This window comes from Festucalex cinctus, chromosome 11 (assembly GCF_051991245.1).
Source record: "Festucalex cinctus isolate MCC-2025b chromosome 11, RoL_Fcin_1.0, whole genome shotgun sequence".
Classification (NCBI taxonomy): domain Eukaryota; kingdom Metazoa; phylum Chordata; class Actinopteri; order Syngnathiformes; family Syngnathidae; genus Festucalex; species Festucalex cinctus.
This window is the reverse complement of record NC_135421.1, coordinates 19,102,852-19,243,990: the sequence shown is the minus strand read 5'-3', so window position 1 is coordinate 19,243,990 and position 141,139 is coordinate 19,102,852. Positions and strand designations below refer to the sequence as shown.

General features: G+C 36.9%; 10 protein-coding genes and 2 long non-coding RNA genes across 19 annotated transcripts in view; 5 read left to right on the top strand and 7 right to left on the bottom strand.

The window, feature by feature from the left end:
* Positions 1-334, top strand: part of LOC144030699 (uncharacterized) — an 11,797-nt gene extending 11,463 nt beyond the window's left edge. Inside the window, exon 4 of the long non-coding RNA XR_013287325.1 lies at positions 1-334. This exon is cut by the window's left edge and continues 1,095 nt beyond it. This is a non-coding gene — a long non-coding RNA (uncharacterized LOC144030699).
* cryl1 (crystallin, lambda 1) overlaps positions 1-2,131 on the bottom strand; it is a 13,816-nt gene extending 11,685 nt beyond the window's left edge. Inside the window, exons 1-3 of one of the 2 annotated variants that reach the window (XM_077537228.1) lie at positions 1,992-2,131; positions 803-928; positions 542-649 (exon numbers count right to left, since the gene is read on the bottom strand). In XM_077537228.1, coding sequence (XP_077393354.1) covers positions 542-649; positions 803-843 — 149 coding nt within the window. In that variant the 5' untranslated portion in view covers positions 844-928; positions 1,992-2,131. Of the gene's footprint in view, positions 1-541; positions 650-802; positions 929-1,980 lie in introns of both variants that reach the window. The other variant, XM_077537229.1, reaches the window with a different exon arrangement.
* ift88 (intraflagellar transport 88 homolog) lies at positions 1,468-16,544 on the top strand. Of its 2 annotated transcripts, none has more exons than XR_013287322.1 (24): positions 1,468-1,881; positions 2,001-2,063; positions 2,205-2,264; positions 2,409-2,462; positions 2,559-2,622; positions 2,720-2,789; positions 2,872-2,962; positions 3,054-3,158; positions 3,624-3,726; positions 4,517-4,863; positions 5,102-5,172; positions 5,245-5,331; positions 5,622-5,721; positions 6,060-6,146; positions 7,026-7,212; positions 7,308-7,416; positions 8,326-8,476; positions 8,541-8,656; positions 8,719-8,771; positions 9,905-9,970; positions 10,056-10,162; positions 10,294-10,322; positions 13,451-13,514; positions 15,078-15,142. XR_013287322.1 is itself a non-coding variant. In XM_077537227.1 (24 exons), exons 1-24 carry the CDS (start codon positions 1,801-1,803, stop codon positions 15,383-15,385), a joined length of 2,469 nt encoding a protein of 822 aa, XP_077393353.1. In that variant the 5' UTR covers positions 1,469-1,800; the 3' UTR covers positions 15,386-16,544. The 2 variants fall into 2 exon arrangements, 1 of the variants encoding a protein (XP_077393353.1); XM_077537227.1 differs by lacking the exon at positions 10,294-10,322 and adding an exon at positions 15,264-16,544 and having other exon boundaries at positions 1,469-1,881; positions 15,078-15,188.
* Positions 16,545-16,687: 143 nt separating this feature from the next.
* Positions 16,688-19,904, top strand: il17d (interleukin 17d). The gene is made up of 2 exons (XM_077537231.1): positions 16,688-17,551; positions 18,687-19,904. Exons 1-2 carry the CDS (start codon positions 17,241-17,243, stop codon positions 19,000-19,002), a joined length of 627 nt encoding a protein of 208 aa, XP_077393357.1. The 5' UTR covers positions 16,688-17,240; the 3' UTR covers positions 19,003-19,904.
* Positions 19,905-19,916: 12 nt separating this feature from the next.
* Positions 19,917-32,024, top strand: LOC144030693 (intraflagellar transport protein 88 homolog). 2 transcript variants are annotated; one of them, XM_077537224.1, is made up of 25 exons: positions 19,917-20,124; positions 20,194-20,265; positions 20,350-20,409; positions 20,507-20,560; positions 20,683-20,749; positions 20,808-20,877; positions 20,955-21,045; positions 21,186-21,290; positions 21,366-21,468; positions 23,325-23,671; positions 24,845-24,915; positions 25,013-25,099; positions 25,733-25,832; positions 25,901-25,987; positions 26,079-26,265; positions 26,352-26,460; positions 26,853-27,003; positions 27,275-27,390; positions 28,652-28,704; positions 28,800-28,865; positions 28,926-29,032; positions 29,178-29,244; positions 30,478-30,573; positions 30,652-30,801; positions 30,987-32,024. In XM_077537224.1, exons 1-24 carry the CDS (start codon positions 20,041-20,043, stop codon positions 30,771-30,773), a joined length of 2,472 nt encoding a protein of 823 aa, XP_077393350.1. In that variant the 5' UTR covers positions 19,917-20,040; the 3' UTR covers positions 30,774-30,801; positions 30,987-32,024. The 2 variants fall into 2 exon arrangements, with proteins under 2 accessions (XP_077393350.1, XP_077393351.1); XM_077537225.1 differs by lacking the exons at positions 19,917-20,124; positions 20,194-20,265; positions 20,350-20,409; positions 20,507-20,560 and having other exon boundaries at positions 20,687-20,749; positions 20,834-20,877.
* On the bottom strand, positions 30,367-32,685 carry eef1akmt1 (EEF1A lysine methyltransferase 1). Of its 2 annotated transcripts, XR_013287323.1 has the most exons (6): positions 32,574-32,685; positions 32,292-32,484; positions 32,047-32,129; positions 31,532-31,824; positions 30,926-31,229; positions 30,367-30,765 (listed from the first exon to the last, which is right to left on the bottom strand). XR_013287323.1 is itself a non-coding variant. In XM_077537230.1 (5 exons), exons 1-5 carry the CDS (start codon positions 32,585-32,587, stop codon positions 31,096-31,098), a joined length of 717 nt encoding a protein of 238 aa, XP_077393356.1. In that variant the 5' UTR covers positions 32,588-32,685; the 3' UTR covers positions 30,803-31,095. The 2 variants fall into 2 exon arrangements, 1 of the variants encoding a protein (XP_077393356.1); XM_077537230.1 differs by lacking the exon at positions 30,367-30,765 and having other exon boundaries at positions 30,803-31,229.
* A 33,441-nt stretch (positions 32,686-66,126) lies between these two features.
* Positions 66,127-97,886, bottom strand: xpo4 (exportin 4). Its single transcript, XM_077537223.1, has 24 exons — positions 97,765-97,886; positions 96,149-96,254; positions 94,884-95,025; positions 94,668-94,806; positions 94,450-94,566; positions 94,004-94,156; positions 83,836-83,949; positions 78,130-78,287; positions 75,855-76,029; positions 75,251-75,427; positions 75,029-75,171; positions 73,945-74,090; positions 73,583-73,760; positions 73,121-73,280; positions 72,822-72,991; positions 72,560-72,734; positions 69,907-70,113; positions 69,741-69,827; positions 69,494-69,674; positions 68,422-68,543; positions 68,201-68,331; positions 67,895-68,012; positions 67,737-67,829; positions 66,127-67,069 (listed from the first exon to the last, which is right to left on the bottom strand). The coding sequence occupies exons 1-24, from the start codon at positions 97,828-97,830 to the stop codon at positions 66,872-66,874; spliced, it is 3,456 nt and encodes a 1,151-aa protein (XP_077393349.1). The 5' UTR covers positions 97,831-97,886; the 3' UTR covers positions 66,127-66,871.
* Positions 89,699-93,248, top strand: LOC144030698 (uncharacterized). Its single transcript, XR_013287324.1, has 3 exons — positions 89,699-90,248; positions 91,782-91,938; positions 92,014-93,248. It is a non-coding gene; the product is annotated as an uncharacterized LOC144030698 (long non-coding RNA).
* A 666-nt stretch (positions 97,887-98,552) lies between the features above and the next one.
* On the bottom strand, positions 98,553-119,425 carry lats2 (large tumor suppressor kinase 2). Of its 2 annotated transcripts, XM_077536719.1 has the most exons (10): positions 119,090-119,425; positions 115,933-116,013; positions 114,267-114,885; positions 108,159-108,291; positions 106,470-108,031; positions 104,444-104,671; positions 103,950-104,304; positions 103,308-103,490; positions 103,118-103,224; positions 98,553-101,967 (listed from the first exon to the last, which is right to left on the bottom strand). In XM_077536719.1, the coding sequence occupies exons 3-10, from the start codon at positions 114,627-114,629 to the stop codon at positions 101,425-101,427; spliced, it is 3,474 nt and encodes a 1,157-aa protein (XP_077392845.1). In that variant the 5' UTR covers positions 114,630-114,885; positions 115,933-116,013; positions 119,090-119,425; the 3' UTR covers positions 98,553-101,424. The 2 variants fall into 2 exon arrangements, with proteins under 2 accessions (XP_077392845.1, XP_077392844.1); XM_077536718.1 differs by lacking the exon at positions 115,933-116,013.
* A 570-nt stretch (positions 119,426-119,995) lies between these two features.
* LOC144030874 (uncharacterized) lies at positions 119,996-126,184 on the bottom strand. The gene is made up of 2 exons (XM_077537519.1): positions 124,742-126,184; positions 119,996-123,816 (listed from the first exon to the last, which is right to left on the bottom strand). Exons 1-2 carry the CDS (start codon positions 124,917-124,919, stop codon positions 122,561-122,563), a joined length of 1,434 nt encoding a protein of 477 aa, XP_077393645.1. The 5' UTR covers positions 124,920-126,184; the 3' UTR covers positions 119,996-122,560.
* A 4,069-nt stretch (positions 126,185-130,253) lies between these two features.
* On the bottom strand, positions 130,254-138,861 carry ska3 (spindle and kinetochore associated complex subunit 3). Of its 2 annotated transcripts, none has more exons than XM_077537235.1 (11): positions 138,587-138,861; positions 138,425-138,486; positions 137,676-137,847; positions 136,985-137,408; positions 136,626-136,687; positions 133,978-134,177; positions 133,778-133,909; positions 132,541-132,669; positions 132,399-132,448; positions 131,541-131,662; positions 130,254-130,547 (listed from the first exon to the last, which is right to left on the bottom strand). In XM_077537235.1, exons 1-11 carry the CDS (start codon positions 138,699-138,701, stop codon positions 130,387-130,389), a joined length of 1,629 nt encoding a protein of 542 aa, XP_077393361.1. In that variant the 5' UTR covers positions 138,702-138,861; the 3' UTR covers positions 130,254-130,386. The 2 variants fall into 2 exon arrangements, with proteins under 2 accessions (XP_077393361.1, XP_077393362.1); XM_077537236.1 differs by having other exon boundaries at positions 137,000-137,408.
* Positions 138,862-139,257: 396 nt separating this feature from the next.
* Positions 139,258-141,139, bottom strand: part of hcn5 (hyperpolarization activated cyclic nucleotide-gated potassium channel 5) — a 9,920-nt gene continuing 8,038 nt past the window's right edge. For both annotated transcript variants that reach the window (XM_077537733.1, XM_077537734.1), the window contains exon 10: positions 139,258-139,842. In XM_077537733.1, the coding sequence (XP_077393859.1) occupies positions 139,676-139,842 (167 nt within the window). In that variant the 3' untranslated portion in view covers positions 139,258-139,675. The remainder of the gene's footprint in view (positions 139,843-141,139) is intronic.

Genomic DNA, 141,139 nt, shown 5'->3' with positions numbered 1-141,139 from the left:
TATCTGTGTAATCAGAATAAACAAATAAAGGTGTATTTTTCCAGTTGCTGATGGTTAAAATTAACTTTTATTTGTTTACGCAAGTGTCACTGTACCACCACTTAACAACAGGCTAAGAGTACTTTTGCCACCAACTAGTAGTAGTACAGATACTTGTATTAAAAAAAAAATGGTTAGAGTATTGATTCAACTCCTGTACACAATAGTGATAACAGTGTAGACTTCTATTCATCATGTCATGTTATAATGTACTATGCTGTCAATATGTAACTATCTGCCAGGTCGGCATAGTTAATGAGAATCTTCTCATAATTGCCAGACCTGGATAAATAAAGATTAAATAAATAAAATAAATGTACTTCAATGCAAAAGTATGGTTTTTTTTCGTTTTTTTATTTTATTTAAAAAACAAAAAAACAGTTAACATACAGTGGCGCTCTCACACAAAATAAAAGTCCTTTACTGTACATTGTAGTTGAGTTGAAGTCTCGCGAGACGTAAATTGCACAAGTTGCCAAAATGTGTGTTTTGATTACTGTACTTCATCTCAGTGATAGCGTTGGCTGCCTGTCCCGGTTGGTTGTCGTAGAGTTTCACACTGTAGCCTCCACTGGCGAACACCATCGCCCACGATCGACCGATCAGACCACTGTAACACACACATACACAATCTGCACTCAGTCTGTGTTTAAATTAAGGTAAATCTTTCCGCTCAATCGGGAAACTTAAGCTAATGCTAGTGTGCATGGTGTAAAAGTTAACATGACACCCATTGCGCACTAAAAGATGAAGTCTCACTCACCTGCCAATGACGGTGATGATCTTCATATTTGAAGAGCTCATTTCATTGTGTTTTAAAATATGTGCGGTACTTGTGATCAAAACTGTCTCCGCCCATTCAGGCGTCACATCGACTGCCGATACATGACTGCCATGAGAAAGGGAAATGCTTAAAACACACTCACTTCTCAAATAAACATTTTAATCAGGGTATTTTTTAACACTATCAACATTAAGTGATGATTTATGTGTGCGTGAAAACAACAAAGAAACCATTGTTACTTATAAAGGTGAAGCACGACTGTCACTCTCTCAGCCAATAGGCGTGAGGCTACGCAATGATTGACAGGGCAAATACCCATTCGGGTCTTATAAAATCAAATCCGCCATTCTACCCTGGATCCATAACTACTTCCATTTTGATGATCTCGTCGTCTTTTCCACACAGATAGTATTATTATTTACATTAATTTGTAATTTTGTTATCAGTTAAAGACTACTCTCAGTATTATAGCTTTAAAAGCGAGGTGTGAGTTCACGGCGTCCCCTTGTAGCCTAGCAATATCTTTAAAAAAAAAAAAAAAAAAAAAAAAAAAAAATCCCTTGACCAATCATCGTGACGCTCGGCGATGATTGACACCCAAGTGACCAATCGGATCAAACCAAATTGTCCCGCCCGTGGTGCATAGAAGCCAGGTCCACTAGTCGAGTATCTTAGTCTTTTCCACACTGACTTCATAAATGTTTACATCCATGTGTTATTTTAGTATTAGGTAAAGACAGAAAATAAGCGATTCTCAGCCTTAAAAAGTCAGGCGCAAGCTTGTATCATAGCAACAGCTTGAAAAGAGCCTCGACCAGTGAACGTGAAGCTAGACTGTGATTGACGAGCTCAGGGCGAATCGTGTCTTGTAATAGGAAATTAGTCCCGCCTATACCGCGTGGAACTCTGGGATTGATAACAAACTTGTCGATTATCTATTTTTTTTTTTTCAAACTTGCTCTTTTTGGGAAGGTAAAATGGAAAACGTGCATCTGGCGGTCGAGGAGGACGATATTTATTCGGGATACAACGATTACAACCCAACGTTTGACACCGAGGTGAGAGCCATTACGTAGCCTGCTACTATGAGTTGGCTAGCTTGTAGGCTAGTTAGCCAAACAATTTGAACACCAAACATGTAAATTCACGATAATAACCATGTGCTTGCCAATTAAAGGAGCTGGATAATGATGCAGGCTTCCAAGAGGCGGTTAGAACCAGTCATGGAAGAAGACCCCCTGTGAGTATACTGCACCAAATGGCATTGGTGATGCTCTCATAATGCTGAAGTCCCACCTTACACACGTGATAAACATAAGTGTAATAGGTATACGTAATACGTGTGTTTATGTTACTTATGAAACACTTTTCATATGTCCAGATGACTGCTAAATTTCCTGGAACGGCCGCAGGGGGGCGCCATTTAGCTTCATCCTTTGGGGTAAGTCGACTTGATGAATTTTGAGTGCCTGGGAAATGTTTTAAATTGTGAAAATAATGCATGAAATGTCACATTTAAAGTCCTATTTTTTTTTATTATTTTTTTTACCTTACAATATCATATGACATAATTTTTGTTCTGTAGTCCCGGATGGCCATGACCTCCTCAATTGGTCGACCCATGACTGGAGCTGTACTGGTAATTTCGGCTTCATTTTCACTTGTTTTACATAAAATATTATTATAGACTTAATATTTACATAAAAAAAAACTACACTGGGTATTTTTCTTTCAGGATGGAGCGTCTCGGCCCATGTCGGCTGTCAGAGCGGCGGGTTTCACCTCGTCGAGAGCACGTGGTGAGTTCATTTATTGCCTAATTTTGACAAACAACTAAGTATCTCTACTGTTGAAATGAGACATTAATTCTATTTTTATATTCACATTTATGCTCAGGCTCAGCTTTTGACCCTCTTGGTCAGTCCAGAGGCCCTGCACCGGCACTGGAGGAAAAGAGAGAGGATTTGTGAGTTGATAGTTTGATGATGCCAAATGCATGCATGATTTAAAATGACTTGAGATTTGTTTGTTGTTGGTTGTTGCCTTAGACCCGAGGAAAAGATCAAGCTGTTGGAGAAGAAAGTGAATGACTTGATCACTGAGAGCTGCATGGCACAAAGCACGGGCAACTCGCAGCTGGTCAGACTCACTTGTCATTAAAAAAATAAATAAATGAATAAATATCATTCATGCAGATAGGATCTTAGTTGTCATTGTGTTTGTTTTACAGGCTCTTGAGAAGGCCAAAGAGGCTGAGAGGAAAGAGAGAGTGTTAGTGAGACAGAGGGAGCAGTCTGGCAACGCAGAACAAATCAACATAGATCTCACCTATGCAGTGAGTGTCTCTACTTGATGCTAATTGTTAATGCTACACATTTGTCACTGCCAACCCTTTACGTCCCTCACCTTAACTCATTCACTGCCTTTGACAAGTATACTTGTCAATTGTATTTTTTAGAGCGGTGCTAAATGGGGGCGAATCTGAGCATGCTCCACTGTAAATATCAAACTTGGAAACAACTTTACTGATGCCCAACCACCGGTAGATGACATCATTGCCCCATTTTATAGGAAATAAACACAGTTTCAGAGTCCATGGGAGAAATGGCTGTATTTTGGCAAACCTACATTTTTCTGCTGTCAATTATAAAAGAACGGGACGGGACAAAAAGTAGGGAGTCTATTCTGTTATTTGGTAGATTCGGTTTATATATAGTTAATCACAAGCGTACATTTTCAAATCAGGCAAGTTGATGTAAGCGATGAGATGCTTACGTGTTGTTGTTGTTGTTGTGGTTAGGTTCTGCTCAACCTGGCTAACCAATATGAAAATAATGAGATGTACCCAGAAGCTCTGAGCAGCTACCAACTCATCGTCAAGAACAAGATGTTTACCAATGCAGGTGGGCTTTGCATGCATCAAGCCTTTATGGAAAAGATCATATTTAAAGAGTTTTTGTTTTAGTCAGATGTATTTAAAGTTTAAATACATAGTTTCAATTTTAAACTATTAAAACAAATATTTCTGTTAAAATTTCAAGAAAAGAAATTGATGGGGGGGGTTTTCAGGAAAAAAGTCACCAATGATGAAATGAATGTTTTGTTTTGTTTTGAGACCAAAGTCAGATGTTTTTCATGAGAAAATTTGCATATTGAGGAAAAATGTTTGATGTTTTGAGGGGGAAATGTATTTATCTTACAAGATTAAACTATTTTTTTCTTGATCAATTACAGAATTTTTCAAAGAATAGTGAGGGTTTTTTTTTTCCAAGATATTTTTTCAGTGAAAATGGTATATTTAAAAAAAGTATCAGCTTTCTAGAATTAAGTCTTTTTGAAAATAAGTCATAATGTTATAAAAAAATACAGGCATATATTTTTTCCAATTATAAAGTAGCATATTTTCAAGAAAAAAAGTATTTTTCCAGGATGTATGTAATGTAATTCTAATAAAAAGTGTATTATCCTGAAAAAAAAGTCTCCTTTTTTATCTATTAAGAATTGTCTTTTTTTTTTTTTTTTTTTTTTTTTTTTTTTTTTTTTTTTTAAGGAAAAATAGTTGTAATGTTGCAAGTCATATTTTTGAGAGCCAAACTGCACAGGCAAACAATAATTCATTTTGACTGCATTTCTCACAAGCCATCATACTGATTCTTGTAAAATAATGTGAGTTTTCCACTGTTGTGCACGCAGGTCGTCTGAAGGTAAACATGGCCAACATCTGGGTGAAGCAGAAGAACTACCCCAAGGCCATCAAGTATTACCGCATGGCTCTGGACCACATCTCGGACGACTACAAGGAGATGAGGATCAAGATCATGCAGAACATCGGCACCGTCTTTGTGCTGCTGGGCCAGTACTCGGACGCCGTGGCGTCCTTCGAGCACATCATGAGCAAGAGCGCCAACGTAAGAACCGGCTACAACCTGGTGCTCTGCTACTACGCCATCCGTGATGCGGACGGCATGAAGAACGCCTTCCACAAGCTCCTCGCTGTGCCCCTCCACGTGCAGCACGAAGACAAGTACATCGCCGCTAATGTGAGGGAAACACTGTGTGTGGCTTTCGAATGCGTCTCATGAGTGTGTCATGTGTTCCTGTCATTCTCTCTTGTGTGGTTTTTGACAGCAAATTAGCTCATTTATAGCAAACGAAGACACTTTCTGCATGTTCTTATTTCACCGTTAGAAGCAGCCCCTCCTTTTGGAATAATTGTTTTCACTGAAAGCCCCAAAAAAGTGAAGCATGCGCTGAGTTAATTTCTGTGATGTGTTTCAGGATGACATCAGATCCAAAATGTTGATAGAGGCCATCAAGAATGACAAGCTGTACCAAATGGAGAGAGACTTGTAAGTAAACACAGCGGAACATTTAATAGGAGTGTCGTCATTAATAAATCACACGTTGATTGTCTCCCACAGGAAAACTCGTGCTGAGAAGTACGTGATGACGGCCGCCAAGCTCATCGCTCCGGCCATCGAGTCCTCTTTCGCCGCTGGATTTGACTGGTTTGTGTTTTGCTTTGACTTGTCTACCATAAATTACTTACAGCCAAGGAAGTATTAGCGACAGACTGAAAAAAAAAATGTTTGTTTTTTTTATTTCTATTTAAAAAAAAAAAAAAAACGATTTAATTTTCAGAAAAAAAGTTGTATTTTTATGGATGAAAAATAGTAGTATTATGAGTGTAAAGTTGCTTTTCAAGTCAGCAATAATTTCACTTTCAGTTTTGTTTTTGTTGCCTGCATAAATATGATCGCGTCAAGTTTGACTGGTATTATTTGGTTTCAATGTTGAGGTGTGTGGACATGGTGAAGAGCTCTCAGTACGTGGAGCTAGCCAACGACTTGGAGATCCACAAAGCCATCACCTACCTCAGACAGAAGGACTTCAACCAGGTGAGAGGGAAAAACTGCACCGAAAACAGCAAGTTTTTGCTTCATGTGTGCTATATCTCAAGTATGCAACGTGATGTTTGTTTCCCAGCATTTTGCTTCTGTTTTCATCTTTACAGCAGCTTGCTGCTCATTCTCACTGACTCCATCCTTTGTCTTTTGTTCCCCGTTCCTCCCCTCGCTCATCTGCATGCACAAGGCCGAGGTATGTGTGCCTTCTGCTTCCTTCATTCGTTTGGATGCTGTTGTTTTGCTTTGATGCATCACTAAGTACAATTCATATCAGAACTAGCTGGGGGGGTTTTCCACCCTGACTTTTTTTTTTTCAATGTGTTCAATAGGCAGTGACCATACTGAAGACGTTTGAGAAAAAGGAAAGTAAAGTCAAAAGTGCCGCGTCCACCAACCTGTCTGCTCTCTTCTTTCTGGTATGTCTCACATTTTTTGGTGGCGATTAAAAGAGACGTAAAAATTCACTTTGTTAAGGTGTCAGAGCAGTTTTCAGTATCAGAGTTCACAAGAACTTTCATTCAACCAAGACTGCTAGGACTGAAATGCTTGAAAATGCTTACCCGAGTAACGTCATGTATGTTCAAGAAAAACGTGTTTTACAGATTTAAAAAAAAAAAAAAAAAAAAAAAAAAAAAAAAAATTAAAGGAAAAAAAAGCATTTTTATTTAGATTTTTTTTTCGAAAGAATTTTGAAGAAATGTCTTTTTTTAGACAAAGTGTGTATAGTTTGAAAAAAAAAGTCTTTCAAGATTTGTATTTTTTGGGGGGGGGGGGGGGGGGCAGTTGATATTTTTAAGGAAAAAGTTGTAATCTAATGATGATAATACACATTTCTTCTAGATTATTCTAGATTATTTTTCCACAAACAAAGTCATAATCGTACAAGATTTTTAATTTTTTTATTTTTTTTAATCGAGAAAAAAGTAGTATTTTCACTGTGTATATTTTAAGAATACAGTACTTTTTTTTTTTTTTTTAGAAATAAGTTATGGTTTTACAAGAACTGTCAAATTTTTTCAAGACAATCTAATTAAGAAAAGTAGTACATTTTACAGAATATTTGGAATTTAAAGAAATGTAGGTTAAAAAAATCCAAGTATAAAGAAGTCCTACTCTTACAAGAATAAAGTCTTGTCTTGTTTTCTTTTGAATTAAGTCATATTTTTAAAAAAAAAATAAAAAATTCCAGAAAATAATTGTAATTCTACGGGTATCACATTGTATTTTATCAGAGGAAAAAAATGGTACACAATGGTGTACCTAATAATGTGGTCATGTGTGGGGCTGCGTTGCAGGAGAAGGACTACGAGCAAGCCGAGCGCTACGCCGACCTGGCCATGATTGCTGACCGATACAACCCAGGAGCTCTGGTCAACAAAGGCAACACGGAGTTCGTCAAGCAGGACTACTCCAAGGCGGCCGAGTTCTTCAAAGAGGCGCTGAGGAACGACTCCTCCTGCACCGAAGCCCTCAGGAACCTGGGTAACCTCCAAATACAAACCACCATCTAGCTCCTCAGCAGCTGAGGTTGTACAGTGCACCAAAACGTGATTGTTGTTTTTGTATTCTATCCCAAGGTCTCACGCACAAGAAGCTGAATCGTCTGGAGGACGCGCTGGACTGCTTCCTGAAGCTCCACGCCATTCTCAGGGACAGCGCCGAGGTCATGTATCAGCTGGCCGACACGTATCCTCCAACATCATCACGCTGAGGGGAAAAAAATGTAATACTTTGTTGGCCAACAAACTGGTAGTTTCCCATAGAAATACAATAGTTTGCCATTAAAACACAAGTGCATGACTGACGCTGAAACCTAATTCTTTATCTTGGCAAGACCTGTTGGATCATTTTAGGCATCCAACTCTGTGAGAGCAGTTTACTTTTTCTGTTCCCTGTGCAGTGTGCACAAAGCAAGGTCCACTAAGGCATGCATGGGTGAGTTTGGTGTGAAAAACAAGCTAATCATGTTTAACATCACTGATGGCACAAAAATTCCCAAACCACAGAAGGGTTATATTTTGGCATTAAAATATTGTGCTTTTCCGCCTAAAGTTATATGATTAACTAAGAAAGTGATAGTTTCCCATAGAATTTTGCCATTAAAACATAATACTCGTTAAAAAAAAGCCTTATTACGCTATGGAAATATTATGTTTTGCCATTTTGTTGAACAAATGGTGATATATTTCTTACTGTTGAGCAGGCTAATTTCACATTTCCAGCGTTCCCTCGTTTATCGCGGGTGTTACGTTCCAAAAATTACCTTTGATAATGGAAATCTACGTCATTTAAAAAAAAAAAAAAAAATCATGTTAATTATATATATTTTTCATGTCTTATGTTTTTTTCGTTTTGGTATGATTTTTAGTTTATTATGAATGCTTTTTCATTCATCATTTATATATATATATATATTTTTTCAATTTATAGTCATTGTCTCCGGAATGCTATGTTGTGGAGCGACGGGACAGACACCCGTGATAAATGAGGGAACACTGTATTGTAAATGTGATATTTTGCCTTCATTTGCTCATAAAAAGGCTACATTAGAGGGTCTTTGTTCCGTGTGTTTTTTTTTATCTTTAACTACGTCAGCTACGAGCTCCTGGAGGACCCCCATCAGGCGGTGGAGTGGCTGATGCAGGTCATCAGCGTGGTCCCCAACGACCCCAAGGCTTTGGCCAAGCTAGGGGATCTGCACGACCTGGAGGGGGACAAGTCGCAGGCCTTGCATTACTACTGCGAGGTACCAGCAGCACACGCACCATGTTCTGAATTAGTCATTCACCTGATGTCACTTCCATTGCCAGTCCTTCCGGCTGTTCCCGTGCAACATGGAGGTGATCGAGTGGTTGGCGGCCTACTACGTACAGACGCAGCTCTACGAGAAGGCCATTCACTACTTTGACCGAGCCATCCTTGTGCAGTGAGTCAACAAAGCGCACCCATGTTCATTTTGTGCAATTGAAACTGTGTTGTGTTCTTTAGACCGAATGAGGTGAGGTGGAAACTCATGGTGGCCAGCTGTTACAGGAGAAGTGGTAAGTGGTGACTTTTTTTATGTTCATAAGATGTCCTTGCCTCACCAGTTTTTTTTTTTATTTCGTTCCTAGTAGCTAGATGATAATGTTGGCATTATTTTTGTTTTTCCAGAAACAGGCGAATTTAATGTATGGATGTGGCATTTTACCTTTAAAAACACAATTTGTTCATTGAAAAACAGCTTTGTTGCGCGCAAAAAAAGTAATTTGTATAATGACTTCAAAATTGAATATTTTACCATGACCAATATCAATCACCAAGGTTATTTTAGTTCAGTAAAACTAACGAAAACTAAAATTCCAAAAACAATTTCATTAATGAAATAAAATAAAAACGAAAATGCTTTTTAAAAAAACAAAAACTAACTGAAACTCCATATTATCTTTACAAAATTAACTGAAACTCTTATTATAGCAAAAATGTCCTGCGTTTTAGTCTTTAGTAATTAATTGAATGCATGAACCTTTGGGGATGATTTTAAATGTGATTTTAAGTAGATTGATTTTGATATTAACCGGAATAAAGATATTTAAAAGTATGTCACACAGAAGTGACGTCATCTCGCTGCAGCCATTTAGAAAAGCAGATGATGATGTCGCTCCCATGGTGTTTTTTAAATATTGCACACAAGTAATACACATCTTTAAAAAAAAAAAAAAAACGAATACTGAAACTAAACTAAAACTAAACTAACTAAAACTAATAAAAACTAACAGAACCACCCGGAAAACTAATTGAAACCAACTAAATTTAAAAAGCAAAACTCTTGACGAAATCAAAACTAACTAAAATGAAAAGTCGACAAATTGTACATTTGGCCTCAAAAGTACAATAATTGTACACAAAGAAAGTCATTTGGCAATATATAATATAATGTATACTCTATTGTCCAAAAACAATAGTGATCCTAAAAAGTTTTTTAGCACAAAATGCTACATTTTGACTCAAAAATGGTATGTAGTCTCACCAAAGTGGCAATTTGGCTGAAAGTGCAACATTTTGATATGTCACTGTCAGCAAGTGTAGTTGATTTTTGATTAACCATGCCTGACAATCTGTCTGCAGTCTACATTTGCTTATGTGTCTTCCCTCACTTTTGAGTCATAGCACATTTTTTTGTGATTGTTTCCAGGAAACTACCAGAAATCTCTGGACACATACAAAGAAATCCACCGGAAGTTCCCTGAAAATGTGGAATGTAATTCACCATCCTGCTAGTTTCACACAATATGGCTGCGCTGCTAAAAAATGTGGAGAACAAGTACATGTGTATGTGTGTCCAGGTCTCCGCTTCCTGGTGAGACTGAGTCAAGACATGGACCTGCAGGAGGTCCAAGACTACAGCAGCAAGCTGAAGAAGGTGGAAAAGATGAAGGAGCTCAAAGAGCAGGTAACTAAAATGGTTTGCGTGTACCGTTATTCAAATAGACAAAATATTAGAAGCAGCTCTGGCTCTTAATGTCGTTTATCATATCTGAGCCCGCCCTTCCTGATTGAAAACACGTGTCCTCTCCTTTAAAGTGTCTGCTGGCCAAGAAGCGGGGTCAATGGTCAGTGCAGCTCCACAGTGGAGATCAGAAACATCTGCCGTTTTCTTTTTCTTTATCCTGTGGAGAGCAGACACTTCACGGCGGCAAACACCTGACGTGCTCAATTGTCATATTGTTGCTAAAGTGATATTTTTGGCTAACAATGCTAACATGCACAATTTTTCCATTAAAACATAAAGGAAAAATTTTCATTTTTCCTCAAAATTGAATATTTTGACCAATATGAAATGGATAAAAAATTACAGCCAGAGCTGTGGCCTCAAGGGAGCGCCAAAAACTCGGGGGGGGGGCACCCTGTAATGCACAGTAATTGTTTTAAGACTAGTTTTTACAACTGACTAGCATAAAATCAAATGTTAAGCACCGCCGAATTAAATATGCCTATAAATGGAGTAGTAGTAATGGTGTTTATTTGTTGTGGCTAGCTAACATTTTCCTGCTTTTAATAGTCAAAATGCCATTCCCCTTTTTTTACCTCTTTATGTATCATTTTTGTTTGTTGTGTTGTAGCTCAGTGTTGAAAGTATGTTTGTGTTATTGTCAATCTTAACATTCCCATATGCCATATTAAACTTCAGTTGACTCATAATTTGCATCTGCTAACCAACATTTAAATGTAATGGCAACAAAGTTGTATCTAATCTGAGATGCATGTCAGAAAATATACATTATACATATTAGACCACGTATAATAATAATTAAAATGATGACTTTTTGCTGAAGACAGGCTAATTTCCTATTTTATCACAAAAAGGCTACATTCAACCCACATACATGTCCAACATATCGTTGACTGTCAACAAAATGTGTATATTTGTTCTCAAGATTGCATTATTTGTGTTACGTGAATATAGCAGTCGAGAGCAGACACTTTAGGCCATTATACATTACACTTATGTAGTTGTTGAAACACTCGTTAGGTTTGTTTGTTTGTTTGTCTTGGTGTGATTCATATGCACGTATTCACTTCACTGTGTCACATGCTTGAAGGCTCTCGTCTGTTTTATCACCGGCACCATCCATCTTCCATCATTGACGCAGCCAGTCCTGTAATGAGACCATGTCTGCTGCCTATTTTAGTGCAGCCAACAACAGTGTCCTCAATTAAAACTTAAACAAGACATATTATGTATTTTTCCCCCATATTTCAAAAGTTCTTACTTGCGTAAAAGGTCTTATCCGTCCATTTTCTGTTGGACTCATCTCAATAGAATGTGCTTTTTGTAAACATCAAAACCACTGACTTTCTCAATGAATTTAACACTTTTTTTTTTTGGTAACATTAAAGTCAATTTAGTCTTTTGCATCACTATCTGACAAAATCCAAAACGGCTCGCTTGTTGACTCACATTTTCAGATATAGGCAGGCACTGGAGAAATGTAGTCATCCACAATATGTACCTTGACTATCGTAAATCCCCATAAAAGAAATTGTCTGACAATACGTCTGGGTCTATAGAGAGCGGCTTCTGGTCCAGATCTGTCTTTTGAGGATCTCTATAATAGCATGTTCTCCCCGTGGGTCTTCTCCGGGTACTCCGGTCTCCTCCCACATTCCGAAGAATGCATGGCAGGTTAATTGGGCGCTCCGAATTGTCTCTAGGTGTGTGCTTGTGAGTGTGGATGGTTGTTCGTCTCTGTGTGTCCTGCAATTGGCTGTCAACCAGTCCAGGGTGTCCCCCGCCTACTGCCCATAGCCAGCTGAGATAGGCTCCAGCACCCCCGTGACCCTTGTGAGGAATAAGCGGTCAAGAAAATGGATGGATCTCTGTAATTCTGTAATAGAATAACAGAACCACATGGCGCAGTCCCCGCGCGCATGTGCGGAGCCAGGAGCAAGTGACGGACGGGTACGAGGGACTTTGTCAAATCACAACCAGCTGCTCTTGAATGAGCTCACTCGATGGTCCGCATGACAAGGAACTGTCGAGGAGCCAGAGAGCCAACTCACCAGTCCCCAAATTCCCCTCGCGGGTCCAAAGTCTGCGACCGCAACAATCCTACTGGCTGGTTGAGCGTTCAAAACAAATCAAGTGGCGTTCCAACATCATCAGTGAGGCTTGTCATTGCAGTGTGGCGTGTTCCAAAAGTGCCGTCATGGCTCTAATGACTATCACGTTGGCTTGGACTTATTATGTGTTCCATTCTGCTTAATGTCAGAGGCTTTTTATACCCACCAAAGACATCGTGACATGATGAATGTGAGGAAAGCTCAGGTGTCAAACTTAATTTGCACGCAGTTTCTCGTTAACACTGAAAAGAGTTAAGGTTTCTTGAAGACTCTTAAATTGTCAAAACACACATGCTACATTCATTGAAGACTAAATTGCCATTAATGTTTACAAAAACGCAGCTTTGAAGATTAGAAATCACAGTTAAGGAACGTATAATAAACATCAAAGACTGTTTAGTCTGCAATGTCAAGTCATCTTTATTTATAGAATGCTTTCAAATCAGCCACAGCTGTTACAAAGCACTTACAGAACACATAATACCAAACATGAACAATACAATCGAAACAAACCAACAATGTTAATGTCTAAACCATTTTAGCCATAAATTTACATGTTTTTTTAAACATCAAAGACGCTGAAGAGTCTTGTAACTTATGACGGCAAGATGGAGCAGCTTTAGGCTTTTTTTATTTTTTTATTTTATTTTATTTTTTATTTTTTTATTTTTTATTTTTTTTATTTTTTTTTTTTTATTTTTTTTTTTTAATCTCATGCTGCTGTATAATGACAAATAAAAATCTGATTGTACTGTCAACTTCAGAGACAATTTACTCTTTAGTAAACACAAAACGTTTTGGCCAACATCAAAGACAATTGAATTTAGTCTTAAAAAAAATTAACATTTGTGTTTTATAAAATCAAATACAATTTAGCTTCTTCTATTTTGTCCATATTTGGTCATACTCACATTTTTCACACATTGATACTGTTGGTTAATTTTAGATTTCAGTGAATGTTACACGTGAACAACAACATGGCCTTCAATGAATGGGACATGTTGTAAACATCAAAAGCAACATAAAGACTTCAGTGAATGTAACAAATTTATATATACATTGATGACTAATTTCACATTCAGCAAATGTAACACATATTTTCCTCTTCTTTCTACAGAGGGTGAAATCAGCACGAGAGGGCAGCGCCCGAGGTCGGCGAGAGGGCAGCACAGGAAGTGCTGGTGAGTCCCACCTCCGCGTTTTGTTTTGTTTTTTTAATTAAAGATAACCACTCAAGACTCATCTCACAAAGTCAACATCAACAATAGGTGGATGACAACGGATGAAGCCGTGACGGCTCATCTTGGGTAATATGCTCCATCTTTCACGTTTCCCATGCACCTGAACATACCTTCACAACATTGCGAGCGCTGATTTTTTTGTTGACTTTTGGAACAGTAATCCAACTATGAGAAACTTCGAATGTACCTGAGAGTTTTCCCTCTTTTCTGTAAAGACTGCAGCACTTGTAGTACATCTGTGCTGGGATTCTGCGCGAGACAAGAAAAATGCACTCTTCAATTTTCCCTTTTAAAGTGATATAACCTTGTTGTTATCTTGACAAAGTTCACCTCCTCTTTTAAATCACTTTAATAGTACACAAACTAGACTCTGGCTTCCTTATCGTCCTTCTCGAGTTTCACTTTCAATTGTGTAACACTCCACATGTTGAGAAATAACTTTCTGTGATAGTTTTTTTTTTCCCCATACTAGGAGTTCTCTTTCTGAGGCTTTGTGCCAGACATTTGGGACTTTGAGGGAAGGCAGAATATCTCCTCTTGTTTTTTGTTAAGCTTTATGTTACCATGGTTACCTGGCAGCCACACATGGGCTGACGCATTTATTGAAGAAGGGCTATCAAAAGAAACCTTGTATTTTGCCTACATTTTGCTTAGGGCTGTGAAATTAATTGAAATTACACTCCACAATTACAAATCTGGCATAATCGTAAACAAAAAGAAAAGATTATTAAAACCAAGTTGTTTTGCACATTTTCGTTAAATTTTAAAACAACTAATTTAATTAATATTGTTTGGTCCAAAAGAAACTTAAATTTATTTCTTAATATTTTTTACGTTTAAACATTTTCTTGTTTTGCACCAAAAAACAAATGATCATCCTCAACGTGATTTCAATTCTTACCAAATTAATCATATTTTCTTCATAATCGAGCAGCCCTAATTTTGCTATTAACTCATTCGCTCCCAGCCATTTTCACAGAAGCAATCCCGTTCGCTCCCGATTGTTTTACTTGATTTTGACTGATTTTGCAAGGCCCACATAATATTGTGTTCTATTGCTGTAAAAACATGGAACCTACCAAAAGAAAGATTAAAGTCTCTTCTTTCATCAGGGAAAAAAGTATATTTCTATCCGTTTCCGTTTTGCAGCAATTAGCATTAGAATATAGCCAAGTTTCATCATTATTCACATATCTATTTAGAATTGTGAGTAATTGAGCTTTTTTTTCAACATGGCCCAGGTTGAGCTCCTTTGCTCTGCTGCCACCAGCTGGCCGTTTGTGTAATAACTACCATTTCTGCAACCGTTCTGTGTAGTTGAGAGGCAGCATCAAAGCCTTCTGTATGCTCTAGCATAAAAAAAACAAAAAAACGTATAAATACGTCTTTGGGACACTTAAAACATTTCAAACGTTTTTATACGTTATTGGGAGCAAATGAGTTAAAACACAATTTGCTCACCAAAAGGCAACTTTAGGCAGTGCGTCTGTGCATGCGTTTTAGACAGCGGTCGCAGCAGCAGCAACGGCAACAAAGGCGAGCGTCTGGGCGCACAGGTGATGTCACTTCCTGCCTCCGGCGACCCTTACGAGAGCAGTGGCCCCAAAGAACTCGGTGAGGAGCCGCCTCTTGCAGAATGTCTCGCTCGACATGACGATGGCGTTAATAAAAAGCTGTCTGTGCGTATAGACGCCTCCTATGCGGACCCACTGGGGCCCCTGACGGAGCGACCCAAGACGGGGGCCAAGGTGCGGCTGGACGACGACGACTTCGCTGATGAAGATCTCGGAGATGAGCTGCTGCCTGAGTAGCTTTGTCGCATCCGCTAAAAACTGTCAGAAACTGGTTTGCACACAAAAGCCACCAACACCGATTTTACTGATCGGCACGAAATTGGCTGAGTGAACAAGAAGTGGCCCGTTTTGGTTTGAAACGGCCATTTTGAGGATGAAATGTATGAAAGGGGCTGAGAAAGTTAGGAAAAAAAATCTTCATGGAAAAAAAGGGGTGCGGTTTGTTTGCACCTTAAATTATTTTTGTATTAGTGACAATTATTATTGTATATTATATATAAGTACAACTGTCCACCAAAAAAAAAAAAAATGCATTATTGATACACAGTAGGCGCTGAGAAGAAGAAGAAAAAAAATCTGCCTTTACAGACGTTCATTTTTAATGGACAATATTAGAGAAGCATTTAATATAAAGAGCTGTTGACCCTTTCAAATAACACCACTTAAAATTTTCCAAGGAAAAGTAACACATTTACTGTCATCCTAAACACAAAAAAAGTTACATTTTGTGTATATCGAACAACCACATGGTTTGACCTTATAGCAAGCTGTTTAGCTTAAAGAGGAAGTCCACCTTAAACTTTTCTTGACATTAATATGTGTGACCTCACTAGCCTAAACTTGAGATTCTGATTAATTTTATATTTGTGGAATATGAGTTATGAAGCACAATCAAGCCCTTTTTATCCATCTCGGGCGGCCATTTTGCCACTTGCTGTCGACTGAAGATGACATCACAGTTGCTCAGGGCTCAGGCAATGACCAATCACAGCTCACCTGCTTTCTGAAGCTGTGCTGCGATTAGTTGATATCTGAGACCTGAACAACTGTGACAAAATGGCCGCCTTCGGATATTGATAAAAACTGCTGGATTTTGCTGCTAAACTCATATTCTACTAATGTAATATTACCCAGAATACCGTATTTAGACTAGTAGGGCTGCAAAGAACATATTATTGTCAAACGTTTTGGGGGTTGACTTTTCTGTTAATGATTAATATAATTGCAGAGACAGTTGTGAAACTCTTTTTACTGTGCATCTTAAGTCTGTCCAATGCGCTCACAGCAAAATGAGCAGCAGTGTCCAAACCAAAAAAATGTCAAAAACGGTTTAATTCTGTACAGTCTATTTGATTATGCAATTACTGTTTTTTATAAAGTCAATATTTATAATATAGCCTACAACTATTTTTTCTTATTGAAAACACTTTTTTGGGGGAGGAGGCAGGAATGGTTTCATGGCCTTTACATTCATTTAAATGGGGATAGATGACCGGAGATACAAAAGTTTTGAGCTAACTATGAGCATGGTCACAGAATGAATTTGAATTGAACGGAAGAGGATTAAGACCAGTGAAGAGAGAGAGAAAAAAAAAAAAAGTCTGGCAGGATTCTCACTTTACTCTCAGAATTCTCATTTTAAAGTCAGAATGACTTTAATCTCAGATTTATGACTTTAAAGTCAGAATTCTGAGAATTCTGACTTTAAAGTGAGAATAATAGTAGCACTAATAGTCAGAATTATGACTTTAAAGTCAGAATTCTGAGAATAAAGCGAGAATCCTGCCAAACTCGAGCTTTATTTGATCCCTAACAAAGTGGCATGTGGGTGTAAATTTGCATTAATAAGCTCATCCGTAATCATCAGTCATTTCAAGTCATTTTGTGCATGGACACAGTTGAATCCAAGGGAGCACCATACAGCTGCTCCCATGCCGTGTTGCACCTCCCACTCCCACGCGAGATGTTTCTCTTCTTAGCTGCGTGGACGAGGACACAAGCTCTCACTCGCACTCGCAGCCTCAAGTGCAGGCGCCGAGAGTGCGATGGGACCACTCGTTAGCACTTAAACCGCCGCACCGGGAAGCTCGCCATGCCTCTCAGGCTCCGCGTGCTGCTGCTGCTTCTCCTCGCCGCCAGCGGCGCAGCTGCGGTGGGTGGCCGCGTGAGGAAGAAGGTGGCCCGCACCCGCTCGTGTCTGGACCTTCCCGAGGAGATCCTGGAGCAGATGTTCGGCCGCCTCTCGGTCGGCGTGCTGAGCGCTTTCCACCACGCCCTGCAGCTGGAGCCCCGAGACAGGGTCAACCTCAGCTGCCCCAGCGCCGCCTCCGCGCGTACGTCGGCGGGGGACGGCAAGAGCAAACTCCCGGTCAATCTGCTCAGCGTCTCCCCTTGGGCTTACAGGTGACAACTCATACACGTGATACTATATAATACATATTGTATTATGTATGTTTATATATTTTGCATGTTTGTTTGTGGCTCGAGCTATTTTGATTATTTGGGTCTCTGATTCCTTCCTAGTGTACAGTTTTAGGAGGAAAATACTGTGATACAGGAATAATTGAATCCTTATGATAAAACAAACCAGCATTGATATTATTTACACATTGACTGTTGTCTGTTTTTTTGTATCAATATTGCAATACTGTTTATCCATGGAGAAATATTGCAGTTTCATATTATGAGTTACTCTATGAATTTAATTTCCACACTAGTTTTACACTGTAGAGGTAATGGTAATTGCACGTCCACTACAGTTGGTGGCAGTGGTGGTCTCAATGTCAGTGTGCGTTGGGGATATTAGCTCCTCTGCCGATGTCTACTTAAAATAATTTTATAGACAAATAATACTACTTATAGTTGCAGTAGAGGGGGGGGGATATTTTCTTATTTTGGGAGGGGTAACAAAAAATAGAGAAGCACTGCAGTAGCATCGAATATTGATGTCTAATGTTTACATTCATTTCGAATTTGTGATGTTTTAGGTTATATTTTTTGTATCACGGTATCATGATACAATCGGTATCGTGATACTTTGAATATCAATGGTGATATACTGATATTGTCAGTTACTTTGCAGCTGCCACATTTGTAGGGATGGGACAAAATGTCGATACTGTGGTTTATCGTATCGTTTCTGTGACTATTCAACTGGGGTAGCAAGGTTTGTTTTTTTTGTAGTAATGGGAAAATGAAGCACTTGCAATATATTTTTTTTACTCTATAATGGTGCTCTTGATTTAAATATAAAGGCTAGTACAATGAAAATTGATTACATTTCCACTGCATCTTTAAACCAAGACCACCATCTAGGGGAGAAAAAAAATATTGCAAGTGCTGTGACATAGTATTGTGAATGACTGTAATTGTGGAACAAATATCAATATTGAAGTACTATATAATTAGCTTAAGATCAGTCATTGATATCATGGCTACAATAATATCAAAGTTTGTGACGATTTTGTTGTTTTGTTGGACTGTATCATGATACCGTACTGATACTTGCCCATACCGTTTGTTACCTGCCTGTTTTCAGGATTTCATACGACCCGAGCCGATACCCTCGTCACATCCCGGAGGCGTACTGCCTGTGTAAAGGCTGCCTGAGCGGACCTCAGCGGCAGGAGAGCCAGCAGTATCGCAGCACTCCGGTCTACGCTCCCTCCGTGGTCCTCAGGCGGTCCGGTTCCTGCGTGGGAGGTCGCCACTCGTACTCGGAGGTGTACGTGTCCATCGCGGTGGGCTGCACCTGTGTTCCACTGCTGGACAAGGACCGGGCCCACCAGAACGCCACCAGGACTCTGGACTCTTGGAGGATGGCGAGGTCCAAAGCTGCACGAGCTTGGGGATGAAGATAAGTCGTCAGCCGATTATTACTGCTCATAACATTGCATAGCTGATACTTTATGTAAATAAACAGGGGTCACAGGGGTCATCTTCCACTTTCATGTCAAATACTCAATAATTGTAGCGCGCCCCCATGTGGACAAACTGTAATACTTCTGTGACTGCCACATTCAATCCACCGGAATTCCTGGAGCGCAGTGGACCCCATGTTTGTATTTCACATGTTCAACTTTTTGCAGATGTTTTTTTTTTTTGTTTTTTTTTCTTTAGTTTTATTTTTGGCTCCTTGTTATTCACAGAAACCCATGCTTAGTCACAATTGGATTTTTTGGTTTTTATTAATTCTTAGTTTTTATTTTATTTTATTTTTTTTAGCTGTAGTATTCATTTTAGTCTTTTTAATTTTTTAAATTCTTTTTTTAATTTTTATTAGCCGTAATATTCATTTTAGTTTTTTTTTTTTAATAATATATGTAGTATTTGTAAAGTACAAAAAAAAAAAAAAAAAGGTTTCTAAGTATATTGTAATAGGATAAAGTGCACTACAATTCAGCAGTGACAGTTTGACCTTCGTTCTTCTGTACAGCAGTACGCCAATACCGAAATACAAAATGCAAAATGAACCTCAAAAGCTCATGTATGAGCTTAATTGACAAAGATGTAAATGAAGGACATTTTGACTATAATTATAGTTTTTATATTTATTTCAGTTAATTTTAGGTTTTCTGTAAGCATTTTTTTTTTGTTAACTAAAATGTCTTTGCAATTTTTGTTGTTTCGCTTTCATTAAGTATTATAACCTTGGCGCACACATACATACGCAGGTTGTTTGCATCACTAAAGCTCATGTGACATCACAGTATCTGCACGGAAGATTGAATAAAGTTCAAGCTGATGACATCATAAAGATGGCCACGCCTCCTCTATTTTATTCAGTTTGCATTATTCGTTCATTCATGATCCGTCCTGCTTATGTTAGCGTTGATCTGAATGGCTCACAACATCATTTTCAGTTTCATTAAAAGCATCTTAAGGAGACCCAAATGAGCAATCGGCCCTTGAGTGTGAAGGAGGATGAGGACCTCTATTCCGGCTACAATGACTACAATCCACTTTTTGACTGCAAGGTGAGATCTTTTTTTTTAATAATCACTCTGTAGTAAGTGTACATGATAAGCTATTTTTCATTTTGAAAGGAGTTGGAAAACGATACCAGCTTCCAAGAAGCAATCAAGAGCAGTCAGGGAAAAAGAGTACATCTACAACCAGTCTGTATTATTATTATTATTATTATTATTATTAGTCTGACTTATTGTCATTATATTGAAGCTATGTCTTCACTTTCCATATAGATTAATGGACATACTGCTGACTCTTCCACAGGGGGGCAACCTTTAACTTCTTCCTCTGGAGTAAGTGCGTGTGTGCGCTTGTTTCATGGATGCGTGTGTGTGTGTGTTGAAAGACCATGTCAGCATAAAAAAAATGAGCACTTGTTTTTGTTGGCAGGGTCGTACCCCCATGCCGTCATCAGCAAGTCGACCGATGACAACAGCTGTGCAGGTAAGCCATGCTAGCGTAAAAAAAAACAACAACAACAGAAGGGACTCGAAATGGAGCCCAGAGGAACCCCAGGAAGGAAGTTACAGATGAAACTTCTTTACGAACAATTTGTTGTATCATAGCCGAGTGGAGCAGCTCGTCCCATGTCTGCCATCAGTGCCGCAGGTTATACCTCCTCTCCCACGCGAGGTGAGTCCAACCAAATTGTTGGTATTATATGATAGTCCATATAATGAAATCGTTTTAGGCCCACTCTTTGATCCCCTGGGCCAGTCTAGAGGCCCTGCACCTCCACTGGAAGAAAAGAAAGACAACACGTGAGTGGACATAATTAGCTGTGATGCTAACCATGTTTGACTTGTGTCTCATTTTGTTATCGTCGTCGTCGTCTTAGGCCCGAAGAGAAGCTCAAGCTCCTGGAGAAGAACGTGAACGACTTGATCAGCGAAAGCTGCGTGGCGCAAAGCACCGGCAACTCACAACTGGTCAGATTCTTGTCCAAAGTGGCCCAATGATTCTCTTGTCTGCATGAGTTACTACCTTTTCAATTGTTGTCTATCGTGAGTGATGCATCAACTAATACTTATCTTTTAGAGAATCATTTTGTATGTTGCGTTTTTGACAGGCGCTGGAGAAGGCACGGGAGGCCGGCAGGAAGGAGCGAGCGCTGGTGAGACAGAGGGAGCAGTCTGAGCGTGCGGAAGAAATCAATGAGAATCTCACCTACGCTGTGAGTGCGACTACAGTCGGGGGCCCGATGTCACTGTTGGCCGTTAACACCACGTGTTGTCGTCTTTGCTATCAGGTGCTGCTCAACCTGGCTAACCAATATGAAAACAATGAGATGTACCCTGAGGCTCTGAGCAGCTATGGTGAAATTGTCAAAAATAAGATGTTCACTAATGGAGGTGGGTATGCTCATGGTGGACACTAGGGATGTAACGATATCCAAACATCACGATACGATATTATCACGATATGAAGGTCACGATACGATAATTATCACAATATTGTGGGGGCGTTCACAATATTGTAAAAAAGAGCTCATACTAAAAAAAAAAAGAAAAAAGAAAGCACAATATTGTGCTTCTGTACGTAACAGCAATGCATATAAACCACCTACAATCTCTCATAACAATATTGAGGCACTTGCTTGCTAATGCAAGCTCATATTGATCGCTTCACAAGCAAATTAGGTTCCCCTTCATCTGACGATTAGCATAGATTTTAAACATAGGACAAAACATCCCTAATGAAAATTAAATTGCACTAATAAAACAGCCACTAGATGGTGCTAGAACTGCACAAATGGAAATCAACCTGACCTTTTTTTTTAACAGATGTATTCCTTTTAAATATTGATAACATGATGATGACGATATTTTGACAGTTTTAATATCGCAATATCACGATATTGCCCTTATTGTGACATTCCTAGTAGACACGGCTCTTAAATTTCATGTCACAAAGTGAAAGTAGTTTCTGGGGCTGAATTTTCAAACAATGGCCGTAAAATGTCCGCCTCAACGTAAAATGACGGACCACTTGTGCATTTTCAGCAATGATTGCTTCTTGAGATTTTTTCCTCGATATACTCATGATAGACACATCTAACAAATTTCATGTTGCTCAATGAAATTGGCTTTGGGGGCTGAATTGTCAAATCAATCTTAGTTTTATTTTAATTATTAAAATTTCAGCTGTCAAACTCATATTAATTCAGTGGCCATTTTCATCCAACTTTGATCTAAAGTGGGCCACATTGGTATGTCTGTGACCTAATCAGTTATAAATAACAACAGCCAGGTGAAAATATTTACTGTTTTTGTGTGTGCAAATAATTAAAAGTCCCTTATGAAATGTATTATCCTAGTCTAGAACAATCTGAAATTTCTTAACATTGCATCAAATTCCAACTAAAAGACAAATTTAAAGGTATATACTTGACTCATTGAGCCATTTTCAGCACTAAAAAGTTCATATTTTTATCTATAATTAATGTGGTAACTTTGTTATTTTTCATGTACAGTTAATACCTTTTAAAAAAAAAAAAAAGAAGTCATTTTTCTACTTGCTGTCGACTGATGATGACATCACCTGTGCTGAGGAAGTAGGTAACGAGCAATCATGGCTCAGTTTACTGACCAAACGCAGAAAACAGGTGAGCCATGATTGGCCGTTACCGACTTCCTCAGCGCAGGTGATGTCATCAGTTGACAGCAAGTAGAAAAAATACTTTTTAAAGGTATTAATTGTACAGGGGAAAATAATGAAGTTGTCAAATTCATTCTGGACAAAATATTAACTTTTCACTGCTGAAAATTGTTCAGTGAGTCAAGTATCCCTTTCAGAATGTCATGTAAGTGGTTGTCAGTGCGCCCTCCAGTGGGCACAATTAGCAACAACAATTAATTCCAGTGAAAAACTGCAGTTTGTGTTCTATACTTGCGGGTCAAATTGAACCCCCTGGTGGGCCAATTCTGGCCCGCCTTCCTTACATTTGAGATGTCAAACGTCAAATATGTCAAACTGTTTTAAAATGACTGCTTCAAATCAAAATGGCTGACTTTGTATGTCTTTTTCAGACATATGACTTTTGTAGCCTCGTGATAGGCGTGGCTACCAAATGTCATGTTGTGAAAGTTAAACTGGCTTTGGGAGCAACAAGTTGAATGTTGTGGAACTCACATCAGTCTCTCATCTTTCTTACAAGTAATAGGCTACAAAATTTGAAATGATTTTGCCGCTGTTGTTGTGCATTGAGGCTGTCTGAGGATAAACATGGCCAACATCTGGGTGAAGCAGAAGAACTACCCGCAGGCCATCAAGTACTACCGCATGGCGCTGGACCACATCTCGGATGACTACAGGCAGATGAGGATCAAGATCATGCAGAACATCGGCAGCGTCTTCGTGCTGCTGGGCCAGTACTTGGACGCCGTGGCGTCCTTCGAGCACATCATGAGCAACAGTGCCAACGTAAGGACCGGCTACAACCTGGTCCTCTGCTACTACGCCATCTGCAACACCGACGGCATGAAGAACGCCTTCCGCAAGCTCCTCGCCGTGCCCCTCAATGTGCAGCACGAAGACAAGTACATCGCCGCTAACGTGAGGGAAACGCTTACCGCTATTGTTTTTGTTCAATTAGTGAAAACTCACAAAATAACACAAACTAAAATTAAAAACAATTGAACAAGCAGTTTCAAGAAATAAAGTAATATTTGAAAAAAAAGAAAAGAAAAAACTATAACTGAAATTACATTTTTTTTTTATAAAACTAACTATATAGTTTTATGAAAATGTCTTTGTCAATTAATATCATACATGAGCTTTCGAGGTTCATTTGAAATGTGTTTATTTTTGGTATTGCTGTAGATCTGTAGCTACAGAAGGAGAATTATAGTTTACTTCACATTCTTACACAATACTTAGTGGACATGTTTTTGTTTATTTTTATCTTGCATTCAACAAATAGCCTACTCCATATATTGAACAAAATGCTAAAGCTAAGACTAGAATTATTGTAAGATACGTGTGCATAACACTCATTAAAAAAAAAAAAAAAAAAAAAAAAAAAGAAAACCTAGTCCTAATTATACGTACAAAGGCTGAATAACAACCGAAATTTTTTTCACATTCTCTATAGACTTTTACCTTGTTGTTGTTTAAAAATAAAACACATTGAAAAAAATATAATAACTGATTTATAGTGCATTCATACACAATGTAACTGTTTCACATACTGCAATTAAATGTCCAACACTTAAAAGCAGTTACAGAGAGTTAGATTTATAAACACAAAAAACACAAAAAACTAGATTACTAAAATGACTAAATGAGCGTACAGTGTGAGAACAAGATTTTAGAAAACATTTTAAAAAATACTTTGGGGAAAAAGAGTATAGTTTTGAACCTGAAATTTAAATGCAGTTACACTTTATTGTTAGGTTTTAAATCTTTATTCATTCATATTATTCAATATTCACGCTGATAATAAAGGATACTAGCTAATCAGTGGACTGTATTAAACACAAGTCCAGAGTAAATTTATTGGTTATTTTACTGTAATAAAACGTAAACTAAAACAAAAAAATAGACACTAACAAACTTGCTATGAAAACAAATGAAAACAAACTGATTAAAAAGTCAGAACGACATAGAAAAGTAACTATAATAAACAATCCGCGATTGTGTGCGTGCGCTCTCTTTTATTGTGTAAATATGTCAAATAAAATGTGTAAAAACGTGCGTTTGTGTTGTAAACACTGTGTCGTGTTTCAGGATGACATCAAATCCAAAATGTTGATGGAGGTCATCAAGGACGACAAGCTGCACCAAATGGAGACAGCCTTGTAACAATGCTTTCATACATTCCAACACATCACATTACAGTTGACCACAACATAAAAAAAAAAAAAAAATGTGTCATGTTTTTTCCGTCCCTGGCAGGAAAGCTCGCGCTGAGAAGTACGTGCTGACCTCCGCCAAGCTTATCGCTCCGGCCATCGAGACTTCTTTTGCAGCTGGATTTGACTGGTTTGTTGCTTTTTTTATGTTTGATAATTGGTGGCCTGCTTTTATTTATTTTTTCCCCATTTCCTCCTCATGCCCCTTCACCTACCAACATCCAAAATTTGTGTCTACAGTGGTGGTTCCTTCTATTGTCTAACATACATATCTGTGATGAAAATATTTCACTTGTCTTTCTGTGTGAACTAATCTTTTATTTTTAGTTATTATATTGAATTATATTATTTTGTACTATTGTTTTTTTAACTTGTAATTATTTATTATTACTATTCTTTTGATTATTTTATTTATTTTATTAATTATTATTTTATTATGTATTGTGTATTTTATTATTTTTATTTATATATTTTTATTTTCTTTATTATTTAATTAATGAAACCTTTTTTGCGTGAAAAGTGCGTAGACTTGGTGAAGAATTCTTTGTAACACAATATCTGTGATGAAAATATTTCACTTGTCTTTCTGTGTGAAAGAATCTCTTTTATTTTTATTTATTATTTTTAATTGTATTATAATATATTATTTTGCATTATAATTGTTTTTTTATTTTTTATGTATTATTATTATTATTATTATTATTATATTTATTATTTTATTATTGTATTTGTTATATATATATTTTTTTTATTTATATGAAAGGTGCGTGGACTTGGTAAAGAATTCTCCGTATGTGGTGCTGGCCAACGACCTGCAATTGAAAAAGGCCATGACCTTCTTCAGACATATGTACTTTGACCAGGTCAGACACTCCTTAAAAGCGCAGTATCACATCATTGATATAAGACTGACGTGGAGTTTTTCCTGTAGGCCATGAAAATCCTCAAGGAAGTCACCAAGCAGGAGAGCCGAGTCAAAAGCGCCGCAGCCAACAACCTCTCCAGCCTCTTCATCCTGGTAACCACTTCATTTCAATTACCACCGGAATTCCCGTAAAGGTTCCCCTGGAAAGGACGCGCTCAAACGCTAGTTCTTTCCGCGGTTCCAGGAGAAAGACTACAAACAGGCCGAGCACTACGCCGACCTGGCTATGAACGCCGACCGCTACAACCCGGGAGCCTTCGTGTGCAAAGGCAACACGGAGTTCCTCAAGCAGGACTACGCCAAGGCGACAGAGTTCTTCAAAGAGGCGCTGAGGAACGACTCATACTGCACCGAAGCGCTCAGGAACCTGGGTAACCTCCAACTAGAAAGACACACCTTCTTGTTCTTCTGCATAGAGAAACTGCGACCTTTTTTTTTTTTTTTTTTTTTTTCCAAGGTCTCACGTACAAGAAGCTGAATCGTTTTAACGACGCGCTGGACTGCTTCCTGAAGCTTCACGCCATCCTCAGGGACAGCGCCGAGGTCATGTATCAGCTGGCTGACATGTATCCTCCTTCAACATCAGCACGCCAAGCTGGGGATTAAATTGGACTGTTTTTTTTTCTCAATATTTGCCAAATTTCTTTATTTACAAATGAAGACATTACAGCGTAAGACAAAAACATTCAAATTTAAAAAAAATGTACAATTTAATCAGCCGCTGCTTATCTTACATGATTCTTGCTAAAATCTGTACCAAAGTTTCAAATTTGCAAGATTTTTTTTTTGTAACCTAGTTTGCAGTAACTTCAACAATAGTTGAACAAATTGTTGTGTATATGCATGTGAATATCGGAATCGTCATGGCGCTACAAAACAACCTATCAGTCAGGCCTTAGTATTTGGTCGATGTTTTTTTTTTTTTTTTTTTTTTTTTTTAAATCTTTAACTGCGTCAGCTACGAGCTCCTGGAGGACCCCCACCCGGCGGTGGAATGGCTGATGCAAGTCACCAGCGTGGTCCCCAATGACCCCAAGGCTCTGGCCAAGCTGGGGGATCTGCACGACCTGGAGGGGGACAAGTCGGAGGCCCTATATTACTACTGCGAGGTACACGCACACACAATGTCTCTGTTGTGTCCTGTAAATACCATACAGGGATCTTTCATTTTATTTTTATTTATTTATTTTTGTTGTATACACTTGACTGGTCCAAGATATTTCCATAAAAAATCCCGTTGTCATGAGTCAGGAATGAGTGAATCATTCTGAATGCAGCAACTGTCGATGAGGGCCATTTTGGGACTGTTCCCTAACACAGTCGACATGATGATGATGATTATGATGATGATGATGATGATGTCGTTACTTCCTTTGGTAGTCCTTCCAGCTGTTCCCGTGCAACGTGGAGGTGATCGAGTGGTTGGCGGCCTACTACGTGCAGACGCAGCTCTTCGAGAAGGCCGTTCACTTCTTTGACCGAGCCATCCTCATGCAGTGAGTCGACAGCAGGGAAATGAACGCCATTTTATGACGTCTACACATGCACAAAATTATTGTTTTGTGTGTGTGTGTGTGTGTGTGTACATTTTTTATTCAATATATCCATTTACTTTTGAGATAAAAAAAAAATAACATTGAAAAATCATAACTCACTAAATTTGGAGAGTTGTTTTTAAATTTACAATTTTTTTTTATAACAATTGACAAAAAAAAATTTTTATGACATCTACACAACCACAAAATTAATGTTTTTTTTTGTGTAAATTTTTTAATTAATATATCCATTTACATTTGAGATTAAATCAACTCGCTAATTTGGAGAGTCGTTTTAAAATTTACAATTTTTTATAAGAATCAACAAAAACAAACACCATTTTATGATGTCTACACAAGCACAAAATTAATGTTTTTGTGTGTGGATTTTTTATATCCATCCATCCATTTACATTTGAGATAAAAAAAAAAAAATAGAAAAATCATAACTCACTAAATTTGGAGTCATTTTAAAATGTACATTTTTTTTATAAGAATAAAAAAAAATAAACACCATTTTATGATGTCTACAGAAGCACAAAATTAATGTTTTTTTGTGTGTACATTTTTTATTCAATACATCCATTTACATTTGAGATAAAAAAAAATAGAAAAATCATAACTCACTAAATTTGGAGAGTCGTTTCTAAATTTAAATATTTTTTTATAAGAATCAACAGATGTAGTGAACAGAAATATTAAAACCATAAAATGTTATTTTTTAAAATAAAGCAAAAGGATCAAGTGACAATATATTCAAATATAGACCAAGTGAAGAAGTTTTTTAAATGCATAAAAAATAGCTGTTGAAATATATTAAAACCAAGAAATGTAAGAAGAAAAATCAAAGGCTCAGTGAAAAAAAACATTAAAATATAAACTGTTGCTCATTTAAATCCAATACCAAATGAAAGTTTGTAAAACATTTTTTTTTTTTTACAAAATAAACTGCATTTAAAATATAAAATGTTTAATTAAAAAATTAACTATATTAAAATATTGCATGCAGTTCCCTTTTTAAAAACAAAAATTAAAATACCAAATAAAAATGTTTAAAAAAAATAGTAACAAAACAGAAAAGAAGCAGTGATTTTTTTAAGCAGTACAAAAAAAAAAAGTACATGAAATTAATATTGAATTCCTTATTGTAACCTATATATTCCTTCCTTATTATTCTGAAATTGTTGAGTTGATGTTGACCGTTTGTCGTTGTGCTCTTCAGACCGAGCGAGGTGAGGTGGCAGCTGATGGTGGCCAGCTGTCACAGGAGAAGCGGTCAGAAATTTTACCCGCATCGTCGTCACACCGACGACACGCTTCCACATGACGCCAGCTACTCTCAACTTGTGCTTCTTCTTTCTTTCTTTCAGGAGACAGACCGAAAGCTCTTGAAACCTACAAAGAAATCCACCGCAAGTTCCCGGAAGATGCGCAATGTACGCCATTTTGTCTTCGCAGCACAAATTGGCCACTCTTTATAGTGTTTTTTTGTGTAGGTCTCCGCTTTTTGGTGCATCTGTGTCAGTCCATGAGCCAGCTGGAAGGTCACGACTACGCCAGCAAACTCAAGAAGGTGGAGAAGATGGAGGAGCTCAGAGAACAAGTACGCACGCTGTCATCTTGACTTCCTGTGGCAGCCTATAAGCAAAATTAACTTTAATGTATCACTTTTTGTGGGCCACTGTTAGTTTTGATGTTCACACTGTTGTATCTTCTTGCTGATTTTTTATTTTTTTTTCCCCCTCCAGAGAGCAAAGGCAGACCGAGAAGGAAGTACAAGAAGCAAAAGAACAGACAATGCAGACATGACTGTTGGTCAGTACTTGCTTGACTGGCGATATTGTTTGTTTTGTTTTTTACATATCGACACCCAAATATGAGTTATTACCTGGCCGAGTTAAGCTGGGAAGAAATTCAGTTTTCTAATTTCCATTTCAATTTTATGGAAGCGTATTGCATTCACTTGTAAAAAACAAACAAAAAAACAAACCTCCTGTTTTTCTGACTAATTTTTTGGGGCAGCTTTGTTTTTTTGAGTATTTTTTTTTTTATTTTTCTGTTTTTCTGACTTTTTTTTGTTTTGTTTTACCGAATATTTTTTTCTGTCATTACAAAAATATTTTTAAAAAACAACAAAAAAAACGTGAAGATTTATTCAGAAAAACAGGAAAAAATATTCAAAAAAAAAAACAGAAATTTTTTTTTTTTAGAAAAACAGAATAGAAATTATTCCAAAAACACAGAGCACCAACTCCTGTTTTTCTGAGTTATTTTTTTTTTTACCTTGACTTGTTGCAGACCACTGACCTGTATATATGACTGGATAACCAATAGCCCATACACGCCAGTGCAAGCGGTTGAAGTCACAGGGCGGCCATCTTGTTACTCCCACCTCGCGAGCAGGCAGTTAGTACAGGGCCAGAGGGTTTGTGCCAGGGTGTTCACTATTTTTTAACAAGGGAAAAACAAAACGGCACAAAGCCCTCCCCCCACCCCGCCTCCGGCCTTATACTAATTACCTACGAGCTGTATATGTCTCATCTGTACGTATACCGTATAGTTTATACAGTAGTCTGCTCGCAAGGTGATGGTAACAAGATGGCTGCCCGGTGACTTCAACGGCTTGCACTAGCATGTATGAGCTATCGCTATTCAGCCTTATATACAGATCAGTGGTCTGCAACAGGTCACTTAGAGTTCAGAGGTTAAAAAAATTACTTTGAAAAACAGAAGTTGGGACTGTTTTTTTGGAATATTTTTTTTTTTTTAGTATTTTTTTCCCGTTTTTCAATTATTCTTTTTTTCTCCTGTTTTTTCTGAATATTTTTTTATGACAGAAAAAAAATATATATATATAAAAAATAAAAAACAGGAAAAAAATTACTCAAAAAAAGCAAAAAAAAATTAGTCAGAAAAGCAGGTTTTTTTTTTTTTTTATTCAAGTGAATGCAATACGCTTCCGTACAATTTGAGTTGTTTTGTTTTCAACTCAAATAACCTTATTCTCGTGTGTGTCTGTTTGTGCCACGTCGTTCTGTTGCGTTTCAGAAAGTGTTCCCAAAGGCGAGCGTGCAGTTGTCCCCGTGATGTCACTTCCTGCCTCCGGCGAGCCATACGAGAGCTGCGGCAGCCCCGAAGAACTGGGTGGGTGACCGCAGGCCCTCGGCCACATCGAATGGCGTCAATCAACGCTAGCGCGTCGGACATTTTGTGTTTGCGTAGATGCGTCCTACGTGGACCCACTGGGCCCCCTCGCCGACCAGCCCAGGACCGGAGCCAAGAAGCAGCTGGACGACGACATCTTTGCCGGGGAGGACCTCGGAGATGAGCTACTGCCTGAGTAGAAATCGTCATCATCATCATCATCATCATGTCAGTTGGGCTCTCAAAATGGCCTCACATCTATTTTATTTGAACCAGCCACATACAATATACACTTTAGTACATACAGGGGTGCACATGGCAAATACATAAATACAAAAGAAGTGGTACATACATACTGACTAGTAGATGTTAATGTGTCAACATATTTGCCACTATTGCCTTTTCTTTGCCAGCATCGTCCATTTGACGTGGTCATGTGACTCAACATCAGCCTCTGAACACGTCACTCATCGTCCAATCAGCAACCGGGACCTTCCGGGTGGGCCCCCTTTTTCCCGCTAATCAGCAGGACAACAACCGCGACGGGTAGTTGACGAAACATCGGAAGTCGTTGGACAAGTTGCGCTCGTGCTGAGGCAGGAAGTGACACACTTTCACGTCCAGGAGATCCCTGGCCAGGTTCTCCATGATGGCTCCTGAACAACAACACAATTAAATACTCATTATGCTAAGCTAAAAAGCTAACTTTTAGCCATTTTAACATATCCATACTGCACTATGCGACTTTGAATGAGCACTGATGCTAATGCAAACACAAAAAGGGACTATAAAAGGATGTGATCTTTTGTTGCTATGGCAACAAAAAAAAAGCTGCTACTCTTAATTTGTTTGGCACCAAAGTGTCTGAAGCAAATAGTTTAGGGTCCAATTAATTAGTGTTCTTTAATTAGTTAAAATGTACGTTAACGAGTGGAAATGGCGTCTCGCTCTCTCTCACCTGTGCACAGCAGCACTTTTCCTTTGCTGAGGTACTTGACAGTTTGGGCCACTTTGGTGAGACACTCCGCAGAGAGGTAAGGCGGGTCGGCCAGGACCACGTCGAAGCTGCCAGGCGCCACGCCGCGCTCCGCCAACGCCAGCGGATGCTTGTAGTCGTAGAAGACGAAGTCTTCGCCGTAGACGGCGAAGCGCCGGTCGTACTCCAGGACGACCACGGATGCGGGACGGCCGCCGGGGCCGAGCAGCTGCTTTAGCTTCTGGTAAACGCTGGGGGCGCTCACGCACGCAATCCTAAAGCATATGATATGCAGGGATGACGTTGACTGACATATATACTGTGCATTTGGAGGTAATACATGAGCTGTAACAGAGACGAGAAGGGAAAAGTGTAAACTAGGACAGCTGTGCTTATATGTAATAAGCGAAAGAAGTAAAGCTGCACAGCCTTTGCAGGGTTCTGTGTAAAAGGCACCGACTATGATGAATATAAATGTTGGTGGGTTTTTTGTTTACCTTCCACCTTCTCCAGCTTGGTTTAGAAGCTCCTCAGCCAATCGCGTAGCTGTGTCTTCAGTGTACCAGAATTGACTCATCCGCTACACAAACATAAAATATACATACATATATATATATATATATATATATAGTCCTCAACGATCTTACGTTACAACGTAAACGACGCTAAACGAACATGTACGTAACTTCCACACATCGTAGGCAGGGACAATCCAGCGTCACCACATTAGTTTGTAGCCTACCCAGTCCTCGCCAACGGCTCCCACGGCGAAGTGGTCATTGGCTGTGGGGGGGTCATTACGGTTTCCCTCGCCTCGGGTCTCCTCGTAAAACTCCTGCAGAGCTGCCAGCGTGTGAGCCGACAGCGTCGGGACGTCGTCGTCGTCGTCGCTGCTCATCCTTAACGACGGAGAACGAAGGTCGACATCATCTCGTCTACACAGAGCAAATTTGTAACATGGAGGAATTGTGTTTAAAGAAAATGTGAGGAAAAATAAAACTACTCAGTCGGCTGCTACTGTCACCTCGATGAGGCCATGCGTGAGGAGTCGCGAAGTGATGACGTCACTCAGCAGCCAGCCCGTGTTTCCCTATGGTACGTTCAAATAACATGGGGACTCGTAATTTCCAGTTCTTCTGAAAAGTAGCTGTCATCATAGCATGGTTCTTTAAAAACAAAAAAACAAAAAACGCCTTGCTATACATGGTCGTTTAAAAAAAGCCTTCCTATTAATAGTCGTTTAGAGAAAACGCCTTACTATTATTTTCTATAACAAAACACGTTTTTTGTTATAATAAAAAAAAAAATACTGATTGTGGATAGTTTGAGAACCAGTTTTAGGGTGACCGGGGGGACTCTCCCAACTGTGAAAACTTTAACTTTCTGATAAGTACTGATTAAACGCGAGACTGATTTGTTCTTTGAACTCAGACTCAAAATGTCGTCTTAACTTTTTTTTAAGTGTTTCGTGTTTACCTCGTGCACTTGGTTTTGTGCAAATAAAAATAAATATTTAATCTATGCAGATGAGGTTTGGTTTGTGTTGACCCTTCTCCCAGCACATGTTATTCCAATGACAGCTCATCACCAATCTCTGGAGAAGCATGATAACGATCCTCACCTGCTTTGGAATATGGAAACATCGAAAACAGGCTGGATAGTGTGCCCTGAGGACCAGTAAGGCGTTTTATTTTTGTAAAAAAAAAAAAAAAAAAGACCATTTATAGTAAGGCGTTTTATTTTTGTAAAAAAAAAAAACGACCATGTATAAGGCGTTTTATTTTTTGAAAAAAAAAAAAAACACGACCATGTATAGTAAGGCGTTTTATTTTTTGAAAAAACAAACAAACAAAAAAACGACCATGTATAGTAAGGCGTTTTAATTTTGGGAGAAAAAAAAACGACCATGTATAGTAAGGCGTTTTAATTTTGGAAAAAAAAAAAACGACCATGTATGGTAAGGCGTTTTATTTTTTGGGAAAAAAAAAACCGACCATGTATAGTAAGGCGTTTTATTTTTGGGAAAAAAAACCCGACCATTTATAGAAAGGCGTTTTATTTTTGTAAAAAAAAAAAAAAACGACCATGTATAGTAAGGCTTTTTATTTTTTGAAAAAAAAAAAAAAAAACGACCATGTACAGTAAGGCGTTTTATTTTATTTTTTTTTAAAAACGACCATGTATAGTCAGGCGTTTTATTTTTGGAAAAAAAAAAAACGACCATGTATAGTAAGGCGTTTTATTTTTGGAAAAAAAAAACGACCATTTATAGTAAGGCGTTTTATTTTTGTAAAAAAAAAAAAAACGACCATGTATAGTAACGCGTTTTATTTTTTGAAAAAAAAAAACAAAAAAAAAACGACCATGTATAGTAAGGCGTTTTATTTTTTGGAAAAAAAACAAAACAAAACGACCATGTATAGTAAGGCGTTTTATTTTTTGAGAAAAACAAAAAAACAAAAAACGACCATGTATAGTAACGCGTTTTATTTTTTGAAAAAAACAAAAAAACAAAAAACGACCATGTATAGTAAGGCGTTTTATTTTTTGAAAAAAAAACGACCATGTCGAGTAAGGCGTTTTATTTTTGGAAAAAAAACAACCATGTATAGTAAGGCGTTTTATTTTTTGAAAAAACAAACAAACAAAAAAACGACCATGTATAGTAAGGCGTTTTATTTTTTGAAAAAACAAAACAAAAAACGACCATGTATAGTCAGGCGTTTTATTTTTGGAAAAAAGAAAAAGAAAAAAAACGATTTTTTTTTAGAAAAAAAAAACGACCATGTATAGTAAGGCGTTTTATTTTTGGAAAAAAAAACAAAAAAAAACGACCATGTATAGTCAGGCGTTTTATTTTTGAAAAAAAAAAAAACGACCATGTATAGTAAGGCGTTTTATTTTTGGAAAAAAAACACAAAAAAAAACAAAAAAAACAAAACGACCATGTATAGTAAGGCGTTTTATTTTTTGAAAAAAAAAACAAAAAACGACCATGTATAGTAAGGCGTTTTATATTTTGGGAAAAAAAAAAACGACCATGTATAGTAAGGCGTTTTATTTTTGGGAAAAAAAACCCGACCATTTATAGTAAGGCGTTTTATTTTTGTAAAAAAAAAAAAAAACGACCATGTATAGTAAGGCTTTTTATTTTTTGAAAAAAAAAACAAAAAACGACCATGTACAGTAAGGCGTTTTATTTTATTTTTTTTTAAAAACGACCATGTATAGTCAGGCGTTTTATTTTTGGAAAAAAAAAAACGACCATGTATAGTAAGCCGTTTTATTTTTGGAAAAAAAAAAACGACCATTTATAGTAAGGCGTTTTATTTTTGTAAAAAAAAAAAAACGACCATGTATAGTAACGCGTTTTATTTTTTGAAAAAAAACAAAAAAAAACAAAACGACCATGTATAGTAAGGCGTTTTATTTTTTGGAAAAAAAACAAAACAAAACGACCATGTATAGTAAGGCGTTTTATTTTTTGAAAAAAACAAAAAAAACAAAAAACGACCATGTATAGTAACGCGTTTTATTTTTTGAAAAAAACAAAAAAACAAAAAACGACCATGTATAGTAAGGCGTTTTATTTTTTGAAAAAAAAACGACCATGTCGAGTAAGGCGTTTTATTTTTGGAAAAAAAACAACCATGTATAGTAAGGCATTTTATTTTTTGAAAAAAAACAACAAAAAACGACCATGTATAGTAAGGCGTTTTATTTTTTGAAAAAACAAACAAACAAAAAAACGACCATGTATAGTAAGGCGTTTTATTTTTTGAAAAAAAAACAAAAAACGACCATGTATAGTCAGGCGTTTTATTTTTGGAAAAAAGAAAAAGAAAAAAAACGACCATGTATAGTAAGGCGTTTTATTTTTGGAAAAAAAAAAACGACCATGTATAGTAAGGCGTTTTATTTTTGGAAAAAAAAACAAAAAAAAACGACCATGTATAGTCAGGCGTTTTATTTTTGAAAAAAAAAAAAAACGACCATGTATAGTAAGGCGTTTTATTTTTGGAAAAAAAACACACAAAAAAACAAAAAAAACAAAACGACCATGTATAGTAAGGCGTTTTATTTTTTGAAAAAAAATAACAAAAAACGACCATGTATAGTAAGGCGTTTTATTTTTGGAAAAAAAAACGACCATGTCGAGTAAGGCGTTTTATTTTTGGAAAAAAAAAACGACCATTTATAGTAAGGCGTTTTATTTTTGTAAAAAAAAAAACGACCATGTATAGTTGGGCGTTTTATTTTTTGAAAAAAAAAAAAAAAAAAAAACGACCATGTATAGTAAGCCGTTTTATTTTTTGAAAAAAAAACAAAAAACGACCATGTATAGTAAGGCGTTTTATTTTTGGAAAAAAAACAACCATGTATAGTCAGGCGTTTTATTTTTTGAAAAAAACAAAAAAAAAACGACCATGTATAGTAAGGCGTTTTATTTTTTGAAAAAAAAACAAAAAACGACCATGTATAGTAAGGCGTTTTATTTTTGGAAAAAAGAAAAAGAAAAAAAACGACCATGTATAGTAAGGCGTTTTATTTTTGGGAAAGAAAAAAAAACGACCATGTATAGTAAGGCGTTTTATTTTTTGAAAAAAAAACAAAAAACGACCATGTATAGTAAGGCGTTTTATTTTTGGAAAAAAACAACAACCATGTATAGTAAGGCGTTTTATTTTTTGAAAAAAAAAAAAAAAACGACCATGTATAGTCAGGCGTTTTATTTTTGGAAAAAAAACACACAAAAAAACCACCATGTATAGTCAGGCGTTTTATTTTTGGAAAAAAAAAAAAACGACCATGTATAGTAAGGCGTTTTATTTTTGGAAAAAAAAAACGACCATTTATAGTAAGGCGTTTTATTTTTGTAAAAAAAAAACGACCATGTATAGTAAGGCGTTTTATTTTTTGAAAAAAAAACCAAAAAACGACCATGCATAGTAAGGCGTTTTATTTTTGGAAAAAAAACAACCATGTATAGTCAGGTGTTTTATTTTTTGAAAAAAAAAAAACAAACAAAAAAAACGACCATGTATAGTAAGGCGTTTTATTTTTTGAAAAAAACAAAAAAAACAAAACGACCATGTATAGTAAGGCGTTTTATTTTTTGAAAAAAAAAAAAAAAAACGACCATGTATAGTAAGGCGTTTTATTTTTGGAAAAAAAAAACGACCATTTATAGTAAGGCGTTTTATTTTTGTAAAAAAAAAAAACGACCATGTATAGTAAGGTGTTTTATTTTTTGAAAAAAACAAAAAAAACAAAACGACCATGTATAGTAAGCCGTTTTATTTTTTGAAAAAAAAACAAAAAACGACCATGTATAGTAAGGCGTTTTATTTTTTGAAAAAAAAACGACCATGTATCGTCAGGCGTTTTATTTTTTGAAAAAAAAATAAATAAACGACCATGTATAGTAAGGCGTTTTATTTTTTGAAAAAACAAACAAACAAAAAAACGACCATGTATAGTAAGGCGTTTTATTTTTTGAAAAAACAAAACAAAAAACGACCATGTATAGTCAGGCGTTTTATTTTTGGAAAAAAGAAAAAGAAAAAAAACGATTTTTTTTTAGAAAAAAAAAACGACCATGTATAGTAAGGCGTTTTATTTTTGGAAAAAAAAACAAAAAAAACGACCATGTATAGTCAGGCGTTTTATTTTTGAAAAAAAAAAAAACGACCATGTATAGTAAGGCGTTTTATTTTTGGAAAAAAAACACAAAAAAAAACAAAAAAAACAAAACGACCATGTATAGTAAGGCGTTTTATTTTTTGAAAAAAAAAACAAAAAACGACCATGTATAGTAAGGCGTTTTATATTTTGGGAAAAAAAAACCCGACCATGTATAGTAAGGCGTTTTATTTTTGGGAAAAAAAACCCGACCATTTATAGTAAGGCGTTTTATTTTTGTAAAAAAAAAAAAAAACGACCATGTATAGTAAGGCTTTTTATTTTTTGAAAAAAAAAAAAAAAAACGACCATGTACAGTAAGGCGTTTTATTTTATTTTTTTTTAAAAACGACCATGTATAGTCAGGCGTTTTATTTTTGGAAAAAAAAAAAACGACCATGTATAGTAAGGCGTTTTATTTTTGGAAAAAAAAAAACGACCATTTATAGTAAGGCGTTTTATTTTTGTAAAAAAAAAAAACGACCATGTATAGTAACGCGTTTTATTTTTTGAAAAAAAACAAAAAAAAACAAAACGACCATGTATAGTAAGGCGTTTTATTTTTTGGAAAAAAAACAAAACAAAACGACCATGTATAGTAAGGCGTTTTATTTTTTGAAAAAAACAAAAAAAACAAAAAACGACCATGTATAGTAACGCGTTTTATTTTTTGAAAAAAACAAAAAAACAAAAAACGACCATGTATAGTAAGGCGTTTTATTTTTTGAAAAAAAAACGACCATGTCGAGTAAGGCGTTTTATTTTTGGAAAAAAAACAACCATGTATAGTAAGGCATTTTATTTTTTGAAAAAAAAACAACAAAAAACGACCATGTATAGTAAGGCGTTTTATTTTTTGAAAAAACAAACAAACAAAAAAACGACCATGTATAGTAAGGCGTTTTATTTTTTGAAAAAAAAACAAAAAACGACCATGTATAGTCAGGCGTTTTATTTTTGGAAAAAAGAAAAAGAAAAAAAACGACCATGTATAGTAAGGCGTTTTATTTTTGGAAAAAAAAAACGACCATGTATAGTAAGGCGTTTTATTTTTGGAAAAAAAAAAAAAAAAAAACGACCATGTATAGTCAGGCGTTTTATTTTTGAAAAAAAAAAAAACGACCATGTATAGTAAGGCGTTTTATTTTTGGAAAAAAAACACACAAAAAAACAAAAAAAACAAAACGACCATGTATAGTAAGGCGTTTTATTTTTTGAAAAAAAATAACAAAAAACGACCATGTATAGTAAGGCGTTTTATTTTTGGAAAAAAAAACGACCATGTCGAGTAAGGCGTTTTATTTTTGGAAAAAAAAAACGACCATTTATAGTAAGGCGTTTTATTTTTGTAAAAAAAAAAACGACCATGTATAGTTGGCCGTTTTATTTTTTGAAAAAAAAACAAAAAAAAAAACGACCATGTATAGTAAGCCGTTTTATTTTTTGAAAAAAAAACAAAAAACGACCATGTATAGTAAGGCGTTTTATTTTTGGAAAAAAAACAACCATGTATAGTCAGGCGTTTTATTTTTTGAAAAAAACAAAAAAAAACGACCATGTATAGTAAGGCGTTTTATTTTTTGAAAAAAAAACAAAAAACGACCATGTATAGTAAGGCGTTTTATTTTTGGAAAAAAGAAAAAGAAAAAAAACGACCATGTATAGTAAGGCGTTTTATTTTTGGGAAAGAAAAAAAAACGACCATGTATAGTAAGGCGTTTTATTTTTTGAAAAAAAAACAAAAAACGACCATGTATAGTAAGGCGTTTTATTTTTGGAAAAAAACAACAACCATGTATAGTAAGGCGTTTTATTTTTGGAAAAAAAAAAAAAAAACGACCATGTATAGTCAGGCGTTTTATTTTTGGAAAAAAAACACACACAAAAACCACCATGTATAGTCAGGCGTTTTATTTTTGGAAAAAAAAAAAAACGACCATGTATAGTAAGGCGTTTTATTTTTGGAAAAAAAAAACGACCATTTATAGTAAGGCGTTTTATTTTTGTAAAAAAAAAACGACCATGTATAGTAAGGCGTTTTATTTTTTGAAAAAAAAACCAAAAAACGACCATGCATAGTAAGGCGTTTTATTTTTGGAAAAAAAACAACCATGTATAGTCAGGCGTTTTATTTTTTGAAAAAAAAAAAAACGACCATGTATAGTAAGGCGTTTTATTTTTTGAAAAAAACAAAAAAACAAAAAACGACCATGTATAGTAAGGCGTTTTATTTTTTGAAAAAAAAACGACCATGTCGAGTAAGGCGTTTTATTTTTGGAAAAAAAACAACCATGTATAGTAAGGCATTTTATTTTTTGAAAAAAAACCAACAAAAAACGACCATGTATAGTAAGGCGTTTTATTTTTTGAAAAAACAAACAAACAAAAAAACGACCATGTATAGTAAGGCGTTTTATTTTTTGAAAAAAAAACAAAAAACGACCATGTATAGTCAGGCGTTTTATTTTTGGAAAAAAGAAAAAGAAAAAAAACGACCATGTATAGTAAGGCGTTTTATTTTTGGAAAAAAAAAACGACCATGTATAGTAAGGCGTTTTATTTTTGGAAAAAAAAACAAAAAAAAACGACCATGTATAGTCAGGCGTTTTATTTTTGAAAAAAAAAAAAACGACCATGTATAGTAAGGCGTTTTATTTTTGGAAAAAAAACACACAAAAAAACAAAAAAAACAAAACGACCATGTATAGTAAGGCGTTTTATTTTTTGAAAAAAAATAACAAAAAACGACCATGTATAGTAAGGCGTTTTATTTTTGGAAAAAAAAACGACCATGTCGAGTAAGGCGTTTTATTTTTGGAAAAAAAAAACGACCATTTATAGTAAGGCGTTTTATTTTTGTAAAAAAAAAAACGACCATGTATAGTTGGCCGTTTTATTTTTTGAAAAAAAAAAAAAAAAAAAAACGACCATGTATAGTAAGCCGTTTTATTTTTTGAAAAAAAAACAAAAAACGACCATGTATAGTAAGGCGTTTTATTTTTGGAAAAAAAACAACCATGTATAGTCAGGCGTTTTATTTTTTGAAAAAAACAAAAAAAAACGACCATGTATAGTAAGGCGTTTTATTTTTTGAAAAAAAAACAAAAAACGACCATGTATAGTAAGGCGTTTTATTTTTGGAAAAAAGAAAAAGAAAAAAAACGACCATGTATCGTAAGGCGTTTTATTTTTGGGAAAGAAAAAAAAACGACCATGTATAGTAAGGCGTTTTATTTTTTGAAAAAAAAAACAAAAAACGACCATGTATAGTAAGGCGTTTTATTTTTGGAAAAAAACAACAACCATGTATAGTAAGGCGTTTTATTTTTTGAAAAAAAAAAAAAAAACGACCATGTATAGTCAGGCGTTTTATTTTTGGAAAAAAAACACACACAAAAACCACCATGTATAGTCAGGCGTTTTATTTTTGGAAAAAAAAAAAAACGACCATGTATAGTAAGGCGTTTTATTTTTGGAAAAAAAAAACGACCATTTATAGTAAGGCGTTTTATTTTTGTAAAAAAAAAACGACCATGTATAGTAAGGCGTTTTATTTTTTGAAAAAAAAACCAAAAAACGACCATGCATAGTAAGGCGTTTTATTTTTGGAAAAAAAACAACCATGTATAGTCAGGCGTTTTATTTTTTGAAAAAAAAAAAAACGACCATGTATAGTAAGGCGTTTTATTTTTTGAAAAAAAAAAACAAACAAAAAAAACGACCATGTATAGTAAGGCGTTTTATTTTTTGAAAAAAACAAAAAAAACAAAACGACCATGTATAGTAAGGCGTTTTATTTTTTGAAAAAAAGAAAAAAAAACGACCATGTATAGTAAGGCGTTTTATTTTTGGAAAAAAAAAACGACCATTTATAGTAAGGCGTTTTATTTTTGTAAAAAAAAAAAACGACCATGTATAGTAAGGTGTTTTATTTTTTGAAAAAAACAAAAAAAACAAAACGACCATGTATAGTAAGCCGTTTTATTTTTTGAAAAAAAAACAAAAAACGACCATGTATAGTAAGGCGTTTTATTTTTGGAAAAAAAAACGACCATGTATCGTCAGGCGTTTTATTTTTTGAAAAAAAAAAAAATAAACGACCATGTATAGTAAGGCGTTTTATTTTTTGGAAAAAAAACAAAAAACAAAAAAAACGACCATGTATAGTAAGGCGTTTTATTTTTTGAAAAAAAAACAAAAAAAACGACCATGTATAGTAAGGCGTTTTATTTTTGGAAAAAAGAAAAAGAAAAAAAACGACCATGTATAGTAAGGCGTTTTATTTTTGGGAAAGAAAAAAAAACGACCATGTATAGTAAGGCGTTTTATTTTTTGAAAAAAAACAAAAAACGACCATGTATAGTAAGGCGTTTTATTTTTGGAAAAAAAAAACAACCATGTATAGTAAGGCGTTTTATTTTTTGAAAAAAAAACAAAAACGACCATGTATAGTCAGGCGTTTTATTTTTGGAAAAAAAACACACAAAAAAACCACCATGTATAGTCAGGCGTTTTATTTTTTGAAAAAAAAAAAAACGACCATGTATAGTAAGGCGTTTTATTTTTGGAAAAAAAAAACGACCATTTATAGTAAGGCGTTTTATTTTTGTAAAAAAAAAACGACCATGTATAGTAAGGCGTTTTATTTTTGGAAAAAAAACAACCATGTATAGTCAGGCGTTTTATTTTTTGAAAAAAAAAAAAAAAACGACCATGTATAGTAAGGCGTTTTATTTAAAAAAACAAAACAAAACAAAACAAAAAACGACCATGTATAGTAAGGCGTTTTATTTTTGGAAAAAAACAACAACCATGTATAGTAAGGCGTTTTATTTTTTGAAAAAAAACAAAAAAACGACCATGTATAGTAAGGCGTTTTATTTTTTGAAAAAAAAAAAACAACCATGTATAGTAAGGCGTTTTATTTAAAAAAAAAAAAAAAAACCAAAACAAAAAACGACCATGTATAGTAAGGCGTTTTATTTTTGGAAAAAAAACAACCATGTATAGTAAGGCATTTTATTTTTTGAAAAAAAACAACAAAAAACGACCATGTATAGTAAGGCGTTTTATTTTTTGAAAAAACAAACAAACAAAAAAACGACCATGTATAGTAAGGCGTTTTATTTTTTGAAAAAAAAACAAAAAACGACCATGTATAGTCAGGCGTTTTATTTTTGGAAAAAAGAAAAAGAAAAAAAACGACCATGTATAGTAAGGCGTTTTATTTTTGGAAAAAAAAAAACGACCATGTATAGTAAGGCGTTTTATTTTTGGAAAAAAAAAACAAAAAAAAACGACCATGTATAGTCAGGCGTTTTATTTTTGAAAAAAAAAAAAACGACCATGTATAGTAAGGCGTTTTATTTTTGGAAAAAAAACACACAAAAAAACAAAAAAAACAAAACGACCATGTATAGTAAGGCGTTTTATTTTTTGAAAAAAAATAACAAAAAACGACCATGTATAGTAAGGCGTTTTATTTTTGGAAAAAAAAACGACCATGTCGAGTAAGGCGTTTTATTTTTGGAAAAAAAAAACGACCATTTATAGTAAGGCGTTTTATTTTTGTAAAAAAAAAAACGACCATGTATAGTTGGCCGTTTTATTTTTTGAAAAAAAAAAAAAAAAAAAAACGACCATGTATAGTAAGCCGTTTTATTTTTTGAAAAAAAAACAAAAAACGACCATGTATAGTAAGGCGTTTTATTTTTGGAAAAAAAACAACCATGTATAGTCAGGCGTTTTATTTTTTGAAAAAAACAAAAAAAAACGACCATGTATAGTAAGGCGTTTTATTTTTTGAAAAAAAAACAAAAAACGACCATGTATAGTAAGGCGTTTTATTTTTGGAAAAAAGAAAAAGAAAAAAAACGACCATGTATCGTAAGGCGTTTTATTTTTGGGAAAGAAAAAAAAACGACCATGTATAGTAAGGCGTTTTATTTTTTGAAAAAAAAAAAAAAAAACGACCATGTATAGTAAGGCGTTTTATTTTTGGAAAAAAACAACAACCATGTATAGTAAGGCGTTTTATTTTTTGAAAAAAAAAAAAAAAACGACCATGTATAGTCAGGCGTTTTATTTTTGGAAAAAAAACACACACAAAAACCACCATGTATAGTCAGGCGTTTTATTTTTGGAAAAAAAAAAAAACGACCATGTATAGTAAGGCGTTTTATTTTTGGAAAAAAAAAACGACCATTTATAGTAAGGCGTTTTATTTTTGTAAAAAAAAAACGACCATGTATAGTAAGGCGTTTTATTTTTTGAAAAAAAAAACAAAAAACGACCATGCATAGTAAGGCGTTTTATTTTTGGAAAAAAAACAACCATGTATAGTCAGGCGTTTTATTTTTTGAAAAAAAAAAAAACGACCATGTATAGTAAGGCGTTTTATTTTTTGAAAAAAAAAAACAAACAAAAAAAACGACCATGTATAGTAAGGCGTTTTATTTTTTGAAAAAAACAAAAAAAACAAAACGACCATGTATAGTAAGGCGTTTTATTTTTTGAAAAAAAGAAAAAAAAACGACCATGTATAGTAAGGCGTTTTATTTTTGGAAAAAAAAAACGACCATTTATAGTAAGGCGTTTTATTTTTGTAAAAAAAAAAAACGACCATGTATAGTAAGGTGTTTTATTTTTTGAAAAAAACAAAAAAAACAAAACGACCATGTATAGTAAGCCGTTTTATTTTTTGAAAAAAAAACAAAAAACGACCATGTATAGTAAGGCGTTTTATTTTTGGAAAAAAAAACGACCATGTATCGTCAGGCGTTTTATTTTTTGAAAAAAAAAAAAATAAACGACCATGTATAGTAAGGCGTTTTATTTTTTGGAAAAAAAACAAAAAACAAAAAAAACGACCATGTATAGTAAGGCGTTTTATTTTTTGAAAAAAAAACAAAAAAAACGACCATGTATAGTAAGGCGTTTTATTTTTGGAAAAAAGAAAAAGAAAAAAAACGACCATGTATAGTAAGGCGTTTTATTTTTGGGAAAGAAAAAAAAACGACCATGTATAGTAAGGCGTTTTATTTTTTGAAAAAAAAACAAAAAACGACCATGTATAGTAAGGCGTTTTATTTTTGGAAAAAAAAAACAACCATGTATAGTAAGGCGTTTTATTTTTTGAAAAAAAAACAAAAACGACCATGTATAGTCAGGCGTTTTATTTTTGGAAAAAAAACACACAAAAAAACCACCATGTATAGTCAGGCGTTTTATTTTTTGAAAAAAAAAAAAACGACCATGTATAGTAAGGCGTTTTATTTTTGGAAAAAAAAAACGACCATTTATAGTAAGGCGTTTTATTTTTGTAAAAAAAAAACGACCATGTATAGTAAGGCGTTTTATTTTTGGAAAAAAAACAACCATGTATAGTCAGGCGTTTTATTTTTTGAAAAAAAAAAAAAAAACGACCATGTATAGTAAGGCGTTTTATTTAAAAAAACAAAACAAAACAAAACAAAAAACGACCATGTATAGTAAGGCGTTTTATTTTTGGAAAAAAACAACAACCATGTATAGTAAGGCGTTTTATTTTTTGAAAAAAAACAACCATGTATAGTCAGGCGTTTTATTTTTTGAAAAAAAAAAAAAAAACGACCATGTATAGTAAGGCGTTTTATTTAAAAAAACAAAACAAAACAAAACAAAAAACGACCATGTATAGTAAGGCGTTTTATTTTTGGAAAAAAACAACAACCATGTATAGTAAGGCGTTTTATTTTTTGAAAAAAAACAAAAAAACGACCATGTATAGTAAGGCGTTTTAATTTTGGAAAAAAGAAAAAAAACGACCATGTATAGTAAGGCGTTTTATTTTTTGAAAAAAAAAAAACAACCATGTATAGTAAGGCGTTTTATTTAAAAAAAAAAAAAAAAACCAAAACAAAAAACGACCATGTATAGTAAGGCGTTTTATTTTTGGAAAAAAAACAACCATGTATAGTAAGGCATTTTATTTTTTGAAAAAAAACAACAAAAAACGACCATGTATAGTAAGGCGTTTTATTTTTTGAAAAAACAAACAAACAAAAAAACGACCATGTATAGTAAGGCGTTTTATTTTTTGAAAAAAAAACAAAAAACGACCATGTATAGTCAGGCGTTTTATTTTTGGAAAAAAGAAAAAGAAAAAAAACGACCATGTATAGTAAGGCGTTTTATTTTTGGAAAAAAAAAAACGACCATGTATAGTAAGGCGTTTTATTTTTGGAAAAAAAAAACAAAAAAAAACGACCATGTATAGTCAGGCGTTTTATTTTTGAAAAAAAAAAAAACGACCATGTATAGTAAGGCGTTTTATTTTTGGAAAAAAAACACACAAAAAAACAAAAAAAACAAAACGACCATGTATAGTAAGGCGTTTTATTTTTTGAAAAAAAATAACAAAAAACGACCATGTATAGTAAGGCGTTTTATTTTTGTAAAAAAAAAAACGACCATGTATAGTTGGGCGTTTTATTTTTTGAAAAAAACAACAACAAAAAAACGACCATGTATAGTAAGCCGTTTTATTTTTTGAAAAAAAAACAAAAAACGACCATGTATAGTAAGGCGTTTTATTTTTGGAAAAAAAACAACCATGTATAGTCAGGCGTTTTATTTTTTGAAAAAAACAAAAAAAAACGACCATGTATAGTAAGGCGTTTTATTTTTTGAAAAAAAAACAAAAAACGACCATGTATAGTAAGGCGTTTTATTTTTGGAAAAAAGAAAAAGAAAAAAAACGACCATGTATAGTAAGGCGTTTTATTTTTGGGAAAGAAAAAAAAACGACCATGTATAGTAAGGCGTTTTATTTTTTGAAAAAAAAACAAAAAACGACCATGTATAGTAAGGCGTTTTATTTTTGGAAAAAAACAACAACCATGTATAGTAAGGCGTTTTATTTTTTGAAAAAAAAAAAAAAAAACGACCATGTATAGTCAGGCGTTTTATTTTTGGAAAAAAAACACACAAAAAAACCACCATGTATAGTCAGGCGTTTTATTTTTGGGAAAAAAAAAAAAAACGACCATGTATAGTAAGGCGTTTTATTTTTGTAAAAAAAAAACGACCATGTATAGTAAGGCGTTTTATTTTTTGAAAAAAAAAACAAAAAACGACCATGCATAGTAAGGCGTTTTATTTTTGGAAAAAAAACAACCATGTATAGTCAGGCGTTTTATTTTTTGAAAAAAAAAAAAAACGACCATGTATAGTAAGGCGTTTTATTTTTTGAAAAAAAAAAACAAACAAAAAAAACGACCATGTATAGTAAGGCGTTTTATTTTTTGAAAAAAACAAACAAAACAAAACGACCATGTATAGTAAGGCGTTTTATTTTTTGAAAAAAAAAAAAAAAAACGACCATGTATAGTAAGGCGTTTTATTTTTGGAAAAAAAAAACGACCATTTATAGTAAGGCGTTTTATTTTTGTAAAAAAAAAAAACGACCATGTATAGTAAGGTGTTTTATTTTTTGAAAAAAACAAAAAAAACAAAACGACCATGTATAGTAAGCCGTTTTATTTTTTGAAAAAAAACCCAAAAAACGACCATGTATAGTAAGGCGTTTTATTTTTGGAAAAAAAAACGACCATGTATCGTCAGGCGTTTTATTTTTTGAAAAATAAATAAATAAACGACCATGTATAGTAAGGCGTTTTATTTTTTGGAAAAAAAACAAAAAACAAAAAAAACGACCATGTATAGTAAGGCGTTTTATTTTTTGAAAAAAAAATCAACCATGTATAGTAAGGCGTTTTATTTTTTGAAAAAAAAAACAAAAAAAACGACCATGTATAGTAAGGCGTTTTATTTTTGGAAAAAAGAAAAAGAAAAAAAACGACCATGTATGTAAGGCGTTTTATTTTTGGGAAAGAAAAAAAAACGACCATGTATAGTAAGGCGTTTTATTTTTTGAAAAAAAACAAAAAACGACCATGTATAGTAAGGCGTTTTATTTTTGGAAAAAAAAAACAACCATGTATAGTAAGGCGTTTTATTTTTTGAAAAAAAAACAAAAACGACCATGTATAGTCAGGCGTTTTATTTTTGGAAAAAAAACACACAAAAAAACCACCATGTATAGTCAGGCGTTTTATTTTTTGAAAAAAAAAAAACCGACCATGTATAGTAAGGCGTTTTATTTTTGGAAAAAAAAAACGACCATTTATAGTAAGGCGTTTTATTTTTGTAAAAAAAAAACGACCATGTATAGTAAGGCGTTTTATTTTTGGAAAAAAAACAACCATGTATAGTCAGGCGTTTTATTTTTTGAAAAAAAAAAAAAAACGACCATGTATAGTAAGGCGTTTTAATTTTGGAAAAAAGAAAAAAAACGACCATGTATAGTAAGGCGTTTTATTTTTGGAAAAAAACAACAACCATGTATAGTAAGGCGTTTTATTTTTTGAAAAAAAACAAAAAAACAACCATGTATAGTAAGGCGTTTTAATTTTGGAAAAAAGAAAAAAAACGACCATGTATAGTAAGGCGTTTTATTTTTGGGAAAAAAAAAAACGACCATGTATAGTAAGGCGTTTTATTTTTTGAAAAAAAAAAAACAACCATGTATAGTAAGGCGTTTTATTTTTGGAAAAAAAACAACCATGTATAGTCAGGCGTTTTATTTAAAAAAAAAAAAAAAAAAAAACGACCATGTATAGTAAGGCGTTTTATTTTTGGAAAAAAAAATCAACCATGTATAGTAAGGCGTTTTATTTTTTGAAAAAAAAACAAAAAAACGACCATGTATAGTAAGGCGTTTTATTTTTGGAAAAAAGAAAAAGAAAAAAAACGACCATGTATAGTAAGGCGTTTTATTTTTGGGAAAGAAAAAAAAACGACCATGTATAGTAAGGCGTTTTATTTTTTGAAAAAAAACAAAAAACGACCATGTATAGTAAGGCGTTTTATTTTTGGAAAAAAAAAACAACCATGTATAGTAAGGCGTTTTATTTTTTGAAAAAAAAACAAAAACGACCATGTATAGTCAGGCGTTTTATTTTTGGAAAAAAAATACACAAAAAAAACACCATGTATAGTCAGGCGTTTTATTTTTTGAAAAAAAAAAAACGACCATGTATAGTAAGGCGTTTTATTTTTGGAAAAAAAAAACGACCATTTATAGTAAGGCGTTTTATTTTTGTAAAAAAAAAACGACCATGTATAGTAAGGCGTTTTATTTTTGGAAAAAAAACAACCATGTATAGTAAGGCGTTTTATTATTATTATTATTATTTTTTAAAACGACCATGTATAGTAAGGCATTTTATTTTGGGGGAAAAAAAAAAAAAACGACCATGTATAGTAAGGCGTTTTATTTTTTGAAAAAAAACAAAAAAACGACCATGTATAGTAAGGCGTTTTAATTTTGGAAAAAAGAAAAAAAACGACCATGTATAGTAAGGCGTTTTATTTTTTGAAAAAAAAAAAAAAAAAAACGACCATGTATAGTAAGGCGTTTTATTTTTGGAAAAAAACAACAACCATGTATAGTAAGGCGTTTTATTTTTTGAAAAAAAAAAAAAAAACGACCATGTATAGTAAGGCGTTTTAATTTTGGAAAAAAGAAAAAAAACGACCATGTATAGTAAGGCGTTTTATTTTTGGGAAAGAAAAAAAAACGACCATGTATAGTAAGGCGTTTTATTTTTTGAAAAAAAAAAACAACCATGTATAGTAAGGCGTTTTATTATTATTATTATTATTTTTTAAAACGACCATGTATAGTAAGGCATTTTATTTTGGGGGAAAAAAAAAAAAACGACCATGTATAGTAAGGCGTTTTATTTTTTGAAAAAAAACAAAAAAACGACCATGTATAGTAAGGCGTTTTAATTTTGGAAAAAAGAAAAAAAACGACCATGTATAGTAAGGCGTTTTATTTTTGGGAAAGAAAAAAAAACGACCATGTATAGTAAGGCGTTTTATTTAAAAAAAAAGAAAAAACAACCATGTATAGTAAGGCGTTTTATTATTATTTTTTTATTTTATTAAACGACCATGTATAGTAAGGCATTTTGTTTTTGGGTAAAAAAACAAAAACGACCATGTATGGTAAGGCGTTTTATTTTTGGGAAAATAAAAACGACCATGTATAGTAAGGCGTTTTATTTTTTGAAAAAAACAAAACAAAAAAAAAACAAAAAAAAACAACCATGTATAGTAAGGCGTTTTAGTTTTGGAAAAAAAAACCCCGACCATGTATAGTAAGGCGTTTTATTTTTTGAAGAAAAAAAAACCCGACCATGTATAGTAAGGCGTTTTATTTTTGGAAAAAAAAAAAAAAAAAACGACCATGTATAGTCAGGCGTTTTATTTTTGGAAAAAAAAAACTAACATGTATAGTAAAGCGTTTTATTTTTTGAAAAAAAACAACAACAAAAAACGACCACGTATAGTAAGGCATTTTATTTTTTGGAAAAAAAACCCGACCATGTATAGTAAGGCGTTTTATTTTTGGGAAAATAAAAACGACCATGTATAGTAAGGCGTTTTATTTTTTGAAAAGAACAAACAAAAAAAACAAAAAAAAACGACCATGTATAGTAAGGCGTTTTATTTTTTGAAAAAAAAAACGACCATATATAGTAAGGCGTTTTATTTTTGGAAAAAAAACGACCATGTATAGTAAGGCGTTTTATTTTTTGAAAAAAAAAACAAACAAAAAAACGACCATGTATAGTAAGGCGTTTTATTTAAAAAATAAATAAATAAAAAAAAATGACCATGTATAGTCAGGCGTTTTATTTTTGGAAAAGAAAAAACGACCATGTATAGTAAAGCGTTTTATTTTTTGAAAAAACAAAAAACAAAAAAAACGACCATGTATAGTCAGGCATTTTATTTTTGGGAAAAAAAAAAAAAACGACCATGTATGGTAAGGCGTTTTATTTTTGGAAAAAAAACGACCATGTATAGTAAGGCGTTTTATTTTTTGAAAAAAACAAAACAAAACAAAACAAAAAAAAACGACCATGTATAGTAAGGCGTTTTATTTTTGGAAAAAAAACGACCATGTATAGTAAGGCGTTTTATTTTTGGAAAAAAAACGACCATGTATAGTAAGGCGTTTTATTTTTTGAAAAAAACAAAACAAAACAAAACAAAAAAAAACGACCATGTATAGTAAGGCGTTTTATTTTTTGAAAAAAAAAAACGGCCATGTATAGTAAGGCGTTTTATTTTTTGAAAAAAAAAACGACCATATATAGTAAGGCGTTTTATTTTTGGAAAAAAAACGACCATGTATAGTAAGGCGTTTTATTTTTTGAAAAAAAAAACAAAAAAAAAAACGACCATGTATAGTAAGGCGTTTTATTTAAAAAATAAATAAATAAAAAAAAATGACCATGTATAGTCAGGCGTTTTATTTTTGGAAAAGAAAAAACGACCATGTATAGTAAAGCGTTTTATTTTTTGAAAAAACAAAAAACAAAAAAAACGACCATGTATAGTAAGGCATTTTATTTTTGGGAAAAAAAAAAAAAACGACCATGTATGGTAAGGCGTTTTATTTTTGGAAAAAAAACGACCATGTATAGTAAGGCGTTTTATTTTTTGAAAAAAACAAAACAAAACAAAACAAAAAAAAACGACCATGTATAGTAAGGCGTTTTATTTTTGGAAAAAAAACGACCATGTATAGTAAGGCGTTTTATTTTTGGAAAAAAAACGACCATGTATAGTAAGGCGTTTTATTTTTTGAAAAAAACAAAACAAAACAAAACAAAAAAAAACGACCATGTATAGTAAGGCGTTTTATTTTTTGAAAAAAAAAAACGGCCATGTATAGTAAGGCGTTTTATTTTTGGAAAAAAAACGACCATGTATAGTAAGGCGTTTTATTTTTTGAAAAAAAAAACAAAAAAAAAACGACCATGTATAGTAAGGCGTTTTATTTTTTGAAAAAAAAAACAAAAAAAACAAAAAAAAACGACCATGTATAGTAAGGCGTTTTATTTTTTGAAAAAAAAAAAAAAAAAACGACCATGTATAGTAAGGCGTTTTATTTTTGGAAAAAAGAAAAAGAAAAAAAACGACCATGTATAGTAAGGCGTTTTATTTTTGGGAAAGAAAAAAAAACGACCATGTATAGTAAGGCGTTTTATTTTTTGAAAAAAAAAACAAAAAACGACCATGTATAGTAAGGCGTTTTATTTTTGGAAAAAAACAACCATGTATAGTAAGGCGTTTTATTTTTTGAAAAAAAAAAAAAAAACGACCATGTATAGTCAGGCGTTTTATTTTTGGAAAAAAAACACACAAAAAAACCACCATGTATAGTCAGGCGTTTTATTTTTGGAAAAAAAAAAAAACGACCATGTATAGTAAGGCGTTTTATTTTTGGAAAAAAAAAACGACCATTTATAGTAAGGCGTTTTATTTTTGTAAAAAAAAAACGACCATGTATAGTAAGGCGTTTTATTTTTTGAAAAAAAACCCAAAAAACGACCATGTATAGTAAGGCGTTTTATTTTTGGAAAAAAAACAACCATGTATAATAAGGCGTTTTATTTTTTGAAAAAAAAAACGACCATATATAGTAAGGCGTTTTATTTTTGGAAAAAAAACGACCATGTATAGTAAGGCGTTTTATTTTTTGAAAAAAAAAACAAACAAAAAAAACGACCATGTATAGTAAGGCGTTTTATTTAAAAGAAAAATAAATAAAAAAAAATGACCATGTATAGTCAGGCGTTTTATTTTTGGAAAAGAAAAAACGACCATGTATAGTAAAGCGTTTTATTTTTTGAAAAAACAAAAAACAAAAAAAACGACCATGTATAGTAAGGCATTTTATTTTTGGGAAAAAAAAAAAAAACGACCATGTATGGTAAGGCGTTTTATTTTTGGAAAAAAAACGACCATGTATAGTAAGGCGTTTTATTTTTTGAAAAAAACAAAACAAAACAAAACAAAAAAAAACGACCATGTATAGTAAGGCGTTTTATTTTTGGAAAAAAAACGACCATGTATAGTAAGGCGTTTTATTTTTTGAAAAAAACAAAACAAAACAAAACAAAAAAAAACGACCATGTATAGTAAGGCGTTTTATTTTTTGAAAAAAAAAAAACGGCCATGTATAGTAAGGCGTTTTATTTTTGGAAAAAAAACGACCATGTATAGTAAGGCGTTTTATTTTTTGAAAAAAAAAACAAAAAAAAACGACCATGTATAGTAAGGCGTTTTATTTTTTGAAAAAAAAAACAAAAAAAACAAAAAAAAACGACCATGTATAGTAAGGCGTTTTATTTTTTGAAAAAAAAAAAAAAAAACGACCATGTATAGTAAGGCGTTTTATTTTTGGAAAAAAGAAAAAGAAAAAAAACGACCATGTATAGTAAGGCGTTTTATTTTTGGGAAAGAAAAAAAACGACCATGTATAGTAAGGCGTTTTATTTTTTGAAAAAAAAACAAAAAACGACCATGTATAGTAAGGCGTTTTATTTTTGGAAAAAAACAACAACCATGTATAGTAAGGCGTTTTATTTTTTGAAAAAAAAACAAAAAACGACCATGTATAGTCAGGCGTTTTATTTTTGGAAAAAAAACACACAAAAAAACCACCATGTATAGTCAGGCGTTTTATTTTTGGAAAAAAAAAAAACGACCATGTATAGTAAGGCGTTTTATTTTTGGAAAAAAAAAACGACCATTTATAGTAAGGCGTTTTATTTTTGTAAAAAAAAAACGACCATGTATAGTAAGGCGTTTTATTTTTTGAAAAAAAAAACAAAAAACGACCATGTATAGTAAGGCGTTTTATTTTTGGAAAAAAAACAACCATGTATAATAAGGCGTTTTATTTTTTGAAAAAAAAACAAACAAACGACCATGTATAGTAAGGCGTTTTATTTTTTGAAAAAAACAAAAACAAAAAAAAACGACCATGTATAGTAAGGCGTTTTATTTTTTGAAAAAAAAAACAAAAAACGACCATGTATAGTAAGGCGTTTTATTTTCGGAAAAAAAAAACGACCATTTATAGTAAGGCGTTTTATTTTTGTAAAAAAAAAAACGACCATGTATAGTAAGGCGTTTTATTTTTTGAAAAAAACAAAAAAAACAAAACGACCATGTATAGTAAGCCGTTTTATTTTTGGAAAAAAAAACGACCATGTATCGTCAGGCGTTTTATTTTTTGAAAAAAATAAAAATAAACGACCATGTATAGTAAGGCGTTTTATTTTTTGGAAAAAAAACAAAAAACAAAAAAAACGACCATGTATAGTAAGGCGTTTTATTTTTTGAAAAAAAAATCAACCATGTATAGTAAGGCGTTTTATTTTTTGGGAAAAAAAACAAAAAAACGACCATGTATAGTAAGGCGTTTTATTTTTGGAAAAAAGAAAAAGAAAAAAAACGACCATGTATAGTAAGGCGTTTTATTTTTTGAAAAAAAACAAAAAACGACCATGTATAGTAAGGCGTTTTATTTTTGGAAAAAAAAAACAACCATGTATAGTAAGGCGTTTTATTTTTTGAAAAAAAAAAAAAAAACGACCATGTATAGTCAGGCGTTTTATTTTTGGAAAAAAAACACACAAAAAAACCACCATGTATAGTCAGGCGTTTTATTTTTGGGAAAAAAAAAAACGACCATGTATAGTAAGGCGTTTTATTTTTGGAAAAAAAAAACGACCATTTATAGTAAGGCGTTTTATTTTTGTAAAAAAAAAACGACCATGTATAGTAAGGCGTTTTATTTTTGGAAAAAAAACAACCATGTATAGTCAGGCGTTTTATTTTTTGAAAAAAAAAACAAAAAACGACCATGTATAGTAAGGCGTTTTATTTTTTGAAAAAAAACAAAAACAAAAAAAAACGACCATGTATAGTAAGGCGTTTTATTTTTGGAAAAAAACAACAACCATGTATAGTAAGGCGTTTTATTTTTTGAAAAAAAACAAAAAAACGACCGTATAGTAAGGCGTTTTAATTTTGGAAAAAAGAAAAAAAACGACCATGTATAGTAAGGCGTTTTATTTTTTGAAAAAAAAAAACAACCATGTATAGTAAGGCGTTTTATTATTATTATTATTTTTTTAAAAACGACCATGTATAGTAAGGCATTTTATTTTTGGGGAAAAAAAAAAAAACGACCATGTATGGTAAGGCGTTTTATTTTTGGGAAAATAAAAACGACCATGTATAGTAAGGCGTTTTATTTTTTGAAAAAAACAAAACAAAAAAAAAACAAAAAAAAACAACCATGTATAGTAAGGCGTTTTAGTTTTGGAAAAAAAAACCCCGACCATGTATAGTAAGGCGTTTTATTTTTTGAAGAAAAAAAAAACCGACCATGTATAGTAAGGCGTTTTATTTTTGGAAAACCCCCCCCAAAAAAACGACCATGTATAGTCAGGCGTTTTATTTTTGGAAAAAAAAAACTAACATGTATAGTAAAGCGTTTTATTTTTTGAAAAAAACAACAACAAAAAACGACCACGTATAGTAAGGCATTTTATTTTTTGGAAAAAAAACCCGACCATGTATAGTAAGGCGTTTTATTTTTGGGAAAATAAAAACGACCATGTATAGTAAGGCGTTTTATTTTTTGAAAAAAACAAACAAAAAAAACAAAAAAAAACGACCATGTATAGTAAGGCGTTTTATTTTTTGAAAAAAAAAACGACCATATATAGTAAGGCGTTTTATTTTTGGAAAAAAAACGACCATGTATAGTAAGGCGTTTTATTTTTGGAAAAAAAAAACAAAAAAAAAAACGACCATGTATAGTAAGGCGTTTTATTTAAAAAAAAAAAAAAAAAAAAAAAATGACCATGTATAGTCAGGCGTTTTATTTTTGGAAAAGAAAAAACGACCATGTATAGTAAAGCGTTTTATTTTTTGAAAAAAAAACCCCCCAAAAAAACAACCATGTATAGTAAGGCATTTTATTTTTGGGAAAAAAAAAAAAACGACCATGTATGGTAAGGCGTTTTATTTTTGGGAAAATAAAAACGACCATGTATAGTAAGGCGTTTTATTTTTGGAAAAAAAACGACCATGTATAGTAAGGCGTTTTATTTTTTGAAAAAAACAAACAAAAAAAACAAAAAAAAACGACCATGTATAGTAAGGCGTTTTATTTTTTGAAAGAAAAAAAAAACGACCATGTATAGTAAGGCGTTTTATTTTTGGAAAAAAAACGACCATGTATAGTAAGGCGTTTTATTTTTTGAAAAAAACAAACAAAAAAAAAACGACCATGTATAGTCAGGCGTTTTATTTTTGGAAAAGAAAAAACGACCATGTATAGTAAAGCGTTTTATTTTTTGAAAAAAAAAAAAAAAAAAGAACGACCATGTATAGTAAGGCATTTTATTTTTGGGAAAAAAAAAAAACCGACCATGTATGGTAAGGCGTTTTATTTTTGGGAAAATAAAAACGACCATGTATAGTAAGGCGTTTTATTTTTTGAAAAAAACAAAACAAAAAAAAAACAAAAAAAAACAACCATGTATAGTAAGGCGTTTTATTTTTTGAAAAAAACAAACAAAAAAAAAACGACCATGTATAGTCAGGCGTTTTATTTTTGGAAAAGAAAAAACGACCATGTATAGTAAAGCGTTTTATTTTTTGAAAAAAAAAAAAAAAAAAGAACGACCATGTATAGTAAGGCGTTTTATTTTTGGGAAAATAAAAACGACCATGTATAGTAAGGCGTTTTATTTTTGGAAAAAAAACGACCATGTATAGTAAGGCGTTTTATTTTTTTTTAAAAACAAAACAAAAAAAAACAAAAAAAACGACCATGTATAGTAAGGCGTTTTATTTTTTGAAAAAAAAAAAAACGACCATGTATAGTAAGGCGTTTTATTTTTTGAAAAAAAAACAAAAACGACCATGTATAGTCAGGCGTTTTATTTTTTGAAAAAAAAAAAAAAACGACCATGTATAGTAAGGCGTTTTATTTTTGGAAAAAAAACGACCATGTATAGTAAGGCGTTTTATTTTTTGAAAAAAACAAAACAAAAAAAAACAAAAAAAAACGACCATGTATAGAAAGGCGTTTTATTTTTTGAAAAAAAAAACAAAAAAAAACGACCATGTATAGTAAGGCGTTTTATTTTTTGAAAAAAACAAAAAAAACAAAACGACCATGTATAGTAAGCCGTTTTATTTTTTGAAAAAAAAACAAAAAACGACCATGTATAGTCAGGCGTTTTATTTTTGGAAAAAAAACACACACAAAAACCACCATGTATAGTCAGGCGTTTTATTTTTGGAAAAAAAAAAAAACGACCATGTATAGTAAGGCGTTTTATTTTTTGAAAAAAACAACAAAAAAAAACGACCACGTATAGTAAGGCATTTTATTTTTTGGAAAAAAAACCCGACCATGTATAGTAAGGCGTTTTATTTTTGGGAAAATAAAAACGACCATGTATAGTAAGGCGTTTTATTTTTTGAAAAAAACAAACAAAAAAAACAAAAAAAAACGACCATGTATAGTAAGGCGTTTTATTTTTTGAAAAAAAAAACGACCATATATAGTAAGGCGTTTTATTTTTGGAAAAAAAACGACCATGTATAGTAAGGCGTTTTATTTTTGGAAAAAAAAACCAAAAAAAAAAACGACCATGTATAGTAAGGCGTTTTATTTAAAAAAAAAAAAAAAAAAAAAAATGACCATGTATAGTCAGGCGTTTTATTTTTGGAAAAGAAAAAACGACCATGTATAGTAAAGCGTTTTATTTTTTGAAAAAACCCCCCCCCAAAAAAACAACCATGTATAGTAAGGCATTTTATTTTTTGGAAAAAAAAAAAAACGACCATGTATGGTAAGGCGTTTTATTTTTGGGAAAATAAAAACGACCATGTATAGTAAGGCGTTTTATTTTTGGAAAAAAAACGACCATGTATAGTAAGGCGTTTTATTTTTTGAAAAAAACAAACAAAAAAAACAAAAAAAAACGACCATGTATAGTAAGGCGTTTTATTTTTTGAAAGAAAAAAAAAACGACCATGTATAGTAAGGCGTTTTATTTTTGGAAAAAAAACGACCATGTATAGTAAGGCGTTTTATTTTTTGAAAAAAACAAACAAAAAAAAAACGACCATGTATAGTCAGGCGTTTTATTTTTGGAAAAGAAAAAACGACCATGTATAGTAAAGCGTTTTATTTTTTGAAAAAAAAAAAAAAAAAAAGAACGACCATGTATAGTAAGGCATTTTATTTTTGGGAAAAAAAAAAAACCGACCATGTATGGTAAGGCGTTTTATTTTTGGGAAAATAAAAACGACCATGTATAGTAAGGCGTTTTATTTTTTGAAAAAAACAAAACAAAAAAAAAACAAAAAAAAACAACCATGTATAGTAAGGCGTTTTATTTTTGGAAAAAAAACGACCATGTATAGTAAGGCGTTTTATTTTTTGAAAAAAACAAACAAACAAAAAACGACCATGTATAGTCAGGCGTTTTATTTTTGGAAAAGAAAAAACGACCATGTATAGTAAAGCGTTTTATTTTTTGAAAAAAAAAAAAAAAAAAGAACGACCATGTATAGTAAGGCGTTTTATTTTTGGGAAAATAAAAACGACCATGTATAGTAAGGCGTTTTATTTTTGGAAAAAAAACGACCATGTATAGTAAGGCGTTTTATTTTTTTTTAAAAACAAAACAAAAAAAAACAAAAAAAACGACCATGTATAGTAAGGCGTTTTATTTTTTGAAAAACAAAAAAAACGACCATGTATAGTAAGGCGTTTTATTTTTTGAAAAAAAAACAAAAACGACCATGTATAGTCAGGCGTTTTATTTTTTGAAAAAAAAAAAAAAACGACCATGTATAGTAAGGCGTTTTATTTTTGGAAAAAAAACGACCATGTATAGTAAGGCGTTTTATTTTTTGAAAAAAACAAAACAAAAAAAAACAAAAAAAAACGACCATGTATAGAAAGGCGTTTTATTTTTTGAAAAAAAAAACAAAAAAAAACGACCATGTATAGTAAGGCGTTTTATTTTTTGAAAAAAACAAAAAAAACAAAACGACCATGTATAGTAAGCCGTTTTATTTTTTGAAAAAAAAACAAAAAACGACCATGTATAGTAAGGCGTTTTATTTTTGGAAAAAAAAACGACCATGTATCGTCAGGCGTTTTATTTTTTGAAAAAAAATAAAATAAACGACCATGTATAGTAAGGCGTTTTATTTTTTGGAAAAAAAACAAAAAACAAAAAAAACGACCATGTATAGTAAGGCGTTTTATTTTTTGAAAAAAAAATCAACCATGTATAGTAAGGCGTTTTATTTTTTGGGAAAAAAACAAAAAAACGACCATGTATAGTAAGGCGTTTTATTTTTGGAAAAAAGAAAAAGAAAAAAAACGACCATGTATAGTAAGGCGTTTTATTTTTGGGAAAGAAAAAAAAACGACCATGTATAGTAAGGCGTTTTATTTTTTGAAAAAAAACAAAAAACGACCATGTATAGTAAGGCGTTTTATTTTTGGAAAAAAAAAACAACCATGTATAGTAAGGCGTTTTATTTTTTGAAAAAAAAACAAAAACGACCATGTATAGTCAGGCGTTTTATTTTTGGAAAAAAAACACACACAAAAACCACCATGTATAGTCAGGCGTTTTATTTTTGGGAAAAAAAAACAACGACCATGTATAGTAAGGCGTTTTATTTTTGGGAAAAAAAAACGACCATTTATAGTAAGGCGTTTTATTTTTGTAAAAAAAAACCGACCATGTATAGTAAGGCGTTTTATTTTTGGAAAAAAAACAACCATGTATAGTCAGGCGTTTTATTTTTTGAAAAAAAAAAAAAAAAAACGACCATGTATAGTAAGGCGTTTTATTTTTTGAAAAAAAACAAAAACAAAAAAAAACGACCATGTATAGTAAGGCGTTTTATTTTTGGAAAAAAACAACAACCATGTATAGTAAGGCGTTTTATTTTTTGAAAAAAAACAAAAAAACGACCATGTATAGTAAGGCGTTTTAATTTTGGAAAAAAGGAAAAAAACGACCATGTATAGTAAGGCGTTTTATTTTTGGGAAAGAAAAAAAAACGACCATGTATAGTAAGGCGTTTTATTTTTTGAAAAAAAAAAAAACAACCATGTATAGTAAGGCGTTTTATTATTATTATTTTTTTTTTAAAAACGACCATGTATAGTAAGGCATTTTATTTTTGGGGAAAAAAAAAAAAACGACCATGTATGGTAAGGCGTTTTATTTTTGGGAAAATAAAAACGACCATGTATAGTAAGGCGTTTTATTTTTTGAAAAAAACAAAACAAAAAAAAAACAAAAAAAAACAACCATGTATAGTAAGGCGTTTTAGTTTTGGAAAAAAAAAACCCGACCATGTATAGTAAGGCGTTTTATTTTTTGAAGAAAAAAAAAACCGACCATGTATAGTAAGGCGTTTTATTTTTGGAAAACCCCCCCCAAAAAAACGACCATGTATAGTCAGGCGTTTTATTTTTGGAAAAAAAAAACTAACATGTATAGTAAAGCGTTTTATTTTTTGAAAAAAAACAACAACAAAAAACAACCACGTATAGTAAGGCATTTTATTTTTTGGAAAAAAAACCCGACCATGTATAGTAAGGCGTTTTATTTTTGGGAAAATAAAAACGACCATGTATAGTAAGGCGTTTTATTTTTTGAAAAAAACAAACAAAAAAAACAAAAAAAAACGACCATGTATAGTAAGGCGTTTTATTTTTTGAAAAAAAAAACGACCATATATAGTAAGGCGTTTTATTTTTGGAAAAAAAACGACCATGTATAGTAAGGCGTTTTATTTTTTGAAAAAAAAACAAAAAACGACCATGTATAGTAAGGCGTTTTATTTTTGGAAAAAAAAACGACCATGTATCGTCAGGCGTTTTATTTTTTGAAAAAAATAAAAATAAACGACCATGTATAGTAAGGCGTTTTATTTTTTGGAAAAAAAACAAAAAACAAAAAAAACGACCATGTATAGTAAGGCGTTTTATTTTTTGAAAAAAAAATCAACCATGTATAGTAAGGCGTTTTATTTTTTGGGAAAAAAACAAAAAAACGACCATGTATAGTAAGGCGTTTTATTTTTGGAAAAAAGAAAAAGAAAAAAAACGACCATGTATAGTAAGGCGTTTTATTTTTGGGAAAGAAAAAAAAACGACCATGTATAGTAAGGCGTTTTATTTTTTGAAAAAAAACAAAAAACGACCATGTATAGTAAGGCGTTTTATTTTTGGAAAAAAAAAACAACCATGTATAGTAAGGCGTTTTATTTTTTGAAAAAAAAACAAAAACGACCATGTATAGTCAGGCGTTTTATTTTTGGAAAAAAAACACACAAAAAAACCACCATGTATAGTCAGGCGTTTTATTTTTGGGAAAAAAAAACAACGACCATGTATAGTAAGGCGTTTTATTTTTGGAAAAAAAAAACGACCATTTATAGTAAGGCGTTTTATTTTTGTAAAAAAAAAACGACCATGTATAGTAAGGCGTTTTATTTTTGGAAAAAAAACAACCATGTATAGTCAGGCGTTTTATTTTTTGAAAAAAAAAAAAAAAAAACGACCATGTATAGTAAGCCGTTTTATTTTTTGAAAAAAAACAAAAACAAAAAAAAACGACCATGTATAGTAAGGCGTTTTATTTTTGGAAAAAAACAACAACCATGTATAGTAAGGCGTTTTATTTTTTGAAAAAAAACAAAAAAACGACCATGTATAGTAAGGCGTTTTAATTTTGGAAAAAAGGAAAAAAACGACCATGTATAGTAAGGCGTTTTATTTTTGGGAAAGAAAAAAAAACGACCATGTATAGTAAGGCGTTTTATTTTTTGAAAAAAAAAAAAACAACCATGTATAGTAAGGCGTTTTATTATTATTATTTTTTTTTTAAAAACGACCATGTATAGTAAGGCATTTTATTTTTGGGGAAAAAAAAAAAAACGACCATGTATGGTAAGGCGTTTTATTTTTGGGAAAATAAAAACGACCATGTATAGTAAGGCGTTTTATTTTTTGAAAAAAACAAAACAAAAAAAAAACAAAAAAAAACAACCATGTATAGTAAGGCGTTTTAGTTTTGGAAAAAAAAAACCCGACCATGTATAGTAAGGCGTTTTATTTTTTGAAGAAAAAAAAAACCGACCATGTATAGTAAGGCGTTTTATTTTTGGAAAACCCCCCCCAAAAAAACGACCATGTATAGTCAGGCGTTTTATTTTTGGAAAAAAAAAACTAACATGTATAGTAAAGCGTTTTATTTTTTGAAAAAAAACAACAACAAAAAACAACCACGTATAGTAAGGCATTTTATTTTTTGGAAAAAAAACCCGACCATGTATAGTAAGGCGTTTTATTTTTGGGAAAATAAAAACGACCATGTATAGTAAGGCGTTTTATTTTTTGAAAAAAACAAACAAAAAAAACAAAAAAAAACGACCATGTATAGTAAGGCGTTTTATTTTTTGAAAAAAAAAACGACCATATATAGTAAGGCGTTTTATTTTTGGAAAAAAAACGACCATGTATAGTAAGGCGTTTTATTTTTTGAAAAAAAAAACAAAAATAAAAACGACCATGTATAGTAAGGCGTTTTATTTAAAAAAAAAAAAATAAAAAAAATGACCATGTATAGTCAGGCGTTTTATTTTTGGAAAAGAAAAAACGACCATGTATAGTAAAGCGTTTTATTTTTTGAAAAAAAACAAACAAAAAAAAACGACCATGTATAGTAAGGCATTTTATTTTTGGGAAAAAAAAAAAAACGACCATGTATGGTAAGGCGTTTTATTTTTGGGAAAATAAAAACGACCATGTATAGTAAGGCGTTTTATTTTTGGAAAAAAAACGACCATGTATAGTAAGGCGTTTTATTTTTTGAAAAAAACAAACAAAAAAAACAAAAAAAAACGACCATGTATAGTAAGGCGTTTTATTTTTGGAAAAAAAACGACCATGTATAGTAAGGCGTTTTATTTTTTGAAAAAAACAAAACAAAAAAACCCCCAAAAAAACGACCATGTATAGTAAGGCGTTTTATTTTTTGAAAAAAAAAACAAAAAAAAACGACCATGTATAGTAAGGCGTTTTATTTTTTGAAAAAAACAAACAAAAAAAACAAAAAAAAACGACCATGTATAGTAAGGCGTTTTATTTTTTGAAAAAAAAAACGACCATATATAGTAAGGCGTTTTATTTTTTGAAAAAAAAAACAAAAAAAAACGACCATGTATAGTAAGGCGTTTTATTTTTTGAAAAAAACAAACAAAAAAAACAAAAAAAAACGACCATGTATAGTAAGGCGTTTTATTTTTTGAAAAAAAAAACGACCATATATAGTAAGGCGTTTTATTTTTGGAAAAAAAACGACCATGTATAGTAAGGCGTTTTATTTTTTGAAAAAAAAAAAAAAAAAAAAAACGACCATGTATAGTCAGGCGTTTTATTTTTTGAAAAAAAAACGACCATATATAGTAAGGCGTTTTATTTTTTGAAACAAACAAAAAAAACAAAAAAAACCGACCATGTATAGTAAGGCGTTTTATTTTTTGAAAAAAAAAACGACCATATATAGTAAGGCGTTTTATTTTTGGAAAAAAAACGACCATGTATAGTAAGGCGTTTTATTTTTTGAAAAAAACAAAAAAAAAAAAAACGACCATGTATAGTCAGGCGTTTTATTTTTGGAAAAGAAAAAACGACCATGTATAGTAAAGCGTTTTATTTTTTGAAAAAAAAAAAAAAAAAAAGAACGACCATGTATAGTAAGGCATTTTATTTTTTGGGAAAAAAAAAAACCGACCATGTATGGTAAGGCGTTTTATTTTTGGGAAAATAAAAACGACCATGTATAGTAAGGCGTTTTATTTTTGGAAAAAAAACGACCATGTATAGTAAGGCGTTTTATTTTTTTTAAAAAACAAAACAAAAAAAAACAAAAAAAACACGACCATGTATAGTAAGGCGTTTTATTTTTTGAAAAAAAAAAAAACGACCATGTATAGTAAGGCGTTTTATTTTTTGAAAAAAAAAAAAAACGACCATGTATATTCAGGCGTTTTATTTTTTGAAAAAAAAAAAAAAACGACCATGTATAGTAAGGCGTTTTATTTTTGGAAAAAAAACGACCATGTATAGTAAGGCGTTTTATTTTTTGAAAAAAACAAAACAAAAAAACCCAAAAAAAAACGACCATGTATAGTAAGGCGTTTTATTTTTTGAAAAAAAAAACAAAAAAAAACGACCATGTATAGTAAGGCGTTTTATTTTTTGAAAAAAAAAACAAAAAAAAACAAAAAAAAACGACCATGTACAGTAAGGCGTTTTATTTTTGGAAAAAAAACAACCATGTATAGTAAGGCGTTTTATTTTTTGAAAAAAAAACAAAAAACGACCATGTATAGTAAGGCGTTTTATTTTTGGAAAAAAAACAACCATGTATAGTAAGGCGTTTTATTTTTGGGAAAAAACCCCAAAAACGACCATGTATAGTAAGGCGTTTTATTTTTTGAAAAAAAACAAAAACAAAAAAAAACGACCATGTATAGTAAGGCGTTTTATTTTTGGAAAAAAACAACAACCATGTATAGTAAGGCGTTTTATTTTTTGAAAAAAAACAAAAAAACGACCATGTATAGTAAGGCGTTTTAATTTTGGAAAAAAGGAAAAAAACGACCATGTATAGTAAGGCGTTTTATTTTTGGGAAAGAAAAAAAAACGACCATGTATAGTAAGGCGTTTTATTTTTTGAAAAAAAAAAACAACCATGTATAGTAAGGCGTTTTATTATTATTATTATTATTTTTTTAAACGACCATGTATAGTAAGGCATTTTATTTTTGGGGAAAAAAAAAAAAACGACCATGTATGGTAAGGCGTTTTATTTTTGGGAAAATAAAAACGACCATGTATAGTAAGGCGTTTTATTTTTTGAAAAAAACAAAACAAAAAAAAAACAAAAAAAACCAACCATGTATAGTAAGGCGTTTTAGTTTTGGAAAAAAAAAACCCGACCATGTATAGTAAGGCGTTTTATTTTTTGAAGAAAAAAAAACCCGACCATGTATAGTAAGGCGTTTTATTTTTGGAAAACCCCCCCCAAAAAAACGACCATGTATAGTCAGGCGTTTTATTTTTGGAAAAAAACAACTAACATGTATAGTAAAGCGTTTTATTTTTTGAAAAAAAACAACAAAAAAAACGACCACGTATAGTAAGGCATTTTATTTTTTGGAAAAAAAACCCGACCATGTATAGTAAGGCGTTTTATTTTTGGGAAAATAAAAACGACCATGTATAGTAAGGCGTTTTATTTTTTGAAAAAAACAAACAAAAAAAACAAAAAAAAACGACCATGTATAGTAAGGCGTTTTATTTTTTGAAAAAAAAAACGACCATATATAGTAAGGCGTTTTATTTTTGGAAAAAAAACGACCATGTATAGTAAGGCGTTTTATTTTTTGAAAAAAAAAACAAAAAAAAAAACGACCATGTATAGTAAGGCGTTTTATTTAAAAAAAAAAAAAAAAAAATGACCATGTATAGTCAGGCGTTTTATTTTTGGAAAAGAAAAAACGACCATGTATAGTAAAGCGTTTTATTTTTTGAAAAAACCCCCCCCCCAAAAAAACGACCATGTATAGTAAGGCATTTTATTTTTGGGAAAAAAAAAAAAAACGACCATGTATGGTAAGGCGTTTTATTTTTGGGAAAATAAAAACGACCATGTATAGTAAGGCGTTTTATTTTTGGAAAAAAAACGACCATGTATAGTAAGGCGTTTTATTTTTTGAAAAAAACAAACAAAAAAAACAAAAAAAAACGACCATGTATAGTAAGGCGTTTTATTTTTTGAAAAAAAAAACGACCATATATAGTAAGGCGTTTTATTTTTGGAAAAAAAACGACCATGTATAGTAAGGCGTTTTATTTTTTGAAAAAAAAAACAAAAAAAAAACGACCATGTATAGTAAGGCATTTTATTTTTGGGAAAAAAAAAAAAACGACCATGTATGGTAAGGCGTTTTATTTTTGGAAAAGAAAAAACGACCATGTATAGTAAAGTGTTTTATTTTTTGAAAAAAAAAAAAAAAAAAAAAAACGACCATGTATAGTAAGGCATTTTATTTTTTGGAAAAAAAACAAAAACGACCATGTATGGCAAGGCGTTTTATTTTTGGGAAAATAAAAACGACCATGTATAGTAAGGCGTTTTATTTTTGGAAAAAAAACGACCATGTATAGTAAGGCGTTTTATTTTTTTTTAAAAACAAAACAAAAAAAAACAAAAAAAACCGACCATGTATAGTAAGGCGTTTTATTTTTTGAAAAAACAAACAAACAAAAAAACGACCATGTATAGTAAGGCGTTTTATTTTTTGAAAAAAAAAACAAAAAAAACAAAAAAAAACGACCCGGTACAGTAAGGCGTTTTATTTTTGGAAAAAAAACAACCATGTATAGTAAGGCGTTTTATTTTTTGAAAAAAAAACAAAAAACGACCATGTATAGTAAGGCGTTTTATTTTTGGAAAAAAAACAACCATGTATAGTCAGGCGTTTTATTTTTTGAAAAAAACAAAAAAAAACGACCATGTATAGTAAGGCGTTTTATTTTTGGGAAAAAAAACAAAAAACGACCATGTATATATATATTAAGGCTTTTTTTATGTATACTAAGGCATTTTTTTTTTTTAATTATTTTAAAAACGACCATGGATAGAATTGGCTTTTTTCTTCTTTGTTTAAAAAAATGACCATATATAGTAAGGCGTTTTTTTTTTTGGTGTTTTTAAACGACCATGTATAGTAAGGCGTTTTTTTATTATTATTTAAAAATGTATACTAAGGCGTTTTTTTTACTAGAACATTAAGGTGCTAAATTAAAAGTAATGTGGACTGTGTATGCGAATAAAGAAACCATAAGACATATTACAATACAACTTTATGTACACTTTTAAATGTGGTCAACACACAGGCAGGGTGGTCAAACGTCTCTGCTCCTTTTTCATGAAGAATGTGCTGCTTTAGAAAAATACGACTCGGAATCCAGCCAATGAACGCTTCTTTTTTTGGCTGAAACTGTTTTCTTTTCCTTGAGGTCAGTTCAAGCACAAAAGGTTCACGTCACAGCCCTCCATGGCGTAGAAAAACATTTCAGTCTTGGTGTGTCGTGAAGTTCCTCAAACAGAACAATTTAAAAGGCCTGCAGGCGGACGCCAGCATGCGCATGCTTTCGCTTTTTCGGTGCTGAGCTAAAACCGGTGCACCTGAATGCAACTGGGCGGTTATGGCAACACATGATGCAAGTCACGCGCGCACCTCACACACACACACACTTTCCTACACACAAGGCACTCTGGATCCGGAGCAGTGTGTGCATGCGCATGTGCGTACATTCTCTAAACATAATGGTCCTCCGACAAGTTCAAAGGCATTCAAAAACTTCACACGGGGGTAAAAATATTCAAAATCTTTCAATAACACTGCATAAGTGTGTGTATGTGGGTACTCCAGGAGCGTTGCCAGTCCGTCCGTCTGTCTGTCTGCACTGCAGTTCAGCAGGTGGGCGTGGCGAGCGGGGTTCCCACGTAGCCATATAGTTTAAGCGCGGGCGCGACTCGCCGTTGATGTGCGTCGGGTCCGTGGCGGCGGCGGCGGCGGCGGCAGCGGCTACTTGACGCAGAGCAAGCCGCCCACGTTGGCCACGAAGTCGTCGAGGCTCTTGAGGAAGGCCATCTTCTGTTTGCGCTCCATGGCCGGCGGCGTGCTGCTGGCCGTCAGCGTGTTGAAGGCGGCCACCAGGCGGCCGTAGATGACGGCGTCGCGCTGCGACGACAGCAGCGACTCCACCAGATCCGAGTACTCCGCCTGCAGCGCCACATCAACAACAACAACACTGTGCTTGCGTTGCAACACGATACGCTGTCATGCAGAGTTTCACAAAAACGAATGACGATACTTGGTCAACAATATTATTATATTTCAGTAAGTATTCATTTTAACAATATGAAATTTAGCCTTTAACCTTTTGACAGTATCATAATCATTTGCCAACAATACAATCATGATATCAACAGCATTATGATACTTAAGCCAATGATATAATTACTAACACAATACTTGGGCAATAATATTGATACTATTACAATACTTGGCAAACAGTAGCAAACATCACGATTCTTGGCCAATCATGTCATTCGTAGGGATGAAACGATATCCAAACATCATGATACAATAATCATCACGATATTGTGGGGAGGTTGGCGATATAACAACATTGCTGTATTGTACAAAAGCACAATATTGTGCTTCTTTTTAAGTAAGAGCTCTTTTTTTTTTTTTTTTTAAACAATATTGTGACTTTTTTTTTAAATATCGCCAACCTCCCCACAATATTGTGATAATTATCGTATTGCGACGTTTGGATATCGTTACATTCCTAATCGATAGCATAACAAGAATATGATATCAACAGCATCATGATAGCACGATCTCAACTAACTCAAGTCAACATTCCAGTTAAATGTAATCTGACCTGGTGCAGACAGACTAGCGTGTAAAGCGCTTCCCCGGCCGCCACCGTCATCTCCGTGTTGTGTTTCTGCAGCACCAACATGTCAAACACCAGCTGCAACATACAACACACGTTAACAAACACCAAAACAAAAAACTACACATGGCGTGTGTGTGTACCTTGAGGAAGTGTCGCGTGGCCATGAAAAGGGGCGTGTCCTTCTCCTGGTTTTTGGCGCACTGCTCGGCCAACGGCGACAAAGCCTCCAAACACAACTGACTGATTTCCGAACCCATACTGAACATTCGCGTCAAGGATGTCCACTTGAAAACAAATGAAATAAACACCATGCCCCAAGTAAATGGCGCTCATCTTATTTTACGGGCTATTCTGTTCTTACAACTTCCCTCTTTCAACTTTCCCTCTTCTGAAGCAGTGGCTTTTTTTTCTGTAGTGACTGATGTGCTCCAATGTGACAAGGATACGAGGTCATGCCGAGCTCCAGCGAGAACATGAGGCTCTTGAAGAGATCCTCGGGCAGCTGCGGGATCTTCTCGGGGAAAATCTCGCAGATGAAGGTGATGAGCTTGTAGTACTGGTTGCACAGAGACGGGAACTAACGAGCGTAAGAAAAAGAAAAAAAAAGGTTAGCCAGGTTCTTTCCACAGGAAGAATATTGACGGCCAAAAAGAAAAACAGATCTAACCTTGAGAAGGTCCTGCGACATGAGGGGAAGAACGATGTTGACGCCGTACAGGACCACGTCTGCGGCAGACACCGGACGACTGGACGCCGGCGTGCCCTGGTCTTGGCTACGGAACACCTCGTCTGGAAGAAAGACAAACCGGCGGATAAACTCAACCACTTCCATGCACAACTCTATGGAGGACCAAAACTGCCAAAATACAAACTAAATAAATGACTAAATAAATAATTTTATTTTTTTTTTTTTCCTTGACCTTTTGTGGTTTGATCAGGGGATGTCGTTGGTATTTGTCAACTGTGGGCATGTGAAGCCCTTTGAGACTTTTGTGTGATTAAGGGCTATATAAATAAACTTGACTTGACTTAAATGACTAAAAGTGAAAATAAAAATGGATATAAAAAAATATAATTTGAAAATGATATAAAAAAAATATAAATGGAAATAAAAAGAGCAAAAAATATATAAAATAACTAAATGCATTTGTATTTAATTTTTGAATTATATTGTTTTTGATATCTGTTTTTATTTTCACTTTTAGTCATTTATTTATTTATTTATTCATTTAGACACGATCGTCGTCCATTGCTGGAGCTCTCCACTGCAAGCCGGCGAGACTTCCTTGTTCGCCGAGCTGCTCACTCGACCAATGACAGGCAGTTTGCAACGGCGGAGTCCAACCCAAGACATGCTTAGGACCGCCCCCCTCATTTGAGTAACATTTCGACTTGGCAGTACGGCCCAAAACTGCCAAAATTCCAAATAAATAAATGACTAAATAAATAAATAAATAAATGACAAAGTGAAAATAAAAACAGATATAAAAAAAAATATATATAATTCAAAAATTAAATACAAGTGTATTTATTTATGTACATATATATTTTGCTCTTTTTAGCTCCATTTCTATTTAGTTTTTTTGGATATATTTTATTTTTTTTTTTAATATCCATTTTTACTTTCACTTTTAGTCATTGATTTATTTATTTACTCTTTTATTTATTTTGAATTTTGGCAGTTTTGATCCTCCATACAACTCCCGCTGCTGCAGGTTGAAAACATTCAATCGGCGCACCCGTGTCGCTGAAGTCGATGAACTCTTTGGACAGCAGGTTGGTGAGCAGCTCCATGATGAGCAGCAGGTCTTGGTACTGGTCCTCCTCGGCCGCCGCGTCGCTTCGCTTCCTGGTTTGGTTGTTCTTGGAGTAAACCTGCAGCAGGGTCAGGCACGCCTCGTACAGCTTCATCGACTTGTTCTGCACACACGCCACTCGGGAGTTATTTCCGGTCGCGTTCATTTTGGATGACGCAAGGCTACCGACCTCTCCCAGGTAGCAGATCTGCTTGTGAGCCACCTCCACAAAAACCTCAATGATGAGGTTGATGGTCTCCGGCGCGTTACTGTACACCTGAAACGAACGCGCATAGAATAAATGACGGCGACTAAAATGTGCGACGGATCTTGTCCCCCGCCGCCGCCGCCCTGACCTCCATGAGTCCGATGCAGCTGGACAGGAAGTCCATGAGGAAGGAGAAGAGGGACGCCACGTTGTCGATCTGCGTGGCCTCGGCGATGCCGCACAGCGCCTCCAGCGTGGCCACGATCTCCCGCTTCACCGCCTCCTCCTGGCTGATCTGAGCAAAGTTCTCCTGGTTGATGAGGTTGAGGAAGCGCTGCTGCAGAGGCTGCAGCACCTGAAAGCCACCGCGAGGAACAAGAACGTTGCATCAAAGATTTCATCATCAAGACATTTGAAAATGCAAAACATATGGAAAGTTAAGAAAGAAAATACTAAGCAAGTGTTGCAGGTAGGAAGTCAACAAAAAATCAAGTTGGAAATGAAAAGTCTATGGTGAAATACAAAAACAAAGAAAACAAATAATGACAAATAAAACAAACCACTTATCTAAATTATTTAAAACAAAAACATTAAAGGGATACTTCACTTATTTAGCCCATTATAGCAATAAAAAGTTAATATTTTGTCTATTATAGCACGTTTGCTTTTCTGTATAAAATAAAAATACTGCACCTAAAAGATTAACAAAAAAGAAAAACTAAACAAGACACAAAATAATAATAAAAAATAAGAAAACTAAATCACACAACTTGTTCACCCATAAAAATAAAAATAACTCATCTGATGAAGTCCAAAATATAATTAAAAATGAATAATAAAGGTAAAAAATATTGGCAAATTGACGTAAAACTGCAAATCAAAAACACAAAATGGTGAAAAGGGAACATAAAAAAAATAGAAAAAATAAATAAATACTGATAAAATCAAAGTAAAAAATATTAGTGAACTTTAAAATTGGATTATGATTTTTTTTTAATTGAATAAACAAAAATACTTCAAAATCATAAAAATGCAAATGTTACAAAAACACAAAATATATTAAGTATGAAAAATAAACAAATGTAAAAAAAATAATAATGAAGTCTAATAAGTAATTTAAAATATTCTCATTAACGTCCAAATACTGGCGTTGTAAGTTTTTGATATGGACAACAGGTGGAAAAATGCAACAATTGATAACTGCAGATAAAATATTTTTCTTCCCCGTTTGTGTTTATTGAAATCAGCAAGATGACTGACTGTTGCATCATGCTTCACTGTTCCTTTTGTATCTTCCACGTATGACAAATGAGGAGATGATCAACGGAACAGTCCAAGACGCTCATTGCTGTCGAGAGCACATCAGACGCGTTCATCTTCCACCCGAAGAGGCAGCTGCGACGGCCGACAGCTGCCGACTCCCCACTGGTTATTACACGTGGCTTTGCACCCCCACCCCCATTTTTTTTCTTTTTACTACCATCGGCCGATTAGGACAAAAGACCTCCGTGATGCTGACAAGGCTCAAGTTCTCCTCCCCGGGGGTGGGGATGGGCTGGTGTTATTATTATGAAGCGCATCTATCAGTCTGCCAGGCTGTAGAGGACGAGACACTTTTGATGCTCAAAAGCTGCTGACGGCGCGGAACGTGCTCGCTGTGCTCCCGTTGGCTGATTCACGACAGCCTCCGGAGAACAAGAGATAAACACAATTCCAACGTCTTTGGGGTTTCAACTATCAATAGAGGGAAGAAGCCTAATATTAGACACAGCTTTGTGGTCAAGTAATGTTTGTTACATGAGCGCAACATGAGGCAACTCATGATTCAGGCATGTGTGCGTGCGTGTGTGTGTGTGTGTGTGTGTGTGTGTGTGTGTGTGTGTGTGTGTGGGGGTGTGTGTGTGTGTGCAAACATGCAGGTGTTTTTAGCTAATGCTTCAAAATAATAATAAAATATATATTTTAAAGGAAAACAAGAAATTTTGCATTGTAAAAAACAAAAGACAAGTGAAATCAAAACTCTTGAGAAAATGTAATGACTTTTTTTTAAATCATGAAAAAACAAATGGAGTGTAAAGTATAAAAATGCAAATAAACATGGAAAAAAATTACAAAACTTTAAAAAGTATAATAGGAAAATAAAACAAACAAAAGGAAACCTTTAAAAATGGGAATAAAATTATTATGGAATAAAGAAATTACAAATTTTTTTTACATAAATATATAAAAATTAAAAAATGAACATAAATTACATAAAAAATGCTAAAACAAAAATCGGCAAGAATATGAAATGAAAAAAAAAATACTTAAAACAAAGATACACATAAAATGTTTAAAATTAAATATGAATAAAATATTAATTATAGAAAATAATAAGAAAGCTACTTAAGAATCAATTAGCATGAATAAAATAAAAAATTAAAATGAACACACGAGAGTACGAAAGCAAAACATAAAAAAAATAAAGCTAGAAAATGTGCAACCTTTAAAAACAAAAATACAAATAAACTTAAATATAAAAACAATTCTGACAATTTTGTAGTTCTTAAAACTACAACAAAATACGACAAATAAAAAAATACAACTAAATAAAATTAAATGTCAAGTCAAGATGAAAAATCCAAGACAATGAAAAACAAGCTATATGAAAATGAAAACTAAAAATGGCAACTTCAAATCAAATTAAATGAATTAAAAATAAATAAATAAATAAATAAAGATACAACAAAAAGTGCGGTTGGCTGTTTAAAGCATGTTTGTAATGAGTAAAACGTTGTGTACACGTGTCACAGGTGCATTACCTCAGCCCAGTACTGCTGCTTGGTGTCCGAGTCCATTTGGGCAAAGCCCCCCAGCACCAAAGCCTTCATGAGGCTCCTCTGCACCGAGCTGGACAGCAAATGTAGCGGCGGACTGCGGCCGGCAAACTGCTTGGCCAAGTTCCACCAGCTCTCGCACTGCACCACCATGTTGGCCCTGCACGGGTGCGGGATTGAATCTTAGTACACCAAACTTTTAACTCCCCACCCACCGACATACTCGCCGGAGCTGGCCTGGCCTCACCTCTCGCGTCTCTCCACCAGCGTGACTAGCAGTTCCACCGTGTCGTTGGCCAGCTCGGCCTCCGAGCTCCACACCGTCAGGTTGGTGATGACTTTCTCCAGCAGGTAGCCAACAATCCACTGGGCGCCCTCCGTGTCCGAGCCGAACGCCGTGCTGAAGGCCACGCTGACCTGAAGAGAACGCGGATTTAAAACCCCCCCCAAAAAACTAAGAGTTAGTAGACAAGTACAAAATTATAACCGGGGCTCTGTACTTCAAAGTGTGTACAAGAGGTGCATGCAGGTGGTTGGGTGAATCACCTGCTGGTAGAGCTTCTCATCCATGAGCAGGTAGGTCTTGGCCCAGCGTCTTAGGAACCAAACGATATCTTTGCCCATCTGAGGACTCAACAGCTGCGTCAAGCTGGCTCTGCTGGCCCTGGATTCCACCTCGGACGTCCTCAGTACGGCCGACAGCAACCTCACAAGCACAAACACATTTATAAAGTCGACTGTATGGAAGAGGAGAGGAGACAAAAGAGAAGAGGAAGAGGAAGAGGAGAGGAGACAAAAGAGAAGAGGAAGAGGAAGAGGAGAGGAGACAAAAGAGAAGAGGAGGAGAGGAGAGGAGAGGAGAGGAGAGGAGAGGAGAGGAGAGGAGAGGAGAGGAGAGGAGAGGAGAGGAGAGGAGAGGAGAGGAGAGGAGAGGAGAAAAGAAAAAGAAAAAGAAGAGAAAAGAAAAGAAAAGAAAAGAAAAGAAAAGAAAAGAGAACTTCGGACTACCTGATGACCGGGTCGGTGCGCTCGAAGCCCGGGATGGACGAGGCCCTCTCCCCCGGCGAGCCCAGGATCTGCAGAGTGGTGTTCATGTCCACTTCCGTCGATCGCTTGGCCGAGAACTCCATCACCTCGGAGGGTATCAGTGGCGTCTCGCTCTGGGGGTCGTCCGCCAGGAGATAACCTGAACAACGCGCGTGATGTGTTAAAAAAATGGAGTGCTGAAGCATGCAGAGATTAGCAGAGTCAGCTAATGTCAGCACGTATTTATTTTTGTAGTTTCTCGAGTCGCCATGGATCTTCAGATGTGACAATTTTTATCTGAGAGGAGAGCTACAGATTCAGCTTGTGTCACGGTTCTCGCTGACCTGAGACCAGGATGAGCCAGTGGATGTCCTCGTAGAGGTCATCCAGTACTTTGTGGTCTACTGACGTCAGGTCTGATGAGGACATCAAGTGCTGCTGTGTTCTCTGGAGTTGACCGTGGAGTCGAGTCACGCGGTCCTCCAGGAGGCTGCCAATAACAACACAACAAACACACAACACAGTTACACAACTTGAATGCAGATTTGAGGAGGAGGAGATAAGCACGCAGCAAGAAATAAAACAAACAAATAAAATAAAACAAAAGAAGACTAGGTTTTTCGTGGTTACTTTCAAATATGAGGATTTCCGTTCAGTTTCCAATGCACTAAATAACATATTATTTGTAGCAATAAATTTGTATTAATATGGATTTTATTACCAATTTTTACTGCCTAGTTATTTTTTACAGACCCTGTACAAATATATATTAGTATTAAAGGCAATGTCAAAAAATTACTAACAAAAATGGCAAAAATCTAAAACAATGGAAAAAAAGAAGAAAAAGTAGAAAAACATACAGCTTTAATGATTGAAAATATAAACAAAAACATTTACAAATATGAGAAATACATAAAAAGGATAATGACAAATCTAAAATAAAAATAAAATTGAATTTTAAAAAGTAAAAAAAAAATGGTATTCAAAAAAAGCAGAAAAATACTAAAATAAAATAAATATGGAAAATTACGGAAAACCAAAAAAAAATGTAATAAAGAAAAATGGGGGAAAAAAATAAAAATAAAAATGTAAAACATTAAAATAAAACAATATGAAATGTGAAAAATAAAATACAACAAATAAATCCCCGAAAAACAAAAAACACAAATAACCTAACATTAAAAAAATATGAAGAATAAAAGAATGAAAAAATACATATTAACACATCACATATTAAAACTAATACATTAAAAAAATAAAATTATAATTAAAAAAAATCTAAAACAAATACACTTTTTCTCACTTATAAATTAGAATTAATAATAATTAATAATAACTAAATAGTTAATAATAATTAAAGTCAAAAGAGGGTTGAGATTTTACAAGTGTGCGGCCACTTGCAGCTAAAGACACCCAGATTGTATTTACCTTGTGAGGACGGGGATGCAGTGGTCTGAAGCCACCCGGCCCAGTGTCCCAATGCTGGACAGCTGATCCGAGAACAGCTCTCTGTCATCTTCTTGTAGCTCATTGATCTCTTCGTCGCCGTGTGACGACACTCCGTTCACCGACTGACGAGGGACAAGCCGATGAGGAGCAGTTAGGATGGGAGTTTCGCAGGTTATTCAAGCCTACGCGACGAAATCTGACCAGGTTACGGGTGCCATCCGGTGCGGCCAGGTGGCACTGGATGTAGGCGTTGAAGACCTGCATAGCGGGCTGGATGAAGCAGCCGCGAGGGAAATGCTCTTCGTCCTGCACCAGCGTCAGCCACGACTCCAGCAGCCTGTCGTAGGCCTCCATGTATACCATGTCGTCCTTGTCCAGCTGGAAACACACAAATGTAGATCTTGAATGATGGCAAACGTAACAACGCGAGGAAGAAACACAAGTACAAGTCAATTACAAGAGGTTTTGGTCAAGCTCTAACCTAGTGGAGCCGCATTATTAGCGTTTTTGTCTTTTATGGCGAGACATCAAACTTCACCACCATGCTCCGCCCACAATGGCTAAAATGCTAATATTTTGCATTTGAACATTGTCCGTTTTGTTTACATAGTTACAATTTGATATCAATAGCACAAAAAAAAAAATCTAGTGGTAGTTTTTGTATAAAAAGTGCCTCAAAATGACCAATTAGAGGCTGTAATTAAAAAAAAAAAATGTAGGAGTAATTTATGTTGAAAGTACCCCTGAAATTGGTCAAAATTAAACCTAAAATGCCGGCTTTTTCCGAAACACAGGAGTTACTCACCACTTCCTCCAGGGCGGCGCTGCGTCCGAAGGAGCAAGTGAGCAGCGTGAGGCAGTTGATGAAGGAGGTGAAAAGCTCGCTGGGCAGCGCCGTCAATACGCTCCTGGGGAACATGGTGATCAGGTTGAAAATGATGTTCGAGATTCCCACTGCCTCCGAGTCTTCGATCTCGATGCTGGAAAAGTGAAAGGAAGAAAAAATAAATAAATAAAAAGTTTCAGCCTGAAAATAATTGTTTCCTTTGCTTCCTATGGGTGAAAAAAGTGTCAAGCACAGAATATTCACTGGGGCTAAAGGGGTTGGCAGTTCAGGAAAATCTGCTTTGAAAACATCTGAGGTTCACTTACTTTAGTGCTAAATTGAATACAATTCATAAAAAAAAACAGGTTTTAGCAAAAAAAAAAAAAAATTAAATTATAATAAAGTTAACAGCTACATTAAAAATAAAATCATTTGAAAACACAAAAACAAAACGAAATCCAACTCTTGAAATTTAAAAATACAAAAAAGTATACTATTAAGAGCTAAACAACAAAAAAATTAATCACATTTTTTTTGTATTATTTATGGAAAAAATGTTAAAGTAAACTAAAAAAATAAGTTAAAATCTATAGAGATTTTGTTAAAAAAAAATAAAGCAGCTTTAAAAAATAAAAGAAGGGAAGAAATGTAAAATGGCAAATTATTATTTTTTTAGGACACGTAGAAATACTTTAACTCAAAACCTAAGACATTTTACTATTCACGGCTGAATAAAATTAAGGTAAAAAATACAAATAAAACAATAAAAAAAATGTCAGTGTGTTAATGTTATTTTTTGAGATAAAAGCTAAAAAAAGTAAGTATGTTGCAAGTAAGAGCTAGAAAATTTTACTATTTGAAGAGCTACAATAAATAAAACTAACAACACAAAAAGGAGAGAACTGCTACTATAAAATGCAAGATTAAATATATATATTTTTAAAAAAAATCCAAAAATATATGTCTGTCGCGGGTGGAGGGAAAAAAAAACTTCCTTTTTTTTTTTTTTTTACACTAACATTACTGACCGTTAATATTTTCATCACTTGTTAGAAGTCCTGTTTTTAGCCATGCAACCCCCTGCTACACAATGCTAAGCTTTGTCCTTGTCACCTTGACTAAAAGGCACATGGAAATGCGCCAGGCCGCCTTAAAATGGCCGATTAAAACTATAAATAAGCTCTGAGTCAACACAATGCAGTGGTTGGAGTGTGATCTCCACCCCCCTTCAAGTGTCACCGCAGGGGGAAAACTGCGTGAAACTAGGACCACCGCACAGCTGTGGAAAATGGCCGCCGGTGGCGTCTTCCTCGAGTTTGATTGCGAGGAGCAAATTGCGTGGACGTTTGGTGCTCGATTGGAAAACTGACCCTGGTTTGGCCTCAGTCTGCACAGTGGAAACTACCCTTTTTAAATTAAAACATTTAAAAAAATATGAAAAAAAGTGTGCTACTCTTCTGAGCTAAATATAGCAAACAATAAAAGTACAAAATACAAAAAACAAAGAAATGCTGCTAAATTAAGATACAAATTTAAAAACAAACAAAGTTACTTTTCATGAGTCGCTCATATTTTCTGTACTTCATAATAAACAGCAGCTGTGTGAAACCAACTAACACAAAAAGTAACTTCCCCCCTACAACAATTAAGACTTTCCTGCTCCACTAAAAAGTGACATTCCGGGTCAAACTGGGGTGGGAAAAAAAGAAAAAAGAAAAAAGAAAAAAAAAAAAGAGGCCAAAGTGTGAGCAAAAGTGCTCAATCAGCGCCGATCAAGCGTCCAGCTACACGACGCGTGGTTTTCCGATGATGCAATTGGAAAAAGAAAAAAAATAAAAGCTCCAAGAATAGGTGATTACAGATGGCCACGCAAGAGTGTGTGAGTGTGGAAAGGGGAGACCTCCACTCATTTCCTGAATGTCAAAAATTTACACTGCGGAGGGAGACCTCTTTGAATTTAGATCAGAACCTTACGAGGTTTCAAGACATAACAAGATGCACATATTTCAGTAGAGGCATGTTGCTGCGTATTTCGAATGGGGAGACATGATGCAATAACCCCCCCCCCCCGATATACTACAGTAAAAATAAATAAATGAATTTTAAAAAAAGGCAAGAGACATTAAGTTTCTGCATGCTTTGAATGTGATCCTTATTCCTTTATTTTTGAATTTGGTTCGTGTGTTGGACATGAAACATACACACACACACCCCCCACTCTTGATTTTAGGTTGATCAGGCAGTGTCTACTGACCCGTTGATCATGCTGAGCAAGCCCTCCACCAGGTGGGCCAGGTAGGAGATCTGGGCACTCTCGTCCGGGAAGATGGGACCGTGCATGGAGGCCAGCTGGGCCAGACACTGCAGAGAGTCCTGGGCCATGTCCGAGTCCTCACGGATCTTCCTGTGGACCTGGACCAAAAAAAAAAAAGAAAAAAGAAAAAAGAGAGAGAGAGAATACGTCAAATGGTATTCATTAAATATCCTGTAGTTTGAATAACGAACAACACAAAAAGGTCAAATGAGGGTAGCTGTCAAAAGTGAGTGAGTTTTCTTTTTTTTTTTTGTCTTGCCTAGAAGCATACAATTACAAACAGACTGCACAAGCACAAGTGGGAAACTTCTTCCTTCATCCTCAGATGACTAAGCGAATAACCCCGTAAAACACAGTCACTTCCTTTTTACATAAACACCATTATCCGACATCAGAATCAACACTCACTCATTATTTTAGTAGCAAGGAAGGCACATTTCTGAATGCTTTGAATGCAACCATCAATCCTTAATTGAATACGTTTGGTGTGGTCTTTGACCACATACAGTGCTGGACAAGAAACACACACCATTAACAAATAACAGCGGCATGCCTATTTCAGTAGCGAGGCATATTGCTGCATGCTTAGCATAGGCAAAATGCCATTTTCAACAATTTTTCAATGGGGTGTCTTTTAATGCCAAGAACAAATGTCTTTTTTTTGTATCTTTGCCATGTGTATGATTGAAACATTGGTGTATGAATATGTTCATGAATGGATGAGGCTTTGTAAAGCGCTTTGGACCCCATATGGTGTAGATAAAAGCGCAACATAAGTGCACTCCATTTACCAAAAGTGTTGTATTTTTTTAGTAGCATTGCCCTTCTAAGATAATTACAGGAACAGAGATGGAAATGAACTGCCAATTTCAACCTATTTCTGTAAAGCGCAGCCAACACAGCACAAAGTGCATTATGAGGTAATTATCTGTTATGAGTATTCCATCTAAGCATTAATGGAAGCATTCAAATTCAAATTTAACAATTATCTAATATCTAACAGCAATAGCGACATACTCATACTAATTTCAGTAGCAAGGCCCTTTAGAACACAATATTGCATTTTCCTTTGTTTTCAATTAGACTTTTTGGTGTTAGAAACAAATGAGGACAATTGCGATGCATTGCCATTTTAGCCAAATTTAACAAACACTGTTTAGAATTATAAAAAATAATAATAATAATCTGGCAAATGTAACCTGTATTAATTCAACCCAGCCAACATGGATTGAATTTAATTTAAAAAAAAAAAAAGAAAAAAAAAAGAAAAAAAAAAGTGTCACAACATGTCCACTAATATCTGTTAAAATTACAATTTTCAGTCCAAGCGCATGCTCAAACACAAGCGTAAAACTTCCTGCCTCACCCTCAGATGACTTTAGGCGCTTAACCCCGCTCTGTCTCTCACCCAGACACAAACACAGTCACTGAGGTCTTTAAAGCCCACAGGCAGCCTCAATCAAACCCAGAGTGGGAAAAACATCCCGATGAGATCTCGGTCATGGCCACCTCAGCAACATGTGTTTCCACTGACGCTACGCAGCTTAACATCTGGACCTCCACCACCGCCGCCGCCGCCTCCCCAGCCTTAATGTCCATTCTGCCGGCGCATGGCTCCAACGTCCCCTGATCCCTTTACAGCTAAGATGCTAACGCGGCGTAGCAGCTGTAGCGCTACACTCCCATCGCTGCTGCTTCCACGATGTGAAGTCATCAGCTGGAGGGAGGCGGGGAGGGAGGTAGGGTACAAGGCAGCTGCGCTAGCGGATGATGTGTGTCATACCGGTCATGTCTGACTATTGTTAGTGTGCATACGTGAGTATACGTGTGTGCGTGTGTGTGCGAGTATAAGTGTGTGTGAGCGAAAGATATACCTCCGCAACTAATAATGGTAATAATACACACCAATTAATCAATGAACAGCAAAGCCCCTGAAGCGCTGTTTGTCATCGTCGTCAAGGTAACTAATTCTGTGTTAATGCTGCGTTCATTGACTGTAGGAAATCCCCAAGATCCTGAGGCAATGATTTATTTACTACTGTACACAGGCTACAATGTAAGTGATGTTTCAACATAATTAGCAGTCATACAAGAATTTTGAATAGCAATCATTGCCATCCCGTCAAGCTGAAATATCTAAACAGAAGCAACAAAAACGTGTCGAAGTCCCTAAAATGGTCAATTTTAAACAAAATGGCAAACTTGCTATGCATTTTCAGGCACAGCTTCTTGAAAATGTCTTATGGGTCTACTCATGATGGACATGCCTAATAAGTTTAATGTTGCTATGTGTGAAACTGGCTCCGGGGTTGAATTTTCAAAACAACCCAATTTTATCATTGCAATTAGAAATTCAAAGCAAAATGGAAGACTTCCTATCTCTTTTCAAACACGGCTTCTTGAGAATTGTTCGTGGTGATGACAGATATGCCTACAACCTTTTTAGGCTGCATTGCGAAAATGGGTCAGAGGGACAGTCGACTTCTGCATCTTTGCAGGCTTGGCTTCGAGTTTTTTCATGGGTCCATCCCTCCAATTTTTGTTTTTCACTTTAATCTTTATTGAAATCTTTTACAATTTACAATATCACACGTGCACAAACTAAAAAAAACAAGAACAAAAACAAAGGCAAAAAAAGAAGAAGCAATCAACAGTGACATATGGGCCTCACATCATTTTATAATGCACATTCATGGTCTACTTTCTTTTCCATCCCCCCAATTTTTAAGTTGCCAAGTGAAACCAGCTTCAGGGCTGAATATTAAAAATATTCCCAGCCAGCCAGTTTTGGGGGTGGCGGGTGTTTAATATGAACAACATTTGATACCACAAAAGAAGTGGACGGCTTTTACGATAGGGATAACAAAAGGGAGGCTGGCTGGTAGTAAAGGAGGAGAGAGTGGAGATGAGGATGCTATTTATAGAAGGAGACAAAGCCTGGCTGGTGTGTGTTCCCCCTGAGGCTCATCTTTCCCATCGTTTGTCTCGCATCAACACTTTGCTCGCAGCCTATTGTCTTTCCATCGCAACACATGCTGACTGACACGCTCTTGTTTGACCTTGGAAGATGTGCCGGTACGCGGAAGAAGAAGGGCTTGAAATGTACTGCATGTCCGCATGAGGGAAAAGGCCTGATTAATTGATAATAGAGCCAATCACTCAGCAGCCCCCGCAGCCAGTTTCACTTAGCAACATGACATTTGGTCGGCATGTAATGATTAGACCCACATAAACGCCCCAGGATGCATGCCTGCAAAGACACAGGAAGCCATTTTGCTTTGTAGCCACTTTCCTCAAACGGTGCAAGAACGCAGCAATTTTACAAAAAAAGACATTACGGGCAGATGGAAAACAGGAGCACGTCGCAAACTGGAGACTGTGGAGCAGGCCAACATACATTAAGAGTCATATCTAGTAGTTTATCATCAAATGTTATCACGACGTTGAAAAAACAGAACAACAAAGTGGAGACTGTGACGTTTGTGTTTTCGTGGGTCAGCATAGCTGTAAACAGGAGACCCAAATGTTGGCTCCCACCTCTAACCCTGATCCTGAATTGGGGCCTCAGTGGCGTCTCGTGTCTCAACACACTCCCAAAACACACAAAGACGCACGCGTGTACACACACCTGCTGCCTGTGTGTCTGCAAGAGACAACAGCAGAGTCCATTCAATTCGAGAAACACACAACATGGAGACGCGACACACGTTAACGTTGACATAGTCTCCTAGGGGTCCCCCCCTCCCCCAAACAAACTCACATACATCCACAATACACACAGATACACACATGCAGTCGGACAGCTGAGGACATCTACAACAACAAACATTGACGCTACTAGAAATACCACTGAGGCAGACGAGGAAACCCGACACAGGTTAGAACAAGTTAGCATTTCTAGCATTCTGGCTCTTCGGGGTTTTGAGTTGATTAGCAGCATAGCTTGTTAGCTCCCTTATTTTCGGGTCTGGCCTAGCACCAGGATTATGCATCTTTAAAGGCTCTTTGTGGGAGCCCACCTTAAAACAAACAAACAAAAAATAAAAGTAAAATACACCACTGGCCCACGAATACATGCCTGCCTGGGCAGCATAAACCTAGTCAAGGCACGCTATCCAAAGAAACCGAAAGCAGTGAGCAATGATGTGAGTCCAAAAGACCAAATGAGATGTTTGCCTTCTGCCACAGCCTAACCTGGCAATAGCCAGATGGATATGCGCTTCACTCAAGTGAGTTCTCTGCAATATCCACCTGGTACCTCTCCACAGTAATTTTGTCGGGAAAAGGCACGACATTCCGTACAATAATTCGAGGTGATTGGACGATGCGGCATTCTACACGTTTGTTTTAACCAATCACGGCCATGGGTGAAAATTTCATCTTCGTTCTTGCCGAAGGTGGGAAAAGCACGAACATCTAACCAGCTAGAAATGCTAAAAGTGCCTCTCGCTGTTCAACATTCAACAAGGAAATGGTGAGTAATCTGTTTGAACAGAATTAATTGCAGCGTCCATTCGTCTGTTAGGTTTGTTTGTTAGCTCCGCCGTCGGCTTACTGGTTTCATCACAGTTGCATATCCCACCGCCGAACACAACGTCACGCTGTGATTGAAGGATCGGCAGAAATCAACAGGAGCGGTACAAGATGTATTCTCCGGGATTTGTGAACTCACAAAAATCGCCAGAATTCATCTTGCGAGAGCGAGGTTAGCCACAGCCCATTTAGGCAGCAAACTGGTTGGGTCTGAATTAGTCCACCGAAACTGGTTCCGAACAACATTACTTAAATCCAATATCATGTGACTGATAAAAACATTGAAAATAGCAATTTCGACCGCAGGTTGCTCATGCAGATTGACAATAATGTTGAAAAACCACAATAAATTTCTACCGCAGCCTGTTTAGGCTGCAACATTGTTCGGTCTATGTCAGTCAAACCAACCTCCTAAGAATAATAATTAAATTCAATTTCACATTATTGAAAATAAATTTGAAAAAATAAAAAATACCCGTTATGCTAAATATTAAAACAACACTAAATTAATACTACAACTTGTTTAGACCACGACCTAGATGGGTCTGAAATCAGTCCAATGAGCCTAAATGCTTTAAACATCAGATCAATCAAACTTCCCATGTTTGGCAATAATGAGGAAACACAAAAGAAGCTCACTCTTACAATTTCTACCACAGCCTGTTTAGGCAGAAAACAAGCAGGGTCTAAATGAACGTGCCCTCTTATGATAATTAAAAGAACAACATGCCCTAAATACTGGAACAGATAGCTCCACAAGAATGGGGAACCTAATTCTTTTAGTTTCTACAGCAATCCATTTAGGCAGTAAACAAGTTGGGTCTGAATGGATATTCTCTCACCCTATTATATTATTAGTATAACAACAACAAATACTGTAACCGCTAGCATGGTGGAACAACACTCTTCCAACCGCAGCCCATTTAGGCATACAGCTACTGTATAACAAGTCACCAACAGCTGGCACTAAATTTCAAACGAGGATCAAAACTTTACAGACAGCTTGTCATTAATTTGCTCGAGAATGTGTGTGCAAACGTTTGAGATAGGAAGCAGAGGAGATTGTAATGGAGAAGAGGAAGGAGAAGGAGGAGTAGGAAGTGATGTACTCACCGTGAAGAAGAGGTCCATGACTCTGGTGTCCAGCAGCGCCTCCCTCCAGGTCTCGGTGGGCTTGAGCGTGACGTTCTGCACCGCCTCGAACATGGCGATGTAGTGGCGTCCCAGTGACCCGCTGCCCGTTAAGGCCAACAGCAGCATAGCGTCGCGTGAACGCTTCCGCTTTAAAACTGCACCCGACACCTCCTCCGCCTCCTCGGGAGACGAGCCCGGTGCAAATGTGCAGAAAGGATCAAGCCTCCAGACTCCTTCAACGCCGGGACACGCCCCCCTGCCTGCTCCTCAGCCAATCCACTCGCACACTGCTTGCTTCTTAACACCCTATCATTTCTACTCTCATTTTCTTTCTTTTGTCACAAGCTGGAGCTTCTTAAGCAGATTTGATATAAACGGTGAACATCAGTGAAAATCGGTTCAAAACATTCAAATCTCCCACAGAGGAATGAAGGAATTTCTAAAATATGGCAAATTAAAACACATGCAATTTTTTTGCAACACAATAGTATTTAAACCATTTATAAAAATTGGCAAATTTAACATGAACGTTTAAGTAGTAGTTACTATCACACTTCTAATTTGTTGATTTTTTTTTTATGTTAATACAACAAAAGGTTGGAAAACCTAACTTGAACATACATAGAAGTGTTTGGAAGTTTAAGCATAAATATTATTATTATTTTATTATTATTATTATATATTATTATTGTAATGCACTTTATTTTGGGATCAGCCAGTCATCCCTGCAGCATCTTCAGCTTGTCCAAAATGCTGCTGCTCGTCTCCTTACTGGTGCCCGGAAGAGGGAACACATAACCCCTATCCTGGCCTCTCTTCACTGGCTGCCCGTGAAATTTAGAATCCATTTTAAGATTCTTCTATTTGTTTTCAAATCTCTCAATGGTCTTGCCCCACCTTATCTCGCTGAGCTCTTGCACCTACACACCTGCCCGGTGCCTCAGGTCAGCAGACCAGACACAATTGGAGGTACCGAGGGCTAAGCGGAGGCTTAGAGGAGATCGAGCCTTTGCTGTTCCCGGTCCCTCCCTTTGGAACGACCTACCACTAAATATTAGGCAGTCCCCCTCGTTATCTTCTTTTAAAACACGTCTTAAAACACATCTATATTCTTTGGCTTTTGGCGCACCATAAGACTTGTTCTTGGTGTTTTGTGGTGTGTATGAGTTTGATGTAGTCTACTTATTTATGTATTTATTCATCTCTTTATTCACTACTTATTTATTTACTGATGTAAAATGTATTTACTTGTAAAAAAACAAAAACAAAAAAACCTGTATTCGCACTTCAAAATGTTTTCTTTGTTCTTGTTTACTGCAAAACTGATGTTTATGTACAGCACTTTGTATACAGCAACGCCTGTTCTTAAAAGCGCTTTATAAATAAAGTTGAGTTGAGTTGAGTAAATAGCACAGGACAAAATACAGCAGATTTGTATTATTATTATTATTATTATTATTATTATTATTAAGGCCAAAATAATATATCTTAATTTTATTATTACTTTTTTAATACATACATTCGTTAGTAATATATATAACATTTTATTCTTATTTCTCAATTTATTTTCAATATCAAACCTATTTAAAAAAATGCTTGAACCAAGTTTACAAGATGCAAAAAACAAAAAAAACAAAAACGTACATAGCCTCTGCTAAATGCGCAAACATTTAAATTGTGCAAAAAATATATACCTACCGGTATATAAATTAATAAAATAATAATGATAATAATAAATGCAAATAAATAAAATATTTAATTCAAATATCTTTTAAAATGTTTTATATACAAGTCTATAAACATTGGCGAACTTAACCCAAACTTAAGTGGATGGAAGACTGACCATAAATTGTATATTTAATTAAATACAATTAATACTTCACGTATAATACTCAAATATTTATTTTTCTAATTATATTAAAATGACAGAGCTATAATGGCAACCCTTGAAATTTGGTAAATATTTATACAAAATAATATACAATGATTAAAAAAAAACAACCATATTAATTATTAAAAATAATAAAATACTGTATATAAATAAATATTTTGATTATTTCGGAAGTGGAGATGAAAGGTCACAGTTGCTCCAATTAAAAATAAAGTGTCAATCTCCTGTCAATCAAAGTGCCAGTACTGCTCCCAAGCCATTTTGTTAGCGGTCGTCCATGTTGAGATTCCGCGCGCGTCGCTTGACAAACTAGCGAGCGGAGGAATGCGTCATCAAAGCCGAGCGGCGGGCGGCAGAGGGCGGCCGGGTCGCCGGCGCATTCCAGCCGCCGCCGCCCACGCCCCGCGCCGCACCGCACGCCGCAATGCACTTTGGGCCCCCGAGTTGGCACCTGTCAAACGCCGAGCGCAGGGGTAAAAATAACCTCGGTGGAGGCGGAGGACCTCGCAGTGAACTTTGGCAAGGAGGGACGGCATGAGGGTGATGGAAAGAAGAAGTGCGGGCCAGGAGAAGACACAAGAATGCTATTTGTTGCAGTCGAGTCCCCTGGGAGGTACGCGCAGTGGCAACAGAGTCCGACAAGGCCTCGGGAGAGCTCAGGAATGATAAGTACATCATGCGGACGGATTGACATGTTAAATGAAGTCAACTACACAATTTCCTGGTTTTTCAGGTAGTAGAAAAGCTGTTCTACCCTGCCTCTAAAAGATGGCATGTTCCTGTGATGATGTTCTGTATAAACAGCACTGGGAGCAAAGTCGCCGTAGCAATTTTGTGGCTTCTGGGGTCAAACCTGACAAGAGGTGTGCCTGTAAAAGTCAAAGCATTTTTTTTTTGGGCTTGTTCTTAGCCTGACACGGAACTAGGGGGGCAAAGTCGACCCAGAAATGTTCCTGCTTCAGGGGTAGTGTCAGAGAAGTAAAAGGTGGGATGCCTCCAGTGTAGTCTTTCTAAACAGCCTTTTGATATTGTTTTTGTATAAAAAGCACTGATTTGGAATCCATCGATCCATCCATTTTATGAAACGCTTTTCCTCACAAGGGTCGCAGGGGTGCTGGAGCCTATCCCAGCTGGCTTCGGGCAGTAGGCGGGGTACACACTGAACTGGCTGCCAGCCAATTGCAGGGCACACTTAAGGCGCTTTTCCACCGCAGGAACTTTTGGAGAACTTTTCAGTATAACTTCGTAAAATTCAGTTTGTGGGTTTTTCCACCAACAATTACCAGGATAATTAAATTCCCCAGGGGGCATCCAAGTACTATATCTCGACAGCAGGGTCTTGCTTAGCCAGGCAGGAACTTTAGGGGGCGGGCTGCAATGACCAAGGCTGATTGGTCAAATTTGGGGCCGTTGTTTTTACATCGGCTGGACTCAATCAAATTCATTTGAATTAATTACTGAGAACTGCAAGACGTTGTGGAAACACAAATCATAAATTCCCTGCGGAACTTTTACCACCAAGAACTCCCTTTACCCAGAACTCAAAGTTCCTGGGCTTGTTGGTGGAAAAACGGCGATAGACGAACAACCACTCACACTCACAATCACACTTCTATGAGCGTTCAGTTAACCTGCCAAGCATGTCTTATCTTTGGAATGTGGGAGGAAAAACCGGAGTACCCGGAGAAAACCCACGCAAGCACGGCGAGAACATGCAAACTCCACCCAGGAAGGCCGAAGCCCAGATTCTATCTCACGTCCTCTGCACTGGAAGGCGGACATGTTAACCAGTGCCGCCCACTGATATGGAATAACAAAGGCAAATTCAAACTGGGAATGTTCCACCTTCGGGAAGTATTAACAGAGCCATCAAAGAGACGGAACGCCATGTGTGTCGTCTCTTCTACTTTGTCTCAAAAGCTAGCTAGCACTTACTATTTTCTGGTGCATTATCGAATATTTTTAAAATTGATTTATCAGATTTTTCCACGACTACTGTTTATTAACCAGTGATTAGTGCCTATTTTGTACTTCATATTCGTATCGTGATTTTAAAAAAAACAAAAAGGGGGGTGGGGGGGGTGTTGTTGTACTATGTTACCGGTTCTGCAAACGTCTTATTTTGATTAAACACAGAAGATAATCAGTCGTCGTTCATGAAGGACTACAGAAATCAGTGAACTATTACCATTGATATGCTGAAATCAGAGAATCTGGACGATTTAAAATAAAAAAAATGGCTCCAAACGACTCAGACTCTGTTATTAAAATAGTCGATTAAGTTATTAACCAAATTAAATTAATTCTTATGGTGCCTATATGAACAGCACTTGACATGGAATCGGAGTGGCCGACTTAGCAATTTTCTGGCTTTGGTGGTGCGAGTATCAAAGCCAGAACAGGGGGTTGGATGCTACCTCTGTAGCCCCTTGTAAACTGGTCTCTACGAGAACGGGGTGCAGAGTCAACTGGGCAATTTTCCGGTTTGGAGGTAGGACATTTAAAATTGCTTGTCAGGACACTACTGCCCCCGCCCCCACCCCTCCTTGCAATCCTCACTTGTTGTATGGCGCCATTTCCGCAAATGACTTTCCAAATGCTGCCCGACTAGCTCAATAAAGACTTACACCACCTGCTCTGCTGCTTTGACATACACTTGACTTTGTTTTCATGTGGACTTTTTATATTTCGGGGAAATTCCAGAGTTGGGGAAAAAATACTTTTTTAAAAATAACCCGCGTACGTGTGGACATAGGCCCAAACACATTCCTAGTGCGTGCGCGCTGGAAGGATAAGCATCACTTTAAATGAAACGACCACATACTTTTCCCGTCTTGACAAAGGACACACAAAATGGAGTGTGTGTGTGTGTGTGTGTGTGTGTGTGTGGGGGGGGGGGGGGGGGGGTGCGTGTGCGCGCGTGTGTCAGGCGCATGTTTGCCGGATGACGAACGCGCGCGAGGGGAGTGACGAGGACATGTGGCGGCACTTTGCTGGCTTTTTTAAAAGGCATCACCTGCTGCTGTTTCAAGCCCGCAGGCTCCTAATAGCTGCAGTGACGCCTCACTATTACACACATGTCCACGCACCCCCGCGCACACACACACCTAACTGCAGGTCAACAATTGAAGAGGTCCAAACACACACACGCCGTTAACATGTTACAAGCCCCTTCACACATAAACACAACTACATTAACAGTACAGTGAACTTTTCAGTTCAGGTACATACAATTCTAAAAATTTTTTTTTAACTATTTGGATTATTTTTGGTTGTGTTAATTTCTATTGCACAAGTGGCAGCAACTGGCTTGAAGGAGCGACTGCACTAATTACAAAATAGCACACACTGTGTGTGGGCATTTCCTTTCTAACTTTGTGGATTACTTCCAGTTTATTTCTATTGTGCAAGGTGGCGGTTATCGTGAAATGAATAACTGGGAAAAGAACAATCTCATTACAGTTACTGTATGAGACGTCTACTTCACGCAGATGTATGCGTCAGTGCGTGTTGTGAACTTCTATTTTAACTTTGCGGCTTATTTCTAGTTGTTATGTTTATTCCCATTATGCAAGGTGACAAATATGACGATCATTGCGACAAATCGTGATACTTTGTCTCCCAATAGATTATCGATACGCAAGTATATCGCGACATTTGTAGTTAATATACAGCCCCTATAACGGCGCCATTTTTCATGACTTATTGAGCAATTACTTGGCAGGCCACTAGGGGGAGTGCCTCAGAGTGGCTGGGAAATGTACGGAAGTCATTTTATTTATTTAGTTATATACACAAAAAAATGGTCACATTTTATAAAATGAAACAATGGACTATGTAACTGACTGACATGTATGACAATAGTGTTTAAGAAAGACACAAATTTGTTCACAGAAAATGGAAAAACTAAAAAAAATTGTATTTGTTAGAAGAAAAATACACTAAGGTACTCAGTGTGAAGAAGACACCAGTTTCAATATTACGTTTCAGTGATGGTACAAAAAGAGACTATTTTCTCATTGAAAAAACATCAGTTTATGTCTTTATTAGTTTTATCGTAGATTATCATGGATTTATCACCTGACCGATATATCGATAATCGCGGTATCGTCATATCGTGAGACAATCGTTATCGTCAACCTTGTATCGCATATGGTATCGTATCATGAGGTACCCACAGGTTTCCACCCCTACTGTCAAAAAAGCATTAAAGTAATGTAATTGTTGTACTACACCCACGTCTGTACACTATCTTAGATTTTTTTTTTTTTTTTTTAGTGCATTATTTCTCATCAACGTTCCAATTTCTATTATGCAAGGTGGTGGTTATTATAAATATCTGTCAAGAGGAGCGATTGCATCAATATAAAAACGTTCAAATGTTCTTTGACCATCGTCCACCCTTGTAGTCGTGTAACCACGGCAACCGAGACGCTCCAAACAAACAACAGCCATCATTTAGCAAAGCGCTAACGGCCCTGAGACACTCTATACGTCCCGGGTATGAAAAGGAGCTAAACGGGCGAGCAGCTGGACTTCTTCATTGTGTCCTCATTGCCTCTGCAAATAGCCAAAAAACAGATTAGCCGGCTAATCTCCACGCGGCCTCACTGTGTGGGTGCGCGTGTGCGGCTAACGGATTAGCGAGCTTCTACTGTATCCTCTATTCATTACGCTTGATCCCGGCGGCCGCCTCTCCGTCGCGCGGCGCTATGCTAAGGCGCGTGCTGGGGTTTAAGGGACGCATCCCACCCTAAATCCCGCCATGTGGAATAACAATCCGGCACCCGTCTCCCGTTGTCGTCGGCTCCCCGAAAGCTTTGTCTCCAATCATGCAGCTGTCAGGGGGGGAGGAAGGACAATGTCTTGACAGCAGCACTAGAATTACCGTATTAACAGCGCTCAACAAATTTCGATGTGGATTATAAAAAAAGGAACACTTTTTTTGTGATTTTGGATTATTTATTTTTGTTCCGTTTATTACCACTGCGGAAGGTCGAGAGGTTATTAGAGTATGTGGTGACGAGGGTAGTCGCATTAATTATAGGACTGCGCATGTTGTGGACTTTTTAGGTAAAACTGTGGATTAGAGTGATGCCTTGAGATAAAAGTGACTCGATTAATGAGTTTTAAGATATGAGCCATCATAGGTCGATTTTTTATTTTTTTTTTGCTTTGACTTGCAAGCATCTTAACTCATTTTACAACAAAAACAGTTAGGCATATAGTAATTAATCAAAAAAGAGGGCCAAGCTGTTGATTACCACTCCCAGTGAGAAAACTAAACTAAGTCATCTTAACTTTGTCTTACAAGGGAACGCTAGCTTAATGCTAACACACAATGCAAAACACAATGGATTGGCTAATGAAACTAGCAGAGATGTTAAAGTATGTTAGTGCTGTTAAAGCGTTAAGTAATTAATCACAAAAAATTATCACATGAATCATGTATTAATGCAAATTATCACGCTATTAATTTTGACTGTAGATGATCCTTTAGCTTGACATCAGATGGTTATGTGTTTGAGCAATAATCACAACGACATGCATTAAAGTAAAGCATTTAGAGTTTCCGTGTGACATTCAGAATAGTTGTTCATGGCAACCTATCATGGTCATTTTTTTTCATTTCCATTTAAATTATGCTAGTAATGAACTGATTCGAAAAAGAGGATGCGGTCGTGCAGTGGATCAAAAAATGTTGAAGACGTCCTCATAACATGAAATGTCGAAATAACACATAACAGGTGCTCTTTAAATTTGGCAGGCAAAAAATGTTAATAGAAAGCCTTTTTAGTGAAGCAATTAATCGTGATCAATCAACAATTCTAAGATGTGATTAATCTGATTAAAAAATGTTTGATCGCTCTTATATAAACCTTTCAACCAATGTGCACACAACAGAAGGAGCAGAACAGTGTCTATTGAATCAAAGCAAAAAAAAATAAAAAATAGGGAAAAACTAGCTTTATGCATTGTTATGTCATGACGATATGTTTGTGAGAAGAACAATGTCCATTTATCTTTTTGAAAGGTCATTTTCGCTGCTTGGACTAAAAGCAGATGAAGATTCTCCCCTGATGACCCCGCCGCCAGCCCCCAAGGCTAATGACAATAGCGTCTCGGATAATAGCTCCCTGTGAGGCTTGATTGGAGGGGGGTACCCAGCTCAACACTACCTTCACTACCTGGTAAGTCTGAGGGACCCAAAGTGGGAGCGTCACGCTTTAATGCCAAACAAGCGTGCATTCCTGTCTACTACAAAGCAGATGGCGGGCCGACAACTAGCAAATACGTGGGCCGCGCGGCGGCTTGATCTGTCACCTGACCGCCGCCCTCTTAGAAGCCCCGACCGAGTAAAGCACGGTGGAGAGTGATGCGGTGTGTCGCAAACGCTTGGGGTGGCACGCGACACCCCCTGAGCTGAAGACATAACGCTTGAGGGAGCGTGGACAGACATGCCGCCCGGCGGAGGGGGAGTATTTACTGCTGTTTGAAAGGTGGCGGCTGTCAGCAATTATGGCGGAACACCCTTGACTCTCAGACGTGCAGGCGGTGACGCTCATGAGTGTCTTCAGCTATTATAAGAGGGAAGATGTTCACTTACAACAATAGCTATTTCAAGGATCTTGAGAGTTTCTAGTAGGGCCCAATGGTTGGTTCATGTTTTGTCATTATCTTTGTATTATGCTGTAATGTATAATATAATAATAATAATAATAATAATAATAATAATAATAATAATAATAATAATAATAATAATAATAAGAATATATATATATTTTTTTTTAATTGGCCAATTCTTAGCTAATTTTTTGATGCATTTAAAATTCAAAAACTGGTCAGAGATTTTTTTTTGTTTCTGTGCATTATTTCTGGATACTGTGCTTATTTCTAATGTGCAAGGTGGCAGTTCTGAGTATCCGGCAAAATGACTGATTACATTGCAGTAACCTTATCATTGGGTACACATGCATGCCGGCGGATTTTTTTTTATTTTTTATTTTTTTAACTTTGTGGATTATTAAGTAACTATAATATGTTTCATCTGCCGCCTAAAAAAAACACGTCTGCGGATGCAAACACACTTGCGGATGACTTTCACAGTTTGTCTTTAAGAAGACACACAAAAATGCGCGCCACGCATACCGAGGGGAGCCTGGAAAAAGGGGGGGGGGGGGGGGGTAGGCTCGAAGGAATGATGTGCGCACACACACACATATGTGGGCACTTCTTTGAAAGTGATCCAGATCCCCTCAGATGCCAGGCTGGTTAGGATTTAGGATTTGTGCTCTCAACATGAGGCCAGCTGCACAGACAACACATGTGCATGCTAGAGATGGACTACAAAGTCACCTACAGTGTATTGTATACATTACTGGCCAGCGCACATGCATGAAATCTATAGAAATACAATGTTTGTAAACAGTTTTTCCTTCTTCATTTGTGTACATATTGTGACTCATTGTAGCTGGGTTGACAAAAGGTTTTACTTTATGTAATTAAAAGACAATGAAAATATATTGTTGTTTTGAAGATATTTGATGAATGTAATTCATTTTTTTCATCCAAAACTGAGAAAAATGTTAATTATTACTGTTTTCAATATATTAAAAAAATAATTATTATAATATTATTAAGTTATTCTTATCCTAAAAACATTTTGGTATAAAAAGTAAACAAAAAAGAAAACAAATCATAAAAAAAAAAAAAAAAAAAAAATTAAAATGCTTTGGGCTTTTTTATAAGGCTTTGGGGAGATACAATTTTTTTTTTAGATTACCAGTACCTTTTTATTATTGTGTGTTTTTAACCAAAACATTTAGAATAATTTGGGAGTGTTATTATTATTATTATTATTATTAGACTTTCTTTATTACTAACTTTTTTAATTAAATGATTTAGCTTCTTTTCGATAAATAAATAAATGCATACATAATTATTTCTTCATTAGTTAATTTTTTGGGCCAATTAATTTTGATTGATTTTCCAGGTCTAAAAATGCAATTGTAAAAATGTTTCTTTTTAACCAGAAACTACAATTAAAAAAAAATAAAAGAAAAGAAAAAATAAAAATTATCACACAATGACATTTCCTACCACAAGACGGTTTTATGGATTTGTGCCCAGTCTGGACGTGAAGACCCCCTTGACATTACACCTGACATTACATCCTGATACTTTGGCTAATTCGACTACTCGGACTTAAACTGGTAACCTTAAAAGCAAGCGATGTGAAAGAAAGCAAAGGATATGATTGGGCGGCAAGAAGTTCCAGCTGAGCACCTGATTGGCCAACGCCAGGTAGCGCTGGAAGACGCAGGACATCTGAGCACTGAGGTTTTCGCGGCGGCTGAACTCCTGCAGGACCTCCATGGTCATTGCAAAGATCTGACGAAGACCGTCCTCCTGAAACATACCACAACCACAATTACGACACAATCACCGATACTGTACAAACACAAGTGTGCAGTGCAGAAGGATTGCAGCTGCTCCACTTGGTGGTGAAATTTGTAAATTGTGATCTTGCATGTTTGAAAAAGATGTCTTTTTTTTTAACAGTTCTTTTAAACTCACTTCTTTTTCTTCTTATCCAACTATTGTTTTTTTTATTATTAAGTAATTGTATTTATTTGACTCTGTAAAGCAATTTGTTTTGGCTGCATTTTTTTTTTTTTTTTAAATGAGTGCGGGACGCGCACCTGAAAGAGGCGTTTGCAGCTTCCATGGAACTCCATGCTCAACCCGATGCTGCTAGTCTTGCTGGAGCTGGAAAACTCACTGAGCAGCGCAGTCAGGATGGAACACGCCAACGTTTGCTGCATGCAGCAAAAAAAAGCACAAATCAAACAACAAATGTTGTACTGCCACCTACTGGCCATTAGCTTGGGTGCAGTGTTGATCAGTGTGTGCTTGTTACCACGTTGGGGTTCCCGCTGCTGATGAGCTGTCCGACCTCCAGGAAGATACTTTTGCAGCTCACAGTTTTGTCGAGGGTGCCGCGCTTGACGATGACGGCAACAGCCAGCAGCATCTGCTCGCGCACGTACTTCTGCAAACTAAACGGAAAAAATGTCACTTTTTCTTCGGCTTATTGCGGTGGCACGCCAAAAATTCTGCATTTCATTGTCCTTACTTGGGTCTGTGCAGCACGTAAGTGAGCAGGAAGGCTCTGAGGGACTCGATGCTGCTCTTCTCCAGAAGGATCCACTCCCTTACCACCGCCTCCATGATGGCGGTGGCGGCCTGGAACAGCACATAGTCCACCTTGCTGCTCTCTGAAACATCGAGCACACACGCTTACTACTCTGCGCCTCATCACATGCTAACAACATGGATGACAAACCCTCACCAAAGGGTGTGTTGTTAAAAGAATATCAGAAAAAATACATATGGAGGAAAAAAAATAAAAAATAAAATCTCAAATTATACAACTTGGTCTTATCTCCCCCCAAAAACTTTTGTTACATTGTTACTTTACTTACAATAAAACAACATTTTACAACTTCATATCTTAAAAATATATTTATTTGGAAAAAATAAACATCTTGATTAAAAGACGTAAAACGCCTTTTCTCTTTAAAAATACAACTTTTTAATTTAATTATTTTTTTTAATTTATGTTTTTCACTTTAAGGGATACTTGACTTACTGAACAATTTTCAGCAGTAAAAAAGTTAATATTTTGTCTATAATTAATGTGGTAACTTCATTATTTTTTATGTACAATTAACACATTTAAAAAGTAATTTTTCTACTTTCTGTCGACTGATAATGACATCACCTGTGCTGAGGAAGTAGGTAACGACCAATCATAGCTCAGTTTACTGACTAAACTAGGTGAAGCCATGATCGGCCATTACCTACTTCATCAGCACAGGTGATATCATCAGTCGACAGCAAGTAGAAAAATTACTTTTTAAAGGTACTAATTGTACATGAAAAATAATGAAGTTACCAAATTAATTATACACAAAATATTAACTTTTTGCTGCTGAAAATGGCTCAATGAGTCAAGTATCCCTTTAAGAAAACAATTGGTTATACTGTATTAACAAAAAAAAAATTAATTAAAAAAACCATGACATTTTAATCTTAAAAAAAAAAAAAAATGTCTTAAAAAGAACTTTTTAACTTTGGAAAAAATACAACTGGAACTTAAAAAAACATGACTTTTTCGATACAAAACTATGACTAATCATTTCTAAATATATAACTTATGTTTTTTTTTATCAAATAACTATTTTTTCCTCAAAAATCATTTCAGAAAAATAATTCATCCGTCTTGAAAAGTTTAACTTTTATTCTTGAAAAATACGCTTTTCTCAAACATTTAAAATATTTCTTTATGAGCAGTTTGATACCCAAGTTGGTATTAAGATAACATGTGCGACCACTCACCTAAGATATGTTTACAAATGGCGAAGGGCGACTTGGACTTCCTGAAGGAGAGGAAGACGTGCTCGGCATGTTGGCGCTGCTCTGTGCTCACCATGGAAGGCGGTGCCTGAAAACAAAAAGAAAAACACATTTAATGGCTTAAATGACAAAGAAAAAAAAGTAGTAAAATTTTTGTAACATCATGAGAATTACTCATACCTGTATTTACTCACTGGTCCCTCAAAATTATCACGCATACAGTACAAAGGCAACATCATGAGAATCCCAATAGCTTTTCTTGAGAATAGTCAGATTTTTTATCTAGAACAGTAGTCCTCAAACTTTGTTCTCAAACAGTTTTTCAAGAGTAAAGGCAACAAAACTACTTGAGCAGTGATTCGTTCACGTACCACTACAGGAAGCTCTCGTACCACTAGACCACACTTGAAAACTGTAGAAGAAATTAAGTTTCTTTTTCCCCTAAAAAAATATGATTCTCTCAAACCAAATACATAGATTAAGGTTACTGTTGTTCCGGTACCAGTTTTTGGCCCCCAATGCCGAGATACCCAGATTTGCAGTATCGGCCGATGCTGATCGCGTACCTGTAACTAGTATTTTGTTTTTTAATTTTCAACATGCCCTGCCCTTGGTTTAGAGCATTCAATGGCCAATAGGATTTCTTGGCTCGGCATTAAGTGAACATGTCACATCAGTGAATGTAGTGCACAAGCAAGGCACAAGATGCTGCATCAAAAGTCCTATATTAACGTCAGAAATAATGGTATTGGCATGTTGCTTGTTAGTACTGTTTTAATGCAGTAACACTAATTAAGATTTTAGAACGTTTTTAACTCCAAATATTCAGTCAACTAAATAAGACGTTTTCCCCAAACTGATCTGGTCGTATTCTGACTTCTCCCCAAGAAATATTTGAGTATAGTCTTCATATTGCCACTTGCTAGTTTGGGATTGAGTTGGTGATGGCTTTCTGAATTGGCTAGGAGTATTGCTACATAGATAGCTTTGGGAGTCAGTTGGACTACAAATCTGGTTTTGGGACTCGACATTGTTAAATTGGTGGGCCAGGGGGTTTGCTTGTTATTTTGGGTCTGTCGGCAGAGCTTGTGAATACTACTTGTGGAAGATTTTGGGGACCACACGGTTAGCTTTGGGATGCTCCACGGAAGGCTGGGAAGCTAACTGGTTAGCCTGAGAGAGCTCCAGGATAGTAAGGGGAGCTGTAACATGGTCAACCATGGAATTAAGCGACTTTACTCGGCTTGGGAGGCTGCGGCTTCACTCTTCGGTCTGAGGGGGGAAGTGAAGCACGTTGTTTTTGGAAACTATGGAGCAATTTGGACACCAACGTGTTACCCACACGAAAATGTGCAAGTTTCGAAACTAGCTCGGCGGGTCTAAAGGCGAGCAGAGGCCGAATATCAGGCCAATATTCAGGATGGAAAAAGAGAGACGAAACAGCAGCCTGGCCACGCATCGCCGCCTTTCCCGCTCAGGTTCAAAGTCTCGCCATTAAAAAGCGACACTGGCGAACCCTCGAGAGACTCGCCTCGCCTCAGCGCGTTCGGGTTAAGGCAACGTCATGTCGGCCGCGAGAAAGGCTTGTCATGTCTCACCATTAAAACTTTGGCAGCGCTTTCCAGCTGTGTGATGACTTCTGCCATACCGAGCGCCGCCATCATGGATGCCGGGCCCTCGAAGATGACGCAGCCGCGCAAGGCATTGTGGGTAACACGCGCCAGGCCCCACCCCTAATGACAATTGTAAAAAAAAAAAAAAAAAAAAATTAAAATCAAACTATTATTACAAAAAAGAGAAATCAGCAGCTAAAACCGTAACTGTCATTAAAAAAAAAATGTCCTAAGCTTTCATAATACATTTTGCAAAACAATTATGAAAAAATAAAAAAAATCCGGAAGTCCTAAAACAGCAGATATGATTAAATCTCCAAAATAAAAACTTTTTTAAAGTCCAAAGCACTAAATATTATGAACAAAGTCCACTATACCAGTAAGTTTTTTTTTCTAACGCTGAGCTGTTGTTAAGAACCATCCTATTTTAAAAACTCTCTCAAAACAAAATAGTTATATATAAAAAAAAAAAACTATATAAAGCAACCCATCCATCCATCCATTTTCTTGACCGCTTATTCCTCACAAGGGTCGCGGGGGCTGCTGGCGCCTATATAAAGCAACCACTATCTTTATATATCCCAAAACACCAATTATTCGGGAAAAAAAAAACTGTCAAACACAAATAAATAAATAAAGTGCAAAAAAAATCCCAGAATAATAATAACAATAATAATAATAAAAAAATCTGATTGTTTTTACATGTGCAGTTTTATCATATGAAACATAGGATGTATTGATGAGTGTTGTGCATACAAAGAAGCAGTCAGGAGTCAATGTGGGTTAATTTAATTTATACATAACATTTGACACACACAAAACAGACAGCGGCATTGACAGTCTCCATTTATACATGAATGTAGAAAAGAAAAAAAAGGTCACTTTGATAGTAATATAACAATAATAATAATAATAATAATAATAATAATAATACTGTGTAGAATTTTGGACATTAGCACGTTGGGAAAGAAAAGAAGGTGAAGTAGGGAGATGGGAAAGGTACATACAAAAAAAAAATATGTGTATCTGTATAAATATAAATTCACGATTAATATACATTACACACACTCCTTGAGGGTACAAATACATACAATTAAAAAGAAAAAAATCAGTCAATGATTGTCAGTCATCATTTTGTAACACTTAAAAAAAAAAAAAAAAAGTCACACCTGGTTACTCATAAAGCTTTGTGTTGTCCTTTTAAAGGGGCGGTATGTCATAAACATTGTCCCCCTAAATATGTTTTTTTTTTTTTTTTTTTTTGGACTGCAAAAATGGAAAATGTGTGTTATATTGTTTTCTGCCCCTCCAACAGTCAGATAAGAACACAAAAGACCAAGGGCAGCAACAACAAAAAAAAAAAGCAAGGCCACAAGAAAGAGGCAGGCAGCCCCCCCAAGGTGTGTGTGTAGGGGGGGTTGAGGTGTCTGGATTGTCCATTTTGCAACACACACAAGGCACATTTTGTTAGCCTAATCGCACAATTGCCTATGTCAAATTTGAAAGTTCTTGTAACATAAGGATAATTTTTTTTTTTTTTTTTTTTTAAATAAGCAAGCATTTATTATTTTCATTGATTTGGCAAGGGTGGGTTAAAAATTACTTTGGCAATTTTGCTATCCATGCAGGCAATTTACAGTCATTGTCCAAGCATAATAAAAAAACTAAAATAAAAAAATAAAAAAAAATAAAAAAAGAAATACTGACAAGTTCAATTACTTTTGCAGATTGTCAAAAATCATTATTAAAATATTAAAATTAGGATAAAGCTGCAGCACTTAACCATGACGTTGCAATATTTATTAAACAACTGTCTAAGATGGAGTATTAGGGCTATGCGAAAAGAAAAATTTGTAGAATTGCGAAAAATTTGTTAAGTTACGGGAAAAAGTTTAAAAAGTAAAGTTGTAATGTTGCAAGAATAATGTCATACTGTTGCGATAGTTAATTCAATAGCCCTTTCATGCACGAATTATAACCTACATCAGGTTTTTTTTTTTCTTCAAGATTCATTAAAATTTATGACCTTATTCTCATTAAATTTGGCGTTTTAAAATACAACATGTATTTATTTATTTTTTTAACCCTTTACTTGAAAAAGATTACTTTGATCTTCCTGATTTTTTCTTTGGCAGGGGAGTGGGGGGAGATTACTTTTTGTATTTGCAAATTTTTTTGAAAGATAACTATTTGATACAATTAGATTTTCCCCTTATACGACTTGTCTTAATATTGAGACTTATTTATTGAGCTTTTTTTTCCCACAACATTGTTATTGTAGTAATATTTCATGTTCTTTTCCTGTAATATTAAGACGTAATCTAAATGACAATGTCTTTTTTCTACTTTTGCAATAACCCATGACAAGTATTCATGTAATATTTAGACTTTACTTTCAGAATTACAATTCGACTGACAAGAGATTTTCCTTTTTTTCTTCTTCCTGGTAACATGGCCTTTATACTCCTTGATAGCTATCACACTCAAACCTTGTGATGTTGTGGATACACTCAGAAAGCCCCCCAAAAAACCTTGTGTACTTAAAAAACATACACATTTTTTTTTACAAATTACAAAATATTTCATTCTTTTCAAACATGTCGTTAATCCACCACGTGGCCTCTCTGAGAGCCTGGGTCGTGCTGCGTTCAGGGACCCGCCCCGACGTAGGACGGGGAAGGCTCGGCCATCAACTTTCCACATTCATCATCATCATCAGCATCATCACTTTTAAGCAACTAATTATAATAGGTACATAATACTAAGAAGCAGCATTTTGTAAGTGAAAAACAGACACATACAGTATTACTGTAAGTGTATACATCGTAGATAAAGCAATATGTTTGTACATGGCACTTTCAATACTTTCAAACGGATATTAAGTGTTTAAGGGACACACATTGTATTGCACTTTAGTCATAAGGATGTGTTTGGCTGCCTTTTTTCCCCCCTCTTTGTAATTGTGTTGATTTACTCTTTATAAGATGAAAATGAGAAGGGATAAAAAGCCAGAAAATTACCAAAAAATTAAAAGAAAAAAAAAATTCAATGTTCCAAGGTGGAAATTTTCTGTGAAATTTCAATGCAGGAAAAAAAAGTCAGAAAATTACAATACAGTAAAGTCTGATTTTTTTTTTTTTTTTTTTTTACAGAATAAATGATCTTTTTTTCCCCCTGTTAATATATACTGTAACATTGCCTATCAAGGACTGCCGCAGCCCTAACAGTTTGGGAATCGCTCGACTTTCAGATAGCCTGTGGGGAATACGTATAGTGTATTCCAAACATATCTAAACTTCCCACAGAAGTGTCCAGCTTTGAATATTCCTCGCCTAAATTTCCGCTGGATAACTTCTGCAAACATTTGTCAGCCCCTTTTTGAGTCACTTTGGTTCAGTCCTGCAACCCTCCTGTTGAACTTGCCCAACTCCCTCTTCACATGTGGCATTTCAGTGTAAAAAAACAAAACAAAACATCTTATAAAAGTCACTTTGGAGTGTTTCAGTCGTTTAAGACAAAAGGAAGGAAGGAATGGAATAAAGGGACTCGCGACTTTTTGACATTCTTACCAGACTCGTCAAACGGCAGAATGCTGCTTCTTGGTCTCGTGCAAGGAAGGGCGTCAGTCCATCAGTGACAGGCGGTTTAAACGTAAACCGGCTCGCATCCTTCCACCACTTCCTCGTCGTCGTCGTCGTCGTCGTCATCGTCGTCGTCATCGTCGTCGTCATCGTCTTCATCCTCTTCCTCGGGGCTGGGCGTCCCCTCGTTGTCCTCCAAAGGCTTGGGGTAGCGGAAGGGGCAGCCGTTGTCGTCGAAGAACCTGCGGAAGGTGAATTCGTAGAAGGCGTGCTCCGGGTGCTTGCCATGGGGCGAGCACAGGGCGTCCAGGGCCCGGGTGCTGTCCCCGCTGTCGCTCCAAGCCCCGGGGCCGCCCTCGTCCTCCACTGGGTCGAAGTTGGACGTGTCCATGGGGTGGGCGATCTTGGGTCGGTAGGGGGCGGGCTGCTGGCGGAGGCTGCTGGAGAAGTCCACCTTGCTGAAGAAAGGGTGCGCCTTGATCTCTCCGGCGCCGTTGGCACCCAGGCGGTCCTGGGCCGAGCAGCAGAGGCGCCCGATGATGTCCACGGCTTCCGGGCTCAGCTTGACTTGGGCGGGCACTTGTAGCGTACTCTCCCAGTTGATTACCTGGACATATGTCATATGTGATCATAAAGACTGGTTATCTCGTGGGGTAGGCTGTATTAAGACTGATTAGTGAATGTTTTGCCATTCAATATTTCTTTCCTTCTTTGTGCAGTCAATCACTTTTTAACATCCTAAATAGGATTTAAACTGACAGATTGTCAGCCCAAATTTCAGCAATTTACATCCTTTTGCGATCAAGGGCACAATCCACTGGTTTTTTTTTCTCCTCAAAATTAACCCAAGCAATTATTATCTGGTGTGGGATGTGTTAAAAGTGATTATCTTGCAGTGTGGGCTGTGTTGAGAGGAATATTTCCTTGGCGACCTGATTGGATGACGGCCAGGGTTAATTCAGTCAATTCAAGAATTCAATTCACTTCACTGATTAACTCATTCACTCGCAGTCATTTTCGCCGAAGCAACCCCCTTCACTCCCGGGTGTTTTACTAGATTTTGACTGATTCTGCAAGGCCCACAGAATATTGTGTTTTATTGTTATAAAAACATGGAACCTACCAAAAGAAAGAATAGAGTCTCTTCTTTCATCAGGGAAAAAAATTACATTTCTATCTGTTTCCGTTTTGCAGAAATTAGCATTACAATATAGCTAAGTTTCATCATTATTCACAAATCTATTTAAAACACTGGGTAAAAGAGCTTTTTGGATCTCTTATACTCCGCTGCCACCTGCTGGCCGTTTTTTTGTAATAACTACCATTGCTTAAACATCCTTTTCAGGTCATCAAAACCTTCTGTATGCTCTACCATAAAAAAATAAAAAATAAAATAAAAAAAAAACGTATAAAACAGTTTTTGGGACCATGGCAATATTTAAAATATAACTTTGCATGTGTTTTTGGGAGCAAATGAGTTAATGGATGTGCCTATAAGATTATCCTGAGAGATTATCCTCCGTTGTGTTGTGCGTATAAGAGCGATTTTTCTTCCTGTCTCCCAGAAAAATGCCAACAATCATAAATACAGTATAAAACCTCTTCAATATTTACAATTTGGTGTGTGTATGAGTGACTTAACGATGTTTGCGTATGCTAGTGATAGACTACACCATTTTGTGACTTTCGTACCATTTTGGATGTAGGACCAGAACTGGGTGAGCGACCAGCTCCCCGTCTACTCTACGTATACTCACCTTAATCTGAGTCTCTGTGGGAGTGGGTGCCAGGAAGGGCGGCTGCCCCACCAGCATCTCAAACAAGATCACCCCGACGCTCCACCAGTCACACAACTGGGTGTAACCTGAAGACACAGAAGAATCCATCAATCAGCGCCTCGGTTGTTATGACCGGACGAGATGGGTACTTGGGTTGTGGAGGTCCCACCTTTGCGCAGCAGCACCTCTGGTGCAATGTAGTTGGGCGTTCCCACCAACGAGTGAGCAAGGCAGCGCTGGTGTTGCCGATTGGCCTGCTGCTCCAGCGTCATCAGCCGGTCGCCACAGCGACAGTTGGACACGTCGTCCCAGAAGTCGCTGGGCTCCATGCTGTCCTGTCTAACATGGCTCCCTGGCGGAATGGGGCGAGGGCGGGTAATTAACCACAAATGATTCTCAAAAGTCACCGAAATTATAGGGATGTAAAGATGGGGACTTGCACTTGCACATTTTCTTTTAATTTAATAATGCAAAATGAATGTTATCATTACTCAATTAATCGATGGATCATAATACTTAATTGCTGGATCATAATAGAGGTGGAACAATTAATCAATGACCAAATTACTACTTTACTGTAAATTATTATTACTTGGACAACAGATTAACATCATTTACAGCCATTGTTAAACTTAAAATTGTCCAAATCATCTGATTTCAGCCTCTCAACTGTAAATATGCTCCAATTTATGTAGAGTCCCCAATGAAAGCAGGCTGATAAACTTTGCATTTAATCAAAATAAGACATTTGCAAATATCTACTTTTACTTTAGAAAACAGCATTGAAGTTTGACATTTCCAAGGCCCTCACCTTTTTGGTAGTACTTAGAGTTGTGGGTCCAGCGGAAGCCCGTGCACAGGCCAAAGTCCGTCAGCTTGATGTGTCCGTCCAGGTCGATGAGGATGTTGTCAGGCTTGATGTCGCGGTGGATGAAGCCCATCTTGTGGACGCTCTCGATGGCCAGCGTCAGTTCAGCCACGTAGAAGCACGCCAGCGGCTCGGGGAAGACGCCCATGCGGATCAGCAGGCTCATCATGTCGCCGCCGGGGATGTAGTCCATGACAAAGTACAGGCTGTCACGGTCCTGGAAGGAGTAGTAGAGGCGCACTACCCACTCGTTGTCCGCCTCTGCTAGGATGTCGCGCTCGGCCTTCACGTGGGCCACCTGTGTCAACGTCCATCCGCATAAGTACAACCACAAATAGACTATTCACAAAAACTTGACCAATAAACGTCCCAGTTCAATTAACAATTAATTTGAATTAATTAACATTTAACAACTGATCAACAGTATAAGAAGTCACCTGGTTCCTGTTAAGGACGTCTTTCTTGCGCAGAGTCTTCATGGCATACAAGGCATACGTGTCCACTTTGCGCGTCAAGCACACCTCGCCGAAGGCACCGATGCCCAGGGTCTTAATTTTGACAAACATGGACTTGTCCATCTTAGCGCGCCGCAGCCGGTTGTAGTTGGACTCCTTCTGGTTGAGCATCTTCCTCATCTGGCCCTGCTCCGCTTCAGACAGGCCGGCCTGAGCAACGAGAACAGGAAGTGTCCACAAATGCCCAGAAGATGTTGAGTCAAAAATTTTCCTTATGATAATGTTCTATGCACACCCGTTAGTCTGTTCTGTTTAATATTGTGTTTGTGGAAGGTGAATTAAGGTGAAAAATCTACCCATTTTTATCAATCTGAGGGGGCTCAGCTTGAAAATGTCAAAAGAACAAACCCAGAAAACAGGTGAGCCGTGATGGTCGTTCACTGTGAAGTCATTTTCAGTCGACAGCAATTGGCTGTACAAGGCAAAATGGCCACATCCTGAGACTGATAAAAACAAGTGGATTTTGCCGCTTCAGTCATATTACATGCAAAATTAATCAGAATATCGTGTTTAGACTAGTGGGGGTGCCTATGACACATTGTTACAAAAAAAAAAAAAGTATACTGTACAAAATACTATACTAGTATATTAAGCAGCACACAGTTGCTTTTGTTTGATCAAGGAGCAACATACAGTATATAATACATTTATTTGATATCCTCATAACATAATAGTTTAACTGAATTGAACTGATGTGACTATACCATACTGTAAATAATTTGGAGTTAAATATTTTGTATTATCGAGATCAAGATACTTTAATATTGAAGTCAGAAATTTGGTATCATTCATGACAACACTCTGCCTGACACTAAAAAATGTCTCAGGGGGAGTTTAAAAGGGTAGAGGCTAAATTCATGTTATGTTCACCATCGAGATAAAGATCTTGTTGTCTATAAACAAACTCCCCAGGGGAGAATTCTCCAGATATCAGGCTGTCGATTAACTGCGAAGCACTTTGCTATGGACTGTTGGTAATAAATCCGCCTTTAAGCGACAAAACCATCACAATGTTCATCTTGCCAAAAATGTCCCCGGTAAATATGGATGTGCAGAATGTTTGCTATGTGTGATGCAAAAGCCTGAAGCAATTATATGACGCTTTAACACTGAAAGCTCCTCTTTCTTGAACTCACACATGGCCAGCCTCCAGTCATTCATAAACTTAAGTATTTTATATAATTGTGTAAGAATGCCAGAAACCACTTGTGGCTAATTATTATATAATGCTGATACAAACAGGTCCAGATGAAGCTGTTTACAGTAACCCTTACATTAACGCAAGTTTGCCGATTATTAAATCAATTCAAGTACTTTAAGTCAGGTTGGAAAAAATAGAACTGGAAGAGAGGCCAAATCCATTTCCAGACTTAGACCCTATGGAGGATGCATCAGAAGTTATACTCTGTTCTTCTCTCTTCATTTGATCTTTTCAACCTTTTAAGATTTTTTTCAACTTACTTTTCCTCGCTTGTGGGCTTGCTTGCTTACTCTTTCTACATCCTTATATGTGACAGACAAGCAGCTTGATGTGTACACATGAACAGGATACACTTGAGTTTCAAAGAAAACTTTCAAACTCTTATAAATAATAATAATAATAAAAAAATAATATATATATATATATATATATATATATATATATATATATATATATATATATATATATATATATATATTTTTTTTTTTCCTTCAGGCAGACCTGACTACCTTACTTCCATTTCTAACATCCTACCGTTGTCAAATTCGATTTTCTGCACCAACAGTAACTGAAACAAACTTATGAAATAGGCTAGACAAAAGTGCAGTAACATACTGACTAAGGGTTGTCATTGTCTCTCATTACCCCAAGTTAGAACCAGCTCGTTGAATATAAACAAGCTCAAGGCTCACTGGCACAGTATTATCTTTTATCTCGAGTTACCTGGCCCTGAAATGGTTCCCTTACCTTGGACATTTCCTGTTCCAGCTGCAGCCGGCGGTTGAGCTTCTGCTGGTAGGTCTTCATGACATTCTCTATGTGCTGTTCCATGTAGAACTTGAAGGCGAAGGGTGAGTAGGTCTTGATGCGGGATTCTCGCTTCTCCTCGTCGCGGCCGTTTTTCCTCACCGGAACGGGTGACGTCTGAATCTGCTTCTTGTCTTTGACCGTTTTCTCAGCCTTGCCACCTTTAGTCTTCTCCTTAATCTGCTGGGATGCATCGTCCGTAGTTCCGCTACCACTGCTGCCGCTGTGTGCGCTTCTAGAAGCAGGACTACCGAGATCCGGAGCCCCACCAACGGCTCCCACTCCCTCCAGGGTCCCGGTCTCGCCAGGAGACATGATGAGATTCTTGGGGTAAGGTGGCGGTGGGCAGCGGGGTTCCTGGGGGTGCTCCAGGGAGTAGGTTTCTTCTGGCATGTAGGCCAGTGGTTCTGCCGTGTCCTGGGCTTGGGCCGCCATCCAGCTGGGGTGGCATGGTCCCACTGCCGTCTTGGGTTCCGGTCTCATCACTCGAATGCTTTTGACTGGCTGTTGGATGGGTGGAGATGTGACGGCTGTGATGGTGTTGGGAGGACCCAGGGAAGGATCCTGTGGCGCGCTCATGGGTGGCCGAACCGCGTTGGGCACGGCCGAGCGGCTGTTGAAAGAGTTGGCCCTGCTGGGCACTCGGACCTCACCCCTGAATGGCCCTTGAGGTTGGGGCTGTCTGGCCTGAGGGGCCCCTTCGGGACCTGGGGGCCCTGCCCAGTGGTGATCATACAAGTCCAGGTTGAGGCTGGCCCTGGATGGCGTCATCAATCCCTGAGGAAGATCGGGAAAATCCGGGCTCATAGGTGGCACGCCGCCTGGGGAACGTGACATCAAGTGTACCTGATGGGAGGTGGGGCTCGCCTGGCGTGGGTGCGAGTGAGGGGCCAGGTACAGATTTGCAGGGTACCCCCCCGCACCTCCTCCTGGCACGTTCTGGCCCATGGGCCCTTTAGCTTGCATGTTGACATAGTTGTCCGGGGGCGCCATGGGTGGTGGTGCCATCTTGTTCTGAAAGGAGGCAGTTCTCTTGACTCCGTAGCCTGCGGCCTCCATTAAGTGAGGCCTGGGGTGGCCATAATCATAGTGAGGACCCGGCACCGGGGCCCCAGGTGGCAGAGGTTGACCAGAGACATTGTAACTCATCATGGGCCCGTGCTGCTCCATACTACCAGGATAGCCTTTCTGCTGGGCCCCTGGGGGGTACATCGTGTTGGCCGGGCTAACCGTTTGAGGGGCCATCACTGGTGGGTAGTTACTCATGCTGGGCGGTCGACCCATTGGGTTGCCCATGGGGGGACCCTGTGCTGCTCCAGAGGGCGGTATCATGTAGTTCATGACGGGGGGAGCGGTCATGTAGGGCCTGGGCATTTCGCCTTCCGGACCATATCCGGCCACACCCTCGTACATGGGATGGTAAGGGGGCATGGCACCAGCAGCCTCGCCTGAGGCTTCCAGCGGGGGGCGGTGATCCATTGAGGGGGGCATACCAGCTTTTCCTAAGATGACAACAAACATTTTATTATACAGAAATGCATGTTTTCCACTTTGAATGCTAATTACAATGCTAGCAATGGGAACAATTAAGATGAATAACACTAACCCCCAAAAGTCACAAGCGCGTACCTGGTGAAGTCTGCTTGATAACCCGCACAATGAGCTCGTTGCGAGGGTCAAGGTAGCCCATCTTACTAATGTATTCCAGAGCCGCTTCAATGTTTCTGCTTCCCGTTTGCTTCAGCGCCCGGATGGCCATTTCCTGCAAAACAAAATAGAACGTGAGGACCCTCAGCAAGGCTAATTTTCCCTCTTTTCATTCTCTAAAATGCTTACACACTGTTCATAGTCGATGGGGAGGCGCTGGAGCCTAGCTTAGCTTACTTGGTCTGTAGAGTGGCAAAAGGCGGGCTACTGCCTACTAGGGATGTAACGATAAGGTCAATATCGTGATATCGTGATATTAAAACTGCCACAATATCGTCGTCGTCATCTTCACAATATTTAAAAGGAACACATCTGTAAAAAAAAAAAAGAGTCAGGTTGATTTCCATTTGTGCAGTTGTAGCACCCTCTAGTGGCTAGTTTATTAGTGCAATTTAATTTTCTTTAGGGATGTTTTGGCCTTCTATGTTTAAAATCTGTGCTAATTGTCAGATGAAGGGGAACCTAATTTGCTTGTGAAGCGATCAATGTGTGCTTGCATTAGCAAGTAAGTGCCTCAATATTGTTATTAGAGATTGTAGGTGGTTTATATGCATTGCGGTTATGTACAAAAGCACAATATTGTGCTTTTTTTTAGTATGAGCTTTTTTTTTTCAATATTGTGATCTTTTTTTAAATATCGCCAATAGAGGTGGGAATCTTGGGGCACCTCACGATTCGATTGCGATTACGATTCAGAGGCGACGATTCGATTATAAAACGATTATTGATTTCCCCCCAGGCAGCAGGAAAAAAAACAATGTATTTTGGCGCTTTTAATGTTTCGTACATTAGTTACAAAAATAGTACAAAAGTCCTCTCAGGCCTAAATAAACTACTATTTCAGTATCAAGTTAACAGTTCAAAACAGTAAATAAAATACTCAAGTCCTCATTCTGTAACAACAGCTTTTAAGTATATTCAGTCTTCAACAGAATAAAACATAGCATTGAGCAAAAATATATTATTTTTATCCACTCAAAAGTGCACTGAGGTATAAATGAAAGACAATGTGAACTACTACTTCAATACAAATGCCTTAAAAAAAAAAAGTGCTTTCCTGCTTTTTAAGTTGTGTAAAGATGAACATGTAAACATTAAAGTTTCTCAGAGGTACAAAAAAAAAAAAAAACCTCAAGTGCTTTTCTGCTTTTTAACTTGTGTAAACATGAACGTGTAAACATTAATGGGATCGTTCGGCTTTTTTAACATGAATCTCAATTTGATCCTCACCTCCCGTGTGTGCGATCAGCGCTGACTTCGGCGTTGGACGAGAGGAAAATAGTCCAGCAAGCTGGCTGGGGTCTCGGAAATAAAGCGTTTTTCTTCTAAAAACTATTTGTTTTCAAAAGCGTGATACATTTCCACCACAATACTCTTTTCTGAATAAAGTCAGACGCCATTACCGCCAGCCACTACTTTTCTGTTCGTTCGTTCGTATCACTGCGCGGCGCCCTGTAGAACGCTAACCGACGCACTGCAGCCAGCTAGCTGATACTTCCGCCTGAAGTTGTTTGCCTTTTCGGAGCAGGTCTGATCTCACGAAGAGGTGGGTTGGTCAGCTCAGCCATGCTTGTTGTTGTTTTGAATCTCGAGGCGTGAGTTGTGGATGTGTACTCTCGGTCCGTCCCAAAAAGCGTCCCGAAGACCGCGCGCGCTACTGCGTTTCAGTTCCGCGTACTTTTCGCTCGTTTCGCTTCCCTTGGCATATTTATATAATCGGAATTTGGACATTTGTGAATCGTTCTCGATTGTTGCACGGCCGAATCGTGAATAATCTAAGAATCGGAAATTTTGCACACCTCTAATCGCCAACCCCCCACAATATCGTAATGATTACTGTATCGTGACTTTCATATCGTGATAATATCGTATCGTGATGTTTGGATATCGTTACATCCCTACTGCCTACTACCATCAATCACAGGGCACATATGGAGAAAGACATCCATTCACATCGTCACTGAGTGGGACCTGAATTCAAGCTGCCTGCACCAAGATCAGGCGAGTGTTCTGCTAGTCTACTACTCCATCAAACATGGCATTTAGTGGTAATGCCCTTAAGCGGCATCTTATTTCTAATGTCCCCTATTTATGTAATCTGACATTTCTAATTTACCATATCACCAGATTTAATGGCCTGTCCTATCTCATGTGTCATATTTACATCATATGCAATGACAATACTGTACTGTACATCTAATCTGTACAATCTGTACAATATTTACACATATATATAAGTGCAATGTACTATACAAGTGCAATGTACTATACATCCATAAAAATGAATGTACACACACTTGTAAAGTACCATATTGACATCACTGTTACAATTCTATACATGTTGCAGAGCATGGAAGGTTCTGGATTGTTTGGGGAACAGATAAAAACATTCCTGTATCCAACTGAGAAATCCCCAAATCAGCATGTATCAGCAACAGATGGTCCAGGAAACACACAAACAGCACAAGTGGGTCAAACGGCTCAAGACGGGACGCGTAATTTGCGGTTTGGGAGTCATTTTTCTTCCCTTTTAAATGTAGGTCATGCCTGAAAAAGACAAGCGCTGATCTATGGTCTGTCTCAGAAAAAATTCTAAACAAAATATGAAGGAAATTGTCCGACCGACAAATGATAATCCTTCCCGATAAGTGTTGTTATAGCACATGTGCAACGGTCGTCACAGCTGTGCAACTCTGTGGGGCGAGGTCCATCACGGGGGCGGGAAAAACATTCCATTGTAATGGATTATTCTCAGCCTCGGCCCTCGACCTTAGCATTTACGCTTGGATATGACCATCATCATAACCATCATTTCTGGATGACATTGCGATAACGCGGCCTGAATGTTTTTGCTACATTTTTTAAAGCACATTCCAGATCTGATAAGACCAAGGAGAGGGGACAAAAGGAAGCGCAGAGCCACCCAACAAATTCCTGTGAGGCGGCGACCAACGCTGCACTTCTGCACTAACGGGAGTTTCCTGATATTAAAACTAGGCACCACCCAAAATATTCATGTCCGATGCCTGATTTTTTCCTTTTTTTTTTTTTTTTTTTGCAAAATGTTGCCAGAACCTCCATTCATTTCATTCATCTTAAGATCAATTCCAAGAGGCAAAATTCTCTTATCTCTAAACACACAAAAAAATGCTTTAACTTAAATGTTCCATTGAACAGTTGCTCATTGACAACAATGATTGGAAACAAATTCTGTTCTGAATAGACGTCAGAAGTTACTGAAAAGAGAGAAAGATTTCATAAGTTGTCCTGAAGATGGCAGTCATATGCATTACCAAGCATGAGTTGGTGGTCTCATAACTTATTCAGGGTGTTGTCCATTTTTAGGACTTAAGTTCCGTTCCTAAAACGTTGACATCACCCAAACTCAAACTGATCAAATTCAAAACGTGACGATTGTTTCAATGGGAAGGTATGATGGGAATATTTTGTAATTGGAAAATTTTCCATAAGAATTCAAGAGGATAAACCAGATTGTACCCCTCCTCTTGCCCAAAGTCAGTGAGGACATGCTCCAGAACACCTGCAGCCCTAATAAGGATAAGCAGGATAAAAAAAAAAATTGATGCATTGGATTAGATTGACGGCCACCACAACTTGGCTCACATTTCATGCATACCATGATTCCCATGAAAAGTTCTGAACCTTAAAGTTTCCGGGAATTTTGCTCCCCTATCCCACAATGAGTGCCTGACTCCGACAGAAGCGTCACGGTATTTAGTCAGCCATGGGAAAAATGTCAGAAATGTTGACTTTGTCAGCTGCCGGGACACTTTTAACAAGAATTCGATAAGAATCTGACAAAAATCTCACAAGTCCTGGTGAGCAGGACCAAAGAAAATTTGTGTTGTTGAGTTCTATGAAACAATAGCAATCATTCCTTTGGCTACTCAGTCAGCTGCTCGAATCTTCCAAGGAATTTCACAATCGGACACAGAAGTCAGATACTTGTGTTGTCGCCTCCTTGCAATGCTCAATATAAAACACACTCAATGTTGGACAAAACAAGCTAGACAGCTTATAATTTCTGATAGTCAACAAATTTGAGTGACTCCATTTTTAGATATGGTGTGCAGTTTTGTAAACATTATTACCATGGCAACACACTAGTTTGAGATCAGCTGATGTGACCGCCAGCAAACTGTTTGTTTCGACTGTTATTGTACACAACAAACGCACACGTTTATCCCTGGTATATGAACTGTGTAATTGGAAATGAAGACCGTGTCCAGCTGTTCGAAATTGTCTTGAAGACTTTTTTTTTTGGTTTGTTTTTTTAATTGAGGTGAGAAACCAAACCACATAACGGAGGACCTCTCACAGTAGGAAGTGTTAGACTTATTATTATTATTTCTGACTGAATCAATGAAAATTAGGGCTGCATAGGGGTGGAAAATTATGATACCTCTTGCCATTGTGTTGCCATGGCAACAGATGTTTCCCACCTTCTACCGAACAGGAAGCAGGAATTCCACACACTTGTGATCCGCGCAATCTAAATCTGAATGTCACTTGGGCACAACCCCATCAAAATGGACACAAACACGCTGAGTTCACAAATTTTTCCCTGATCGGCAGTAATGGTCATATACGTAATCTGTTCCAGGGTCAAACTGGCACCATCACTCATTATTAGATTTATATTATAGATTAGAAGTACAAAGTTTTATAGAACATTTTAACACGCAAACAATAAACACACACGCCAACAAGTCACATCCTGCGTCTGTTGCATAAACGCCACCGACGCAGATTCCATATGCAGAAAAACACACACGCATGCACACACACTTTAATTAAACTACATACAGTAAATGCTGTGATTAATACACAAACACTTTTTTACAGTTCCATACCCCATCATTACACACAGAGTACATCGGCACAGAGCTTTTCATGTGCTGTCAATGCGTGGCATACCGCTCCCACCGTCCTCCCCCCTCTCTCCCCCTCTAAAACATTTCCTCCTGGAAGGTTATGCAACCAGCCACATTGCTGGCTAATTTGCAGCTGAAGAAGTCCTGCCACGAGAAGATGAGGAGAGTTGATAATACACGCTAATTACAAAAACTACACAGCGCGCGCACACACACACCACACTCATTAAACACCTAATACACACACAATATAGATACCACACAAAACATGCATGTAAAAACCATACATACACAAAACACAGGATACAACAACTTATTGCGCAAAATTCACAAAACACACCAGCAAACACACACAACAAAACAGCACGCGCATCAACACCAAACTCACCCAACACACACATGTTACAAGAAAAAATAACACGGCGCACAAAAACAAACACCACAACAAAGAGATACAAAACGTAACAATCACACACACAGCACTCATAAAAATACCCCCCCCCCAAAAAAAAACCCTCAACCTCAACCTCATACGCATCTGGAGAAAAATGATTTTATTTCGTGATCCATTCTTGACGAAATAAAATGGGGTACTATTTTTTTTTTTTTTCATAGGAGGGGGTCATGGGGATGTGTGAGGGGCCCGGTTTGTTACTGGTGGCGACGACGAGGAACTGATCCGCCCTGCTGCCATTGAATGTCAACTTCCTGCTTTGACAATGGCGACAGCAGCACGCAGTGGGCCAGGAAATGGCCTCCATTGTATAATCATAAGAATAAAGGGGCTCTCCAATACATTATTCTAGACTAACAGTTAGCCTAACAATTTGCAAGTTCAACTATCCGTGACCTTAATATGTTGAGGAACTTGATGCTATCCTAACATCAACTCTACAAGCACTGAACTTGAGCCAAATGCTGACGTAATCCTAATTTAAACTATGCACTAAACCAGGCAAGCTGTTATCCAAAAATCGGCAACTATCAGAACAAAATATAACTCACATTAGGCTAACGTTAACATCAGGCTAACTTAGCCGTTGAACGCGAACACTCATTTAGAGAGAGGAAATGGAACTCTGTTACTTAGTAAAGTCATGACGCAGCAATGGTAGTGGGGTAGTGGCCGTCTCACCTGGTCACACCCGGCATTGACGAGCTCCTGCAGCATCTGCCGGTTGACCTCGCTGGCGGGGTGCCCGGACCCCGACGAGGGCCCCGACTCGTTGGCGAAGGGCATGAGCGACTTGCGGATCTCGCGCAAGGCACTCTGGTAATTGTTGAACTTCTGCGGCGCCCGCACGGGCTGCTGCCGCCCGCCCGCGTCCTTGCCGCCCTTGCAGTCGGCAGGGCAGCCGGCGCCCTCGGCCCGCTGGCTGCCCCCGTGCAGGGCCTGGCTCACCAGCTTGGCCGGCTGCTTCAGGCCCTCCTTGATCTCCTGGAGCCTCTGGCGGGTGTTGCCCACGTAGGGCGCCGCTGGGAATGTTTTGGGCCTCATGGCCGCGGTGCCCGGGGGTCAGGCAGCACAGTTACCGCCCTTGCTGTCTGACCTAAATAGATAATAAAGACTCTCCTGTAGCAGATTCCGAGGTTGGTCTCCCTTGTTTGTTTGTCTGAGGACTCGGGGTAGCGGCGGGGGGTTCTACAGGCGCTCCATGGTGTGGCTTTCAAGGCTCAGGTTCCAACTTATTCCAGGAAGTGCAGCCGCTCACATTGGTGCCGCTGAGTGAAATCATGATGCTGCCAATCTGCTCCTGCGGAAGGAAGGAGGACGGTAAAGAGTTAGTGCCCGGTCCGGTTCGCCACCCTGAGACAACAAAAACGGACGTGGGACCAGAATCCATCTACATAAAGACGGCAAAAGATGGAATGTCAAGTGCCCACGGAATGCAGTGTGTCTGCCTTTGGTGACTTCCACTACAGTGGAGTCCGTAAGCCTGTCACTGCATACTCGTGCAGCGCGGTCATCAGTGAGTCCCCGCCAGACATGCAACCATGAAATTAAATACCACAGTATAGGGATGAATGATTTAGAAAAAATATTCTAATTGCAATTTTTTCCTCCCTGAACATTTCAACTGTAATTTAATATGCAATTGTTTTTTAATGTCCTCTTCCCATGTAATTTGTCACACAAGCAATAAATCTGTAATCTACAATAATCTGTATTACAATATACAATATGTTGAAAACGTTGTGGTTTTATAGGTTATCTTTAGGTGAAATTAAAGCAGGGTTTTTCCTGTGTTCAAAATTCAGAGGCGGCCACCTCCACCTAATTTGCTCACCACTTCCTATTGCTCAACACAGCGATCCAGCTGTGTTGATTGTTGCTCGGCAGGAACATATTTTAACTGCAGTTGAAGTGTTGTACCATTATGGAGGCACGATATCAACAGCAGTGTATTAGAAAGACCTGAAGCAACAACCGAAGAAGAAACAGCATTTTTTTTTTTATATAAACTTTGGTGTACCAAAGAAAAAAACAGATCATGGGGCAACCATTGCACACTCTGTTTTCCTGGTTGCGAGGCAGAGGTGGTGCACTCCAGCCATCGCCAAAGTCATAAAAACACAGTATATACGATAAACATAATAGTGTTTTACAACAACGGTGAACTATATTTACAATTTAATATGTACTAGTGGATGCATTTTTAATTACTGTAGTTTAAAAAAAAAAGTCTAAAATTAATGGCAACTTTATATTCATATCATTTCTAATTTCTAGTACCTGATCGTAAAATGGCTGCAGGAAGGCGGCCCATAATGGTAACGGTCACCGCTACGAGTACCAATACCTTAAAAGAAGACGGTAGTCACCCATCATAGTCAGGGGGATAGGATACCGCCTCTGCCTCAATTTGAGCCAGGAAAAAACCCTGTGAATGAACCATGAATTAATGTGAAAGATCTTCTTCAATTAAGACTCTTAACTTAATACACAATTTGACTTGCAGTCCTTCAATTTTCCTTGCATACCAAATATTCCATATTGAAAATACCGACAACGTTGACGTCTTATACCTCAACAAACACAGAAGTTGGGGCATTTGAAAGTCAAAGTACCACTGTACATAAAAAAACAAACAAAAAATAAAATAAAAATACTCGCTGACATAGAGATGGAATGTGTGAAAGTTGTAATCAGAGCCGGGGCAAAAGTCTGGTGCTAATATTTCTGTAACACGGGGGGTCAGCCAGAGGTGATCGCAGCCAGCCGAGGGCTAGGGAGGGGCAATCGTAACACACCAGAGGCCCCTGAACTACAAGCTTCAGGGCCGGTGGGCAGACAGAAGGCATGGTTACAGATCTCTGTAGGGTTCCCGGGTACCATTTTGTGGGGTATTATGTCGTGGGATGTGCCTCATTTTCAATGTTGATAACCTTTGAGTTTGATGATGGGAATTAGCAGAAATTTATGCAAAGAACCAATCTTAAAAGGAAATTTAAATGCAGTGGACCCCCGCGCTTTACAGGGGTTCGGGATCAGGACAGACCACAAGTAGAGAAAATCTGACTATAATTAACAGCCATTGTAAATGCATTGAAGAAAAAAAATATAGCTCAATATAGAATCAATTTATTATGTTGAAAAAAAATGTGTTTAAATCCAAGTTATTCATCCACAATTTTCTAGCCTTTACTGTATCCAGGGTGATGATGGGCATGCTGAATGAAAATCTATCAAGAGATGGTGATACAAACAAACCGGACTAGTTACCAGTAGGGGTGTTAAAAAAAAATCGATTCGGCGATATATCGCGATACTACATCGCGCGATTCTCGAATCGATTCAATAATCGGCAGAATCGATTTTTTTTTTGATTTTTTTTTAGGATTCACACCTTGAGCATGGAAGAATGTTATATGAACGGAACATTAAGCCTTAATATTTTATTTTAATGCTGTTCAAACATGAAACAGATTACAACCTCTATAAGTCTGAAATTTCAGATAAATAAATAATAAATTTTCATATAAATCTTACACTCTACAAGCTTACTGATTAGTATTTTCTAAATTTGAATGAAAAAAATCGCAACAATCGACTTATAAATTCGTATCGGGATTAATCGGTATCGAATCGAATCGTGACCTGTGAATCATGATACGAATCGAATCGTCAGGTACTAGGCAATTCACACCCCTAGTTACCAGACATTTACATTTTGATATCCAATCCCATTCGCAGCTATGTAGAGTCTTCATTCAATGAGCTGGAGTACCGGGTCGTCCCAAGTCCTGGGGTTTCCTCGCCTCTGTGGAACATCATCTATTCTTCGCCCACCCTGAAATACACCCCCAAAAACGTGGCTGGTCTGGAAATAGGAATGACGAGCAGCTGCCGCTCAAAATATTAACACGCTGATCTTAAATACTCCTCAATACATACCAAGCTCTCAGCTATGGGCCCACATAAATGTCTTAGAAATAATATGCTTAAAAGTTTATTTTCCCTCTCCATCAAGTAGTGCAACATAATTGTTTCCACAATTAATTAATGCAAAGAGAGTACACTGAGGTAGACCATTATGTATCCCAAAGGGCAGCTTCCAGATTTCCTCATGCAGCTCAATCCACAAGCGGGGGGGGAAAAAAAAGCACAATTAAGGTAGGTGTTTTTTTTGTTTTTTTTTTGTTTTTTAAGTTTTGCAGGAAACAAGTAATGACTAATCTTGGCTCAGTTTGCTAATGCCACATGACCAGAAAACAGGTGAGCCATGATTGGTCGTTACCAGTTTCCTGAGTACCTGTGATGTAATTTTCAGTAGACTAGACAACATTAAATTTTTACTGCTGAAAATGGCAAAATGAGTTAAGTATGATCCGTTTCACTCAAGACACAAAAGCGAGAGAGAAAACATTGTGTACTTTACACTCAAAACAACAATACTTAACATCTTTTTTCAGTGTTCCAGGGTAAGAAGGGTGAATATTGTTCCCCAAAAAGCAAGACTTCAAAAACAGAACCTTGGGGAACAGCCAAAATAGCCCGACAGTTTTTCCTTAGAAATATGGATACAAGTCGGGCTGGGCAACATATCAAAAAAAAATATCAATACAGTATCTCGTTATTGGCCCAGGCAATATGCATATTGCAAAGACATGCAATAATTTTCATATGGAATTTGTTGCTTTTACCTGAATTTGTCCAATCAGAAACAAACATATGTGCATCACAATCCAATAGTTGAACATCATCTAGAGTAATTACAATTAAGTAACTAAGAACACATTGAACTTGCTTATTTTACCACACTAAAAAAAGTTATTCTTTCATTTGATAAAAATATTATTTCTTTAGGTAAATGTTCAATACCGCAATACTATCGATATTGTAATATACAACAACTATATCGCATGTTTTTCCAATATCGTGCAGCCCTAGGTACAAGATAATCAATTCCTATTACAACAATAATGTACTGTAAGAAGGTGAACTGTAAGGACCATTAGGTGCTTTTGCACCTTTCTAAATCAAAATATGGAAACGTACAGTAAGTGTCAGTGTACAAACGTGACAGTGACAACATAGTACAGCCCTAAAAGCACACACAACTATTTTTTTATTTAATGCATCAACATTCGAGACACAAACCAGGATTTTTGCCCCACCAACAACGACAATTTAGAAACAACAGCATCAAATTATTACAAGTTCACCGGGACCATTTTGTGTGGAGAAGCTAAAAACAACAGCGTGAGCTAAGTTGCTAACTAGCATCCCCCCCACCCCGTCCCCTTCACGCAGGATGGTGGAAAAAAATGTGGAAACCCAAGTTCGCTTCACTTTCAGGTCTCTCGGTTTGCCTCTTAAAATCGGAATTAACAGCACAAACTTTCTACAGAGTGGTGCGGAATCGCCATTTTGTAACATTTGTCGTGGAGAAGACCACCACTGGCAACACCAGCACCCCATTCCATCCCCCTCCCCAAAAAGTACAGTCCACCTACCATGTGATGGAAAAGGAGCGATTAAATCTGCGTTAAAAGGCTCTCGCTGGGCTTTAGGAACTCTTGGTCGGTCTCAGAAGAGAGGAAAGGGGGAAGAAGGAGAAGAAGTGATGGTAACAGCCTCCATTTTCTTCAACAGGCTGAAAGTCAAGTAAAAAAAAAAAAAAAAAAAAAAAGTTGGACACTCGCTGCATTGTTAACATTCCACAGGTCACGTGACCGCACCGACGCGCGTCACAGCGGGACAATGCGAAGATCGTCTCCGAATAGCATAATGTTCCACTCAAATACCTGTGGACAAACGGCAATTACAGATATTTGAACGGATACATTAGAGTCCAGAGTGAGTCATCTTTTCGAAAGTAACATTTCACTCTTTTTCTGTCGCTGCGGTTGAATTTTTATGGATCCCGCATACTTTGAATTAGATTTTTTTTAAAGTTATTTCATTTTTATTTTTTCATGCAAAACGCATATTGGAGGTTTATCAGCGTTTTTTTTTTTTTTTTTTTGAAAAGATGCATGTGGGGTCCAATATTCCCTGTTGTTGGCTTAATTAGGTACAAACAGGTGTTGTGCCTATAATTACAATGATACAGGGGGTGGGGGGACGACATCGCACTATTTCCTTTATTAACAATTACGGACCTCACGTCACGCATAAAACACTTTTTTTAAAGCAATTTTCTGCAGGGTAGCTTAAATTATTTCATTGAAATTGCACGTATTGTATGACTAATACTATGTAGTCTACTTTTGCAGCAGTCATTTAAAAATGCAAACACCACGTTTTTTTGTAAAGGTAATCAAGAAAAACGGGCGGACATGTACTGTACGTTTCACTTTGTTGTTTTGATGTCTTAAGTGTGCGGAAAAGAGGTGAAAACTTTTAAGCCACCAAACAGATCTGTTGCAAAGTGTTTATTACTCAAGTCTACTTTTAAAGGAGGGAAGCTACAAGGGAACAATGCAAACATGTATGAACATGTAGGGTATGCATTAGTCTATATGTTGTATATCTATACAACGTAGATATGTGTTTTGAATTCAAAGCATTTATTGAGAAATGTGACAATTAACACAGGAAGTTTAACATCTAATGTGGCCCGAGGAAGACTAAAAATACACATAAACGTCGGAGGTCCAGTATGCAGGAATTACATCAATTAACGATAAGAAATTAAACCTCTATTTGATAATTGTAAAACAAAAATTGGTTGGTTACACACATCCAAAAGAAAATGGTAGAGCAAACGTGCCCTGCATTCTTCAAATCCACCACTAGACGGCCCTAAAACACCATCTCAATAACTATGTCGATACTTTGTTTTTTGTTTTTTTTTCTTTTGCCCCCAGGGCCAGGATGAACGGAGGACTAAAAGCCCAACAAATATTGATTTAGGACGCACACCAGCTTACAAGTTGACAAAATGTTATACAATATTTTCATGTTTAAAGCATCCTGCAGGCACGCAAGGCAAACTGGACTTCATAAACTACATTAGTCTAGTACAGGTCCATCACCAGAGCAGAGATATAATTTACCTGAAAACAGTGTAGTTACATAAATGTGCACTATAAAGGAAAAGGCTGTTTTAAAAGTGAACTAAAGCCTCTCCAAATTAAAGCAAGAATACATTTTATGTGCCAGCGCTTGTCAAAACACAGTACTCTGAAGAATTAAACATAATAAAATAAACAATGTAAGGGGGTTGCCATTCTGTGGGAAATTATCAGCCGCAGACCAGAAAGTGATGTTGAAAACCGGATGAACTCATAACTTTATAAGTACACGTAGATGATGACTTTTACATGGTTTATTATGTAGCTTGCGAACATCAAATGAAATCAAAGAGTTTGTTGCTGAATATAGTAACTGTATAATTTAAATTGGGCAGATATTGGGTGATAAACATTACTCAAATCCTCACAAAAAATGCTTTGTAGACTTAAGTAACCAGCAGCTGAGCTGACATCGTGGGTTTAGTTCCCCTTTAAATGACTGATCAGATCATGACTAAAGTGCCGAAAAAAAGTTTCTTATACCACTTTGCTACATTACAGATGCTATCGTGTTTGCTAGTATTGTACTTCACTGTCTACTGAAACTGTTGCAAGCAGGGTGACATCCCCTTTTTTTCTCATTGGTGGTGAAAATGTAAACAGGAAGGTTTGCCGTACTTACTGGCAAGGGAAACAGCACTAAAGCTAAACAGAAGACACGTTTGGTAAGACAAATCAGTTTTATGTCATTTCGTTTGGGGTCAGGGTTGCTTGCCACAACCAAAACTCCACCAAGACCAAGTTGGATTTGTTCCACACCAGAACCAGATTCAAAAGAATGATGCTGACGTGGTACTTGAAAGGCGCAGCGCAGATACAAAAGTTGTTTTAAGGCACAAGCGACTTGTACGATCATAGTGAACGGGCCCCCGTCTATGTTACTCTTCACGTCCTGAATATTTTCATTGCAGCTGGCCATCTCAAACCTTGTCTTGTTGGTGTACAGGGAAGTGGTGATGACCAATCCCAGAATGCGAGAACCACACCACTCAAGAGAAGCTTGCACAGAAATCTGAACCTGGTTACAACACTCGAAAAAACAATTGGGTCAAAGCTAACCCAAATTGGGTCAAGAATGGACCGACCCAACTTTTTGAGTTATGTAACCCAAAAAGTTGGAACTACTCAAAGATTGGGTATTATTAAAAATGGGTTATTTATTTAAGAAAAAAAGTTGGGTAAATTATTAACCCACAAATCAACCCAGTTTGCTTTGTGTGTTCTTAATTTGACCCAACTTTTTTGGGTTAAATAATCCAATTGAGTTGGGAAAAAATAAGCGACCCAACTTTTTTTGAGCTGGGTCAAATTAAATTAACCCACCAAGTGACCAAAGGTTTTGTTTTTTTTTAAATGTTTGTGGGTTATTTATTTCACACAACTTTTTGTGCAAATTGAATAACCCAATTGAATTAGGTCAAAAATGATTCAAACCAACTTTGTGAGCTATTTAACCCAAAAGGTTGGGTCAAATTAAATTAATAACCCACAAAGCAACCCATTTTGGCAGGGTTGTTTGTGGGTTATTTATTTGACCCAACTATTTGGGTTAATTGAATAACCCCAAAAAGCTGCGTTCGTTTTGACACAATTTGGGTTATTTTTGACCCAACTGTTTTTAGAGTGAACGGATGGACAAAATTCCAAACTGACTTTCTCAGATTGTCTTGAGAGTGACGAGCAATCACGAAAGCCAAGCTCGAAAACGGTCATGTCCACATCCCGGCTGGTCAGAATGTCACCCAGGAGAAGCTTGAACAGAAAACTGGGAGACTCAACTACACTACTAACCAGAATTCGATTACAACATCACCCAGGGTAAAGCTTCCATTCTGAGAAAACTTCAATTCCTATAGATGCCTAACAAAGTTCCAATAGAAAAGAAATTCAAGGAAAAACGGAACAGAGTCACTCCAGAGGTGCAGCAGAGATACACAAGTTGTTTAAGGCACAAGCGACTTGCACAATCTTGTCAAAAGTCGAGAAATTGGAGGTGCGCTCTGCAGTCGTGGTGAACGGCCTCTCCACAGGGCCGGTGAGCATGGCGTACCGCCGCCTCACCATGGAGACCACCCTCTCCACGTGAGTCTCCACACCGACCGCGTCGGCGGGGAAGCCCGCCGCCATCACGCTCTGGTCATGTTGAAAGCAACGGGCGATGCCAAAGCGGGCCCCGCGAGCAGCCACGGCATCGCTGATGTCCAGATCCCGGCTGGCTAGAACCACGTCGCCCGGGAGCAGCTTGCACAGAAATCCCGAACTCTCGACCAGATCCCGAGGGCTGAAGTCCCCCAGGATCCCCCTGGAGATGAAGGTGACCACGCCCTGCGGGGCCACGCCAATCAGATAGTTCAGGACGTTGCCGGCCACTGCCGTCGCACCCCGCTCGTTGCCCTGGGCGACCGGGCCCTCGCAAGGTATGGCGAAGCAGTCCACAATGACGGCGCAGTCCGGGCAAGAGGAGCGCAGGGCCGCGGGGAGGTTCTTCCGCAGCTCGGCTCGCGAGGGCCAGAAGACGGCGGTGGGCACCAGGGTGGAGGACATGATGTTGACCACGTGATGCACAGTCCGGACCACCGTGCCCACTTTGACGCCGAAGCGGTAGGCCAGGTCCTGGTTGCGCAGGTCCAGGCGCAGACGCATGAGCGCGAGTAGAAGCTGCTGGAACTTGGACAGCTTGGCGCTCCGGATGGCGTCCATGTGCGGCGCCAGCAACAGCATGACCGTCTCCAGTACAAAGAAGTTGGGCAGGCCCGTGTAGAACTTGACCTTCTCCGCGTCGTTCCGAAGGGAGTTCTCCGACAGGGACATCTTCTCCACGGACTCGCGCAGCGCTCGATTCTCACGCCTGAGTGCTTTGAGGATGTCGTCAAAGTTGACGGATGTTTGTGCAAGAGTGTCATCCTTGCCGTCACTCAGAGAGTCATCGTCATCATCATCAGTAAATGACGACACGCTCCCCTCGACGCTGGCCTCCATCGCACCTGGCACTTCCGGTCCTGACCCACCCTGGCACTGCAGGAAGAGCAGGGCATTGGCGGCCTCCACGCGGGCTTCCTGCTTGTCCGGGACCTCAGGTGGACTTGGCTCTTTCATCTCAGGGGAAACGGTCGTGAACACAGAAGGAACATAGTCCGGGGAACGAGGGTTCTTAACTTGCTTACCTGCATCAGAACAGAACGGATACAGGAAAAACTTGGATACAGTTTTGTCAGAAAAAATGGTTACAATGCAGGGTTATAAGAGTTTGGGATTTTTCATTAGTTAGTTTTGATTTTGGTGACTTTATTTTCAGGTTGTTTTGATTTTTACGTGGGTTCTTTAATCATTATAATTTATTTTATTAGGATATTTTTTTGTTTTTATTATTAGTTTTAGTATTAGTATTGGGTAATTAAGTATGGTAAACTACAATTCTTAAACGACTATTTGACCTTTTCACTTTTGTACGGATGTACAGACAGTAATACTGAAATTTAAAATTAACCCCAAAAGCTCAAAGTTGGAAAACAGTTTTTCAAAAGCATTTTCATTTATATTTTATTAATGTTTAAAGTGGGAAAATTGATAGCTAGTGAATCACAACTTCAACAATTTAAACAGTTTAGCTACATTACAGTATATTTATGAGAATCTCATCTCACTGTCCCCCCCACAAACGTACTTAGAGTGAGAAATCTGTTTAGTTGAACATGCAAGAAGATATATTCGAACCCTAAAGCCCTTAAACTAAGGTAGCCGTGCTAATCACTATTCCAACGTTCTGGCAGGTGTAAAAATGTAATATTTATAGTTAAATTTTTGTATGTAAACAACTTGTATAAGACACAGTAACGGCAGTAACTGAGCGTGCCTTCTTATATTATGTCGCGTGACCAGAGGCTGGGAAAAGTAGCCTACTTTAACATCGTGTTTACTTACAAAGTGTTATTAGTTGACATTTGAAACCACCGTAAAAAGTAAATACGTACACGCATGCACCCAGCATACAACTTAATAAAAGGCAATACATGTAAACAATATTACGTTAGGAAAAAAAAAAAACAGCGTGTAAATTTATAGACACATTTAACTAGAGTACTGTATTACCGGAGATGAAGTGAGTGCTGCACAACCGGCTGCCGTCGTTGGGCGCCCAGCCCTGGCGGTTGACGGCCGCGATCCACCGCTGCTTCCTCTCGGGGTCCCGCGGGAAGCGGTAGAAGGACAGGCCGGTGCCGGGCGTCCTGCGGTTCCTACAGCCGGCCGCCACACACGTATGAACCATAGCCAGTTCACCGGAGGAGCGCGTGGAACTCGGCTAGCCTAGCCTAGTTCGCTAGCTGCTGCTGGTAGTGCTTTTGACTCCCAAAATGGTGGCCAGCCAATGAGAGGGAGGAGAGGGAGGAGCGGCGTGACTCCCCGACGCCATGACGTCAACCAACAAAATGCGTTAATAATGGTGGAGATTTTAAAACCCCTGGCATTTTTCAGTTTTATTATTTCTCTTCTCTGCTGTCCTGTGTGTAGTTTAAAATTTGTTAACGCATGAGTGCAAATGAAGTTAAGGGATCCCTCTTCCCAAAAACAAACACAAAACACGCAGTTAACCACCCCCCTCCGCCCTCCTCCAAGCATGTTGAACTTTTTTCAATTTCTGTCAATCTACCAATCAATACTCTAAATGACAATATTTGTTTGGAAGTCAACAGAATAACATGTTAATAAAAACAATTACATGTACATTACATTCATTTTTTTAAATTACATTTTTAATGCATTTGTTTTTGTACTTAACACATTCACTGCCAGTCATTATAGAAAATTTTTACATTTCCAATACTCACGTGATATTACATTCAATAATTATATATAAACCGAATCTACCAAATAACAGAATAGACTCCCTACTTTTTGTCCCGTCCTGTTCATTTATAATTGACAGCAGAAAAATGTAGGTTTGCCAAAATACAGCCATTTCTCCCATGGACTCTGAAACTGGGTTTATTTCCTATAAAATGGGGCAATGATGTCATCTACCGGTGGTTGGGCATCAGTAAAGTTGTTTCCAAGTTTGATATTTACAGTGGAGCATGCTCAGATTCGCCCCCATTTAGCACCGCTCTAAAAAATACAATTGACAAGTATACTTGTCAAAGGCAGTGAATGATGTGAAAGGCCACAATGCGCCCCACTAGGCATCTTTCATATATTTAACAAAAACAATTAGGTTCTACAACATTGGTGAAAAAAATTAACTGGCAAAAAATAATTAAATAAAATAAAAAATCACCCAAAAAATATATATATCAAAGATAAGTTTAGAATAGTTTTGTGGCAGCAACTCGCAGAAATTCAGTCAATGGCTAGACAATTAATTTTATCAATTGATTTGAATTGTGATATATATATATATATATATATAGATATAGATATATATATAAATAAATAACATTCATTAATTTTTTTCAGCTTCCATACTTCACAGCATCCCCATTTGATGTTAATTTTGATCTAATTAGAGCTAATCTGATGCCAACACCAGGACTATGTTCTGAGTTTCATATCACCCACAGCAGCAATGACTTTACTGTAACCAAATTTCCGGTCACGTGATGTGGGAGTGATGTCAGCATGATGATGTTAGGCCAACGGTGATGTTCCAAGTCATAAAGCCTTTGGTTAACGTACGCAAAACTGTTTTCTGAGTCACGGCGACTGAACTGCGGTCATCTAAGGCTACATGAGGCAAATCATAAAGGTTGCCGTTGCGTCATCGAAGAAGATGCTTGGAGTCATAAAGGTCTAAGTTTAAATTGCGGGCGCTGGCTGTTTTGGAAAAACAAACCTAATGTTGGGTTCGGTGTCAGCAGATAGAAATTGTAACTGCATGTCAGAATCAGATTTTTTTTGTTTTTTTTTACTCTACGAGTATAAGAAACTTAGAAAGATAAGGCAATGGATTCAAACTCCAACCCATTTTTTTGTGATGACAACGACTTTTCCAACATGGTCCTCTCCGGGCTCCGAGATGGGCTGAACTTGGGTGAAGAGGATCCGTCCAGAACCTTGGACAGCGCAGAAAGACCTGTCACTAGGGAGGCTTTACAAAGGGACCTAATGTCCAGACACTCGATGAATGGGAGCTGCTCCGACCCGGGCAGCCCCAGCACTATGTGTTCAGACGACGACGACATCCAAGCTACCATCAGAGCCAATTGGAGCTCAGCCAGTCAAGAAATGTACCAAGAAGAGGATGGCGGTGTTGTACTGGAGAGGCTGGTGTCAAACTATTCCAAATTATCATCTGAGGACCACAGCGAAAAAATATCTGCACGCATTGCTTCACGCAGGGAGTCCACTCGGAAGCCGTCAGAGGAAGAGGTCGGTGGGTCTCCATCGTCCTCCCCAAACGCAATCCAATTGAATCAAGACATCCAGGAGGCGATAAAAAAGGCCTCCATCACCATCTACCAAGGCCTAGTCCGTCACGTGGACCGCTTCAGTGATTCCGGGGGAAAAGACGGTAACATTGTTTTGTGCATCGATCCCACTCGAAAACCCTTGCAGAATGATTTGAGTGTCAAAGCGTCTGAGGACACCTCAGTGTGGAGTGACACCGAGGGTGCTGCTGGAAAACCAACCCTGAAGTCCCCTAGCGGCAATGTGGAGCTTACGGTAGTTGAAAATGAACAAGAGGAAGATGCAGATTCAAAATCCTTAAGTCTTACCCCACAAGGGCAGCGACCTCGAGATGTAGAGCCAGAATTGGGCTCCTCTCCTTGCCAGGAGTTGGGTTTTGATTTACACCAGAATTCAAGCCCAGAACTTAAGTCTAGTTCTGATATGTGCAAGTACTCAAGCCCAGAACCTGAGTCTTGGTTTGATATGCGCAAGAATTCAACACCAGAACTCGAGTCTGATCTTGATTTGCCCAAGAATTCCATCCAGGAAGCCAAGTTGGGTTTTGATTTGCATAAGGATTCCACCCCAGAACCTGCTGAACAGGACACGGGCCTTCAGACGTTCTCCCCCACTTCAACATGCTCGGGTGAGGATATTGAGAGCGAGGATGCCACCGGAGAAAAAGACAAAGTCGAGGCGTCGAAATTGCCGAGCCTATCACCGCTGGAACAGAATGCAGATGAGACGGCGGATGCTGTTGAGGCATTCTATCTTCAGGATGAGGAAGAAGCCGACGAGGACATGGCCAACAAACCCTTCAGCCCATCACCGCCGGAAGAGGAAGATGCAGATGTGACGGACGTCTTGACACCCAGGTGTGGAGCCTTAGATCAGGAGACAGATGATGTGGCGCAAGATGAAGAAGCTATAGCACAAGATGACGAAGCTTCAAAGTCCTTGACCCCATCAAAAGAAGAGGAGCCAGGCGCAGATGAGACTGCAGTTGCAATCTCCAATGGCCAGGCGATGGATCTCATACAAGACGAGATAGAACCAAAAGAAGACCAGGTGCCCACATTCTTAAGCATTTCACCGAGAGAGGAGAGGCCTGAAGATGCAATATCCCCTCCTCAAGAGTTGGGTCAAGTGGAAGACATTGAACAAGAGAAGGAAGCTGCATCCAAATCTTTGAGTTTTTCACCAACAAAGGAGCACAGAGAGGATGGCACACTAGACTTAATGGCCACTTGTGACGGGTTAGATCTTGGAGAAGTTGAAAAAGAGGATGGCATCATCGCGGCCAAATCGTTGAGCCCACTGTCATCAGAACCTCAACAGGAACATGAAGCAACCATAACACCTGCACTCATTTCTCCTTCTAGGGATGACTTAGTTGATGATCGCAATGGTGATGTTGAATTTAAATCATTAAGTTCATCACCACCAGAACAGAGGAGAGAACAAATTCTTGAAGCACCTGGGAGCACTGTCGAAAACTCCAATGAGGATGACCCCCGGGTTACCGTGACATCAGACAAGACCTCTCTCAATCAGGACCATACAGAGGATGGTCATGTGACAGAAGAAGGGATACCGAAGACTTCACCAACTCAAGAGGAATCTGACAGAGCCTCGTCTTTGAGTTCATTGGAGGAAATGGTTATGCTGAAGGATTCGGGAGACGAAACACAGCAAAAAAAGGCCCCGCTTATCCTAGAGGAGTACTTCAATGATGCCATGAAGAAATTCTCCAACACTCTACTAGATGCTTTGATTACACATCTTGAGAGCTACACAGACCCCAAAATGGACATGCGTGGAGTGCCCTTGCCAGAGAGAGGGAAAGGCGAGAAAGCAAGGTTTGACTGGTGCCAGGAAGTGGGTGAGACAGAGAACACAAAGCAAGCCGCCGAAAAGTCACCAACGCAGCCTTCAATCACGGAATACACGGGGCGGGACAGTCCCTGCGAGACACTTCTTGCCGGTGTCGGAGCAGCTAATATCAGTGAAATCTAAAATCGAGCCAACTCTGGTTGAATCAGAAAAAGGGGCTCACAGGACGAGCCAGATGATTATGACATGGTGTGGTTTTCCTCAATTTTTGGGAAATCCTGATCAAATACGCGCACACACATTTCAAACAACGGCTCGTGATGTTTGCTATTTACACTATTTTGAATTAAAAGCTTCATGAGGGTTCTAGAATGCACTTCTGTTGCGATGTGCATACTAATGCTTGTTCTATATTCTGTTCTAAGTACATAAATGGAAGAGGGGGGAAAATGCATTTACTATTCACAAATTCATCTAATACTGTTTTTCTTTTTCTATTTAAAGCTGTTCACTGAAAAACCTTTAAGCGCTTTTGAAAGGCAATGCATTAATTTGTATCAAAGGATGTTGGAAGTGACATCTTGCCAGACAAGATTTTGTCAGTGAATTAACTTGGTCTAGGTTGTTTGTGGAATTTACAGTGGTACAATTTTCATTTCTTCTGTTCTTTTTTTTAAACATTCAAATCTGTAAAATTATGATGAATGCTGTAAGATGAATTTGAAATATTAAATTGTTTTGGGATCATAGTTAAATGTAATCACAGGTAGAATTTAAGTAGAGCTGCAGTGCTAGCATCTGATGAGGGGCACATAGTTGATTGCTCGGTGAAGTTGCCCTAACTACTTTAGTTATCGTCACACCAAACTATATTTGCACACCACGCAGTAGAGGGGGGCTGAGGAGAACAGTCTCACTTGCATGACTCCAGTCCACCTCGCTCCGTACATGTCAGAGAGGGAAGCAACCCTAACCCTAATTTTTATCGTTTTCCTTTCATACGTCATCAAAAAAAGTCTTTGATCGTGACCTATTGACCCCCGATCGATCATTTTTATCGTTCCCTTTCATCCTACGTCATACCAGGCCTTTTGATCGTGACCTCTTGACCCCCGATCGATCATTTTTATCGTTTCATCCTACGTCATAAAGGACATCAAAGCGAATGAGGCCATAAATCAAATTTTGATCGCGACGGACTAAATTGGCATTGCTTCCCTCTCTCATGTCAATGTGCTATAATTCTCGATCTTCTGTTTGCTTTGACAAAAGCATGTCATTCAGACACCCTGGAATTGTTTTAAATTCCACTTAAAAGTGAATAAGCATCCACTTTTCAAAATTGCAACCAAAAGTGGCAAGTGGATAACAATATACATATATATATAGTAGTTAGGAACATTTTATTATTCACACAAATAAAATGCATTTAACGTGCAAATGACGCCGATCTTGTGGATTAATAGTTACTAACTTGCATGTCTATTATCTGTCACTTATGGCCATAAAAAGCACACTCAGCTGCACAAGTTGAGCTTGTAGATGGCGTCGCTCCGCGCTCCTTCCACGTGCTCAAGCCTCTTCAGCTCGTTCAAGCACAACATGTAAACGGGCGCCTTGATGCCCATGTCCATCATGTTCTTCAGCTCCTCCGTCGCTAACTCCCGCATGCTCCTCTCTAGAAGGTCAATTCAAGTCTTCATTTCATTTGCATTAACTTAAGGCTGAGCAAGGCACCATGATTATTCACAATGCTTTACTTTCCCCACATTTTGTAAGGTCAGTCCTATTTCAAAATAATACATTTATTTTCTCTCAGAATTCTACACAACGCGTCATTACGACACAAATAAGGCTTTTTCGAAATGTTCAAAAATATCTTACTATAAAAATTTAAGGAATCAATACTTGGTCGATGCACCGCTGGCAGCATTTTACAGCAGTGGTGTCCAAACTCAATCCTCGATGGCTGGAGTCGTGCAGGTTTTGCATGCTTCTCTTCTCCAACACACCTGATGCCCATCAGCAAGCTCTGCATAAGCCTGACAACAATCCTGTTCATTGGAACAGGTGTGTTAGAGCAGGGAAACATCCAAAACCAGCAGGACTCCCGCCCTCGAGGACAGAGTTTGGACACCACTGATTGACAGCCTCAAGTCTTTATGCGCCTTTCCGAAACATGTCCAATCAACAGAATTTATGACGTGTACTGCAACAGCAGAAACAGGATGCACAAGTTCAGTAATATAAAATTTTATTTTTAATATAGCGTTAATACATTTTACTTATCACACATTTGACATTTATAAAATTAATCTCAAGTGCACAGTTCAAGCAACAATCAAAAAAAAAAAATACAAGCACAGTAAAACGGGATAAAAATCTAAATTAAAAAAAAAAAAAAAAGCCAGGAAAATTTTTTTTAAAATTTTTTTTAAGAGAATGTTTTGAGTCCTTTTTTAAAAAGCTATTGCATAAATATAAAAAAAATGACAATAACATCATTGTGGTGAATAGTTTGTAGTTTTATTTTTATTTTTTTTGTGGTGGGTGGGGGCAGTCAGGGTCAACCCATTTTGCATTTGCAATAACTAACAAAACAAAATGTGGAAAAAGTAATGTTGTAGTTTTTTTGTTGTTGTTGTTTTTTTTACCGTGAACGGAAACTGACCTGGACACAGGACCAAGTACTTGTTGATGTTGCAGACCGCCTGGTTGAGGTTATTCAACGTAATCTGCTTCATAAACGCTGGCAAACTGTCAAACTCCTGCTTGGAAACAGCACTCACACATCTACGAACACAAACATGTACACTACCCATCATCTTAGAGTTAAAGCAGAAAGATAAAGTTTTAACGATCAGTCATCACAGAAGTCAAACGATAAATGCTGTCGATCATCACAGAAACAGGTAAATGAGAGATTATTTTATATAGAATATTAAATTGGCCATCACTCAAATAGCACCAAAAAGGAGCAAATGCAAGAATCGTGGGAAAGAAGAAAATAACCACAACCGTTCATTCTCAGACATACAACATACGAAGCGAGAAAATGTCCAAGAGAAAAATGAAAATAAAAAAAATAAAAAGGAAAATGACACACTTTCCACTGTAACAGACAAAAGAAAATAAGTCATAATTGTCCATCGTTAAAGAAAATTGAGAAAACACAAATGGCCGCCACCACGAAAATGACACTGAAAAGAAACACATTACTAGGCTAAAGCTAAAATGAGATAGTCATGACTATTAATCACCAGAAAAACAAAAAACAAAATGTAACTTACATCATCACAGAAGTAAAATGAGACTTACCTGTCGATCCAAGTAAATTATCACAAAAATTAAAAAGAAAAACGAGAGACCAAATGGCCACTTCTTCTCATTTTTCAGTTTCATTTATAAACTCTACTATACTAGGGTAAGTAGGGTAAGTCATGACTGTCCAATCCATCCATGACAAATATAAAACTAGAAAAAAAATGTCATGCTCTTGACAGGTAGTTCTTTTAACAGTTGACAGTACCTGCTTTTGTGTTGTGCTCTTTTTGGCGGCTTCTGAGACTGCATCACAAGCTACAGAAACAAAACCCACACTTAAGCAAGTCAAGATGCAATAATACCTGATAATTAAAAAAAAAAAAAAAACTTGTCAGATGACGGCATACTTTGCAGATGTCCTGCGTGACGGAGCTGAGATCGGGCATCTCGGGTGTGCTGATCTCAAAGAGCTCCCTCTTGGCTCGAGGGGGGCTTAGATGAAAGTCCTGCGTGGCTCCGTCAGAGTCCACGCTACCCTACGGAAGGAGAGACGCAAACGAATATGGCTGGATGATTTATCAATTTCATCTGATGCACACTGTCTGAACTAAAAAAAAATGCTTGCAAATACAGTGGAACTATTTTACAAAAATCAGTCTGACTTTTTCACTATACTTATCAACTCAACCACAGGACGCTGCCATTTCGTACGGTAACCGATTTCAAATTGCGCTGGGGCTCGCATTGTGAATGTCACATGACCAAATACATAAGATAGGTGAGTCAATGCGGGCCCGAGGCCACGTCTGATGTCAATTTCAGTCAACAGCTGAGGGCGGTATAAAATAAAATTGCAGCAAAATTGACATTTTTCACATAAACTGCCAAGAAAATGATTTAACGTTTCTATTGTAAATATATAGGACCTTTCAAAAATATACAAACATTTTGTAGAAATTAAATATAAACTCAAAATGTATTTACTACATTTTTCCCACAAAAATATGACAAAAAAAAAATCAATTTCTTTTTCTAACTGCATTTCTCTCTCAAAATATTAGAGCTGGGTAAAAAAAAAAATAATAATTCTCATAATCGATATCAATTTTCATTTTCAAGCCCGATATCGATTCATAAAACCGTGAATCGATATTTTAATATCTATTTCCCATAAATTCATAAGAAAATAGAATTTTAATGGCCAGATTTCTTTTTTTAGCATTTTCTGTAATTTACTGTACACATGAATTTAAAAGTATTTTCTTACATTTATGAAAGACCTGACTTATTGCACTTTAAGATAATTCAGAATCTTTTTAATTTATATTTACAACTGTTGAATTTGAATTATGAAAATATTTCATCTCATCCTTGCTGAGTCAGTGTTTTTGTAACCACCTAAGTGATTAAAACACATTACTTTCATTAATAAACTAAATCATTTAACGAGATACTGCCTCTGAAAAAGTTAATTTGGAAATTAGTGTTTGTGGAGTTTTAATCATGTCCTTGATATTTAAGAATTGATTTTCCATTATTAATCAATATTGGATTGAAGTAAATTGGGGGGGAAAAAAAACATCGAATCGAACTGAACTCTTGTGAATGTCTTTCCGGTACAATTTTCTATGAAAGCACCAGCACCTGCACACCCGGGATACGCAATTCCGGCACGTTGTATTCCCATGCGTTTCGGCCACAGACGACACCGTCAATTGGCGTCTCGAGAAATGGTATGGCGCGGCTGTCCGTGCGTTCCGCAACCATGAGCTTGTGCTGCAAAACAAGTGAAACACGAAGCGAAGGGCACTTAGTGTCCTGGCACTGCGATTGAGTTGTTGTACCTTTTTGATGCTGAGTAGTCGTTTTAAGGAGGGAGTTTTCAAGTCCGGCGTCTCGGGAGTGCCGGGCAGCTGGTTGGCACCGCTCGGAGATTGGGCGTCACCCTCTGCCACACGTGGTGGCGGTGGGGAACAATGGCCGTTTGTTTTGATCTTCAACCCCGGCGTGCAGAACACAGGCGGCTCAGGAGATTTCAAAATTTCTACCGATGACAGACATGAAGGCGTAATTATTGAAAAATAGTCTGTACTGGTAAATATATTTTGTAAATGTAATGCGTTTTATGTAAATATGTTCATGTTAATAGGTAAAAAAGGAGGCATTCCTTCACTAATTATCTAAAAAATACCAAATTTTCTTCTCAGAATTGACAAATTCTTCCTAAAAAATATAGGATTTTTTCCCCTCAAGTGTTTTTTAATACACCCAAATATGCATTTTTTTCACATGAATATTGTGCTTTTTTTTTTTCTAAAATAAAATTCAATAAGTTGCCTCCTCAGAAATCAGACTTTTTACTCTATATTAGGGGTGTCACGATTCGCCAACTCCACGATTCGATTTAAATTTCGATTTTGGGGTCACGATTCGATTTTTTTTTCGATTTTTTTTTTTTTTTTTTTTTTTTTTTTCTCCGCTCCCCCACTTTATAACACAGAGGCATATGCTTCTGTAGGCTAAGGCTAGTCTATGATCATTGGTTCTATTCATTGTACAGTAAATCTTATTTCAAAAGATCGGCTACATATAGGTGATGCAATTTCCATATTATTTTTGTGTAAATTTATGTAATATATGATAATTGACATTAGGCAGGAATGATCAAATTCAAAGAATTTATTTACAATATAAAGTTAACCGTCTTGTTCTTACTGAAGTGTAAAATAAAAAATAAAAAAACAAAAACAAAAAGTCACAGTGGGTGCCTGCCATCTATTGACTGTTTTTGGTTACAACAGTGTGCTGTGCGTTCCTCTTAAAATAATGTGCAATGTGCAACAACAACAAAAAATATATTGTATCCAAAGTCATGGAACAAATACAGCCTGAACAAACTATATCCCAACATTTACAGTTGCTGGGCATACTGTAGCGTGGTTCAAGTACACTAATTAAATGTTTGAATCCAGCGTTTTCCAAGGCTGCAGGTCTGCTGCTATAAATAGACCTATGGATCTGGCGTTTCGCGCGAGCTGAAGTGTGTGGAAGTTTCACTGTAAATGAGGATGAAATAGTTGGTTGGACCGTTGTTTTCCCACTTCTAGTTGAATTTGATAAATCTAAATCTTTGTGATGCCTGCGTAAATGTCCCGTCATGTTTGTCGTGTTTCCCGTTGTTACGGCTGGCGGCTCGGGCCATTCAGTTTGAATGCGCCAGCGCGACACTCTGATTGGAGGACTGTGCCAGCGCGACACTCCGATTGGACGACTGTGCCAGCGCGACACTCCGATTGGACGACTGTGCCAGCGCGACACTCCGATTGGACGACTGTGCCAGCGCGACGCTATTGTGTATCCGTGTATTATACCCCTATTAGTTATTGTTTCTCCTCCGTTCTGTCAGTTCTGTCAAATGCGGTTATTATTTGTTCACCTTCCACTTTCACTCCCTTGTCAAACCCCTGCCTGAAATTTCAATTAAAACTACTCAGATGTTAAAGTCGACCCGTGTTTATCTACTCTATATTTTCTGTTATTGTGTTACTTCCCTTCCCCTTGACGAGCCGGGCGTAACACCGTGGCCGAGTACAGTACGCGCACATAGCATATCTTGCAACTGTGGTCTTTTTATCGACAACGTGAACGTTGTCGACATAACTCACCGGGAACGCAAAATGTTTCCAAACTGGTGACGAGAGAAGCGGGAGCGGCTTGAAGCACCATTGCTGTGTCTGTCCGCGCTTGCCATCATGACTGCAGGAGAAGTCAGCTAACAAGTGCCGTTAGCTAGTAGCTGAATGGCTGCGTCTCATTTGCTTTCCTGGGAGGTGGCGGTGGCGGCGGTGGCGGTGGCGGCGGTGGCGGCGGGCGCGGGGGGGGGCATCGAATCGTGTGTCCTCTCTTCTATTTCGATGCTCGAAATCGTGACGTAATTTCGATCGATTTCGATAAAAATTCGAAATCGTGACACCCTTACTCTATATTATACAACCATTTCCCTGAATATTTACAATCCAACCTAATTTTATATTATAGGACTTCTTTCATTTAAAATACATTTTCTGAAAATACAACTCCCAAATTTTTTTTTCTCTTTTAATAGCTAGCTTTCGCGAGAAAATCACTATTTTCATATGGAGAACATATTATTTTTCTTAAAAAATAAAAATAAAAAAAGTGAACAGTTTATCCTGAAAATACAGGACTTCTCCATTGAAACTATACCCCCCAAAAAAAAAAAAGTTTTTTTAAAAATCAGAAATATGCAACTTTTTCCTTGTGAAAACATCTTTCTCCACAAAAGCAGGACTTAAATATGCTTCCTTTTTCTAAAATAATAAAAAATAAAAAATTACTAATTGAATCTATACTTTTTTTTTTTTAAATGTACAACTTTTCAGCAACTCTAAAATATGCCCATTTCTGAAATATTATTCTGTGTTTTGCATCTTAATATATACTTTGTGACTGACATTGTTAATTTGCTTACCTTCTTCTTGTGGACTTTCACTCACAACGGGGTCTGGTGGCTTCAGGAGGTCCTGTGCTGGTCTGCAGAAGAACAAGTAAAAAAATGAAATGTTAAAAAAAATAAAAATAAAAAATACACGGAAAGCAAATGTGGGCACTTCACTCTCTCCATCGGCCCCACCATTGATGCCCACATTTTTGGTGTCCGCTTTATGACAAGAAGCGCCGAAAAAATACAAGAACTATCAGTGTAATTTTTAAAGGCTTTGCGTCATAAATCTTTCTGAGAAAATGTGAGCAATTCGTCAGCAACTGGGCCGACGGAGCGACAGAAGTACCCACCGCTGGAAGAGAGACGTTATTTTTTTCTCTTTGTACCTTATGTCAACATTCTTCTTCCTGAAGAGATCCATGGTGAATTCAGTGTAAAGGCACATGGTGTCCTCGGAGAGGCCAAAGTCTATCATTTGGGGTGTGCGAATCTCATCCTCATCCATGCGCAGCGCGCACTTGGGTGTGGGCGGAAGTGGCGTGGGCACGCTCATACGCGGGAGGCTCACCTCGGGCATGGCGGGTGGCTGGCGGTACGCTGAAATGTTCCGGCGGAGATCCAGCTCACACAGGCCGAAGTCGGACAACTTGGGGGTGCGCGTGGGGATGGCGCATTTGGAAGGTGCCGTTGCCTGAGGTGGCGTTGGCAGCTTGCTGCATTCCACTGCCACCACCTCATCATCATCATCATCATCATCTTGGCCCTCTTTTTCAGGTTCATTCTCTTTGTCCTCCAACAACCCATCTTTGGCTACATGTAGCGTGCAAACAAATAGCTCAAGTAGGTCTCATTTAACTTGTGCTAATCAGGATGATTACCTTTTTTTTGTGGATTTTCAGTATGTTTTGCCCCATAAAGCAATTGGTTGAACTTCAAATTGTTTCAACTTTTTGAGTTGTTTAACATTGTAACACATTTGAAAACGACCCTGCAACTGATTATTTGTACTTCTACTTTCAGCGAGTAAATATCAATTTTGTATTGGATTTCTTTTTATATCTGGTCACTATTACTTACCGTTAGGGGTGTGTACCTCTATGGGAGCTTGGTATCCATATTTTTCAAAGTGGTCCGTGAGCGCGCACACGTCGTGGGCAACCTTGGTCTGCATGGCCCTGCAGGCATGGATGAAGGTGTCCACCTCTGTCTTGTGTGTTTTCTGCTTACTCAGCTCATCCTGCAGCTGACCCTGCAACCCACATACACTTCTCACTCCTTTGTGCCATGTGAAAGACTGTAAGGACAATTCTTACCATCTATGAATTAATAGTACATCTGTTCCACACAACCAATGTCTAGGTGACATAACCGTGAGGACACCATCATAACTCCTAAAAACTTGCATATTTTAAAGAATTTATTGTAAATGGTTTGTAAATTTACAGACAAAACAAGTATTACTTAATTCTGCATTTTTTTCTTTTAGTGTGTACATTTGTACAATTTAAATCAAATAGACACTAATTCGAATACAGATACTTCAAATATGATTTATCTTTCAATTTTTATTTATTTATTTTTTTTAAACTACACGTGACGAAGAATGTCAGGTCAGAAAACAGTCTTATCCGGAAGTGACTTTCTTCTCGCTTTTGAATGGCTAATACTTTTTTCTTTTTAACTCCGGAATGGTAGAAAATGAAACTTGTTAAGAAATACCCTTAAATACATTTAAGCATCACTGGGATGACGAATGTCAGGCAAGAAAACATCTGACTAAAAAGAAGACATATTGTGGCGCACTTTCGTCTTGTTTTGGTCCTCACCTTGAGGCCCAACACGTCGCAGTTGAAATCGTGATAGGCTCGCATGGCTTTCGCTGACGCATCTGGGGGAGAAATGGAAAATGGCCATACAGTATATCGATCTTGTTGTCTTAATAGTGTCGAATGCAAATATGCGTCGGAAAAATTGTGTGACTCACTGACCGCTGTCTCCGCTGTCGTGCCGATTTTCAATGGTTTGCTGGAGCCGGGCAGTCTCCGTTTCCAGCGTTCCGCACAACTTCTTCAACTTGGCGAAAAACTCCAACTTGGGGTCCATTTTCAAAGCGGTAACGGCCACATAAATGTGAAGAAAACTACTCCAAACGCTGATTTTTGGCGTTGGGAAAACGGACGGTTTGATGTTTGGCGCCTCTGCCACCGCACAGGAAGTGTTGCTTCTTCTTCTTTGCTGTATGTATGTATGTACGTTAGCGCCCCTTATCGATCGTGAGGCGTCCCTACACGTGCTGGAGCCAAAAATGTTCATAACGTGAATAAATAATAATTGTGGTGGAAACAATAACTTTTTTTTTGGTGGGTGGGACATTCACCTGTGAATCTCTTTGCCTAGTGACTAGTCTGTTGTGTCAGTAGGATGTGATTGGTTTCCATATAACAACAACAACAACAATCCTATCTATCCCAATTGCACAAGTAAGTAAGTAAGTATTAAGTATACAAGTACGCAATGCGCCGGCACCTTAAATTTCAGAGTGTCCAGAATGTGTTTGTACTCCCATTTATTTGTTTATTTATTTATTTTAACCAAAAATAGTTTGCACCATCTGTGCAGGTTTTGCAAATAAACTGCAAGATTCACAAGGGAACAGATACTATTTGATGGTCTTTATTGATATTACTGTGATTACTAAAATGAGGGATGCAACTAAATCAGCAAAGTATGAGACACTCCATTTTTTAATTCGGCATCTCAAAATCATTGGGGACACTCATAAATCGACATACCACTGTATTTTACATTCTAACTTTCATTTTATCAACCAAATGAAAACTTTTACTTAAATAGTACGTTTACGATTCTTAACTTATTTGATTAAATAATTGGTTCATTGACAATACATCATTAAATAAAGTGAGAATGATTATTTCTGTGGAACAAATAATAAAAATATATACCAGTATATTTATACAATTTGAAAATAAAATTAAAAAGGTGGCCCTAGAGAATAAAAGTTTGCCCACCCCTGGTGTCCAATGTAATATTCTGTATGATCTGTTCCTGCTGTTTCTTCACGCAAATCTCACATCCAGCTCCACCATCTTGTCCAAATCCTTGCGCATGTCTGGGTAGGCCTGCAACACCTCCTGAAAGTCGTCCCAGGACAGACTGAAACACTGGCAGTCGGTCAGCGCCTTCGCTGTGGCCAGATGTTTGCCTCTGGACAGCACGCACGCCTCTGGTGAACACACGCGCGCGCCAGGCAGAGTCACAGTTAATGAGCAAGCAGTGATGGGGAAACAGAACTGACAATTAATCCCAAGTTAGAGAAACAGAAAAAAATAAATACTTTTTTTCCCCCCTAATGCGGAAAGCCTGCTAAGCTAGGAGAAGGACTTATAGCCTGAGCATTAAACAAATCCCCCTAACTGGAGAAGATGCAGTGTTTACTTTTGTTTTTAAAAGATGCTCACATCATAGCCCTTTGCATGTGGTTAATTACATTTCCAGAGTACAGCAATAGTTTTTTTTGACACAGATTATTTGTCTTTACATTATGAAAACGTGAATAGGAACAACATCATTTAATCAGGATCGTAAGTTTCTGGCTGTATCCTGTTTCTATTCCTGGTTCTCAGTCTCTTTTTGTACCTATACATGTTTGTTCATCTCTTTTTGTACTCGAATTTTCAAAAACCTATATTTTGGTACCTGAACGTATTTGTGAATACACTTGTTTGTTTCTCTCGCTGTACACATACCTGTCTCTGCACTCGTACCTGTTTCTGTAGATGTTGCTGTTGCTGTTCCTGTATCTGTTTTTAGATTTTTGTTTTCTGTTGGCCTACTGCTATCTGCTTTCGTAGCCGTTGCTGTACCTTTTTCTGTATGTTTTTATTTATCTGTATCTGTTTCTAGACGTGTACATGTTTCTGTGTCTATATTTATGTACCTATTTTTCTATACCTGTAACTTTTTTCATGTCTGTATCAGTTTCATGTGAAGGTGATAGTACTGTTTTTGTCACCCTTGAAAAGGGTCAACTGAGTGTTGTGAGCATAAACGACACAAATGCTAATGCCCCCAACCAGCAGGGGTCACTGGCACTGAATTCCCAAAGGGTATTAAATGAATTTACAGTATTTGGTTTTAATATGCCTCCTGAAAGAACGACCATATTTCGCGTATGGCAACAACCAACAGCAGGAACAGCATGCCGGTAGGGAAGATAATCCATGAAAACCTGCTGTTCACTTTCTTAAATCACAGTTGCGTTTGAGGATTATTAAGGAGTTTTGCTGGAAACAATTTGAAGAGCGACAGATGACGACAGAGAGATTTGGAAAATGTTTCACACGACATGACACACAAATTCACCCCTCGTCTCATAACAACTGCAGAAAAACATTATCTAGCAATCTGGATTATCATGTTGGCGAAAGCAGGCAGGATGTTTCTGTACCTGTTGCTGTCCCTGTGTCTGTCCACATTTCTGTTCATGTTCCTTTAGCTATAGCGGTACCTGTTTTGAGTGT

What these genes read in the sequence shown, in the direction of transcription:
- il17d (XM_077537231.1), top strand. Translation starts at nt 17,241, where the DNA reads ATGCCTCTCAGGCTCCGCGTGCTGCTGCTGCTTCTCCTCGCCGCCAGC. An exon ending in GTCTCCCCTTGGGCTTACAG is followed by an intron (nt 17,552 to 18,686) that starts GTGACAACTCAT and finishes GCCTGTTTTCAG; the next exon opens with GATTTCATACGACCCGAGCC.
- ska3 (XM_077537235.1), bottom strand. Translation starts at nt 138,701, where the DNA reads ATGGACCCCAAGTTGGAGTTTTTCGCCAAGTTGAAGAAGTTGTGCGGA. An exon ending in AGAGGTACACACCCCTAACG is followed by an intron (nt 137,409 to 137,675) that starts GTAAGTAATAGT and finishes CGCTACATGTAG; the next exon opens with CCAAAGATGGGTTGTTGGAG. An exon ending in TCACGCAGGACATCTGCAAA is followed by an intron (nt 132,449 to 132,540) that starts GTATGCCGTCAT and finishes TTGTTTCTGTAG; the next exon opens with CTTGTGATGCAGTCTCAGAA.
- LOC144030874 (XM_077537519.1), bottom strand. Translation starts at nt 124,919, where the DNA reads ATGGTTCATACGTGTGTGGCGGCCGGCTGTAGGAACCGCAGGACGCCC. An exon ending in CAGCACTCACTTCATCTCCG is followed by an intron (nt 123,817 to 124,741) that starts GTAATACAGTAC and finishes GTTCTGATGCAG; the next exon opens with GTAAGCAAGTTAAGAACCCT.
- ift88 (XM_077537227.1), top strand. Translation starts at nt 1,801, where the DNA reads ATGGAAAACGTGCATCTGGCGGTCGAGGAGGACGATATTTATTCGGGA. An exon ending in CAAGATGTTTACCAATGCAG is followed by an intron (nt 3,727 to 4,516) that starts GTGGGCTTTGCA and finishes TTGTGCACGCAG; the next exon opens with GTCGTCTGAAGGTAAACATG. An exon ending in CAGTGGCCCCAAAGAACTCG is followed by an intron (nt 15,189 to 15,263) that starts GTGAGGAGCCGC and finishes CTGTGCGTATAG; the next exon opens with ACGCCTCCTATGCGGACCCA.
- eef1akmt1 (XM_077537230.1), bottom strand. An exon ending in CAAGCTGGAGAAGGTGGAAG is followed by an intron (nt 31,825 to 32,046) that starts GTAAACAAAAAA and finishes CATATGCTTTAG; the next exon opens with GATTGCGTGCGTGAGCGCCC. An exon ending in AAAAGTGCTGCTGTGCACAG is followed by an intron (nt 31,230 to 31,531) that starts GTGAGAGAGAGC and finishes GTTGTTGTTCAG; the next exon opens with GAGCCATCATGGAGAACCTG.
- xpo4 (XM_077537223.1), bottom strand. Translation starts at nt 97,830, where the DNA reads ATGATGGCGGCGCTCGGTATGGCAGAAGTCATCACACAGCTGGAAAGC. An exon ending in GCTGCATCGGACTCATGGAG is followed by an intron (nt 69,828 to 69,906) that starts GTCAGGGCGGCG and finishes CGTTCGTTTCAG; the next exon opens with GTGTACAGTAACGCGCCGGA. An exon ending in CATCGACTTCAGCGACACGG is followed by an intron (nt 68,544 to 69,493) that starts GTGCGCCGATTG and finishes TCTTTCTTCCAG; the next exon opens with ACGAGGTGTTCCGTAGCCAA.
- lats2 (XM_077536719.1), bottom strand. Translation starts at nt 114,629, where the DNA reads ATGAGGCCCAAAACATTCCCAGCGGCGCCCTACGTGGGCAACACCCGC. An exon ending in TCAATGCCGGGTGTGACCAG is followed by an intron (nt 108,292 to 114,266) that starts GTGAGACGGCCA and finishes TTTGTTTTGCAG; the next exon opens with GAAATGGCCATCCGGGCGCT. An exon ending in ACGTCCTTAACAGGAACCAG is followed by an intron (nt 104,305 to 104,443) that starts GTGACTTCTTAT and finishes ACGTTGACACAG; the next exon opens with GTGGCCCACGTGAAGGCCGA.
- LOC144030693 (XM_077537224.1), top strand. Translation starts at nt 20,041, where the DNA reads ATGAGCAATCGGCCCTTGAGTGTGAAGGAGGATGAGGACCTCTATTCC. An exon ending in GCACCGGCAACTCACAACTG is followed by an intron (nt 21,046 to 21,185) that starts GTCAGATTCTTG and finishes CGTTTTTGACAG; the next exon opens with GCGCTGGAGAAGGCACGGGA. An exon ending in CGAAGCGCTCAGGAACCTGG is followed by an intron (nt 26,266 to 26,351) that starts GTAACCTCCAAC and finishes TTTTTTTCCAAG; the next exon opens with GTCTCACGTACAAGAAGCTG.